Source organism: Chiloscyllium plagiosum, unplaced genomic scaffold (genome assembly GCF_037043375.1).
Source record: "Chiloscyllium plagiosum isolate Xiang-an unplaced genomic scaffold, Cpla_swu_hap1 HiC_scaffold_10, whole genome shotgun sequence".
In the NCBI taxonomy this organism is placed as follows: Eukaryota; Metazoa; Chordata; class Chondrichthyes; order Orectolobiformes; family Hemiscylliidae; genus Chiloscyllium; species Chiloscyllium plagiosum.
In genome coordinates, this window is record NW_028270148.1 from 86,110,322 (window position 1) to 86,237,041 (window position 126,720).

The 126,720-nt window shown below is 42.3% G+C and overlaps 1 protein-coding gene across 1 annotated transcript; it reads right to left on the minus strand.

Annotated features, from left to right (window-relative positions):
* Positions 1 to 6,554: 6,554 nt before the first annotated feature.
* On the minus strand, positions 6,555 to 89,345 carry LOC122552971 (plasminogen). Its single transcript, XM_043696295.2, has 19 exons — positions 89,191 to 89,345; positions 88,962 to 89,097; positions 87,509 to 87,615; positions 72,486 to 72,600; positions 69,473 to 69,612; positions 61,758 to 61,878; positions 58,200 to 58,318; positions 50,069 to 50,231; positions 49,691 to 49,812; positions 43,622 to 43,778; positions 40,913 to 41,079; positions 33,624 to 33,772; positions 23,567 to 23,663; positions 21,178 to 21,298; positions 20,026 to 20,100; positions 19,417 to 19,557; positions 17,552 to 17,658; positions 14,486 to 14,631; positions 6,555 to 6,818 (listed from the first exon to the last, which is right to left on the minus strand). Exons 1-19 carry the CDS (start codon positions 89,234 to 89,236, stop codon positions 6,654 to 6,656), a joined length of 2,394 nt encoding a protein of 797 aa, XP_043552230.1. The 5' UTR covers positions 89,237 to 89,345; the 3' UTR covers positions 6,555 to 6,653.
* Positions 89,346 to 126,720: the final 37,375 nt, after the last annotated feature.

A 126,720-nucleotide genomic window follows, 5' to 3' on the forward strand; every position in this document is an offset into this window, starting at 1 on the left:
AGAGGGATATGGACCAAGTGTTGGCAAATGGGACTGGATTAGGTTGGGATGCCTAGTCGGCATCTCTATGACTCAATGACTCTAAGTGGGACTGTACGTTGTGAGGAGGATGTAAGAAGGCTCCAGCATGACCTAGACAACTTTATTGGGTGCGCGAACACATAGAAGATACAATATAACATGGGTAAATGTGTGAAAAATAGAAAGGCAGTGTATAAGGAGCAACACTTATATCTGCAGAATTGTTTTCCATGGTTTCAGTTACCTGCGATTTACAGCAGCCTGAACATAATAGAGAGAATGTTCTGTAGCTGGGGACCGGGGGACTGTTGGGAAGGTAAAATTTCCCATTAACTGAATGGGCTCATTTCTATCCTGCGAATTTGGGCTTCTGCAGTAGGTCTTAGATGGGTAAGGGGGGGTGGGGAATAATGTAATTTACATGGTAATTGGTAACTATGGCTGCACAAAGGAATCTGTGTGTTCTTGTGTACTAGTCAATGAAAGTCAATAGGCAAGTGCTGCAAGCAATTAGGAAGGTAGATGGTATGTTGGCCTTCATTGCAAGAAGATTTGAATTCAGAAGTAGGGATGCCTTACTGCTTTCATATAGTCTTCGTAAGACTGCATCTGGAGTATCGTGTCCACTTTGATCTCCCTTATTTAAGTGAGGATACACTTGCCATAGGGGAATGTGGATAGGTTCAGGGGATGGCAGGATTGTCATGAGGAGAGTTTAGTTTGAATGGGCCTACAGAAACAGAAACAGAAACAAAAGTATTTTATAAAATATTGGATATGTTTCCCATCATGCTTCATGTCTACATTTGTCTGTACTGAGCTTTCAACGTGCATTTACATTTCAGTATTAATCAATTGTCTAACCACACTGTTTAATCAACATTCCAAACTGTTGTTTAGTTTTTTTAATGTAAAAGTTTGTAATAGTTCATATTAGTTCATGTGCTTTTAAAACCAGTTCAAAGACGACAAAGAACTGAAAGTTTTTCCATTAAATTTTAAATGAATATATAGTGAAGAAAGGCAGTTAGTCACTGTTCAATTGCTTCTAATTACAAGGCCATGAATGGCACGTTCAGTACACAGTGGAGGGACCATTGTATCTGACTAACTACTCCTGTTCTGTCTGTGCACAGGTGTCCATGGAGAGGGAACATGTGAGTCCATTGGCATATTAGAGGCCTTTAGGGCCGGGAAATTATGTTTTGATTTCAATTTTGTTACAATTTTCAATTTCTGCTAACCTCTTGACCTTTTGTAACAGTACCCCATCAGGGACTATCTAAACCATTACTGCGAATTTTCTCTGATCCTGAATGCACATTTATAACGGTCAGGATTAGTGATGATTCGGAGATGCCGGTGTTGGACTGGGGTGCACAAAGTTAAAAATCACACAACACCAGGTTATAGTCCAACAGGTTTAATTGGAAGCACACTAGCTTTCGGAGCGACGCTCCTTCATCAGGTGATTGTGGAGGGCTCGATCGTAACACAGAATTTATAGCAAAAATTTGCAGTGTGATGTAACTGAAATTATACATTGAAGAATTGATTGTCTGTTAAGCCTTTCATCTGTTAGAATACAGTGATAGTTTCACTTCTTTCATGTGTAAATCACAAAACCCTTTTTCTTTAAAGTTGCATTCTCGGGTTAGCTGTTAACAATGGTGATAGCTAGACAATATGTTGAAGGTGTTAGCCCCCTGTGTTCTCTGTCTATGACCTGATGTTTAGATTGATTCCAATCTAAAAAGTGAGAACAGAGTTTTACATAAATTCGTGCAGTTTTTGAGCTCAGAGCTCGACATGAATCTATGTGGTTTTTGAGCAAAGTGCAATGTAACTTTGTAGCAAAAAAATTCACCACACACAATATATATGTGTGCATGTGGGTCTTTGTCTGTGTGTGTGTGTCTGTCTGGGGTGGGGGTTGTGAGTGTGAGAAAGTGTGTGTGTGTGTGTGCAGTGTCTTAAGTCTGTGAGGGGGTGTATGTGTGGGAGTCTGTGTGTCTATAAGGGTGTGTGTGGGTGCCTGTGTGCGCGTCTGTGTGTATCTGTGTCCGTGTGCATGTGAGAGTGTGTGTGTGTAGGAATATCTGTGTGTGTGTGTGTGTAGTGCAATGGTGATCACCTGTAATGTGACATGAACCCAAGGTCCCGGTTGAGGCCCTCCCTATGGGTACCGAACTTAGCTATCAGCCTCTGCTCAGCCACTTTCCTCTGCTGCCTGTCCTGAAGTCCACCTTGGAGGATGGTCACCCGAAGGTCCGAGGCTGAATGTCCTGGACCACTGAAGTGTTCCCCAACTGGGAGGGAACTCTCCTGTCTGTTGATTGTTGTGCGGTGCCCATTCATCTGTTGTCGTAGCCTTGGCTCAGTTTCCCCAATGTACCATGCCTCTGGGCATCCCTGCCTGCAACATATAAGATAGACAATGTTGGCTGAGTCACATGAGTACCTGCCATGTACACGGTGGGAGGTGTTCCCATGCGTAATAGTGGTATCTATGTCCACAATCTGACACGTTTTGCAGCGTCCACCGTGACAGGGTTTTATGGAGTTGTCCTGAGAACCGGGCAGTTTGCTACGAACAATGATCTGTTTGAGGTTTGGCGGTTGTTTAAAGGCAAGTAGTGGAGGTGTGGGGAAGGTCTTGGTGAGGTGCTCATCTCCATTGATAATGTGTTGCAGGTCACGAAGAACATGGCGTAATTTTTCAGCCATTGGGAAGTACTGAACAACGAAGGGTACCCTGTCAAATTGCTGTTAACAATGGTGATAGCTAGACAATGTGTTGAAGGTGTTAGCCCCCTGTGTTCTCTGTCTATGACCTGATGTTTAGATTGATTCCAATCTAAAACGTGAGATAACAGAGTTTTACATAAATTCATGCAGTTTTTGAGCTCAGAGTTCGACATGAATCTATGTGGTTTTTGAGCAAAGTGCAATGTAACATTGTACCAAAAACATTCACCACACACAATATATATGTGTGCATGTGGGTCTTTGTCTGTCTGTGTGTGTGTCTGTCTGGGGTGGGGGTTGTGAGTGTGAGAAAGTGTGTGTGTGTGTCCCTTCGGGACAGGCAGCAGAGGAAAGTGGCTGAGCAGAGGCTGATAGCTAAGTTCGGTACCCATAGGGAGGGCCTCAACCGGGACCTTGGGTTCATGTCACTTTACAGGTGATCACCATTGCACTACACACACACACAGATATTCCTACACACACACACACTCTCACATGCACACGGACACAATTACACACAGATGCGCACACAGACACCCACACACCCTTATAGACACACAGACTCCCACACATACACCCCCTCACAGACTTAAGACACTCTGCACTCACTACACACACACACACACATTTTCTCACACTCACAACCCCCACCCCAGACAGACACACAGACACACAGACAAAGACCCACATGCACACATATATATTGTGTGTGGTGAATTTTTTTGGTACAAAGTTACATTGCACTTTGCTCAAAAACCACATAGATTCATGTCGAACTCTGAGCTCAAAAACTGCATGAATTTATGTGAAACTCTGTTATCTCACCTTTAAGATTGGAATCAATCTAAACATCAGGTCATAGACAGAGAACACAGGGGGCTAACACCTTCAACACATTGTCTAGCTATCACCATTGTTAACAGCTAACCCGAGAATGCAACTTTAAAAAAAAGGGTTTTGTGATTTACACATGAAAGAAGTGAAACTATCACTGTATTCTAACAGATGAAAGGCTTAACAGACAATCAATTCTTCAATGTATAATTTCAGTTACATCACACTGCAAATTTTTGCTATAAATTCTGTGTTACGATCGAGCCCTCCACAATCACCTGATGAAGGAGCGTCACTCCGAAAGCTAGTGTGCTTCCAATTAAACCTGTTGGACTATAACCTGGTGTTGTGTGATTTTTAAGGATTAGTGATGTAATTGTTGAATGAACAAATCCCAACATAGATCTTTTTTGAGATATTGACAAGTTAGATGTCATTTTTATGCTGGTCAGCAAAAGGTATTAAAGTCTATTTAAAAGCAACTCTGAAACTGCATAAATACAGGTCAATAAGGGGGAACAACATGCTCAAGATAAGAACCCATGATGACCATAGCGCACTGCTGATGCAGAAAGTAAAATAAGCTGAGAAAGTTTCTCTGCTGGAAAGGTCAACATCCACAACCTTGCATATCTGGAATTCACTGAACAATTTATGGAAGATCATGTCTCGCAAAAATAGTTCTTGTCAGTGACTAGACAGCTCACTGCAAACTAAAAGGTGATTGATATTGGAGACAGCCAGAATATAAAGGAGAAAAGATTTCCTGCAAAATATGAAAACATAGAAGCTATAAGAAGGCTTTGTTTAATAGTTCAAGATATTTAAATTGTCATTAGTAGATATTTAATCTATCAAAGGAAAATTTTGGGATTTTTCTTTGGGTACAATAATTTTAGAGGTAATTTTGTCAAGTTTTGATTGACCATTCAAAATGGAGAAAGTGAGGACTGCAGATGCTGGAGATCAGAGCTGAAAATGTGTTGCTGGAAAAGCGCAGCAGGTCAGGCAGCATCCAGGGAACAGGAGAATCGACATTTCGGGCATAAGCCCTTCTTCAGGCTTATGCCCGAAATGTCGATTCTCCTGTTCCCTGGATGCTGCCTGACCTGCTGCGCTTTTCCAGCAACACATTTTCATTCAAAATGGACTCTGATTGTCAGCTAGCCCCAACCACTATTCATGAAAGACTAAACGTATTCACTGAACCTTGCTGGGTGAAATAAAAAACAGTCTTATTATTAGGGCCGTGCCTTTATTCACCAATTCAGAAAAGCAAGGATTGAGAAAAAAAGAGAGCAAAATTTGTATATTTATATATGTTCCTATGATTATGAACAATAACTTAGTGAACAACCCTCCATTTTGTGTTGCGTTATGCAGCTGCACTTAATGAAATGCCATCTTCAAATGGCCAATTACCATCTTGATGGTGGTCCATACAACCCCTGCCATTTGACTGTAGCCTCCTTTGCTTGTATGATAGGCTACAGACACTAGTCAGAAGCCATAACTTCAGTGAGTACCCCATAACTACCAACGTCCAGCCACAAAGGCCATGAGTGATTTGAAGAACTGCCACAATTTGAATTATTTATGATGTAGGAGTCTTCCCATAAACCTTATACACCATCTCTATGATTAACTTATAGTAACATGAGCACTGAAGAGGTGAAAACCCTGCCTGTTCTCAAAAGTGTCAGGCTGCTCTGAGGAAGCTTGATGGCCACATTATCATAATCAGTGATTCTTGCACCTGATGGAAATGCAGCTATGGCCCCAAAGTTAACCATCTTCTTTGCCTGAGTGGCCTGATCGGTGGTGGACTCATATATTGTTCAGCTAACACTATGGCATCTATAACTTTTATTAATGATGACACGTTAACTGAGAGATGCCACGTAGATCTCCAGGTGATCCATGGAATAACCACAAACAAAAAGGCTGTTGTCAATGTCACTTTTAATGTTACAATTATTGGGTGTCACCTCCTGCTCCAGTATACCACACAGCTCTGCTACCACCTTCTTGGAGAGACACAGACATCACTGATATTGGTGCTAGGATATCTCAATTAAATTGAGCCTCTAATGGGACAGCATTTGAGTCAAGCAAAGCTTTAGGTTTCACCTTGTTCTCTCCTTGTCCACACTGAATGGGTTTGTCAATTCACTGGAATTCCCTGGCCACTGCATAGCCACTCATCATGTCTACATCCTCATTTCTTCTGTATCACTCTTCACTGGATGAGTTAAGGTCTGAAGTCACTGAGCCCATGGACAGATGAAGTCCCTTCTTTCTCCCCTAAACTTTGTCCTGCCTCTCATGGTTGTTGTGGACCTGGGAGACACCCTTCCACTTTTGCTGCAGCCTTTGTCTTGTTCCAAGCTTGATCATGTCACTTTTTGAAAGCTCAAACAGTAGTTAGCTTCACGGTATGGCTGCTGGTTTTTTCCATAACTCATCTGCCAACCAAATCTCACTTTATTTCAATAGCTCAGGTTGTGAATTTGCCATTGTGTTGTGGTAAAATTGACAAAAGGCTGGAATACACCTGACAATTTCCTTTTGAATGGCCTTATTAACCATCTGCCTCTGATTTGCCTAATGTCTGCATTCAGTCAAGTTGGTTACCACTGGCAAAGTTTTGCAATTTTGCAAATAATTTCAATGTTAACGGTTGAATGACAAAATAAATCATTGTTCACACAGCAGGAAAGATTAACAATTTAATTCAGCCTCTCGTGATGGTGTCAGCAACAATTTTTAAAGTTAAGTGACTATCATCTGATGAAGGAGCGACGCTCCGAAAGCGAGTGTGCTTCCAATTAAACCTGTTGGACTATAACCTGGTGTTGTGTGATTTTTAACTTTGTACACCCCAGTCCAACACCGGCATCTCCAAATCATGACAATTTTAAAAAGTCTTCTCAATGAAATGAAAACAATAATTGTGTCAGAGAAGGAATTTAATCGTTCACAGGTGGAATTTACAATCAGAATGCACTGGAAACACGCAATTTTGATTATTGCAGTCAGCTAAGTGTATCTTAACCACCTCCTATAACTTTTTGAATCCAGTTAACAAAATGCGAAACTCGAACGTAAACTCCTGGCTTCATTTGTCTTGCACAACCAAGCCCCCAAGATGTTACTCCTTGGAGAACATATTGGCCCTTGGAGTTTGGACATACCAAAGGACCTCCACTGTCACCCTGAAAGAAAAGCACAATCAAGGGATCAATGACAACAATGGAGACGTCCTCGTTTAAATCTATTTGTAGCACTAATACAGATAAATGGCTGATAGGCTTTTGGCTTGACGAATAAAAGTCATCTCTGTTTACAAATTTTTAAAAAGTTGAGTGTTGGGCAGTTATCAATTGATTTTTTTATTTTTGCACTGTGGGCATTATTACTTAACCCCTGCTTTCCCAGGCAAGTGCTGCCTTTATGCATGACAACTGAGTAAATTACAACAGTAAAGAACCATACTTGTTGATGTGATTACAACAATCCAACAATTCCAGAGTTTTAAAAGTTAAATTCAAATTTTAAAACTGCCACAGTAAGATTGAAACCCGTATTTACTGGACTGTTGGGGACTCTGTTTCTAGCTTGCTGTGATCCCACCTTCCTATTATTGCATATCATTCTGACATATGTTTGGGGTAAGTGCTCATTGAGTCCGGATATTAAAGTTTTTCACACAAGGGCTGGTGAGTTTTCTCACTATATCTTACCACACTTGCCTTATTAACTAACTGTCCCACCCTCTCTAGCAACCCCTTGTTTGATTCTAGCCCTACCTTACCAAGCATTGTTCCTTGAAGAATTTGCCACTGCCAGGATATTGTGGAATTGACTGACATCTCTGGTGCATCTTTAAAAGGCTGTAGTGCACCTAAACAGGTACTGTCAGTCAAAGCTGGCTTGCAATGTTCTTGACATAAATCCTGAACATGGCAGGCAAAGGAAATTTCACATACAGCTTTTTGGGCAGGGACCTGGAGGTTCTGTTGGATGAAGTGGTGCAAAGGTGGGACATTCTCTTCCCCCAGGACCAGCCGAGGAGCCATGATAACAGCCAATGTGAGCTGTGGTCCAACTTTGCCACTCAGCTCAACGCAGTCTCAGCAATCTGAAGGAATGCACAGCAAGGTGAGAAGAAATGTAGTTACTTTCTCCACTCCTCCAGGAGAAGTACCTTCATTTTCTCTCTGACACCTTACACTGAATCTACCTTTCTACTCTACCCACCTCCCACCAAGCTCTTGTTCAACCACTCTCACAATTGTCTGCAATATCTTGCTTCACCAAACCTCAGCACCACTAACCCTACTTCTCACTGAGCTGCCTACTCACTTGCTTGGTACACCTCCTCACCTGCCGTAACAGTTGTAGCACATGCTTCTTTTTCATTTCAGGAGGAAAACAGCCCACATTTGGGCAAGAAGAGCCAAGGTAGGTAGTGGGCTGCCTGATATTTGGCTTCTCACAATGCGTGTGGAAAGCATCCTGACTCTGACCATACTGAATGGCTAATGGATCATGTCCAAGCCCCTGAACTGGTATTCGAGTCTGCCATTGACTTACTGAGCCTGAATTCCCTGAGAGCAGGCTACCACCCTTGACTTGATCGAGGACTACTGATAACCATGTCAGGGTTTTCTGTCTTTATGTCTGTGTTCAGCTGCAAGGCAATACAGCAGTACTATGAGCCTACAATCTCTGGCTGAAGGGGTGAAGTGTACAAAGGCAAGGTAATATGAGACAGGAATGCTGTAATCACACAGATGATCATTCAGTGAAATGATAGCAAGTGAATAGCCTGCCATGCAGATTTGTCCAGTCCATGAGATGGGTGAGTGTCCCTGAGCACTCATATCCATTGCAATTATACTTACTGATGCAGCTTTGAAGTACAGGCATGTACTGTAAGTGCATCAGAGATGGTCAATATGGACATCCTTTGGAGCATGTGGTAAGCTGAAGTCACCAGAAATCCATTCTGACTTACCTGTTGAGAGTTCTCAATGTCTATCTTGTTCGGTGTGTTTGGTAAGATAGGACGCTGAATGTTAATAAGGTGAACTGTGGTCTTAATAAAGTGTTCAACAATATAATAATCCTCCGTACTTAGCAACTGCCTAATGAAACAAATCACTATACTGCTCAGCAGATACACACAAGATGGAGTGAGTTTATGAGATAGACGTCACCAGACTTCTCATATAATTCTACCACAAATGTTTTCATAGCCCAAGATGTTCATGCCCCGTAAGATTCTGCCTTGTTTTATAAACTGGAGTGTGCTAAGTAGCAACCACGCTCGCCCCACTGATAAGATATCTCTCCTGATCACCTGTCAATCAGTTCATGAAGAGCTGGAAGGAAGTCAGAATGACTATTGCAGGCCTTGTCACTGTGAAGCTGCCAGCCAATAACAGGTTGGCAGCTTCTGGGCCGTAAAGGGTGTTTGAGGCCTATTCCTTGGGTTCTATTGAGGTGAGAAGGTAAGTTTTCTTGTGGGAAGAGATGGCTCAGTGGGGTTGGCGGGTAGGGCAAAGGATAACTTTCAGTGGATATCCTCACACCCCCACTACTTGTGCCTCAATTTGACGCCAGATTCAGGCAATTAGAGACCCCTCCTAAACTGGCAGTTGGATCACCATGGTTTTCTGGTCAGGGAAATGAACCACCTTTCTCATCCATCTGGGAGGCCGATGAGAGAGACATATCAATTTGATGCCTTAAATGACCACTTAAGGGCCTCAATGCCGGCGAGTCAAAGTCCTAGTTAGCTTTCTTATTCCAGCAGGTGGAAGTGAGGACTGCAGATGTTGGAGATTAGAGTCGAGAGTGTGGTGCTGGAAAAGCACAGCAGGTCAGGCAGCATCTGAGGAGCAAAAGCCCGAAATGTCGACTCTCCTGCTTCTCGGATGCTACCTGACCTGCTGTGCTTTTTCAGCACTACATTCTCATTTCTTATTCCAGCACTCAATTGCTGAGGGGCAAGAAGTAAATCAGGTCTAAATGGTCCCATTTATTCTCCTTTTTGACATCTCTCTTGCTACTTCTGAGGTAAGGGAAAATCATTGCCCTAGAATGGTTTCAACATGCAAGGAAGTTACAGCCTTTTGAGTTCATTGCAAGAAATGTTAACTAGTTCCACTTGCCTGATCTTTTCCTGCAGGCATGCAGTTTTTTTTTCCCTCTTCAGGCATTTATCCAAATCTTTATTGGTGACAATTCTGCTTAGGTCAAGCTGTTTTGAAACAGTGTCAAATAACATCTACACTGTAGCTGCACCTTCTTAAAAAGATTTGACAACCCCTTTGGTCATCCCTCTTCCCTCCCTCCCTCCTTTCCGTGCTTGCAGTCAGTTTTCTCTACATCCAGTTCTTAGAATTCTTAGGACATTATCAGATTATAACCAGTCTTTTTTTTAACTGCACATGGTGGTAGTGACTGTTCTGTTCTTCTCCTCTAGAGCCACATTTCATTTCTTCTATCTGTCCCATTTGCATCCTTTTGTCTTGTACCAGCACCCCTCTTGCCATTCACCCCACCTCAGACTATAAGACATAGGAGCAGAAGTTAGGCCATTCAGCCCATCAAATCTTCTCCACCATTCAATTGTGGCTGATAAGTTTCTCATCGCCATTCTCCCGCCATATCCCCGTAACCCTTCATCCCCTTGACAATCAAGAACCTATCTATTTCAGTCTTAAATATACTCAATGACCTGGCCTCCACAGCCTTCTGTGGCAGTGAATTCCATAGATTAACCACTCTCTGACTGAAGAAGTTTCTCCTTATTGCTATTCCATTCGTCCTTTTACTCTAACATTGTGCCCTTCGGTCCTCGTCTCTATTACAAATGGAAACATTTTCCCAACATCCACTCTGTCCAGACATTTAATATTCTGTAAGTTTCAATTAGATCTCTCCTCAACCTTCTGGATTCCATTGAATATAAACCCAGAATCATCAAAAATTGCTCATGTGTTAAGTTTTCATTCCTGGGACCATTCTTGTGAACCTCCTCTGAACACGCTCCAGGGCTAATACATCCTTCCTGAGATATGGGGCCCAAAACTGTGCACTACACTGCAAATGTGGTCTGACCAGAGCCTCAGAAGTACATCCCTGCTTTTATATTCAAGTCCTCTCAAAATAAATGCCATCATTGCATTTGCCTTCCCAACTACTGACTCAACCTTTAAGTTTACTTTGAAAAAATCCTGGACGAGAACTCCCAAGTCTCTTCAGATGTTTGAATTTTCTCCCTGTTTAGAAAATAGTCCACGCCTCTATCCTTCCTGCCAAAGTGCATGACCTCATACTCTCCCACATTGTACTCCATGTGATACCTCTTTGCCCACTCTCCGAACCTGTCCAAATCCTTCTGCAGCCTCCCGCCTCCTCAATGCTATCTGTCCCTCTACCTATCTACCTATCATCTGCAAACATCACCAGGATGCCCTCCATTCCTTCATCTAGATTGTTAATGCATAAAGTCAAAAATTGTGGTCCCAACACTGACCCTTGCGGAACACCACTTGTCACCAGCTGCCATTCTGAGATGGACCCTTTTATCCCCACCCTCTGCTTTCTTCCAGACAGCCAAGCTTCTATCCATGCTAGCACCTTGCCTCTAACACCATGGGCCCTTATCTTATTCAGTAGCCTACTGTGTGGCATCTTGTCAAAGACCTTCTTGAAATCCGGATAGATAGAGTCATAGAGTCATAGAGATGTACAGCATGGAAACAGACCCTTCGGTCCAACCTGTCCATGCCGACCAGATATCCCAACCCAATCTAGTCCTACTTGCCAGCACCCGACCCATATCCCTCCAAACCCTTCCTATTCATATACCCATCCAAATGCCTCTTAAATGTTGCAATTGTATCAGCTTCCACCACTTCCTCTGGCAGCTCATTCCATACACGTACCACCCTCTGTGTGAAAAAGTTGCCCCTCAGGTCTCTTTTATATCTTAACCTACTCCTTACCTTCTCAAAAAATTCTAGCAGATTTGTCAGGCATGGCCTCCCCTTGATGAAACCCATACGCTTTCAAGTATTCAGGAATCTCATCCTTCACAATGAACTCCAAAATCTTACCCACAACTGAGTTTAGCCTAATTGGTCTGTAATTTTCCATCTTTTGCCTTACTCCCTTTTTAAACAGGAGTGTCACATTAGCGATTTTCCAGTCCTCTGGGACCCTCTCTGATTCTAGTGGTTCCTGAAAGATTACCACTAATGCCTCCACTATCTCTTCAGCCATATCCCTTTGAACTCTGGGGTGTAGTCCATCTGGTCCAGGCGATTTATCCAACTTCAGGCCATTCAGTGTTTCTAGCGCCTTTTCCTTGGTGATAGCCACTATACTCAGCTCTGCCCCCTCACTCACTTAAACTTTTGGGATACTATTCATGTCTTCCACTGTGAAGACTGATGTAAAGTAATTGTTCAGTTCCTCAGCCATTTCTTTGCTCCCTATTACTTTCTTTCCAGCATCATTTTCCAGTGGTCCATTGCCCATTTTTGCCTCTTTTTTGCCCTTTATATATCAGAAAAAACTCTTACAGTCTTCCTTTATATTACTGGCTAGCTTACCCTCATATTCAGTCTTCTCCCTTCTTTTATTTTTGTACTCTGGTGGTCTTTGTAAGCTTCCCAATCCTCTGGTGTCCCATTGCCCTCTGCCATATTATGTGCTTTCTCTTTTGCTTTTACACTATCCCTGACTTCCCTAGTCAGCCAGGGCTGCCTCATCCCCCCGTACCAGGCTTCTTTTTCCTCAGGATGAGTCTCTGCTGTGTCTCCTGAATTACTCCCAGAAACTCATGTCATTTGCTGTTCCACTGTCTTTCCTGCTAGGCTCCTCTCCCAGTCAGTTCCACCCAGCTCTACCCCCATGCATCTGTAGTTGTCTTTATTCAGATATAATACTGTTACCTCTGATTCTATCTTCCCCCTCTCAAATTGCGGAGTAAATTTAATCATGTGATGATCACTGCCTCCTAAGGGTCCCTTCACCTTAAGCTCCTTTATCAAGTCTGCCCCATTACACAACACTAAATCCAGTGTTGCCTGTTCCCTACGGGCTCCACCACAAGCTGCTCCAAAAAGTCATCTGGTAGACATTGCACAATTTCCTTTTCTTGTCATCCATCACCAGCCGATTTTCCCAGTCCACCTGCATATTGAAATCCCCCATGATCACTGTGACTTTGCTTTTCCTACACATCTTTTCTATCTCCTGGTGTATCTTGCACCCCAGCTCCTAACTACTGTTTGAAGGCCTGGACAGAACTCCAACTATGGGTTTTTTTTCACCTTTGCAGTTCCTCAATTTTACCGACACAGATTCTACACCATCTGACCCTGTAGATGATTTAATTGAATTAATTTCATTCCTTACTAATAAGGCAAACCCACCCCCTCTGCCCACCTGCCTATCTTTTGGATAGGATGTATATCCTTGAATATTCAGCTCCTAATCTTGATCCCCCCTTGCAGCCCTGTCTCTGTCTTGCCCAGCATGTCACACCTTCCAATTTTGAACTGCACCACAAGCTCATTTACCTTATTTCTTATCCTGCGTGCATTCACATATAACTTTAAGTCCTGTATTAACCATCCTTCTTCTCATCGTCATTTGCTTGTCCAGTGTGCTTGACGTTTGCTTGCTAATCCTTTCCAAAAACTGTCCAATTTGTGTCTGTGGTGGAGATTTTAATAACCTTTCCTGAGTTCTGCACTCTTACCTTCTCCTGTAATTCGGATTTTCTAATCTCCCCTATAAGTGAACCACCCACCCCCTCCCCTATCTAGTTTAAAGCCCTGTCTGCAGCCCTAATTATGCTATTCACTCAGACTCCGATCCCTGCACAGTTCAGATGAAGACCGTCCCACCAGAACAGGTCCCTTTTTCCCCAGTACTGGTGCCAGTGTCCATGAAATTAAAACCATTTCTCCTACACCAATCTTTGAGCCATGCATTTACCTGCTTAATCTTATTGACCCTGTGCCAATTAGCTCATGGCTCAGGTAGTAATCCAGAGACTATTACCTTTTTTGGTTCTGCTTTTCAATTTAGCTCTGAGGTGTTCATACTCGCTTGGCAGAACCTCTGCCCTAGTTTTATCTATGTCATTAGTACCTACGTGTACCACGACCACTGGATCTTTACCCTCCCACTCCAAGTTTCTCTGCAACCCAGATGAGATATCCCGAACCGAGCATCAGCAGGCAACAAGCAGGGACTCTCGATCCTATCACACAGAACAATGTCTATGCCTCTAACTATATCATCCCCAACTACAACCCAGATTTTGCCTTTGGCTCTTTCCTCTTCTCCACTCTTTTCCTACTTCTGTACGGGTTTCTAGCTTTTCCTAGCACTGATGAATGGTGGCAGACCTGAAATCTGTTAACTTTTATTTCTTTTCCCAAAATATTACCAGAACTGCAGAATATTTCCAAATTTTTTTAAACTTGTATTTCAACTTTCCAACATCTGCAATATTTTGCATTTGTCTCTTTGTAATGTAAGGGTATCAATGGAAATGGAGCAAAGGTAGTTAATGGAGTTGAAATACAAATTTCCCAAATTCTTCTCAAACAGCAGAGACTTAATGACCACCTCTTGTTCCTATATTTCTAATTTGGAGCTACAGGTCAGAACACAATTGTGAAATTATGGACACCTTATTCTGAAGATAATTTTAGCATTAAAACAGTATGATTATTTCTCCATCTCTATTCCCATTTGAGGAGTGTCCAAAGAAATTGCATGTTATTGACTTACCCATTCAGTGCTTTTAACCATTCTACATTTTTTACCCAGCTGAATGATCACATACCTGGCAGCTGTCCACTGCACCTTCAATATTACCAGCACACAGTTCACTGGATTTCACTCTTCCATTCAAATATTCAGGTCGATTGCAAACTTTATTATCTATCACTGGAAAACCTGCTTCTTTTAAAAACCCGGAGCCTCCAGTTCCTAAAAGCAAATGTGATACGCAGAAAAAAAAGTTAATGTCCAGAAATGATCACAACAATTTATGTAATTATGTCATACTTTTTAGCATTTTAAAATATTCTACGATGCATCATTGGAGCATTATGAAATAAAATTGAACACCAAATACACATAATGAGATATTAGAATAGGTGACAAAAGCTCGGTCAAAGAATTGGGCATAAAGCAGAAGAGATAGGTTGTGGTATGCAATGGCTTAGAGATAAACTTCCGTTGCTCAAGATCTATGAAAATTGGATTTCGTTTTCATAAGGACCATTGTTTCTTCCCCTTTCAAATTTCCACATCAGAAAAATGCAGAAATTAATGGGATAGCATCTTGCGCTTATTTCTGCTCCTTTTTCATTGACAGACCATTACATCCACCCACTACAAAGATTGATTCTGATCCTAGCTGACTTTCCAGCAGTTTGAATACAGAAGCACTATGAGCTCTATAGCCAATGGCAGGGACAACTTATAGTTGTGTTGACTGATGATTTTGAAAGGTGTTACTGTGCATAATTTAGATTACATTACAGTGTGGAAACAGGCCCTTCGGCCCAACAAGTCCACACCGACCCGCCGAAGTGTAACCCACCGACCCGCCGAAGCGTAATATTCTTTTTTTAATGTACGCCACAACTATTACACATACAGCCTACAATTTAACTGCTGCAGCAAAATGTGAATCAAAATCTTAGCATTACATTCTCAATGTTAAAATGTGATGAGTATAATGCAATAAGCAACTTCAAAGATGCCAGACAAAGTTAGGGGTCCGAAATATTTGTGTTTTTTAAAATATTTTAGCTAAAGTAGTCAAGTGTCACAGACTAGTTGATTATAAATTGACAAAAATAAAATGTTGTTTCATTTTTCAAGAAAATTGGAGAGAGTATATTTATCAATACCAACTAATTAATCTATAGTTTCTTGTTTTCTGTCTCCCCCCACTCTTGAACAAGAATGTCATCTTAGAGGTTTCCAAACCTCTGGAACCCTCCTGGAATCCAACAAATTCTGAAATATTTCAACCAATGTCTATATTTCTTTTAAAACCCTTGCCACTCATCTGCCTTTCAGTCCCATTAGTTTGTCCAATATTTTGTCCCTTGTGATAGAGACTGATATGAAAACTTCTCTTGTTACTTTGTTCATCTGCTATCTTTGAGTATTTGTTAGTATCCTTCAGCAGGAAGGTTTAAGTTATCTGCCATTTCCCTGCTCTCATTGTTAATCCCACAGTTGCATCTCCGAATGTGTTTTAGGGTTAGGGATTCTTGAACTATTCTCTTTCCGTTTGTTTTTATGGCAGTAAATTGCCAAGAAATATAATCAGTTTTCTCCCTTTATTTGTGTTTTAGTCATCCACTGCTGATTTTAGAGAAAATTCAAAATCTTCTAGCCAACTATTAGGTTTCACCACTTCATACACTTAATTTTTGTTTTAATACTCTCCTTCACTGCCTTTTTTAACCAGATTAAAAATTACACAACACCAGGTTATTGTCCTGGTGCTGTGTGACTTTTAACTTTTTTCCACCCCAGTCCAACACCGGTTCCTCCACATCTTTGTTAACCAGGAGTGGTTCATCTTTCCCATCAAATTCCTTTTTGATCATCATAGTTTTTTGCTGAGTGTAATAGATTATCTGTTTAAGTATCTGCCACTGCTCTTCCACTGACTTCATTCTACCTGCTATAACAATCTTTTATTCATGCCTCTGTAATTGGTCTTATTTAAGTTGAGGACATTAATGTGAGAACCATTTTGCTCTCCCTCGAGCTGAATTTGAAATTCTACCATGTTGTGATAGTTAAGGACCCTTTAGGAGATAACAATGAGATGTCTTGATAAATGTACCTCATTACACATTACCAAATCTAAAGTAAGTCTGTTTCTGGGTAGGTTCTGCAAACTACTACTCTGAGAAACAATCTCTGATGCACTCTACAAGTTGTACTCTGTGTTACCCTTTCCCATTTAATTTGTCCAGCTAATATACAAATTAAAATCGACCATAACAATTGGAGTGCTTTTCTTACATGTCTCCATTGTTTCCTGATTTACACTTTGTATAGATTTTTACATGTTAATACTTGTTGCAGTATCTGCAGCTCAGACAGAAGTCATTGATGTACTGTCTAACAATCAGTTGGGCTTTACTTGGGACAAAATATACGGAAAGCTTGGGTTGCACAAATGTCAGGGTTCACTTCTTGACTTATTTATTTGAGTCCAAAGATATGAAAAGTGTGATGATTGACACCAGCTTGGTTGCAGGAACAATGGCATACTTCGATATTACTCTGCCTTTGGACTCCACCACAGAAATGTTTTTGACTAAGGTTTACTCCCAAGATATCCACAAGACAGTGGAGGAATTTAGCTCTTGCTCGGAGTTTCATTCATGACTGCTGGATCTGTCAATGCAGCAGTGGATGTACATATTACCTGTCTGAGAGCCAGCCTTCCTCTGAGTATTTTGAAAATTTAGCCTAGGATACAAAATATCCAGTTTCCATGTATTCGGCATGAGAATATACAACAGAGAATGTGCTGCAGGAGGGGATCTATACATTTGCCTCCTTTTCACATGGCTGATAGACAACAGTGCTAGCTGAAAATTAGAGGCAAGCTAACCCTTAAGAAGTGGGAAATATACTAACTCTCTTTGTTCTCATTCTAGATGCATCCCATCATCCTGTTTGACACTTAGGCTCATACAAGCTAACCATGTTATCAGCATCCGTGGAACAATAAACAATTGCAAAATCAATGCCTACAGGAAAAGATGGATGAGTCTGGAGACAAATTAGCGGAGAAGAGAGGAGAGGGAAAACCAAATAATTAAGGACGTCTAACTTTACTTTGAGAAACGATTGCTTTAATGTGTACCTTGTGTATCACCCCAGCCTGTAACGTAGCACTCAGCTCCACTTGATACTATGTAGCCTTTTGTTGGTAAACAGATCAAAGAAACTTTGTCAGAAAGAACTGCTGACCTAAAATGAAAAATGTGTTTCAAATAATTTTGTTTTAACTTAATTTGCATAAAATAGTTTTTTTAATGATACATTTTTAATTCAGCTTGCAACCTAAGGATAATTCATCAATAGGCAACGCTATATTGAATAGCTTTATTCAGTTAACATTGTCATGTATGTTTTTAAAGGTACTAGATTAGCTGCAGCGGAGAGGACCTTAAAAAAAATTTCAAATACAGCCCTATTATGCATTATGTTGAGTGCTTTATAAGTATTACGCTAAGGGATGGAGAAAGTCAGTCTTATGAAAGAGAGACTGGACCTGTGAGATGGATGACAATAATTGACTTTTCAAGATGAGCTTTGTTTCAGTCACAAGTTCCAGACAGCTGTGCCAAAATTTCTCCATTTTGTTTGTTATGTAGCTGTTCTGTGAAGAAATTGGTTCAGATTTTGTATCCTTAGCAGAGCTGTAGGAAGGGTTTGTGTGCATAACACCTCTAAGGGGTGCTCTGGTGCTAGCTAATTGAAAAGGTGATGAGCTCTGCTCCCTTGTTGATATCCATCAGAATTATATGCTTCATAACATAATGGCTGTCCAGACACCAGTATCAGTATGCCACTCAACAATAATTGCAGTGGATATTGTGCTTGATTTAAAGCTTTCATACCAAAAGGGAAAGATAATGAAAATAGAATGTTTAACAGGCATTCTGTTACCATCCTGCCACCACTTCCCACTGCAATTTTATCAGCAGCAGGAGAGGCACCAGCTGGCTACTTAAGGGACCAGTGCCAAGTGAAACCTGGTGGTTTAGTGGGAAGGAGGGGAGATGCCCCATTGGGACTTCTGTCTTCATTGTGGTTCCTTTATACACCCCTGATCCCATCCACTTTTGTGGCCCCAGCAAGATTCTGGAATCATCTCAGTTTGGATTACATCACTGAACACTCTTTTTTTGGTGACTGCTGTATCGTCCCAGCTGGTGGTTTTCTGAGATGTGCAAAAAACCTATTCAAACCAATCAAAGGCCCAATGATAATTACTTTGCTACTCAACTAGCTGTCCAAGTGAAGGCATATTTATTCATTTGTGGGATGTTGGCTTCACTGGCTGGCCAGCATTTATTGCCTATCCCGTGTTACCCTTGTGAAAGTAGTGGTGAGCTGCCTTCTTGGACTGCTACAGTCCATCTGTTGTGGGTTGATTCACAATGTTATTAGTCGAGAGTGTGCTGCTGGGAAAGCACAGTGGAAGGGCATGACGAAGGCCATTTGCCCGAAACATAGATACTCCTGCTCCTCGGATGCTGCCTGACCTGCTGTGCTTTCCCAGCAACACACTCTCAACTCTGATCTTCATCATCTGGTGTCCTCACTTCCTCCACAATGTTATTAGGAAGGGAATTCCAGGATTACGACTCAGCAACAGTGGAGCAATGGTAATATATTTCCAAGTCAAGATGGTGAGTGGCTTGCAGGGGAACTTGCAGGTGTTGGTGCTTATTCCCTCCACTGGTGTAAAATTCAAATCTAGATTTCTTGATGTTCCATTTTGCTCATGTTGAGTGGTTGAGAGGGTCAAACAGGGCAAATTAAGATGGCTTCAATTCCATGTACCATACTTTAGAAGCAAGGGTGTTAATCTTACAAGATTGCAAAGACTCTTAATGCATTGAGGGGACATTCTTCAAAACAACTGCATGAACACAAATGCAAGAGCAATTGACTCATTACAAGTAAAGGCAAATATAAAAAAGAATTGAAAATGAATACCTCTGAAGCTTTAATAAAGCAATATCATTACGATTGGGTTCAATAACAATTTTGTCAATATCAATTATCTGCCTTGATAATTCAGATGCAGATTCTCTGTGTATTCCAATGTAAACTTTGTAGTATGAAGGTCTGGGGTTTCTGTAATGGATGCAATGAATAAATTGAAAATCTGTATTTTTCACAATTATCTTTACAAGGATAATATTTATGTATTGTCTTTAACATAACAAATTTCAAATTGCTGCAGTGCATTTTTGAAAAAGATACACTATCATGCCCTATCGATTGTTGAAGGATTGCAGAAATTTGTAACTGAGTAAATGATGTTAAGACACTTCACCAAAAGCTTGGTCAAAGGTAGATTTTAAGGAGCATTTTAAAGGAAGAGAAAACAGTAGTTGGGTGAAGAGGTTTTGGAAGGAAATTCAGGAGTCTAGGCAATACACAACTGTTACTGAAGGTGGTAATGGAGTGAGGTTAGAGTATGGAGGGATGTGGAAAAAGACTGAGAAATTTTAAAACTAAGATGTTGTTAAACAAGGATTCAATGTACGTCAGTAAAAATGAGAGTTAAGATTATAAGCAGCCAATGGATCATTCTCTTACTTTTCTATGCAGTGTTTGGCTGTGAGCACCCAATTGATATCGATAAGAGTTCCTCCACAAAAGTGAGAACCAAAACTGTGATAAACAAGACAATTTAATATGATAATTTTAATTGATTTTAAAACTTGTAATGATAACATTCAGAGGTAACGTGTGATATTAATAAAAATATTGCAATGCGTAAAAAATGCCTTTTCACATTTCCAGTGTTTTTGCCAAATATTAAAAAAATGCTGTGATCTTTCTTCACCTGATCTTCCTGCAAGTTGAACCAATTCATCTGTTCTTTCAACATTTTCATTTTGAATAAATTTATTATTTCTCCTTGTAACATCCTTTTATCCAAAGAAAACAAACTTAGCTTCTCAGGTTTCTCCCTCTAACACAAGTCCCACATGCAGGTTATCATTTCTGTATTTCTTCTCTGACCCCACTCCAAGTTTCTAAGTATTTACATACTTTTCTCTGCCATTTCAATGTTTGTTTATACTTGCTTATGGAATGTAGGGATCACTGACACGGACAGCACATATTGCCATTCCTAAATGTCTTTGAGAAGGTGGACATGAGGTACCTTCCTAAACTGGTGAATATATTCCCAAAGTTGCTAGTTTGATAAGGAGTTTCAGGACTTTGGCCCAACAACATTGAAGAAGTGGTCATTTAGTTCCAAATCAGGATGATATGTTGCGTGAAGGGGAATTTGCACATGGTGGTATTTCATTGAATCTGCTGCTTTTGGCCTTCCAGGCAGTGGAGGTCAGGTGTTCAGGAGGTATTGTTGAAGGAGTTTTTTCCAGTTTTTGTATCTTTTAGAAAATACACACTATTGCCACACTGTCAGTTGTAGAAGGTTTGTATGATGGGGTGCCAGTCAAGTGGCTCTTTGACCCCGAATGATGTCAAGCATTTTGAGTATTGTTGAAGCAGCACTCATTTGGGCAAGTAAGGAGCACTCCATCTCATTCCTAACCTGTGCCTTACAAAAGGCTTTGAAGATTCAGGGAGATATTCACAGCAAATGCCCAGACCTATTCTTGTAGCCACAGTATTTACATGCTTACCCTGCTTTTAAGTTTGTAGCATATAAAACTAGTTGGCAGTGTGACTTCATTTATAAGAAAGTTACGCTCTCTGAGGCAAATCACTTACTGGGTGCGAAGACTAACTTGCCAAGGCCAGGAATGTGGTTTGGATACGCAGCCACCAATAATTCTTCCAAAACATTTCTTGGGCTCAACACTAGATATTCCACACTCATTAGTTTGTTGTCCTAGCATCATAAAAAAGATCAATTAGTTGCAATCCCTTGCAATCCCTGCCACCATTTTCAGGGTCCGAGTGCTAACTCAATCGACTTGATCTCATATAATTTTGGAAGTCAAATAAAACCATATGACATTGGAACAGAATTAGGTCCCACTCTTCTTACTCTTTATTATTTTTTGATCATCTTTTGTTGGTTTTTAAAACTTTCTTAGTCTTCTTGTTGACCACTAATGTTTGTCAAGTTGTACATTGTTTTCTTTCAATTTGATGCTATTAACTTTCCTGGCTAAGCGTGGTTGGCTTAAACCCTTGTTAGAATCCTTCTTTCTCACTTGGATATATCTTCATTCGACCATAAGAGGTAAGACCATAAGAAATGGGAACAGAAGTAGGCCCTCTAGCCTGCTCCAGCATTCAACAGGTTCATGGCAGATCCATCATTCCTCATGTCCTCTTCCCTGAGTTTCCCCCATAATCCTTGATTCCCCTAACAAGACCTGTAGTAAGGCATGAATTATTTTCTTAAAAGTCTACCATTGTTCCTCAACTGTTTTTGCTGCTAACAAACTCCTTTCCCAGTCCATTCCATCTAGTTCTGCCCTCTTTGGTTTGCCATTACCCTCATTTAAGTTGGAATAGTTGTTTCCAATCCCAAGTTTGTACTCTCAAGTTTGAATATTAAATTCTACCATGGTCACCTTTAATACTTTTCTTGAATCAAGAGACAGATGATGTAAGATGCATACACTGGTTATTGTGGCAAAAAGTTTCTTATTCCCTAGTGAGATGCAACATTTAACTGTTCCATGTTTGTACAGCTTGGGACCTCTGGGAAGGTTCCACAGTTTTGAACAGCTGGTAATGGGGGAATTATATTCTCTGGCCAATTAATGGCCAATTAACTCCTTTGAGAAGGTAAGGGCCTGTCTGATAGCAAATGCAATTTTTAAACTCTTTACTGCATAGATGAACTGTGTCCTGCATGGCAGTATACAGCTGTCAAGTTCACCACAGGACCCAAATAAATCTCTGCTGTTGCCTTGGAAGTTAACCTATGGGGCCAACAATTGCTGGTAGGAGTGCTGGTCCTTACCTTGGTCATGAAAGACTGCTGTGTGCCTTGTTCCACACACATCTTCTACCATTTCTGAACTGCAATACACCCCAACATGATTAGTTATCCTGGCGACCTGCAATCTAAAGCTCCCCCAACTATGATTCAACCTCAACAACCCTCAATAGCTCCCAAACCTGTAGTTTTTCCTGACATCATTAGCCTCCTATGACCTGTGATTTCCATCCAATCTATGGTTTCTCTGTGACTGTGGGATTTCTCCCTCAAAACTGACATTTCCTCATCGTATATATTCCCCTCACCCCTATCCTGTTCATAATCCATTCATGACCTTGCAAATTCCCCACAGCCTTCAATTTTCCATCTGATCCACAATTTTCCTACATTCTATGATTATTTTGTTCCCTGGACCCTACCAACTCTGTAGACACTCTCCCCATGGTCCTGGCATCTTCCCTTTGACCCGATCATCTATTTTCTACACATCTCCTTGCTCTCCAACCATCATGACAAATCATGGCCCAGTCAGCTCATTTCTCATGACTATTTTGCCTCTTGCTCAATGATTTCCTTTGTCCCTCCTTTCCTGGAATCTTGTCACAGTTCTCACCCTGCCACTGTCTGGGAAATGGAAGAAAAAAAACTCCAACTGTGGTTCTGGTGTTAAATGTCACGGAGCGTCCATAAACCATTATCCCTGCCCCCCTGTTTGCTCTGTTTGCCCACCACTGCCAGAAGATTATACGATCATAAATGAGGCAAGAATGGGCCTTTGAGCTTCTTGCGCCTGCTGTGTCATTCATTAAGGTCATAGCTGATCTAATTGTAATTAATTGCATTTCCTGCCAGCCCCTATAACTCTTTCCTTCCTTGTAGATCAAACATCTGTCTAATTTGGCCTTACTTCCTACCTTCATTCCAGTATTTCTCAGGCCAATGTGAATAAAGAGTGAAACCATTTACCTTGCAATCAGGAAGGGCAATGGCCTGAAGTAGATTTATAAATAGATTTAAATATGTTGAGCAAATAAATAGTTATAGGCTATTAATCTGTAACAGAAAGTACATCAAAATAATTAAGTATTTAATGTTTCAATAATTGATTTTGTACCTTACTATTCCCTTATTTTGAGATGTTAATACTAGCATACATCTTAAGTGATATGTACACAGAGTTAATACAGAAATCAAACTTACCACATATGGGAATATCATCGCAGTAATCAAACTGTTTCTTAGGATCTGTTGTAAAACACCAAGGGCCATTGAGATCTCCATCTGGATTTCTGCAGTACTACAATTTAACAAGAATATATTGCACCAGTGACAACATACTGTATTTATTCAGCCAGTAACAACATCCCAGGTGCTTCACAGGAGCAGAATCTGTCTAGATTTGGCCACATAACCAATGAAATAGACATTAAAATGTGCCTTAAATGATATGGGAAAGGTGAAGTGGTTAGAGAGAGTTTGACAAAGATTAGGGCCCGTGCACTCTGTTGAGGATAACAAACTTCATATTGTTTGTCAGGTTATTGATTGTTGGCAGTGCATTGTAATATTGGGTGGAATTTTCCAGAAATTGACTAAGTTTCAATTTTGGTGTGTTTCATAGAGGGTTTCTCCCATTCTATCTTCCTAAACTTGCCTGATTACCTACATGCCACACTCTTTTAATGCCCTGCTCATTGTATTCTTCACTTGCCTGAGGTGGAAGTAATCTGCACTGCCAGAATGTCCTGGTAATCCTGGTACCATTGTCATACTTAAAATATAATTGTACACCAGATCGAGTGCTCTCAGTCCAGCATTGCACCACATGGTTTCTGTCTTTTTGCACAATGGTGTCATATAAAATACAATTGATACCTGACTTTGTGGACCTGAATGTCCTGGTGGATGGGGTGATGCAACAGAGAGGTCGCCCTCTTCCCTGAGGACCAGCAGAGGAGATCATGACACCAGCACTCGTTAGCCTGTTTTGAGATTGCCTGGTCAGTGCTGTTTTAGTGGTCCAGAGAAATGCTCAGCAATTCTGCAACAAGGTCAATTACCTTCTCCATAGTGAATCTAATGAGGTCAGCCTGATGGACCTTACAGAATATGACTTGCCTGATTGGAACTGTTAATCTGGTCCAATCAAAGAGCCTTGGCTGACGGATGAAAAGAGTGTCAGACATTCTGACACTCTAAGAGCTGGCTCTGAGACAGCTGAACCAGTGTCAAAGACTTTCCACATGTAAATAAAGGGTGATTTGGTGACGGAATACTGGCCTCTGTGGAATTATTTCATTCTCCACTCAATTAGGATAAATGCCACCATATTTTCTCTTGTTATTGTCATACTCTATCTCTGATACTGCACACAACTCTGACTAAAGTGCATGGGCTATCACTCTCACTGTTGCATCCAACATCTTCCCTCATTTGCTCCATACACCCAGCTCTCCAGACTAAACATTGGATGGCTTCTGTGCTGCCTACTGTCAATTGAAACACCTCACCACCATTTTTCCCCTACCTGTACCAGTCCTGAATAGCTGTGTGAAACACTTTCATCTCATTCAATCCCTCATTTTGTCTCATTCCAATAGCAAGTATCAACAATAGGACAGGGAGAGCCAGTAGAGCTGACATGACTGACATTCATCTACTCATGCCTGACAAAAAACGGATCTTTGCTTTGACAGGGTGAGGACCAAAACCATTTATGTTGTTATGCTGAAACCTCCATGTCCCAGCAACAAACCAAGAAGCATTGCCCATTGCTATGCTGTTCTTGCATAATCGCCATTGTGAGTGCACTCTTAACATTCCTGATCTTCGATTCCTTGTTCATGGTGCATTCACTCTCTTGTCTCCTGCAAGTATAAGTGGCATCTGCATGGTCTTGATGGCCAAGAAGTTGGCGTCACATACACCTTTCTCCACTTCTGAGGAAGGTTTCATGTTCCTGGCATCTCTTAATGATGAATGTTCAAAGTACAATGCTCCATTTGTAGTATTTTAAATGCTTTGTTTGTCCAAATATATCTTTCTCCTTGGGATTTTTCATAGCTTTAGTGGACTGTAATTTTTCAAGACTGGCATCTGGCCTTGTTTGGATGCCCAGCCAATTCAGCTGTCCAATTAGACTTCACAGTTCCTTTGTTTCAGATTTTGAAGTCACTGTGTCTTTTTGTGAAGTTCTAATTTAGAGTCCTAGAGTCATGGAGATGTACAGCACAGAAACAGTCCAACTCATCCATGCCGACCAGATAGCCCAACCTAATCTAGTCCCACCTGCCAGCACCTGACTCATATCCTTTCAAACCCTTCCTATTCATATACCCATACAGATGCCTTTTAAATGTTGCATTTGTACTAGCCTCCACCACTTCCTCTGGCAGCTCATTCCACACAAGTACCACCCTCTGTGTGAAAACGTTGCCCCTTAGGTCTCTTTTATATCTTTTTCCTCTCACCCTAAACCTATGCTGCCTAGTTCTGGACTCCCACACCCTAGAGAAGAGACTTTGTCTATTTATCCTATCTATACCCCTCATGATTTTATAAACCTCGAGCAGGTCACCCCTCAGCCTCCAATGCTCCAGGGAAAACAGCCTTAGCTTATTCAACCTCTTCCTATAGCACATATCCCCCAACCCTGGCAACATCCTCGTAAATCTTTTCTGAATCCTTTCAAGTTTCACAATGTCTTTCTGATAGGAAGGAGACCAGAAATACATGAATATTCCAAAAGTGGCCTAATGAATATCCTGTACATCCGCAACATGACCTCCCAACTCCTGTACTCAATACTCTGAACAATAAAGGAGAGTATACCAAACGTCGCCTTCACTATCCTATCTACCTGCGACTCTACTTTCAAGGAGCTATGAACCTGCACTCCAAGATCTCTTTGTTCAGCAACACTCTCTAGGACCTTACCATTAAGTGTACACGTCCTGCTAAGATTTGCTTTCCCAAAATGCAGCACCTCGCATTTATCTAAATTAAACTCCATCTGCCACTTCTCAGACTATTGGCCCACCTGATCAAGATCCTGTTATAATCTGAGGTAGCCTACTTCACTGACCACTATACCTCCAATTTTGGTGTCATCTGCAAACTTACTAACTGTACCTCTTATGGTCGCATGCAAATCATTTATGTAAATGACAAAAAGTAGTGGACCTAGCACTGATCCTTGTGGCATTCCACTGTCACAAGCCTCCAGTCTGAAAAACAACCCTCCACCACCACCCTCTGTCATCTACCTTTGAGACAGTTCGCATCCAAATGGTTAGTTCTCCACGTCTTCCATGAGATATAACCTTGCTAACCAGTCTCCCATGGGGAACCTTGTCGAATACATTACTGAAATCCATATAGATCACGTCCAATGCTCTGCCCTCATCAATCCTCTTTGTTACTTCTTCAAAAAACTCAATCAAGTTTGTGAGACAAGATTTCCCACGCACAAAGCCACGTTGACTATCCCTAATCAGTCCTTGCCTTTCCAAATACAAGTATATCCTGTCCCTCAGGATTCCCTCCAACAACTTGCCCACCACTGACATCAGGCTCACTGGTCTATATTTCCCTGGCTTGTCCTCACCACCTCTCTTAAATCGTGACACTATGTCAGCCAACCTCCAGTCTTCTGGCACATCACCTGTGAATATTGATGATACAAATATCTCAGCAAAGGGCTCAGCAATCACTTCCTTAGTTTCCCACAGCGTTCGAGGGTACACCTGATCAGGTCCTGGGAATTGATCCATTTTTATGTGTTTGAAGACATCCAGCACTTCTTCCTCTGTAACATGGACATTTTTTTAAGATGTCACCATCTATATCCCTATATTCTATATCTTCCATATCCTTTTCCACAGTAAATACTGATGAAAAATACTCATTTAGTATCTCCCCATCTCCTGTAGCTCCACACAAAATCCACCTTGCTGATCTTTGAGGGGCCCTATTCTCTCCCTAGTTACCCTTTTGTCCTTAATGTATTTGTAAAAACCCTTTGGATTCTCCTCAACACTATTTGCCAAAGCTATCTCATGTCCCCCTTTCACCCTCTTGATTTCCCTCTTAAGTATACTCCTACTGCCTTTATACTCTTGTAAGGATTCATTCAATTTATCTAGTCTATACCTGACATATGCTTCCTTCCTTTTCTTATCCAACTCCTCAATTTCTTTAGTCATCCAGCATTCCCTACACCTATCAGCCTTTCCTTTCACCCTAACAGGAATATATCGTCTCTGGACTCTCGGTAGCTCATTTCTGAAATCTTCCCATTTTCCAGCTGTCCCTTTACCTGCAAATATCTGCCCCCAATCAGCTTTTGAAAGGTATTGCCTAATACTGTCAAAATTAACCTTCCTCCAATTTAGACCTTCAACTTTTAGGTCTGGTCTATCCATTTCCATTACTTTTTTAAACCTAATAGAATTAGTTTTAGGCTCCAAAGTGCTCCCCCTCTGACACCTCAGTCACCTGCTGTGCCTTATTTCCCAAGAGTAGATCAAGGTTTGCACCTTCTCTCATAGGGACATTCACATATTGAATCAAAAATTTTCTTGTACACACTTAACAAATTCCTCTCCATCTAAACCCTTAACACTATGGCAGTCCCAGTCTATGTTTGGAAAGTTAAAATCCTCTACCATAACCACCCTATTATTCTTACAGATAACTGACATATCCTTACAAATCTGTTTCTCAATTTCCTTCTGACTATAAAGGGGGTCTATAATACAATCCTAAAAAGGTGATCATCCTTTTCTTATTTCTCAGTTCCACCCAAATAACTTCCCTGGATGTATTCCCAGGAATATCCTCCCTCAGTACAGCTGTAATGCTATCTTTTATTAAAAACACCACTCCCACTCCTCTCTTGCCTCCCTTTCTGTCATTCCTGTAGCATTTGTATTCTGGAACATTAAGCTACCAGTCCTGTCCATCCCTGAGCCATGTTTCTGTAATTGCTATGATAGCCCAGTCCTACGTTCCTAGCCATGCCCTGAGTTCATCTGCCTTCCCTGTTTGGCCTCTTGCATTGAAATTAATGCAGTTTAATTTATTAGTCCTACCTTGTTCTCTGCTTTGTCCCTGCCTGCCATAATTGTTTGACTCGCTTCTGTTCTCAACTGTACCACTATCTCCCTGGGTCCCAGGCCCTCTCCCAACACCTTACTAGCTTAAATCCTCCCGAGCAGCTCTATCAAATCTCCCTACCAGTATATTAGTCCCCTTCCAATTTAGATGCAATCCGTCCTTTTTGTACAGGTTACTTCTACCCCAAAAGAGATTCTAACAATCCAAAAATGTGAATCCTTCTCCCGTATACCAGCTCCATGGTATTCATCTGCTCTACGCTCCTATTCCTATCCTCACTAGCTCGCAGCACCGTAAGTAATCCAAATATTACTACTCTTAAGGATCTCCTTTTTAAATTCCTGCCTAACTCTCTATATTGTCCCTTCAGAATCTTATCCTTTTCCCTTCCAATGTCATTGGTTCCAATGTGGACAATGACCTTGAGAACATTCTGTACCCTCTCTGAGACATCCTTGATCCTGGCACGAGGGAGGCAACACACCATTCTGATTTTTCATTGCTGGCCACAGAAACATCTGTTTGTATCTCAGACTAGAGAGTCCCCTAACACAATTGGTCTCTTGGAACCCGATATACCCCTCATTGCATTAGAGCCAGTCTCAATACCAGAAACTTGGCTGTTCATGCTACATTCCCCATAGAATCCATCACCCTCTCCATTTTCCAAAACAACATACTTGTTTGAAATGGGGATAGCCACAGAAGACTCCTGCACTAGCTGCCTACCTCTCTTACCCTTCCTGGAGTTAACCCATCTATGTGACTATATCTGTGACTTTTCTCCCATTCTATAACTGCCATCCATCACATCCCCTTGCTCTTGTAAATTCCTCATTGCCTCTAACTGTCGCTCCAACCATTCCATTCGATCTGATAGGATTCAATGACCAACATGTAAACTCTCCCTAAACTCCCACGTTCGACAAGAAGAGCATATCATTCTACTAAGGACCATTTTTGCTTCTTTCAATCTACAGACCCAGAAATTAGCACTGTCTTAATCCTATACAAAATACTGCTCCAGGCTAACTTAATTCTTGTGGCTTATATTTTTAAGTTTAATCAAGAGACATATCTCAATAAAACATATAATCAAGAAAGAATCCACTCTACCCACTACTGCAGACTTACTGTAAGGCCACACTTAAAAATATTCACTTATCTATCTCTGTGCTATGACCTCTCCCAAACAGGTTCCTCCAAGATCAGTTGTGTATTTCACTGTTTGTTAATCTTCCCAGACGCACTCCGATGTCCGAAATTCAATCAATTTCTAAATAAAATTGCTAATGAAAAGTGATACTTGATCCATCCTTCCTTATTTCCAGTCCAAGGTACTTAAAACAGCAGAAGCTTGACTTCTAATTTCAAATTCTGCTTTAAGCCTATTTATGACAATGTTTTTAAATTCACTGCTCTGATCCACAAAAAAAATCTATGTGCACCATAAAGATGCTTGAATGCTGCCTCTCATGTCAGTAAAACATAGCAGAGTCTGTTTTCAACTGAAGACAGTCCAATTTTAAGAAGACAGACTTACTTTAGATACTCTAAAGTTATCACTTAGGCCAAATTCACATTTAACTTAGAAAGTTGTAGAGTTCTCAAATTACTTAAATTTGTCCTGATTCTAAAATTTGTCTTAGTAGTATTTTAGCCAACCTTTTCCACACATAGTGAATCCATTGTCTGAACCGACACAACTGAAAGACTCTGCCAGCAACACATTCATCATTAGGCGAAAACTTCTTGTGACCAATACAATATCTTGTGACCTCTGTATCTCCATTACTTTCCTCTGAATTTTCCATTTCATGTTTAGTTTTGAATAGTTTATTATAACGTTTAGGGCAGGGCATGGTGTAACGATATTTTGAATCATTCCTGAAACATTGATTAACTATATCCTAAGCATTTTGATGTTCATTCTTTTATTGTACATCCCAAATTATCTTTCCTTCTCAAAATTATTAATAGCACTTTACAGTTACAGTCCCCTTTTGCTCTTTTGAAATCTGTATCTAGACAGTGTTGCCAGTTTGATAACATTATGTCCTGCACTATGTATCACTAATTGCCCCATTTGTACTATGAATGCTTTCCTGGGAACTTTTAATGTAACAAAATGATACTTTCATCATACTAGCCTCAATCTTCCTAAATTTGTAAAAGTCTGACAATGACCCATCGGCAATTAGTACAATCAGTACATCCCCTCCCCACCTTTTTGTGTCTGAGAAGAAGGCCAGCCCTTTTCGCTGGAAAGCTTCCTGAGGCGTTTTATCACTGGAACAGGTTCCTCTGACTCAGCACTCAGCATTGGCGGAGTGTAATGTGCGGGAGCTTGCCTCTTGCGCCAGGTGTGCCTCAGTGGAATTTTGTTCTTCTGCCTGCAAAGGTGTTGAGGTGGGTGCATAATACATGTCCATTTCTGATTCTGAGGAATCATCAATGCTTGACAGAGAGGGTGAACCCACGGGTTCCGGCAGCCTCTCTGACTGTTCCGAGAGTTGGGACACATTTGCTGCCACGTCTGGTGAATTGGCCATGCTAAATTGCCCATAGTGTTTGGTGTATTAGTCAGAGGCAAATGGGTCTGGGTGGGTTACTCTTTGGAGGGTCGGTTTGGACTGGCTGGGCCGAAGGTCCTGTTTCCACACTGTAGGTAATCTAATCTAATCTAATCTAATCTTTTGTGATTATGTGGTTTTCATATGGTCTACATGCTTGTTCAGCACCATTGCACTGAATTGAATTTAATATGGCATTGGTCCTGACCTCATGTTGACCATGCCTCTTACCAATGTGGGATCATTTCTGCGGTTCTCACACCAACCTTTGTCTCCTGTATAAAACTGACTCTCTTGCTTAGTGGAGTCTTGTATCCAGCATTGGTGTTCCTGACGCTGTTTCACCCTCCCCACCTCATGTTCGGGAAGATCAGACTTAGCCTGGTGCGCAGTCTTCTACCCATTAACAGCCCTGTTGGTGTTATCCCTATAGTTGCATGTAGGGTGGTCCTACAATCAAATAAGAAACATGACAGCTTGGTATTTAGCAAGGCTGTTGACTGTTTCTTCAAGCCAGCTATAAAGCAGGACACTTGCATGCTATTCAGCAAAAAGCAGCAAATGATAGACAGAGCTTAGTGATCCCACAAGTAAGAAATCAGATCTAAGCTCTGCAGTCCTATCATACCCAGCCATATGTTGTGGTGGACAATTAAACAATTCACTGGAGGAGGAGGCTCAAAAAATTCCCCGACCTTCAATGATACTGGAGTTAATATATCAGTGCAAAAGGTAAGGCTGAATCATTCACAACAATCTTCTGTCAGGAGTGCAAAGTGGATGATCCATCTTGGACTCCTTCAGAGGTCCCACCTTACAGATGCCAGTCTTCAGCCAATTTAATTCACTTCACATGATATCAAGAAACATTTGGAAACACTGGATGCTGTAAAGGCTGTGGGCTGTGACAACTTTTGAACAATAGTACTTAAGACTTATGCTCCAAACCACATAGCCACTCCCATAGCCAAACTGTTCTGGTACATCTATAACACTGGCATCTACCCTACAATGTGGAAAATTGCACAGGTATATCCTGTACACAGAAAGCAAGACATATGCATCCAAGCCAATTACTGCTGCATCTGTCTATTCTCAATCATCACTAAAGCGATGAAAGATGTCATCAAGCATCACCTGCTCAGCAATAACCTGCTCAGAGATGCCCAAGTTGGGATCCACCAGGGCCACCCAGCTCCTGACCTCATTGCAGTTTTAGTTCAAATGTTGACAAAACATCTGAATTTCAGGGGTGAGGTGAGAGTGGCTGTCATTGACATCAAGGCTGTATTTAACCCTGTGTGACATCAAGGAGCCCTAGCAAAACTGGAGTCAGTGAGAAACTCCCCACTGATTGCAGTCATACTGGTACATAGGAAGATAGCTGTTGTTGATGGGAGTCAGGCCTCTCAACTCTTCAGGGTAGTGTCCGCACCAACCATCTTCCACCGCTTCTTCAATGACCTCCATTTCAATATAATGAAAGAAGTGGCGATGTTTGTCAATAATTGCAGAATGTTCAATGCCATTTGTGACTCTTTAGATACTGAAGAAGTCCACATCCAAGTGGTGCAAGACCTGAACAATATCCAGGTTTTGGTTGAAAAGTGGCAAGTAATATTAAATACAGGTAATGACTACCTCCAATAAATGGCAATCTAAACATTGTCTCTTGACATTTAATGGCATAATCATCACTGAATTTCCCATTATTAACATCCTGAGGGTTACCATTGACCAGATACTGAATTGAACTAGCCATATAAATACAAGGGCTATAAGAGCAGATCAGAAAATATGAATTGTGCATTGAGTAATATATTTCTTGATTCCTCAAATCTTGTCCATCATCTACAAAGCACAACTCAGGAGTGTGATGGTATAGTCCCCACTTGTCTGAATGAATACAGCTCCAAAAGCACTCAAGAAGCTTGACACCATTCAGGACAAAGCAGCCTGCTTGGTTAGCACCACAGCCAATCCCTCCACCATTGACACTGTGTTGAATTTCTGCAGTGTATCTTGTAGATAGTACACATGGCTGCTACTGCATGTCAATCCTTAAACAGCATCTTCCAAACACATGACCACTTCCATCTAGAAGAACAAGGGCAGCAGATGCAGAGGAACACTACCACCTGCAATTCAACCTCCATCCCAAAAGAAGCCATTCACCATCCTGACTTAGAATCCTGGAATTCCCTCCCTAACAGCATTACAGCACATGGATTGCAGCAGTTCAAGAAGGCAGTACATCATCACCTTCTGAAGGAGAATCATGGGTGAAGAAATGCTGGTTTAATGAATCAAACATTTGCACTAACGTGGATCTAATACTGAGACAATGGGTTGAATGTGTCAGCCTTTTAGTCTCCTATAAGATCTACACTTTCTTCTTTGTGTACCCTTGTCCCTTTGTAAAATTCTCCTAAATAGAGAATGTTTAACAAGTCCAAGGACATGTGATGAAAAGTATAGATGAATTTTGAATAATTTAAAAGCAATCTCTGTAACATTGTACTTTGTAAACTGAATGTTTGTTTCTGTAGCTTATGCAGTCAACTTACATTTCCATCAAGTCCAGCGTTAGGATGTGTTTCTGGAGTGAAGTTACTATGTTCATGAGGGGTCATTGCTGACCAATTTTGGCAAGTCCTGCCACTGGCTGTGGTTGATATTGTCCCGCGATATGTCTCTCCAATACCTGACTGGCAATCTGGCAAAACACAGTTGCAAAGGAGACAACTGACTTGCATTTCTTTTGTTATTATGCTGAGAAACCAAGTCACATTTAATGCAACTATTATTTCACTTAAAAGAATATGAATGAGAACAGTGGATTGTACATGGATGCCAAGCTAGTTTGCTATAAAGAAGAAAGCAAAAACCAGTGTATAATTCATACTCAAGATAATGAGAGAGGCTCAGGAGCAGGATATATGCTTTCACTTGTAGCTGGAAATGAAGAGTAGTGTTGGGGAAACTAACAGGAACGAGTAGATTATAAATCAACACAGTTAAGAAAAGGACAAATATATCAATATGTGTTAAGCAGGATCAGTGTTATTTTGTGTTTTGCTTGTAAACATTATGGAATTCCAATATAACAGTCTGCTATGACCAAGATGAGAAGAGTGCACTCTCTTTCTCTGGTCCCAGAACTCCATGAGTCACAACATAAATTGAATTGTTTTCACTGGTTCCCAACATGGTCAATCACATACTTTGTTTATTTTACACTGAAGCAAAAAAATCTTATACTTTCTTGATACTTAATTAAGACAAGGTTACTTTCTTGATAAAAACATCAATAGTAGCATTATTTTTCTGTGAAATGCAAACAATATTTAACTGATAAAGATATACTTGCAAACTCCAATGAAGCTCTGGCACTTCTGTTTTTTTAAATTCTTTTTTCACAATGACTAAGTAGAAATCAGCATTTCCTTGTATCTGTTATGGACATATATGTCAAAATGTTGATAAGCCAGTAAATTTTCCAATTTCTTTCTCCACCCCAGAGTATCTTTTTTGGTGTCAATTTAGCTTTTTAGTTAACTATCTTACTGGTGTCTCTGCGCCAACTGATTTAGTTGTAACAGAACTACTCCTACCTAAATCCTTCAGGTCAGTATTATTGTTTGCTACCCTTAAAGGGTTTAGTGAAATCAGAGGCAGCAAGTACTGGTGCATTAACAATGACGTTTTCAAAAGATGTCTGGTACTCCATTGACCACTAACCTAAATTTCTTTCGGAGAAAATCTGTTAATAGAGTAGCTACAGTGCAGACATTTGATACAAACGTGCAATAGAAACCAAAGATCCACACAAATCTTCTAATTTAGGGATATGGAGTCCATTAAAGTTTTTACTTGGCCACACTTGGTTTTGCCCTACTACATGCATACTACATATTACATACTACATGTCAATCCTGCTAAGAAGTGTAACATGTTTCAGTATAATGAAACCTGCATTAACCATCCCCGCTGCCCCATGGCTCAACACTTTAACTTCCCCTCCCACTCCGCCAAGGATAAGCAGGTCCTGGGCCTCCTCCATTGTCTAATGCTAACCACCTGACACCTGGAGAAAGAACGCCTCATCTTCCACCTTGGGACCCTCCAACCACATGGGATCAAAATGGATTTCACCAGTTTTCCTATTTCCCCTCCCAGTCTTATCCCAGTCCCAACCTTCCATCTTGGCATCACCCTCTTGAATGGTCCTACCTGTCCATCTTCCTTCCCACTTATCTGCTCCACCCTCCTCTCCGACCTATCACTTTCACCCTCGCCTTCATTTGCCTATTGCTTTCCCAGCTACCTTTCCCCCAGCCTAATTTCTGATGAAGGGCTTTTTCACAAAATGTTGATTCTCCTGCTCCTCAGATTCTGCCTGACCTGCTGTGCTTTTGCAGCACCACACTCATCCTCAAAGTATATCACACAATTAAGAATGCTGTTTATCACTTCATTCCTTAGTATCTGGAAAATGGGTGGAGATATTTAGCTCAAATGGCATCACTCAACATTAGAAGAGAATGTCTGGTATAACAAAGGATGATATCTCTGCATTTGGGAGATAATCAAATCTACCACTCTGCCTTTAACAAAAATATTTTAGTAATTTAACTTTATTATTTTTAATTTTAGTTTAATTTATTTAATATATCTGTTTTAATTCACATCTATCAATATAGTCTTCCAAGCAAGGATTTGGATAGGAACCTACTTTTGTTTCTGTGCTGACCTTTCTCTAATCTATACAAGAATATCTTACATCAAAGACATATCAGAAATGATTTCCAGACCCCTTGGCATCATAGTAGCCCACAAACCTACCAACACACTTAAACAGCGACTTATGAAACTAAAGGATCCATTAGATACTACCAGCATATCTAACATCATTTACAAGATATCATACAAGAACTGTAAGAAAACAGCGCTAGATCGGACAAGCAAGCAGGAAACATGCCACCAGGATACATGAACACCAACTAGCCACCAAAAGACACGACCCACTATAACTATCAGAGGACACCACTTTGACTAGTACAATATACATCGTAGGACAGGCGAAACAAAGATATGCACAAAGAATTCTTAGAGGCATGGCATTCTAACCAGAATTCCAATAATAAACATATCGATTTAGATCCTATCTACCTTCCCTGGATAAAAAGAACTGGAAATGACATGACCCACCTTAAGAAATCAAGACTTATAAATAGAGAGGCAGGACATACCACCAGCACTTCAAGAAGACTCTCGCTGATGATGTTACCTAGCATGGTGATGAAATGTATGAAAACACATCTCCCAGCTCAGCAAATTAATTTACATACTTATCATCAACCTGAGCTACAAATCTTCTCAAAAATCACTATGCAAGATCTGCTTAAACCATCAGGTTCTGGCAATGATCCAATTGGAGAACTAAAGCTGCTTTTCACTGGATTCAATCAGTTGGTTTTACAACATGTTTTGGACTTCCATTTTCACTTCGTCCTGATTATCTGGAACTGAACAATAAAGATTCTGTTTTATAGCAGAGGATCTTCCTACATCACATATGGCTAAACTTATATTACCTTATTTGTCCTTACAGACTCCTTTAAGTACTATGAGTAGCATTATGAAGTCTCTTCATTATGAAGACATGATGTCTCACTGCCCTAGCAGTTGACTGTTAGCCAACTGGATAATAAGACCATAAGATATAGGAGCGGAAGTAAGGCCATTCGGCCCATCGAGTCCACTCCGCCATTCAATCATGGCTGATGGGCATTTCAACTCCACTTACCCGCATTCTCCCCGTAGCCCTTAATTCCTTGTGACATCAAGAATTTATCAATTTCTGCCTTGAAGACATTTAGCGTCCCAGCCTCCACTGCACTCTGTGGCAATGAATTCCACAGGCCCACCACTCTCTGGCTGAAGAAATGTCTCCGCATTTCTGTTCTGAATTTACCCCCTCTAATTCTAAGGCTGTGTCGACGGGTCCTAGTCTCCTCGCCTAACGGAAACAATTTCCTAGCATCCACCCTTTGTAAGGGTGGAAGCATGGAAGGAGGCATGAGGGCGCGATGGGGCATATAAACATGAGGAGTATGGAGAGTGCAAGGAGATATGAATAAAATGGGCAAATGAGAGCCTATGGCAAGACTGTTTAAGAGGCTTTGGCATGACTGTTAAAATTTAAATGTTCAAAGATTTCTTACTTCAGAGAAGGCTTCCCTCAAGGTTTTCAAACTGATTTATCTGGCAGGGTTCACTCAGCATTCAGGAACCTAACCACCTCCACTAAAATGGGAAGAGAATTTGAATTTCAAACAAGAATTTAAATTGTGAACTCAATGGCACTTCAGTGAGTGTTGGGTCGCAAGCCGCCATGATTCCTGACCCACAGAGTCTGTCCCTCCACACAGTGAGATCATCGCTGATCATCCTCAACTCCATTACCTTTTTCCACCTAGTCCTTGATTCCTTTACTGATTAAAACTCTGTCTCTGTCAGCCTTGAACATTCTTAATGACCTAGCCTCTACAGTCCTCTGTGGTAAAAAAATTCCATCGATTCACTATAGAGAAGAAATGCCTTCTCATCTATTTAAAAGGTGACCCCTACTCTGAGATTATGTCACCTGGTCCCAGAATCTCATACTAAAGGATCTAATGTGTCAATCCTACTAAGAATTGTTTCAGTAAGGTTGCCTCTTTTTCTTCTAAATGCTAATGATTACAGATGCTTAACTTCTCCTCATAAGAAAATCCCTCCATTTTTGTGATCAATTTTGTGAACCTTTTCTGGACTGCCTCTAATGCTCATACATCTTTCCTTAGCCACGGGGACCAAAAGTGTTCACAATATTCTGGGTGTGGTCTATTTGCTAGTGCCTCATATAGTTTTAACAAGACTTCCCTATTTTATTACTTTCAAATCAAAACTACTGTTCCATTTGCCTTGCCTGCACTTGCTGAATTTATATTTTAGCTTTTTGCAATTTATGCATGAGGATCCCCACATCCTCTGCCCTGCTGCTTTCTGTAGTTTTTCTTCATTGATGGGATGAATAAACTAGCATTTATTGCTCATCCCAGAAGGCAATTGAGAGTTAACACATTGATGTGAGTCTGGAGTCACACATAATCCAGACCACATAAGGACAGCAGTTTTTCCTAAAGGGAGTTAGTGACATTTTCCTGACAATTGGCAATGAATTCCCAGACTCTTAATTCCAGAATTTTATTGAAGTCAAATTCTACTAACTGCCATGGGAGGATTTGTACACAGGTCCCCAGAACATTACCTGATTAACACTCCAGCAGTAATACCACTTGGTCAACATCTCCCCTATTCCTAATTGGTTCTTAATTAACTGAGCAGGTTGGCACTGAAAACAAATGATAAAAGCACAGACACACATAGAAAGAAAGACACAGCAGAGTGTTCTGTTGTTCTCCCAAGTAGAAGCTGCCTGTTCTCTACATTAAAAAATATCTTTCTTTAAACCTAAAAAATACTAGTTCGCTTTCCTGCAACCATTGCTGTGAGCTGTGACTTTTGAACTGATAAATCAGAGACAATTTCCAAGTGAAGTAGTGTCTGTGCTTCTTACAAACCAGTGGAAGCTTCTAAAGAAAGACAATTGAACACCAAAGGCCTAGCAGCTGAAGAAAGACAACAGCAACATCAGAATTGGAAAGCAAAGGGCTTTCCTGAAGAAGGGCTTATGCCCGAAACGTCGATTCTCCTGCTCCTCGGATGCTGCCTGTCCTGCTGTGTTTTTCCAGCACTACATTTTTCAACTCTGATCTCCAGCATCTGCAGTTCCTCACTTTCTCCTAACCACTGAGCCATCATGCCACCCACTTGCAGCTTGACCATGCTTTCTATCACCTCTGGTCTGAAAGTCAAATAAATTGCAACCTTAAAAAATTTCAATATTTAGTCTAAATCTGGGAATAGTGGGGCTACTCCAGTGGATGTAACAAAACTATGTCACCAAAAATGGCTAGATCATGCCTAGAAACCTTAATGTGTTCCTTTAACTCATTTATTTTGTTCTGAATACGATAAGCATTTAAGTAAAAAGTTTTTTTCTGTCTTTCTATCATTCTCCTCCTCTTGTGACCATGTTTGCTGCTGTTTTTCTATGTTTGTACATTCTGTTTCTTCCTGTCCCTCTCTGGGTATTATTATTCATATAGTTGCCCTGCAATGCTGCCATATCCTTTTGATTTGTAGGCCTAAGTTGCCTTGCTCATAAACCCTTACCATTTTTATTTAGTTTGAAATTCTCTCTTCAGCCATAGTTATTCAATTCAGCAGGCCACTGGTCCCATCGCAGTTCAAGGGGAGCCCTCAACAGCTCTCTTCTACATTAGTGTTGGTGTCTATGCCCCATGAACTGAAATCCATTGCTCCTATACCATTCCTGTATTTAACTCCTTCACTTTATATATCCTATGCCAGTTATTCTATGGCGAGGTAGTAATCCCAAGATTATGGTCTTGGATGTTCCGCTACTAAATTTAGCTCCTAATTGTTCAAATTCTTTCATTAGGACCTCCTTTCCAGTCCTATCAATATTGTTGGTAGCAAGATAAATTCTAACAAATAGATCCCTCTCCCATTCCAATTTCCTCTTCAGCACTGAGGCTATGCCCTTAAAGGTGAGACGAGGCTAGTGATACAGTCTTTAGGACTCATGGTCACTGCTACAGATGGCAGCATCTATCCTCCTAATTATACTTAGCCCTATCACTACTACATTCTTACTCTGTTGCCCCCGGTTGAATTGCTCTTGGTACTGTAGTGCCATGGTCAATTCATTCAATATCCCGGCAACACTCACTCTCATCCGCACAGCTTTAAGAATCTCATATCTGTTGAACAATTGCAGGGATTATGGCTCCTCAAACATCATTCTTTGGGGCTCTATAAGTGCTTGACTTGCAGACACACCCTCAAACCGTATTTGAAATACCTAGCCTGAGGGGTATAACTGCCTTTTGGAACAAAGTGTCCAGGTAACTTTCCCTCTCACCAATTTGGCACAATGTTCACAGCTCAGACTCCAGTTACTCAACTTGGACCTGAAGTTCCTCAAGCTGCGAAAACTTACTTTGGATGAGTCCGCCCTGGATCATCTTGGTGTCTAGCAGCTCCCATATGCTGCAGCAGCCATCACTATCATATTTTACTACACTTGTTAATTAGTTCCTCTAAAATCCCTTCCTTTTCTGCTTTATTATATATTTTTTAAACAAACACCAGTAGCAATCTTATATTTAAAAACTACTTTTTAAGAAATATGAGGGAGTAAAAAGACTACCAAGCTCAACACAAACTGAAGACTTTACTTTGACTTTAAAAATTAGAAATATTCACCAATACTGCTCATCAATCAGATATTTTCCCAGCACTTGTGTGGTTTATGACGCCACTCTGCTGCCAGTCTCATAGCATATAGATCTCTCAGTTTTACTCTTCTATCTTCTCCCACTCACCTCTTTCTCTGGAGACTCTATTTCTTACAATAAAGCTCACCTAAAGTATCTTATTCAACTTCTGTCCCAAGTTCCTACTGTGAACCAAATTCCCTAATTTATTTCATTTATAGGCTTTTCTTTCACTCACATTCTCCACTCACAAAGACCATGCTGTTTAAAAATCCATTATTATATGGAGTTGAGATGAACCATTTTATATACAGAAATTCAACCATTTAAGTTAATTCGTTGGTCAGTTTAAAAATGTTGAGATTTTCTTTTTAACAAAAACTGCAATGCTTTTGTTTTTGTTGTGACTTGATATATTCCTTCCAAATGAACTTACTTCTATTTACCTGTTTGAGCGTTAGGTGCTCGAGATGGAATTACAGTGGGGGACTGAGGTGATGCTGTTTGGCACTTTGAAATCCTGCAGTATTCCCATCGGACTGAAGGATCAGTTGTGAAGCACCAAGGTGCCCTGTCGTTGTCAGGATTTCTACAATTGTTGTCAACCAGTCCCCTGTAAATCAAAAGTTAAAAGAAAAATAGTCACATGGTGCTAGATGTTTGCCAAATCTAATTCCATTCTTTTTCTTGCCCTGGTTAGCAACCTTTCAATTTTGTAATACAGCTTATCTCAAAAGTGTTTGAATGGGTGTCACCTGCTTTACCAAAGATATTTGGTTTTGAGGCATATTTGTCAAATCTAATAAGGAGAAAGTGAGGACTGCAGATGCTGGAGATCAGAGTTCAAAAGTGTGGCACTGGAACAGCACAGCTGGTCAGGCAGCATCCGTGGTACTGGAGAGTCGATGTTTTGAGCATAAGCTCTTCATCAGGAATGTATGTGTGTGTGTGTGGGGAGGAGGGGGTGGGGGGGCCAAGCGAGGCCAAGGGGGCTGAGAGATAAAGGGGTGGGTGGGTGGGGCTTGGGGCAAGGTGGTTAGGAATACAATAGGTCGATGAAGATGGGGGTGATGGTGATAGGTTGGTGTGGAGGTTGGAGTGGATAGGTAAGACAGTTCAAGAAGGCAGTGCTGAGTTGGAGGGTTGTATCTGGTACAAGGTGAGGGACGGGAGAAGAAGAAATTGACATTGATTCTGTGTGATTGGAGGGTCCCAGGCGGAAGATGAGGTGTTCTTCCTCCAATCGTTGGGTAGCTAAGATTTAGCATTGGAGGATGCCCAGGACCTGCATGTCCTTGGTGGAGTGGGAGGAGGAGTTGAAGTGATTGGCCACAGGCGGTGGGGTTGTTTACTGCATGTGTCCCAGAGATGTTCTCTGAAATGTTCCACAAGTTGGCGTCCTGTCTCTACAATGTAGGAGGAGACCACATCAAAACCAACGGACGCAGAAGATGAGATGTTTAGAGGCGCAGGAAAATCCATGCCAGATGTGGAAGGAGCTGAGATGTAAAACCTGCATCCATACCTCCCCTCTCACTTCCATCCAAGGCCCCAAAGGATCCTTCGTTATGCTACAGAGACTTGCCCACTGAAACATGGAATCTATTTCATGTCAATCAAGATGATACATCCATAAATATACCAATGAGTCATCACTTGCTTGGCAATTTCAGAGGTTAGAAACAATTCTAGTTTCTGTTTCCAAATCTATAGGGAAATTTGGCTCATTTGATAAGCAAACATTACCCATTCCTAGAAAATGATGTCGCCCCACAATTTCCCCCCAAATGCTTATTCACCAAGTATTATCACTTCATGAGGCCATTTAATGAGTCACTGATACAAAACTCTTGCTTTATGATGTAGTCTACAGTAAAATTGTCAGTGGTCTTGTGGTGTAGTGTCCCTACCTCTATGTCAGGAGGTCCAGGTTCAAGTCTCACCTGCCTCAGTGGTGTCTTGTAACATGTCTCAACAGGTTGATTAATTATATTATGTTTAACATTAAATTGTCTGTTGTTAATTATATTTTGCACTGGTCATTTATGGGGATCTGTGCATTAATGATCAGGCCAGCATTTATTGCAGGTGCACTTGATTGTGATAAACTGGTTGCCTTCTTCAACCATTTCAGCTCATCTGATGGAGGCCCTCCACAGTTCTGTTAAAGTAATAAACTCCTGGAATATGACCCAGTGGAAATGAAAGAATGGCAATTTATGTCCAAGTTAGAATGACTGAGCCAAAACTCAAGTGGAGGTGATACAACTGCCATGCATCCGTTCCCTTTGTCCTTCTCGGTCGTGAGCATTATACATTTAAAATGTGCTATCTAATTCAGTTATGATGAAATCCAGTCAGACAGCTTGATCATGGAAACATTGCAAATTGTACAAACATCCTGCAACAATAAAAACTCAGCTTTTGTATTCCTGATGTTTGCATGACTCAATGATTAATCTCAGAACAATAAAGAGATACTGAAAAATAATGAGCATTCAAAGGGAATTATGGCACTATTAATAAGAAATTATGGTTTCAGATATTTGGTACAGTGGTATTAATAGAATCTTGTCACAATATCTTTTTGTTTCCTTTGAGGACTGTTTTAACTAAAGTTTTAATATACGGTGCATGATTTATTGATTTTGCCTTGTTAATAATCAAATACTTTTAAAAATAAACATGTACCTTCATCACATTCTCATTTCTAACTCAGCAGGTCATGGGTTCAAATCTCAATTCAAGCATTTGTACGTGTTACTTGGGTGCACCCTCCACTGATGTACTGAGAAAGTTCTACACAGTCAGAGATAGAAATTTTTGGATGGAAGATAAAACCGAGGCTGTTTTTCCCCTGCCGGCAGATGTAAAACATCCAATAGCAACATGTTGCAGAAAAAGAGAGGAGGCCTCCATATTAAGCTGACCAATATTTATCCCTTCACCAAAATTATAATGCCATATAATGTTATTGTGGGACCTCTCTGCAAAAACTAGCTGGTCTCTTTACATTAAGGCAGTGACAACATTTCAAAAATACATTATCGACTCTACGCACTTTTAAAGTGTCCTGAGTGAAAGTGTTTTTAAAAATGCAACTCCATTCTTTGGGTCTGTGATCAGCTAGGTACAAAATTGGCCAATGTACATACGCTTCAGGATAATTGAGTGATGTTTTGCCATGTCTGTGTGGTGTCATGGAATCCCATTCCTGGCATCTTCTTCCTGACACTGTCACGGATGTAGTCCCACGATAGTCATAACCATTTTGAGTAAAGCAATCAGTAGGTCCACCTTCGTACGTCGGCACTAAAAAATAAACAACATAGAAGATTTTGTAGAATGTTTGACATAAAATTTCACAATGTTGAATAATTTACAAATACTTCACAAAGCGTAAGAATGCCTCTACTTCCTCATGAGGCTAAGGGAATTTAGCATGCCCACAAAGATGCTTACCAATTTGTATAGGTGCACCACAGAAAGCATCCTGTCTGAATGCTTCACAGTGTGGAATGGCCCAAAACCCCAAGAAACAACAGGGAGTTGTGGAACCCAAGTTAATTTGTATACACTGATTATACATTAAATGATAGCAATTATGTCATTTATTCACAATTAACTGATCAGTTATTATACTTTGTCCATTCTCCTAATCTTGCCCTGGGTAGTAAATATGCCCAATGTGTTTCAGTTGCAAAATTCAGCCTTTTTAAATTTGTTCAGCATTAATGTATTAACATTTTACTCCAGATGAATTTAATTCCTATGTTGGATGTGTTCCTCCATTTGAAGTTTTATGAAAACACTGACATTTGCAGTGCTGAAGATGTAGGCTGAAAGACAGGAATTTCAGTGGGTCTTGCATCAATTGTTTTTAATCATAAATACCCTGGAGTGACAACAACAAAGCAATAAGTACAGAGTCTAGGAAGTGAGAAAACTACAAAGTAGATATGACGACATCTGAAAACCTAGGCTGATATGAAGGCAGTTGAAACTCTGGACTAAACTGTCAGTCTTTATCCAGTAGTAGTGTGCTTGCCTCAATTTACTTCAGATGGTTTGGGGTTTATATTTCAATAAATCCAGGCCAACAGTGCAGTGCAGTAATAGGGACTGCTGCACTAATGGAAGTGGCTCCCTTTAGCAGGAGTATTAAAACAAGACTCTATCTCCTTTCTTAGGTTGATGTAAAAGATACTGTGGTTCTATGGGAGAAAAAGCAAGGACGTTCTCCCTTGTGTCCTGATTAATGCTTAGGCTCTCTTTGTGGCCAATGTCACCTGCAGGTGGTAAACTGCACATGCAACATTGAAGCAACACTTGGTGTCTTATCGGAAAAAAATGTGCTGTCAATATCATGCCAGAACAGTTTCAAGTACACACATATAAACATATAATTAAGGAGCAGATGCATGCCATTTGCCCCTTGAACCTTCTCTGCTTTTCAATAAGAGAATGGCTGGTTTATTATAATGAAAACGGAAATAGCTGGAAAAACTCAGCAGGTCTGGCAGCATCTGTGGAGAGAAATCAGAGTTAATATTTTGGGTTCTGAAGAAGTGTCATTGAGCCCAAAACATTTGTTATGGACAGTCCAGACACCCTCAAAACATTTCAAGAAAGTAGCCCAGCCCCTAACTTTGCTCGTTGTCTGAAGCAGATATAAGGTGGATATTCCAGGAGTGATGCAGCTGGCCCAACTACTCAGCTTTAAACAAAACAGAATTTATCTGCAATGTTACCAAATGAAACACAAACAGAATACTAAATAACTTAACCTATCTGAAAACCCAACAGAATATCCTAACTTAATGATGTTGTTCCGAATTCCTGCAACAATCCCCATAAAGGTACCCCAAAAAAGGCAAAATCAAATACAGGGTCTTACAGGAGAGAGAGCGAGAGAGATGGCAGAGAGATTCAGCATGAACAACTTCTTCCATGGAGTTGCCTCTTGGACCAGCAACTACACACTGATTGACTGCTTTCAGTGAACAGCCAGACTGCTAAAAAAAAACAAACTAAACCAAACCAAAGAAAGGCTGAGCTGGAAGAACTGACCACTCCCCTTTCATTGTACAAGTATTTTTTATTAAAACCTGAAAGCCTTTTGCCTGAGGCAGTATATGTTTGTTGTAATCAAATGGGCCCTAAAACCCTTCAAACCTAGACTTTTTGGAATCATTGCTTTTACGACTTCTCTGGGAAAAAAAAGCCAAAAACAGCATGACCTTGTTAAAGGAGATGCATTGTCACACATTAACTCTGATCTTTCTCCACAAATGCTGCCAGATTTACTGAGTTTTTCCAACAATTGCTGTTTTTATACCTGATGAAGGTACAACAATTAAACTTGTTGGACTATAACCTGGAGTTGTGTGATTTTTATCTTTGTCCACCCCAGTCCAACACTGGCTCCTCCACATCATAATCTAATCAAGCAGAGCCATCATGGAAAAGGAAATTGTGTCTGACTAATTTATTAGACTTTTGCAAACAAGTCTCAGCCAGAGTGGATACGGGGAACCAGTTGATGTGTTATATTTGGACTTCCAGAGGTGTTTGACAAGATATCTCACAAAAGGTTAAGTCATAAGATAACAGCCCACAGATTTGGAAGTGGTATATTGGACTGGTTAGAGAATTGCCTCATGGATAGGAAACCATGAGTGAAGACAGAGGTCTTTTCTAGGTTGGTGAACCACGATCAGTGGGGTTCCCCTGGGACGGCAAGTGTTTACAATATCTATCAATGACTTGGAGGGAGGAAGTAAATGTTCTTTAGCCAATTTTACAGATTATACTAAATATGGTGGAAAAGCATGTTGTGAAAGGGATACAAATGGTTTACAGAGAGATAGGTTGAGTGAGTGGACAAAAACAAATTGACAAAGAACGTATGGTGCAGTAAATTTTAGAAGGAAGAACAAAAGAATAATATCATTTAAATGCAGACAAACTGTGAAAGCAAGTGATGAGGAAACCTAATGGAATGTTGACGCTTATTTCAAAAGAGTTGTAGTATATGAGTAGGGAATTCTTACTGTAACTGGGCAAGGTACTGGTGAGACCATATCTAAAGTATTGTGTGAAGTTTTGGTCTTCTTAGTTAAGGAAAGATATCATTTCAGTGTAGGTAGTTCAGAGCACTAGGGTGATCTGTGGTATGAAGGGATATTCTTCTGAACAAAGGGTTCAGAGGGTTGTTACTCTACTCACTCGAATTTAGAAAAATGCAAGGTGACCTCATGAAAACATATAAGACTCTTAATGGGCTAAATGCTGAGAAGGTGTATCCCTTCATGGGAGCATCTAGGACCAGAGGGCATAGTTTCAATGTAAAGGGTATCAAATTAATACTGAAATATGGATGAGTTTCTTCTGTCAGAGGATTCTGTGTCTTTGGAACTCTTTGCCCAGAGAGCTGTGTGGACCAGAGTCCTTGCGTATATTTAAGGCTGAGAGAGATAGATTCTTGATTAGTACAGAACTCGAAGGCACAGGGAAAATGCAGGAAAATGGACGTGAGGAATGTTGGATCAGCCATGATATTACTGAATGGTGGATCAGGCTCTGGGGGCTTACTCTTCTTCCTTTTTCATATCTTATGGACCTCACTTCTATCACCTTCTCTGGCAGAGTTCCAAGTCTCCAAAGCAAGATTAATTGACAAGAGAGGAGGAAGGGACAAGAACATCCAAGGAGACAAGCCACATTATCTCTCTAGGGGAAGATCAGGTTTCCTTACATCGGCCTAAGGGAAGAACAAAGGCAGTTGACCAGCAGCGACCATCATAAAAGGGCACAGGACCACTATGACGTGGTACTGCTCCATACTATACAGTAACACTCAGATGGGTAAAGTGGTCTCATCTATCGTGGGTTGTATATTTCTTTTCTTTGCCTAATTAGGTAGTGTACCATATCTAAATTGCTGACTCTCAACTAGGAAAGTATGATGATACACCCCCTAATTCAAATGTCAAATCAAGGTCTAATTAGGTCAGATTGATTGCCAGATTCTATCTTACATGAGAATAAGGGTAAGTACTTTCCACAGAGGTCACAGGTTTGGTTAAAAGTGCCTGTTCAGAACTTTGCTACAAAGGTTTTTTTTCCTTTTCCTCTAATGGTATGATATCATGAGTGCAATTATACATACACAGATTGATAGTGGCCAGATTTTATGACAGCATCCTAACTCTTGCATTGGGAACACACACACACACAGTAACATTTATTCCTATATCAATATTATTAAAGTGGATGTTTAGGTCAATATTGTTGTATAATTGCTTTAACAGTCGTGTTACTTTAAGAACTGGAAATGCAGAGAGGCCAAGAACCAGAATGAAACTGCATACATAGTTATGTGCTACTAAAAGTTGCAGTCTAAGTTGTCAAAGAAATCTGTGTTACTTATGAATAAACAAGAATATACAAAATTACCAACAGTGCTGGGAATCTTTCTTCCAAAAAAAACAAGTGGTGTCATCTTGAAACTGGCTTGAACCTTGCCAATTCACCCCTGATACCATGTGACTTCACCTTTTGTACCAGTCTGCCATGAAGGACCTTCACTGCCTGAATGAGCGATGTAAACTGATTCAATGATAACTTGCAAAAGGGAAATGGAAATGTACATGAACAGAAAGAAAATTAAAGGGCTGTGGGGAAAGACTAGGAAAGTGGAATCAGTTGAATAATTTTTTCAGAGATTACTCAAGTACAATTGACTGAATGATCTTCTTTTATGTTGAATGATGATATGATTCTATATTTGACAGATGAAAACATTCTTTGTGACACCAGGAGCTTATCTAAACAATTGGTGTATGGTATTTGGAGCACAAACTAACATGCTAATGTCACACAGTTACTAAAGCAATCCAAAAGACAAAGCAAATTTGCCACAAGGAACTGTTTTGGGAGCACTGCTGTTTGTCATTTTTATAAATGATTTAGGCGCAGGCATAGGTGGATAGATTAGTAAATTTGCAGACGACACTAAAGTCAGTGGAGTAGTGGACAGTTTGGAAGAATGTTACAGGTTGCAGGGGGACTTGGATAAACTGCAGAATTAGGCTGAGAGGTGGCAAATGGAGTTCAATGCTGCTAAATGTGAGATGATGCACTTTGGGAGGAATAACAGGAAGGCAGAGTACTGGGTCAATGGAAAGATTCTTGGTAGTGTGGATGTGCAGAGGGATCTTGGAGTCCATGTGCATAGATCCCTGAAAGTTGCCACCCAGGTGGATAGTGATGTTAAGAAGGCATACAGTGTGTCAGGTTTCATTGGTAGAGGGATTGAGTTCTGGAACCGCAATATCATGCTGTAACTATACAAAATGCTGGTGCGGCCACACTTGGAATATTGTGTACAGTTCTGGTCGCCCCATTACAGAAAGGATGTGGAAGCATTGCAAAAGGTGCAGAGGAGATTTACCAGGATGCTGCCTGGTCTAGAGGGAAGGCTGAGGGACTTGGTCTGTTCTCATTGGAGAGACGGCATCTAAGGGGGGATTTGATAGAGACATACAAGATGATCAGAGGATTAGATAGGGTAGACAGTGAAAGACTTTTTCCTAGGATGATGACGTGAGCTTGTACGAGAGCACACAACTACAAATTGAGGGGTGATAGATTTAAGATAGATGTCAGAGGCAGGTTCTTTACGCAGAGAGTGGTAAGGGCGTGGAATGCCCTACCTGCTAATGTAGTCAACTCAGCCACATTAGGGAGATTTACACAATCCTTAGATAAGCACATGGATGATTTTGGGATAGTATAGGGGGATGAGCTGAGAATAGTTCACAGGTTGGCACAACATCGAGGGCCGAAGGGCCTGTTCTGTGCTGTATTGTTCTATGTTCTATCTTCTAAATTGAAGAGAAGAACAGTGAAAAGATTGTGTCATGACCATACGGGAGTTAGGGTGAGATAGCTGTATATGAAGTTAAACACAGAAAGAGATACATTTACAGAAGCAGAATTAAGTCTAAGTTTTATCATTAATCATGTCCTGGGAGATCAACTGCATATTGTAATGCTCTTGTATAAGAAAGCTGCAACTCAGTTGATACATCAACAAGTAATATAATTGCAGATCAGCTAGTGACAATCATACAAATGACAGAACAACAAACAGTTTAGTGGAGATGATATTTATCAATAAAAAGAAACAAACCACCATCTCGGAATGGTACAATTCTTACCTGCAGGTTGAAGGCCACACTTTCGTACTTGACAGTATTCCCATCTTGTTTCTGGGTCAGTGGTGTAACACCAGGGCTCCTTTTCATTATCTGGATTTCTGCAATAATTACGTTCTAGTCCTCTGAAAAACAGTAGTTTTGTTATCAATCAGAAAGAAATATTATACTGTTTTGAGTGTGTGACAAACTTCATCTCATGTACAGAATATATGGAAGTCTGGAGTGTCAAATCCTGATTGGAATTGGCAAAGTTGCACAGATTGAGAACAAATCATCAATCAATCTCAGATAGCCCATACAAATGAATTAAAACTTAATCCCACATCAGGGAGTAGGGCAGAAAGCACTTTAAGCCAAGGGCTACTGACATTTACTTACTTGCAGGGGTAGTTCTCTGGAGTTCTTGAATGCACGTGTGGTGTCTGAGTATCCCATCTTTGACAGATTCTACCAGAAACAGTTGTCCTTTCAGTCCCACGATACTTCTGACCCTTGCCTGTGTAACAGACTGTCTCTTCTTCAACAGCAGGAGGCTCTTCATCTTCAAAAGGCATAAAACAATTATCTTAATATTGAGGGCATGTACAGTTATGTTAATGTGCATGTAAGATGGTAGGATAACATGGGTAAACGAGTTTCTAGCTTTCTGAAAAAGGACATGGAGCATGAGAAGGGAAAGGTGGCTGGCTGAAGTGGGAATGAGTGAGCAGTACTGAGGCATTCTGGGTAATAAATTCCAATATCAATTCCACAATGAGCCTCACCCACACCCCTGAGCACAGAAAAATAGATTACCCAATCAGATGCCTGACTGTGGCCAATCCCCTAAACTAATATGGGAGGCAGCTCTTGACATACTGTGCCAGGACACCTTAACAGATACGTGCCTCCATGGACTTCAGTGAAATACGTGCCCCTAAGACTTTGACACAAGGCTACTCGCTCTCTGCATGTCTTGTGCATTTGCCATGTAAGCTGCTGGCACATAGTGCAAGTGTAAGACTGGTGCAGCACACTGGATACAGCAAGACGTACACCTTCTTGACTAATGACTACTGAACTTAGAGCACTCTGTCAGTGTATTGGAAAGCTGTCATGATGGTCATGAGGAGTTGGCGAATGACAGATGCCCATGCCCACAGCTGAAGAGTGCACGTGGCTGGTGCCTATGGGTCATGTCCTGTGATGCTGTTTTGTTATACACAGCATGGAAATCCATCAGAGCAAGTGGCAAGCTGAATCTGCCAGGTCCCTGCTCTTTGGTTTCAAATTTTCTTGACTATAACTTGTTTACCGTGTTTAGTAACATGTACAGCTGAGATGAGTTGGAACGTCAACAAAGTCTTTATCAAGCCACTTAATTGGGAACATATTGAGTCATATAGAATGGAAACAGACCTTTGGTCCAACCAATCCATGCTGACCATAATCCCAAAATAAACGAGTCTCACCTGCCTGTGCTTAGCCTCCAAACATTTCCTCATTGTGTACTTATCGACAAATCTTTTAAACATTGTAATTCATCCACTACTGCCTCAGGAGGTTCATTACACACATAAACCACTCTCTGTGGAAAAAATGTTGCACCTCACGTCTTTTAAAATCTTTCTTCTCTCACCTTAAAAATATGCCGCCGTAGTCTTGAAATCCCCTAACCTAGAGAAAGGACACCTGCCATTCACCATATCTATACCCTCATGATTTTATAAACCCCTATAAGGTTACCCCTCAACCTCCTAGAGGTGAGGGCAGAACTGCCCAAAAAAAAATCCAGCTTAAAAATAACACATGACAGACTTGCTGCTGCCTAGCAAGAAACTTGTCACATCACTTATCAAAACCTTAAAAGTTGGAGTGAGAGTCTTCTGATGTTGAGCTGAAAATGTGTTGCTGGAAAAGCGCAGCCTGTCAGGCAGCATCCAAGGAGCAGGAGAATCGACATTTCGGGCATGAACCCTTCTTCAGGAATGAGGAAGGTGTGCCAAGCAGGCTAAGATAAAAGGTAGGGAGGAGGGACTTGGGGGAGGGGCATTGGAAATGCGATAGGTAAGAGCTTCTGGGCAGAGGAGATGACCTGGGGTGTGCAGTGAGAGAGGGACTCACTGAATTCCTTGTAGAGGGAGGAAGAGAGCTTCTTCAAGGAAGGCATCCTTGTAAGCGGATTCGCAGTAGGTTAAAATCTTCTAGGAGAAAGTGAGGACTCCAGATGTTGGAGATCCTCTTCTGATGTTGAGATGGGGTTTGCCAAACTTCTCATCTGATTCTCCCAAGAGGGGAGGACAAAGAACAGCATGGCTATAAATGGCAGAGGAATCAATTAGAAGGGTAACAGATAGGCACTTCTGCAAACGCAAAGGACACCCCAGGGTGGTATGTTGCTCCCTGGTGCCACGGTCAGGGATGAATGTTGGCCCTTTGCTGTTTGTGATATTTAGAAACAATCTAGACTTGAATGTAGGAGGATTGATCAATAAATTCAAGGTGAGGTGGTAATTACAGCCCTAGATTACAGAATGATATAAATGGTCTGGTCTGAAGAGCTGCTCAGTGACGAATGGAATTTGATCCTGAAAAGTGTGAGGTAATGCAGTTTGAGAGGATGTACAAGGCAAGGGACTGCATATTGAATGATGGAATCCTAGGAAGCACCAAGGATTGAAGGACTTCGGTGTGAGTTCTTCATATCCGAGAATGTTGAGCCTGAAGTCTTAACTGCTACAGAAGGTGCTTGAGGCCAAAACATTATGTGTTTTTAAGAAGGCAATGTATATAGTCTTGTGGCTAAAGGAATCAATGGATATTGGGATGGCACTGAGCTTGATGATTAGCCATGATCATAATGAATGGAAAGCAGGCTTGAGGGGATGAATAGTCTATTCATGCTCCAATTTTTTATGTTTCTATATTTCTATTCATGTCCACAGGTCCTTTAAGGTAGTGGGACAGGTAGATAAAACGATTAAGAAAACATTTCCAATATTTCCTTTTATTAGCCGAGACACAGTGTTTAAGAGTAGCGAGGTGATGTTAGAACTACATAAAGTGTTGGTTAGGCCAAAGCTAGGGTATTGTGTGAAAATCTGGAATCTACATAATCGGAGAAGTGTGACTGCATTGGAGATACTGCAGAGAATCCCACACAGGTTGTTAGTGGAACAAACCAGCTGAGGCCACAGGAAACTAAAGTCACACAGATCAGGAAGAAAAGACACATCCTTCAGCAGAGATGTTAGAAAGTTTAAAATAGAATTTTAAAGGGATAGGTCACAATATATGATGTGTCATTTGGAGTATTTATGAGCCATGTGGCATCTTTGCATGTTCTTTGTTTCATTTCTAGAAGAGAGCAGTAAATAAAATCAAGTCCTGGTCAAGGACAACGGATATATAAGATAATGAATAAGCACACAGACAGATAATCATGCATAAATAGTTTCTATGGAAACAACAAGTTTAAAAATGGAAATTTAAATTTAATGAAAACCTGATAGTTCAACAACATTTATTTTATAGAGTCATAGAGATGTACAGCATGGAAACAGACCCTTCAGTCCAACCTATCCATGCTGACCAGATATCTTAATTTGGAATTGTTTGAGATGTGCAATGTCTATAGAAATTTCACAAGTTACTTTATGCTGAGTGTAAATAAATGTGCAAGAAATGTTAATGCCTGAAATCGAATAGAAATGTTTGATTTCTGCTTTAAGGGTACTGCAAGAATACTTGTTTGGAAAGTAAAGGTTCCCCATAAGTTTCAAAATGAGATAGAACAGTAATAGTGTAGTGCCCCAGTTAGAAGAGAAGTTAGAAATAATTTTTAAGAAGTTATTTTGAGAGCCTGAGATAATTTATCACAGCTTAATTTGATTGAATATGTCAGTTTTGTATTTATGTAGATTATAGTGAAAGGAAAGTGCAGATGAGACCAGTATGTTTAGAATAAAGTTTGGCTTGCTGTAATTAAAAGTTTGAGAATGATAATCGGAATAGAAAGGAATATCTAGCTTGAATACAGTTTTAAAAAAAGAGAACTGCATGATCTTTTAAGTCCATTTTATTTGGTAGTAAAGCATTTATACTAAATGCTAGTAACAATTTTGCAAGAGAATGTGATTCAGTGAAGCAACCTGTAGATGGGCAATACCATAAAGTTAACCAGTGACCATCCACTCTTCAGGAGTGTGAAATGAAGAAATAGAAACTTGAAAACAAATTGAATTGTTTATTGCAGATACCACACTCAATATACGACCGCACTTAGTAGGCTAACACTTATAATATACGTCCTTAGACAAGTACATGATTATATGGTAGCATGGAGTCCACAGTGGATGTATCATCTTAGGGAGGGGGACATGTACAGCAATTAAGAAATGAGCAGAAGCTGCTAGATTATAATTATAGGCAGTGGCCATAAAGGTAAAAATGCTCCAGAAGGGAACAGATCTCATTCAAGTAGACAACCATGAACAGATGAGGTAGGTAAGAGGCAGTACAGGACATCAGCATTGTCAATTGTGCTAGAGGAGCTGAATATGGTAGATTTACACAGATATACTGAAGAGGAGGAAGAATTGCTTTGAGAAGAACAATGTGTACTAAAAGGCACCAGCGGTGTCTAGCAGAAAGAGAAAAGGGTGATATCACCACACTCATTCAGCATAACTTCATGAAAATATACCATGGAAATTCACACCAGGGGAGGGAAGCCATGTTGGTAAGTTGTTAAGGATAAGCAGATGCTGTGGTGACAAGGAATGGGAAGAGACATAATAAAACATTGTTAGAGCTGTTGCTATGTGTCCAGCCTAATTCAGGAAGACGAGTCAAAGTCCACATGTTGTATCATAGATTCATAAAGCATGGAAACAGATAATTCCATTGAACTCATCTGCACTGACCAGATATCCCAATCTGACCTAGTCCCACTTGTCAGCATTTAAACCATAACCCTCAAAACTCTTCCTATTCATGTACTCATCCAGTTGCCTTTTCAATATTCCCTTTACCACATCCTGTGGCTTACATGTGCCATCCTCTGCATGAAAAAGTTACTCCTCAGGTCCTTTTTAATTGTTGCCCCCCTTTCCTTAAACCTATGCCCTCTAGTTTTGGACTTCCCCCCTAGGAAAAAGATCTTAGTTATTCATCCAATCTGTGCCTCTCATGATAATATAAACTTTGATATGGCTACTTCTCAGCCTCTGATACTCCCGGGAACAAAAGCCCCTGCCTATTTAGCGTCCCTAGATAATTCAAATCCTCCAGTCCTGGCAACATCCTTGTGAATCTTTTCTGCACCCCTTTAAATTTAACCACATCCTTCCTAAAGAAGGGCAATCACTAAATGACATTAGAAAGCAATATCAATTCTGTCTGGTCCTTTGGGAAAAAATTCAATCATGTTTGTCCAATATGAGTTTCGCTACATAAAATCATACAGACTGGTAATCATATATTTTCAAAATGGCAGTTAATTTTATTTCAGATTAGTGTCTCCACAATATTCCCAATCATTGTCAGTTGACAGGCTGGTCTGTATTTGCATGGTGCTTCTTCTCTTTGGAGAGGATGTGAGGGAAATTAGCTTTGTGTTGTAATTGCCAACTACTTCTTAACTGTAAGTAGGGAAGGTGTGAGGATCAGAATACCTGATAAGAACAAAGAGCAAAGCAGGTGCCGATTGCAAGAGCAGATGCTTGTAGGCAGTTTCTCCTACAAGGATCCTTTGAGCCATGGATAGAGGTAAAGGGGGAGGTGTGGGTGCTGGTTTTACACCTCATCTGGTGGCGAGGGATGATGCAGGGAGTGGAGGGTGGGTTGATGGGGGAGTATGGACATAACAGGGGAGTCACGGAGGGAATGGTCTCTGCTGAATGCTGATAGGGGTGGGGAGGGAAATATATTTCTGGTGGTGGGGTCTGACGGTAGATAGTGGAAATTCCAGAGGATGGTGCATTGTATCCAGAGATTGGTGCACTGGAAGGTGAGAACCGGGGGACTCTATCCGTGTTGCAGTTGGAGGGGTGGAGTTCAAGGGCGGAGGTGCAGGAAGTGGAGGAGATGCACTGGAGGGCATCTTTGACCTTGTGGGAGGGGAAAGAAGTAGGAGGCCATCTGGGATGTTCAGGTACTGCTCCTGGGAGACAGAGGATTTGGGAGTATGAGGTCATGTTTTTACAATGACGAGGATGTGGGGGTTGGTGTAGTCCAGGTAGCTGTGGGAGCGGGTGGGTTTAAGGTAGATGTCCGTGTTGAGTCGGTTGCCTGAAATAGAGACGGAGAGGTCCAGGTAGAGGAGGGAGGCGTCTGAGATGGTCCAGGTGAATTTGAGATCAGGGTGGAAGGTGTTTGTGAAGTCGATGAATTGTCCAACCTCCTTGTGGAGGCATGAGGTGGCGCCGATACAATCATTGACGTAATGGAGGAAAAGGTTGGGAATGGTGCCAATGTAACTACGGAAGTTGAACTGTTCCACATATCCAACAAAAACACAGGCATAGCTGGGACCCATGCGTGTGCGCATGGCTGTCACTTTGGTCTGAAAGAAGTGGCAGGTTTTGAAGAAGAAGTTGTTCAGAGTGAGGAGCAGTCCAGGCGATTGGATGAGCGTGTCAGTGGAGGGGTATTGGTTGGGTCGGTGAGTGAGGAAGAAACAGAGGATCAGGAGGCCTTCGCCATGGTGGATGGACATGTACAGCGATTAGATGCCATGGTGAAGATGAAGTGTTGGGTGCTGGGGAAATGAAATTCATGGAGGAGGTGGAGGGTATGGGCGGTATTCTGAATATATGTTTCAGAGAAAATCTCTGGGACACATCACCAAACAATCCCACTGCCCTGTGACCGACTACTTCAACTCCCCCTCCCACACTGCCAAGGACATGCAAGTCTTGGGCCTCCTCCACTGCCAAACTCGAGCCACCCGACGCCTGGAGGAAAAATGCCTCAGCTTCCACCTTCTAACCACATGGCATCAACGTTGATTTCACCAGTTTCCTCATCTCCCCTCCCCCCATCTCATCTCAGATCCAACCCTTCAACTCAGCGCCACCCTCTTGAGCAGTCCCACCTGTCCATCTTCCTTCCCATCTATCTGCTGCAACTTGTCACCATCACCCCCCACCTTTATCTGCCTATGGCATTCCAAGCAATCTCTCCCCCAGCCCCACCCCCTCTCCTATTTATCTCTCAGCTCATCCACTCCTAAACATTCCCGATGAAGGGCTTATGCCCGAACCATCGACTCTGCTGCTCCTGGGTTACTGCCTCTCCTGCTGTGCTTTTCCAAAGTCACACTTTCCATCTTTGATTGGAAAGTGACACACAGCACAGGGAAACAATTTTAAAAATTGGCCACAAATCAGGATTTTCTGCTTGTCTCCACAGGACCAAGTCATAGGTCTCTAAATTTGTTTCCTTTGAACCAGAAAGATTGAAACACGCTAAGCTATGTGTTCTCACCAACAACCACTGGTCCCAGCTGATGTATTAAGTGAAGGCTTGGGTGCAGTCAGCAACTGCAAAAAATCACACAGAAATAAAATTTCTCAGTGAACATCTTCCTAGCAAGAGGATCAAGGTTTCTGGTAGAGTAAAGGAGACGAGAGTGTTGGTGGTAGTGAGCTCCAGCATCAGTTTTGGCTCAAGGATAATGTTCTCACCTCTGAGTCAGGTGTTTGAAAGAATACCTCCAAATCTAGGCTGACATAAAATACAGTAATGAGGGAGTGCTGCATTTGAGATGGTTCCTTTTTTCAAAGTGACATTAAATTACACCAGAGTTGTGTTCTGGTGGATCCTTCAGTCAACACCAGTGAAACAGTTTAATTATTCATGCACCTTATTTGTAGATCTGGATGGGTACATGAATAGGAAGGGCTTAGACAGATATGGTTCAAATGTTGACAAATGGAATATCTGGTTGATGCAGATGAGTTTGATCAAAGGACCTGTTTCCATGCTTTATGAATCTATGACTTTTATTTTGATTTGGTCCTGGGATTTGGGCATGGCTAGCTAGGTATTTTTAATTAACGTGGTCAGCAATATTGTTACACACCTCTGGAGTAAGGTGAGACTTGAACCTGGGTTTCCTGGCCCAAAGGTAGGGACACTGTCACTGTGCCACAAGGACAGAGAGGTCAGTGATTGATCATTACTGGACCACAATATTGGAGCAAACAGGAGATAAGAATTGAAACCTTTTAACGAGATGACGTACTTGTCATTTTTCCTACAGTGCTTCTGCCTAGAGCTATCTTGGACTTTTAAAAATATTACTATAGACTCCTTTATGGAAATCTGACAGGGCTGACGTCTAATATCTCATCTGATAGTATCTCCAATAGCATTTCCTCCAAGGTGTGAATGTAACATATTTTAGGTTACCAGAAAGTGATTTCCACACATTGGATTGATTCAGTCAAGCACCGGTTCCTAAAAGTGAAATAGCATTGTTTGAACAGACACTAAAGGACATGTGTGATGACATGGAGAAACTTACCACAACGTGGAATATTGCAGAATGCCCATCGCTTTTGGATGTCAGTTGTAAAACACCATGGTCTGGGTTCTCCATCAGGATTGCGACAGTAGTTCTCCTCGAGATATTTATCTGGAAAACTGAAGGTCATTAGTTTTACATTGGGCTCAAAAATTTTGATAGTAAATAGTTGATGTGCTTGTAAGTCTTGCAAGGTGCATTCAGGAGAATACTGTTGACAGAAATGTCTTTATTTTCCAATATTGCTTAGGTACAACAACCACATTTTGGATTTTACAGGGCATTTTGTATGGTTAGGGGTTTCATAAGTGTGTTATCAGAAAAGAATCAACATCAAGTCACAAGGAAATACAAAACTAGGTTATGTGGTCAATACCTTGGTCAAACTGGTAAGTCTTAAAGGAAGGCAGAAAAGGAAATATAGGTAGAGAAGTTTTAAGATGAAAGGTATGAATCTAGGCTGTTGAAGGCATAGCTGTTTAAGAAAGATAAAATTAATGTGCAAGAGACCGGAATTTCTTCATTTGGAATTCATTCATAATTATTTTTGTTTATGGTTCCCCCACAGGGTTTGAAGCAAAATCTTGCCTTAAACTTCTTTCTTAAACTTCTAATTTCAAAATGAGAATATGATGAAGGCTCTTTAACAGTAGACTAAAATAACTTAGATTGATGCTGTTTTTAGGAATGGGGCTGAGTTGGCGGGCAGTCAATGAAAGCATTTTCAACACCCCCACAACCACCTCATCTCCAATTCCTGATGCAACCATTTTGAATTGAAGGAAGAGGCTTAGTGACATAACAGCAGCAAAACTCTAGCATCAGCATGCTCCTCGCATTCTTAATGTTGCTACAACATTCCCATTTCAGTCTTATTGCTACAAAAGACCTGCTCCAACCTGCTCCAACTGTGATGGAAATCCATTCCTACCTCGATTGCTGGCAAACTGGTCTCCAGAAACTTCCACACACCCCACCCTCCCTAGCACAACCCGAGCAAAATCATTTTCTGCTGCTTCTACTACTTCTACTTTGGTGTAGTGGAAAAATATTTAATGGGATATCTGGTTTAACTATCTATTTAATGGTCTGATGAGTTAAACAGAGAAATTAGGTTCCTCTCACAATAGTTCTTAGGGACAGGTTGATGTAATGTATTCCATACTCTGGAACACATAGCCACAATGCACATCCAAGCATCCCTCATTTTGCATTTGTGGAGCAGGTGGCAACATCTGGTGTGTTTCAACACATTTGGTGAGTCTACTGTGTGAGCCAGGGGCTGTCCACACATAAAAACAGCAAACTTGTGAATTGCAGTTATCTAAACCCAGCCAATATCTTGGGTTGGCTTGAATCAGATCAGCTCCAAGGGATGGTATAAGGTGCAATTCCTTATTTACAAGAAGAATAATGAGGTCATTCTAACAGCGTCCTTGAAGTGAGCCTATCGTGGAAAGACACTGGCTTGTCAGACGAGCTAAAAACCAAAAGAACATTGCACCACATTTTGGGAAGATAAGGAAAAAGGATAAAAATGAAGGATTTCGGCTTGCCAGCTGCAAAATGTCTGGAGACCAACCTTCACAGAGTTGAGGACTCTACGCTTGGAAGTGTGGAGATAACCGCAAGACCTGGGAGAAATCTCCTGGCCTGCATGAGCTTCCATTTTTGGATATTAGCCTTTATTTTTGTTAACTGTTCAGGAGGGGATGTCATAGAAACCAGTAAGGGTGTACTTAGTTTCTTGTATAAACTGCATACCTGCTGTTAAACTTTTCCTAACCAAACAGTGTGAATTTTATTCTGTTTTTAACTAGACTAATAAAGCTGGTGGTTAGCTGATACAGTTTTGACTGTTATCCTCTTTGTGCCAACTCAATAACTGTTGTGGTAACCAGACAACAACTGTATCTGAGCAGTTGAAACTAGATGACTTTGCTATTGAAGTCTTGGCTCTTTTATGTTGTCCTGTACAATTTTAACCACTTGCTCGATTTTTCAAAATCTTTGAGAATGGAAGGGTTAGTATTGCTCATGACTTTTTCCATCACGATGGTTCCACTTTACGAACATTACATTGCATCTAAAGCACAGAAACAGACTGTTTGACCTTACTGTTCTGTACAAGAGTTTATGCTCCAAGCCAGCCTTTTTCAACTCTCTTCCATCTAACCATAGTAATATATCCTTCTCTTCTTTTGTTCCTTATTTTATCTAGCTTCATCTTAAACATGTCAACACTATTCGCTTCAAGCACTCCTTGTGGTTGTGTATTGGTGCCATTGTTAAAGTAGAGATATTCGCTCCTGAATTCCTATTAGTTATTACTAGATGTTATATGACCCCTTGCTCTGGTGCACAACACAAACAGAAGCATTTTGCCTATATATCTCCCTGTCAATTATTTTTAACGAAACTTAAAGATGTCTACAGTGTCATCCCTCTTAAGTAAAGCATGATAGCTTATCTATCTTTTCCTGAGACATATGACCTCTTATTTCTGGTATCATTCTTTGAATTTTGATTGCACCTTCTCTAGTGCTTTCATATTGTTTATTATATGGTGACCAGGACTGTCTCAGTATTTCAAGTGTAGCCTAAACAAGACTCTACAAGTTCAGTATTCTTCTCTGCTTTTCAATTCTGTCCACCTAGAACTGAACACTAGCACTTGGTTTTCCTTTTTTTCCTGGCATGCATCACTACTTTATTGATGTGAGTATTTGTACACTTGGCTAACATTGGCGCTGTACTCTCATTTAGGCTTCTGCTTTTCAAACACATGGCTTCTTTCTTGTCCCTCGCATAACCCAACATGCTCTGCTTACTATTTTGCAATTAATTTGATAATTATTTGCCTTTTCTGGATGTTTGAATGCCTTCATGGTATTTATTTTATTGCTCCTTTGTATTAACCAAACAATTTGTTGCCACCTAAAAATTTACAGTTTGTACTGACTTCCAATTCCATGTTCATTACATAACTAATGAATAATAGTAACTTCTGCACCGGTCTTTGTGGAATACCACTATACTTTCTCAATCTGAGTAGCTACTCTTAACTTTGTTTCCCATTTTATAAGGGGAATGGGATTCCTTTCCATGCACAACTCCTCCATGTATAGCTAAAGAGGAGAACGAGCTAGGTATTACGATAAATAGGAGAAGAAAGAAGAGGCATTAGAGAAAAAAGCTAGATAAAGAAAAAGAGAGGCAGAGTGCAAACCAAATTAAGAGAGAAAAATGAAGTGAACAATTGCTGAGAGTAGGACCATTGATATTTGGACCTACATAAACCTTTAGGACAAGGAACCATTCAACAGAGTTAAGAGGTGCAAGAAGTTCATCGCAATTTTATTAAATCACCTTCATGTTCCACAGTTTTAGCATTCTATTCAATCCTTTCTCCCTCAAGTGTCAACATTACCAAATTAATGATCGAAGTTTAATATCAGAACCAAACTTCACAGACAAAATATATTTGTTTTTTACTCCAAATGGAAATTAATTAAAGAACAATGAAAGAAAATACAGATAGTGAATTCTCTTACTTACATGCTTGGGCTGTATCCATGAAGATGAGGTGTTTGTAAATCCCAGCGCTGACATGTGGTACCATCCTCTGTTTGGGAAATTTTGCCACGATAATTCTCGCCACTGCAGAACATACACTCCTCTGCAATCAAAATTTCACATATCCCATGGCATTACTGTTATGCAACAAAAAAAGAGCAGAGTTGTGCGAAAACATCACAGAATAGAAAGAACGAATTATTTATTCAAATCTAGAGGTGTGCATTTACCCAGTGCCATTGATGGGAAAACAAGTCTCTCGATTTTAATTTGGGAGAGATCAGTCCAAAGCTTCACAGAGTAGGCTGGTTCTCACTGAACTAAGGGGAGCCCTTAAAGTTCTTGTAAAAACAAAAGAGAATTGGACAGTTCAACAATGTGAACAATGCCAATATCAATTAAATCATAGAGGGTATATTTCTCAATTCAATTTATCTGCTTGATACCAGAAATATTAGTAACACAATCTGCTAATATCAGTTTGAATATTTGAATTAACCCAGTGTCCATAGCTAGTTTGCAGAAGAGAATTCCAGATTTTCACTACTCTTATGTGTAACCTGAAATTATTCTGGAATGGCCAGCTTTAATTTTACGGTTATGTCTCTTGCTCTGTTTAACTACCCGAACTTTGAATGTAGCCCGAACCAAGAGTTTGTGGTGATATTAAGATCAAATGCTGGAACTATGCATATGGATATAATGAAGTTTGTTATCATGAACAAATAGAAGGAATAACAGTTTGCAATTGATATTTTTTTCATGGAAATAATGTGCATTTAAAAATCTCAGTTTTGACTTGTTGGTGGAAAGGGCTGTTGAGAAATGGCACTCACATTCTGGTTTAAAATGCAAGCTTTGTTGCTGAAATTACTCTTTAAAATAATAAGCAGGGTCATATTTATTTGAAGAGTTCTGCAATCCATCACACACACCTAGATCATAAATACACCTCTCAATGCTGACAACCCGATGAAAAATGGAGTCAGGTTAATTCCCTGTCAGTAGATAGGGATTAACACAGAGCCATAGGCCTGAACAGTTGGTGGAACCTGATATCAGGATTCCTGCCTCTAGTCCTGTCATATAGAAGTGTTATAGCCCCAGGATAAATATTGTAGCAGTGACTCTGCACACACCGATCCTGCTCTCGCCTAGTGCTTTGCAGAAATAAATATTTTAGAATGCCAATGTTTCCATGGAATCTGGCCTGTTATGAGAGGAGACATGGCTCATAGCATCTCAGTATATAGAGAAAGCTAGTCTGAAGTCAGAAATATTTTGATAGGTAAATTCAAAACTTGTTGGCAATTTCATATATCGTTATGTAATTCTATATGTTAGCGAAATAATCTTTTAATACAGGGATGAATGATAGGGCTTTGATTTGAAAATGATCTTGAAGTGGAATGAGGTGAAGAAACATTTCTTCACTTTGGGAAAGTTGTGACTCTCAGTTGTTCAGTCTTTTCAAAATTGAAATTGTTGTACTGGTGTGCTGGCTCATTATTATATAAATTGCAACACATGATGAAATTTGCTGCCATTGTCATCTTTAAATGTAGGAAGTACAGGGCCTGCATGATCTGGTGTAGTAGGAGAGGAACCATTTGTCTTTGTGCTTATCAAATTGGAGTTTATTTGATGTTAGCAACTAGTTATAGCGATGAAGTTATTACGGAGACTTTGTGGGGGATAAGAAATTTGTTTTTATTATTCATTCATGGGATGAGGGTGTTGCTAGCTCAGCTAACAATTATTGCCCACCTCAGAAGGCAATTAAGAGTCAACCACATTGCTGTGGGTCTTGAATCACATGTAATCCAAACTGTGTCAGAAGAGCAGCATCCTTCCATAAAAGGCATTAGTGACACTTTCCTGACAATCACTAAAAGTTTCACAGGCTCATAATTCTAGATTTTCATTGAATTCTACCATCTGTCATGGCAGGATTGAAACCCAGGTCTCCAGAATATTACCTGGATCCCTGCACTAACCGTCTAGCAATAATACCACTAGGGCATTGCCTTCTTGCACCTTATCACACACCTTTTCAATTGTTCTACCCACAAGTCCACATGACTCATCATAGTGCATTGTGCTTATGGCACTCCTCAGTATTAGCTCTTTTGGATCTATATATATTTCCCCCAGTTATTTTTCATCTGTATTAAGATTATACATTTGCATATATAATTACATTAACCACTAGCTCATTTCTTCTGATGACTGACTTCATAAACTGAAGCAATCTGGAGGTTTTATTCTGCTCTAAGATGCTGTCATAAAACTTGGAAGACTGCCTTTGATTCCCTGCTTGCTAATCTGAAGACTGCAGATCCTATGAACTGGAGGACATGTAACCTTTTAGACTTCCTTCATGTATCTGCTCTGCTGAAACAGACAATTTTCTGCAAAATCTGCAAAAATTGGTCATCTCTTCTCAGTGATGGCTTTCATGGAGTCTGCAGATTTTCATTCCCAATCCACGTATAGATTTGTGCTGAAGTACGTGAACCTTTTATTTCAACATGTTGTCTGGTTTGGACCCACAACTATTGTGTTGTTGGTGAAACCAGCATGTTCACTTCTTCACTTATACTATTTGATTATTGCACCCAGCTTAGCATAATCTCTGTCACAGTTGTTGAGGATTGTCCTTGGGAAGATAAATCAATATTCATCCTTGAATTTGATTCAGCCTAGTCATCTCAGTTTCTCGTTAACAGATCTGAATCTGTCAAAACTACTTGTTCACAAAGTTGTGTTGGACTCCCCATTTAATCAATTATAGCTTTGTAAATTTGTTCAAGTGGGGCATAGTGTTCATTGACTATCTCATGGTTTTCTCCTTACAAACTTTGTTGGCTCTTGCAATCTGAGTGTTCCTCAGTGTTGATAGCTGTGGAAAACATTTGTGCCAAATTAGTATAGATGCAGGTTACCAAATTATTGGCAGATCAAAACAGTTTTCTTCTTCCAGTTTAACTAATCTCAATGGATTCTGATTTATTTTGTTTGGATTCCATCATGCAATAATCCATACCATTGCTCATCATGTTGTTTACATTCTCTTTATTATCACTCACTAAAGTGTGGATTTGCTGCCTTCATCTTGTTTAACGTGTAAGGGCTGCTTGGCCTAGTCTGGTAGGGGAAAATCATTTGGTCATCTAATGAGAAGAGGCTCTTAACTCAATCAAAATGTGGCTTATTGCATTATAGCAACTATATACAAGATATATTAATATAATAGTCTTTGTATGAATGCCTGTGACGAAAACACATGATGGGCTTAGACTTTTGAGATTTTATGTTGTTCTCCCACCAAGCCCTGATGATATAATCGTAGTGATTGGGGCTTAAGGCACTCCTCAACATTAACCCTTTCAGGTCCTTAAACCCTTATACAAACAAAGGAACCCTTCTATCAGGTGTTCTTTGACCATTTTTGTTTTAACTGAGCATGATGGTTGGTTATTCCTTTACTGACTGTTCCTTAACTTATAGTTTAATTCTTTCCCCCATTTGACAAAGATTGAGTCGAAGACATTCAAGCTAGAGAATTCGTGATTGTGAGGTATGTTTAGGTTTTGCACTTGTTGTCATCCTGTTTCTTGGAAAGATGCTTGTGGCATGTCTCTGATCATGAATATTATGGCTTCTAAACAATTGTTTGCATTGTTTTCATCTGTAGATTGTTTTTTTTAACCATGGTTCATTATCTAATAATGCAGTGACACTTGCCCTGGTATCTATCCTGAACTCTTTGTCAACCTGGATTACTACTCCTTTTTTAAATTTCCAAAACCATTAAGGACTTTAAGCTTCACTCATGGGGCTGCTAATATCTGCTCACTTACCACTGAACATCAACTTTGGATCTCTCCCACAGACCATCACCTTATGAGGCAGGCTGTATCTGATTTGGAGTTACTAATTGTGGTGAGACCACAAATGGAATATTGTGAGCAATTTTGGTCCCCTTATTTAAGGAAAGATATCACTTCATTGGAAGTAATTTCGAGAAGATTCACAAGGATGATCCCTGGTGTGGAGGGTTTGTCTTATGTGCAAAGGCTAAACTGGTTGGGACTCCACTATTGGAGTTTAGAAGGATGAGAGGTGATCTCACTGAGATATACAGATTCTCAAGGAACTTGACAGGGTAAATGCAGAAAGGATGTTTCCCCTCATGGGAGTGTCTAGGACCAAAGGACATAGTCTCAGAACAAAAGGTGCCAAATTAATACAGAAATGTGGAGGAATTTCTTCTTTCAGAGGGTTGTGAGTCTTTGGAACTCCTTGCCACAGAGATCTGTGGGGGCAGAGTCCTTGTATATACATAGGGCTGAGATAGACAGATTCATGATTAGTAGGGGGACAAAAATCACCCTGTAAGTAGGGGAGCTGCTGCTCTGAGCACAGGTTGTTTTGTTCTTGTGTTTGCTGCCGATTCACTAGTGAGCGGAAAAGATGGGAAGGAAATGGTGTTGATTGAATGAGCAATGAACAGTTAGTTAAGTAAGTGCTGGCATTGAAGTAGTTGCTGGGGAAGACTTTTGCCAGTGCCACAAGGTAGACCCTGGGAAGGAACTGTCTTTTAACACTAGTTGGTCAGAGTGGGTTGATAGGATTTATTTGCCAGGTCTGGAAGTTCTGTTTACTATGGGATGGGGGAGGTGTCTGGGATCAATGGAACTGGGAAAGGGTGGATGCAAAGCAAAGAGAACAGTTTTAAATCTAGTTACAAGTGGAAGTAGCAAAGTTAACTGGGAGCTAGAAAAATTGGAAATCTCCAAAGTACTTAATTTGTTGTAAATTAATGAAGAACCTCTAGCTTAAAACTAAGTAAGTACAAGAGTTGAATGGAGAAAAACGTAGTAGATGCTATTACTGAACCCTGTGTAAACTGCTAAGTTTAAATCAGAGATTGAAATTTGAGATGCTGTAAGAAGAATAGATGCTGCCTAGTTAAAGTGTTCCAACTTTGTGCATCTGTGTGGAACGATACTTACTATGACTTCACCAGTCAATGGAAGCATGTTTATGGGGTGTGGGCTGTTTCTGTCCTGGAAGCAAGTAGAGGCAGGCAATAAGGGAGATGAAAATGGAAATACAGCTGTAATTTTGGTAAAGGTGAGGCAAAGTTCTCGGTGAGTGAGTGGGCAGCGCAGAAGGCATATAGGTTTAGTGATGTCAGATGTCGAGGATAGATGATAGTGAGTGAGGAAAGATGTTACTGTCAATAGTGAGAGTGGTGGAACATGGGCCTTGGTAGGAGATGGGTTCAGCAGCAAATATAAAGTGAGGATGAGGTATTGGAGAGAGGATGGCAGCATTTGTGCTGGCAGCATAGAGACAGTCATTGACCTTCTTCTTAGATTGCTCTGTGTTCCTCCAGCCAGCTGTGGCCGCACTGACCTAAAAGACAATCTGGATCGGGCTGGCTTGGTCTGGTGCCATGGCATTTTCTGCAGGTCCAGGGGATGAGGATGTCCCCGGTCTGCAGCACTGTGTGTGTCAAGGTTGACAGATGTCTGCCCACAAAGTGAAGTACAAACTTTCCCTTGCCTTCCATGCTCAGGGAAAATATCAGGTACCATAGAGGGCAGCTCCAGACTGACCATGCTTGTCAGGGTGCACAACAGCCTTTTAAATATGGTGTTGGTGCCGGGGATTCTGGTCCATTTTGTGTTATTCCAGCAATGGCGAGTTGTTCTGGGATAATGAGTGGTAGAATGGAACTACAATTTAGGATGGGTTTGTAGTAAATTAAATAAATCTGGTAAGATATGGTGAGATCTTATTAAGCCTTTCAATGAGAAACATTCCACGAAACTTGATGAAACTGACACTAAAGTTAAAACAAATGTAAAATTCAGTCCATAAAATCTGCATGGTAACATTATCACCTTCTCCACATTTCCACTGAATCATGCACTATACTAAATTGGAAATATATTGATGATCCTGCATCATGGCTGGTTCAAAATCCTGGAACTCCCTACCTGGTATACTGAAAGTTGTATCATTTATATGCATTAATACTATTTTTGGAATCTTGTTTTCAAAATAGCAGCAGTTGGTTACTTTTGTGAAGGCTTTTGTTAAAAAATATTTATGAAGTCCCTCCAGAACAGTGACTACAAATCCTTGTGGTATTACTGCAAAGATGCTTACACTGTTGGGTTTATAACAGGTAAAGAAAATGTGTACATGTTATCCTGGTTTTCAGTTGAAAAGAATCTTGGATGCGCAGCTTTTAAAAAGAACATACCGTTCAGAGGCAAAATTTCCAGTTCAGTTGAAATATGTTGATTTTGTCAGAATAGTTTCCCTCCTTCGAAGAAGGATTTGTGATTTCTTCAGGGAATGATTTCCTCAGCAGAAGGATATGTCATGAAGCTCCCAAACCAGTAGAGTTTGGTCAGAAATCTTCAGGTTAGTAGAACTCGGAAAGTTTAGGTTCTCAGGTTTGTGAAACGTCTGCAGATTTGGAGAGGACTCATCCAACTGTCTCCATGACCCAAGCAAAAAAACCCGGAATGAGTCAGTTAAGCAGAACTCCAAAGAGTATAACTTCCCTGGGCTGACATCTATGTACTGAATTATATCTGGAACCAGGCTGAAACTTAATTTTAAAATGGTATAAATCAGAAACAAAAACAGACATTTGCTGTAAAAGCTTAGCAGGTCTGGCAGCATCTGTGGAGAGAAATCAGGGTTAATGTTTTGGGTCGAGAGACCCTTCCTCAGAACCCCGTTCTGACCCGAAACATTAACTCTGATTTCTCTCCACAGAGGCTGCCAGACTTGCTGAGTTTTTCCAACAATTTCTGTTTTTGAAACTTAATTTTGCTATATGTTTTGTAATTTTTAAAATTTGTTCTGTGTAATAAACTTCTGTTAAAGAAAAATCTGCAGTCTCGTATATGTATGTTTCAATGACTAATTACCACATTAATGAATTATACGAAACAAAAATAAATGTATGCAAACTAGGTTTAAGCTTTGGCATCTTACGTATCCTGTAGTTTCAGCCTAGATCATAATATCAAAGCTACCATTTGGGAACATCTTCACAACACAGTGTGCACCAGATGATGAAGGCAGTTTACCAATACCTCAAAAGGCAATTAAGAAAGTTCAATAAATGTTGGTCTTACCAGAAATGGAAACATTTCCAAGAACGTATACAGGACATTCAGACCAACTAATCTAATCCAGTGGTTATACTCTACACTAACCTCTTCCTCCAGCCTTCATTCGTCTAATTATTTCAATGTATTCTTCAATTCCTTTCATTGCAATATGCTTGGCTGGCCTCCTCTTAAATCATCTATGCTTGGGTAAAGAGGTTTTCCTGAAATTACTGAACATATTGAAATTAACCTGCTAACTGTATGAATGTTTGCAAGTTTAATAATTTCTCCCTGTAACTTTTCAGCATTTGCCACTTACAATTTGATGCCAGCTGCAAGTTTAGAAATTGTACTCCTGATTTCAAAGTTCACATTGTCAATGGAAGGGTAAGCAACTAGTGCAATGTCACATTGTTTCTAGCCTTTCAACAGTCTGAGTAGCTTTAATCCTGGGCTGTGTGTATTCTGTAGGCCAGCCAGTTCGCTATTTTTCTTTTGTCATGGCTGAACTTTCAGACATTCTTTCAAAGGTCAAACTCCACATGACAATACCTTCACAGTTTGATATCAGACAGTATTCCCAGCGTTTATTCACATCTTGAGTGTAGCACCAGGGCCCTGTGGAATCATTGTCAGGATTTCTGCAATAGTTTTCTTCCAGGTCAGCATGTGGGCTATTCTCTGGGGTGTAACTAATTGAAAAGAAACAGTGTCACTTTAAAAATGTGTTCATTTGAAGGCAATACATGTTTGGCAATAGACAAATGGAGTATTGAAAATTTAAACACAATGCAGTCAAGATTTTGTACATTTATATATTGTATTTCAAAACTCAGACACATCCTAAAGTGCTTCACAGCCTGCAAAGTACTTTCAAAGTGTAATCACAATTATAATGATCTATTTCAGTTCCTAATTCTTATGGTCTTGATGTGGCCAAAACAGTGAATGTTTTTAAGAAGTTACATATTGTCCTTCGGGCTAAGGAGTCAAAGGGTATGCTCAAAGAGAGAGCAGGAACAGGATACTGAACTCGATGATCAGCCATGAGCATATTGAATGGTTGAGCAGGCTCAAAAGGCCAGGTGGCCACCTTCTGCTCCTACTCTCACAGTTTCTATAACAATTTGGTCCATTATACGAGTGTTGACGTTTTGAAAGAATTATGCAATTAGCCCCACTTTGGCTCCTTTTTCCATATCAAATGGAAACTTTAGCTTTGACGATGTATATCTAATTTGTTTTAGAAAATTAGTATTGAATATTTCCATCAACCTTTCATGTAGTGCTTCCCAGATTAAAGTAACGCACTAAATAAAACAAATTTCTTCTTATCTCCTCTCTGATTCTCTGGTTGTAAATTTTTGTCGTGTCTTTTCTGAACCCTCAGCCAATGAAATTGTTTTCTCTCTATTTATTGTATCAAGATCCTGTTTAATCTCTCCTTAATATTCTCTGAAGTGAGGAACAATCCTAGCTTCTCCAGTTTCTCTACGCAACTGACATTCCACGCCCATAACCGTTCCAGTAAGTCTCCCCTTTACCCATTCCAAACATTGCTAACCTTTCTAAAACTCGATGCTGAGAATTGGATGTGAAAACGTTTATCATGAATCATGAACATTAGCAATGTCCCTTCAACTGATATTCTGTTTAGCTTAGAGAGTCATAGAGCCATAGAGATGTACAGCATGGAAACAGACTCTTTGGTCCTACCAGATATCCCAACCCAATCTAGTTCCACCTGCCAGCACCTGGCCCATATCCCTCCAAACCCTTCCTATTCATATACCCATCCAAATGCCTCTTAAAATGTTGCAATTGTACCAGCCTCCACCACTTCCTCTGGCAGCTCATTCCATATACGTACCACCCTCTGCGTGAAAAAGATGCCGCTTAGGTCTCTTTTATATCTTTCCCCTCTCACCCTAAACCTATGCCCTCTAGTTCTGAACTCCCTGACCCCAGGGAAAAAAACTTTGCCTATTTACCCTATCCATGCCCCTCATAATTTTGTAAACCTCTATAAGGTTACTCCTCAGCCTCCGATGCCCCAGGGAAATTTCTCAGTAACATTTTCCATCTGTACTATATTAGGAAAGAATAATGCTTTTTCTAAGCATTTTTTAAAATGTAAAGTCAATCGTATGTAACAAAAATATATTGCAGTTAAGATGGTTGTAGTTGTTTTATTTTGCCACTAAGGAGAGCCATTTTACTAAAAACTGTATTTGCCTTGCCAAACAAAATATGGAGTGATTACTCCGAAAAGAGCACCCGTTCATGTGCAGAAACAGATTGTGACGTGAGCTGTAACAGACTGCAGGAAATATCTGTACATGCCTCACTGACATCAACATCTGCATGGCACCTATTGTGGCTACAAGCCAAGGAGGAGCTGAGGAGGAGACTGGGAACATGCTGGCTGGGGAAGCTGGAAATGAAGGGTCTGGGGAGACAGTGAGGATGCAAAATATTCCCTCCCTGGCAAAATAGTTATCTGCCACATTGCCACCCAACTATCATCTACTGCAGCGGAGGGCAACACACAGATGCAGTATCCAACAGTGCTTGGAGCATGTGCATAAAGTGTGCTGGTGATGGACAGTTCTTTGTTTGTCAGACTCACAAACAGTGAATTTTTGGCCAAGTGGAGGAAGCAACTGGACTGGGCATCTCTGGAAATATATTGTGTAGACCACAAATCCCAGAAAATAACTTCAAATAGGAAACACAGATAACTTTGCAGACAAATGCATCACATTTTGTTTGTTACAGTGACAAGGCACCGCAAATGCATGTTCTTGTACATATGTGGGCTCTCCACCAGTGTTCACAATAAACACAGCCAACAAAGTAAGAGGAGCCTAACTAGATCCAATAATGGATTTTGCTCTTTAAAATGGTTTAAAGTTAGTTTGTAATAAGGAAGCTAATTAAAATCATTATATTTGAAACAACATGAACAGTTCTGAAGAAGCATCACTGGACCTGTAACATTAACTCTGGTTTCTCTGCACAGATGCTGCCAGACCTGCTGACTTTTTCCAGCAAATTCTGTTTGTAGGTTGTAAAGTTTGGTTACTAGGACCAGAGGATTTATACAATTGCGGTTTTAGGTACACAAATATAGTAATCTTGTCTGCAATGTTCTTGCATTATGTCTGAATAGCAATGGGCTAATTCAGTGTAGTGTTCTGGTGTCTTATTATTAATGCAATAATAACAATTGTTTGGCATGTCATTAGTACACTTTTAGCAAAAAGCAACACACACTTGAATGGAGGCAAGTTCTGAATTCTTCAAAGTCCTTTCGTTTGACCCTATTGAGCTCTTCTTTAAACATAATCTATTGGCTGTGGCCTGTTGGCACACATTGCCTGCTTTCAATACTTTTGTAATTGTTTACACATTGAGAGAAATTATGTTAAATACAACAAGAAGCCAATGAATTAAGTACACAATATGGTCCAAATATATTTATCAATTACTTGTAATATTATTTAGTGCGTTTTTAATCCTGAGTCAAGTTAAACATGTTAAATGAAGAAGATTAAAGACTGACTTTGGATTGTGTGGTGTGTTGCTATCCCATCTTTGACAGGCTCTATTAGAAATGGTTTTTGTTGCTGTTCCTCTGTATGTTTCACCGTTGCCGAACTTGCACTCCAACAGAAAAGCTAAGGAAGAAGAAAGAAAGGAATTGGTAAATTGTTAAATAATGTTAAGCTTTGGAAACATTTGAACCAATAGAGGCTGCAAGTTTGGCAAGATTTGGTAAATCAATGAGTGGAGACAAGGGGAGAGAGAAGGGTATTCACCTGAGAAATGAGAAATAAACAATGTCAGGATGCGATAAGACAGTACAAATTCAAAAGTGAATCAACAGGGATTATAGCATTCACTATAATAATAAAAGGAAAAAATATCTTGTATCTGAATTCATATAGCATTCAAAACAAAACAAATGAACTAGTAGTGCATATAGCATCAACGACGTTCAATCTGATAGCCCATCGTAAACTCATGGCTGCAGGATTACATAATATGGACCTAAATATGAAAGAATACATGTCACTTCAGAAGGACAAGACGTTTGGAAAATTTGGAGTGGAAGTCCTGTTACCTAATCATGGGGTTAGCACAACTGATTGGGACGGCCTACGTTCTTGAAACCAGGATGTAGAAACAACTCATTGAGTCATAAAGTTTTACAGTATAGAAAGAGGCCATCAGCCTATTGTGTCCACTCTTGTCATCAAACATCCGTCTATCTTAATCACATTTTCCTGCATTAGTCCACATCCTTGTACGTTATGATGTTTCATCTAAATTGTTCTTAAATGTCATGAGGATTTCTGCCTCTATCATCCTTTAAGACAGTGAGTTCCATAGAACATAGAAGAACATAGAAAAATACAGCGCAGTACAGGCCCTTTGGCCCTCAATGTTGTGTCGTTCCAAGCCCACCTAACCTACACTAGCCCACTATCCTCCATATGCCTATCCAATGCCCATTTAAATGCCCATAAAGAGGGAGAGTCCACCACTGCTACTGGCAGGGCATTCCATGAACTCACGACTCGCTGAGTAAAGAATCTACCCCTAACATCTATCCTATACCTACCACCCCTTAACTTAAAGCTATGCCCCCTCGTAATAGCTGACTCCATACATGGAAAATGGTTCTCATGGTCAACCCTATCTAAACCCCTAATCATCTTGTACACCTCTATCAAGTCACCCCTAAACCTTCTTTTCTCCAATGAAAACAGCCCCAAGTGCCTCAGCCTTTCCTCATACGATCTTCCTACCATACCAGGCAACATCCTGGTAAACCTCCTCTGCACCCGTTCCAATGCCTCCACATCCTTCCTATAGTATGGCGACCAAAACTACACACAATACTTCAGATGCGGCCGCACCAGAGTCTTATACAACTCCAACATGACCTCAGGACTCCAGAACTCAATTCCTCTACCAATAAAAGCCAGTACGCCATATGCCTTCTTCACAGCACTATTTACCTGGGTGGAAACTTTCAGAGATCTGTGTCCATGGACACCAAGGGCGGCACGGTGGCACAGTGGTTAGCACTGCTGCCTCACAGCGCTAGAGACCCGGGTTCAATTCCCGACTCAGGTGACTGACTGTGTGGAGTTTGCACATTCTCCCCGTGTCTGCGTGGGTTTCCTCCGGGTTCTCCGGTTTCCTCCCACAGTCCAAAGATGTGCAGGTCAGGTGAATTGGCCATGCTAAATTGCCCGTAGTGTTAGGTAAAGGGGTAAATGTAGGGGAATAGGTGGGTTGCGCTTCGGCGGGTCGGTGTGGACTTGTTGGGCCGACGGGCCTGTTTCCACACTGTAAGTAATCTAATGTAAGTAATCAAATCTAAAGATCCCTCTGCTCATCCACACTACCAAGTATCCGACCATTAGCCCAGTACCCCATCTTCTTGTTACTCTTACCAAAGTGAATCACCTCACACTTACCTACATTGAACTCCATTTGCCACCTTTCTGCCCAGCTCTGCAGCTTATTTATATCCCGCTGTAACCTGACACATCCTTCCTCACTGTCAACAATTCCACCGACTTTCGTATCATCCGCAAACTTGCTCACCCAACCTTCTAGCCCCTCCTCCAGGTCATTTATAAAAATGACAAACAGCAATGGTCCCAAAACAGATCCTTGCGGAACACCGCTAGTAACTGCACTCCAAGATGAACCTTTACCATCAACTATTACCCTCTGTCTTCTTCCAGCCAGCCAATTCCTAATCCAAACCTCCAACTCACCCTCAATGGCATACCTCCGTATTTTCTGCAGTAGCCTACCATGGGGAACCTTATCAAACGCCTTACTAAAATCCATATACACCACATCTACCGCTTTACCCTCGTCCACCTCCTTAGTCACCTTCTCAAAGAATTCAATAAGGTTTGTGAGGCATGACCTGCCCTTCACAAGACCATGCTGACTATCTTTGATCTCATTATTCCTATCCAGATGTTCATAAATCCTATACCTTACAATTCTCTCTAAGACTGTGCCCACAACAGAAGTGAGACTCACCGGCCTATAGTTACTAGGGTTATCCCTATTCCTCTTCTTGAACAAGGGAACCACATTTGCTATCCTCCAGTCTTTTGGCACTATTCCTGCAGACAACGAGGACATAAAAATCAAGGCAATGGCTCTGCAATCTCCTCCCTTGCTTCCCAGAGAATCCTAGGATAAATGCCATCAGGCCCAGGGGACTTATCTATTTTCACCCTTTCCAGAATTTCCAACACCTCTTCCCTACATACCTCAAAGCCATCCATTCTAATTAATTGTGACTCAGTATTCACATCGGCAACAATGTCCTGTTCCTGAGTGAATACTGATGAAAAGTATTCATTCAGTGTCTCCCAATCTCTTCAGCCTCCACACGCAACTTCCCACTACTATCCTTGACTGGACCTATTCCTACCCGAGTCATTCTTTTGTTCCTGACATACCTATAGAAAGCCTTAGGGTTTTCCCTAATCCTATCAACTAAGGACTTTTCATGTCCCCTCCTTGCTGCTCTTAGCTCTCTCTTCAGATCCTTCCTGGCTACCTTATAACTCTCAATCGCCCCAATTGAACCTTCGCGCCTCATCTTTACATAGGCCGCCCTCTTCCCTTTTACAAGGGATTCCAATTCCTTCAAAGTTTGTGAGAAGATTTGTAGCTCGGGTGCTCGTTGCTGTGGTTCTGTTCGCCGAGCTGGAAGTTTTTGTTGCAAACGTTTCGTCTCCTGTCTAGGTGACATCCTCAGTGCTTGGGAGCCTCCTGTGAAGCGCTTCTGTGGTGTTTCCTCCGGCATTTATAGTGGCCTGTCCCTGCCGCTTCCGGTTGTCAGTTTCAGCTGTCCGCTGTAGTGGCCGGTATATTGGGTCCAGGTCTATGTGTTTGTTGATGGAGTTTGTGGATGAGTGCCAAGCTTCTAGGGCACTCATCCACAAACTCCATCAACAAATACATAGACCTGGACCCAATATACCGGCCACTACAGCGGACAGCTGAAACTGACAACCGGAAGCGGCAGGGACAGGCCACTATAAATGCCGGAGGAAACACCACAGAAGCGCTTCACAGGAGGCTCCCAAGCACTGAGGATGTCACCTAGACAGGGGACGAAACGTTTGCAACAAAAACTTCCAGCTCGGCGAACAGAACCACAGCATTCCAAGTCCTTATTAAACCACGGCTCCCTCACACGACCCTTTCCTCCCTGCCTGACAGGTACATACTTATCAAGGACACTCAATAGTTGCTCCTTGAACAAGCTCCACATATCAATTGTGCCCTCCTCTTGAAGCCTACATTTCCAAGCCACACATCCTAAGTCGTGTCTCACCGCATCATAATTTCCCTGCCCCCAGCTATAACTCTTGCCCTGCAGTGCACACTTATCCCTCTCCATCACTAGAGTAAAAGTCACTGAATTGTGGTCACTGTCCCCAAAGTGCTCACCTACCTCCAATTCTAACACCTGGCCTGGTTCGTTACCCAGAACCAAATCCAGTATAGCCTCACCTCTTGTTGGCCTGTCTACATATTGTGTCAGGAAACCCTCCTGCACACATTGGACAAACACCGACCCATCTAATGAACTCGAGCTATAGCTTTCCCAGTCAATATCTGGAAAGTTAAAGTCCCCCATAACAACGACCCTATTACTTTCACTCTTCTCCTGAATCATCCTCGCAATCCTTTCTTCTACGTCTCTAGGACTATTAGGAGGCCTGTAGAAAACTCCTAACAGGGTGACCTCACCTTTCCTATTCCTAACCTCAGCCCAAACTACCTCAGATGGCGAGAATTCATCCATCGTCCTTTCCACCGCTGTAATACTATCTTAGACAAGCAATGCCACACCTCCCCCTCTTTTACACCCACCTCTGACCCTACTAAAACATTTAAACCCTGGAACTTGCAACAGCCAATCCTGTCCCTGTTCTACCCATGTCTCCGTAATAGCCACAACATCGAAATCCCAGGTACCAACCCACGCTGCAAGTTCACCTACCTTATTTCGTATACTTCTTGCATTGAAGTATACACACTTCAAGCCACTTTCCTGTTTACAGGCACCCTCCTTTGAGATTGATGCCATATTCCTAACCTCCCTACACTCCAGGTCCTGCACCCTAAAGCTACAGTCTAGGTTCCCATGCCTCTGCAGAGTTAGTTTAAACCCCCCCAAAGAGCACTAGCAAACCTCCCCCCAAGGATACTTTAGTGCCCCTCAGGTTCAGGTGTAGACCATCCTGTTTATAGAGGTCCCACCTTCCCCAGAAAGAACCCCAGTTATCCAGATACCGGAATCCCTCCCTCCTGCACCATCCCTGTAGCCACGCATTTAACTGTTCTCTCTCCCTATTCCTCGACTCTCTATCACGTGGCACGGGTAACAAACCAGAGACAACAACTCTGTTTGTTCTAACTCTGAGCTTCCAACCTAGCTCCCTGAAAGCCTGCCTAACATCCTCAGCCCTCTTCCTACCTATGTCGTTGGTGCCAATGTGGACCACGACTTCGGGCTGCTCCCCCTCCCCCTTAAGGACCCGGAAAACATGATCAGAGACATCACGTACCCTTGCACCTGGGAGGCAACATACCAAACGTGAGTCTCTCTCGCCCCCACAAAACCGCCTATCTGTGCCCTGAACTATCGAGTCCCCAATAACTATTGCCCTGCTCTTCTCCACCCTTCCCTTCTGAGCAACGGGGACAGGCTCCGCACCAGAGGCCTGAACCCCATTGTTTACCCCTGGTAAGCCGTCCCCCCCACAAGTATCCAAAACGGTATACTTGTTCTTGAGGGGAACGGCCACAGGAGGTCCCTGCACTGGCTGCTTCCTCCCAGTCCCCCTCACTGTCACCCATCTGTCTGCAACCTTTGGAGTTACTACTTCCCTAAAGCTCCGATCTATGACCCCTTTTGCCTCCCGAATGATCCTAGGTTCATCCAACTCCAGCTCCAGTTCCCTAACACGGTCTTGGAGGAGCTGGAGATGGGTGCACTTCCTGCAAGTGTAATCAGCAGGGACGACCATGGCATCCCTCACCTCAAACATGTTGCAAGAGGAACATTGCACTGCCTTCACTGCCATCCCTCTAAAAGTAACTTTTTAAAAAAAAACTAGGTCCAAGAATAGAACAAGCAAAATGCAGCACTTACCTACTTACCACAACGGGTCTTATTATTAGGTTAGAGGAGGAGGGAGGGTGGGAGGCACTACCTCTGTAGTGCCTCGGTTCCTCTCCTGCGCGCTTTCATAGGGAAAAAAACCTACCCAGGTAAGCTTGCGCTACACCAGCTTCCGGGTCCGCGCCGCACTTTTTAAAAAAAAACTTTCAAATTTAAACCGTTAAACAAACGTCACCGAGCCTTCCAGCAGCCACTGCCAAACAGCGCTTACCTGCTCCACTGAGAGAGTGAGTTCCAGATGCCCACAACCCTTAGTGAAACAATTTTTCCTCAACTCCCCTCTAAACATTCTGCTCCTTGCCTTTAAAGTGTTTGTTGAACCCCTCTACGAGGAGAATGGTTTCTCCCGATCTACCTTGCCTACATCCATCACATTATACTATAGGAAACCAAATATATTATAGGGAACCTTCCAGAACCAGGGACCAGGAGGATGCTGGGAAGGTACGTTTCCCATTTTAAGGTTTGTTCCTATCTGTGGTTTCAGGCTTCTGTGATAGGTCCTGAAACAAACCCCTCGGGGGTAAGGGGGGACTACTGTATATAGATATTATAAAAAGAACTATTCATGAAGTGAGTATTGGTCCAATAAAAAATACTCTGGTGAATTAGTAATGGAAAATAACGGTATAGCTGAGGAATTGAACAAGAATTTTGTATCAGTCTTCACCGTAGAGGGTACTAATCATTGTATAAGCCAAATAGGACTTGAAACACCTAACTAACATCACTAGAAAAGCTCTTCCATCTGGAAATAAAGGACTTTCTTGAGGGTGCTACCCAGTTTTTGGTAGTTGCCCCTAAGAGTGTTATCAGAATGTTTCATAGAAGTAATACATTCTTAATCTTAAGGTGAATTTGATTTCTCACATGAGGGAATCATGCATTTCAGATGTAATGTAACTAGCTATTAAGAGTGTTTTTATTCACTTGTGAAATGTGGACGGCACAGGCTGACCAGCATTTGTTGCTCATCCCCAGTTGCACCTGAAAAGGTGGCGGTGAGCTGCCGTCTTCAACCACATACTGTGAGTTTACCCACAATGCCATTGGGGAGAGAATTCCAGGATTTTGACACAGCAATAGTGAAGGGAATGCAATATTTTCAAGGATGCTAAATGGCTTGGAGGGGAACTTGCAGATGACGCAATCCCCAGTGTCTGCCCTTGTCCTACTAGATAGAAATGTTCATGGGTTTGTAAAGTACTGTCTAAGGATCTTTGGTAAATTTCTGAATTGAATCTTGTAGGTAATATACACTGCTGCAGCTGATTATCAGTGGTGGAGGGACTGGATGTTTGTAGATGTGGTGCCAATCAGATTGCCTGCTTTGTCCTGAATTGTGTCAAACTTCTTGAGTGTTGTTGGAGCTGCACTCATCCAGAAAAGTGAGACATACTTCATCACACTGTTGACTTTTGTCTTGTAGATGATGGACAAGCGTTGCGGCGCCAGGAGGTGAGTCACTCACTGCAGTATTCCTAGTCTCTGACCTGCTCTTGTAGACACTGTATTTATTCCAGTTAAGTTTCTGTTCAATGGTAATCTTCAGGATGTTGATAGTGGTAACAGCATTGAACATCTTAATTGAGATGGTCTTTGCCTGGCATTTGTGTGGTGTGGATGTTTCTTGCTACTTGTCAGACCAAGCCTGGATTTTATCTGGATCTTGTGCATTTGAGCATAAACTGCTTCAATATCTAAGGAGTTATGAATGGCACTGAACATTGTGTAATCATAAGCAAACATCCCCACTTCTGACCTTATGGTGGTGGGGAGGCCATTGATGAAGCAGCTGAAGTTAGTTGGACCTAGGACACTAACCTGAGGAAGTCCTTCAGAGATGGAATCATAGAACCTTTACAGAGCAGTTGGAGGCCATTAAACTTGTCTAGTCTGCAAAGACCCTCTGAAGAATATCGCAGCCAGACCAACATCCCCACTATACCCATACTTACCATCTAGCCTGCATAACCTTGGATGCCATGGGGCAATTTAGAATGGCAATCCTCCTAATCTTTGGACTGTGGGAGGAAACTGAAGCACCTGACGGAAATGCATGCAGATACAGGGAGAACATGCCTGAGATTAAAATCCAATCCCTGCTATTGTGAGGCAGCAGTGCTAACCACTGTGCCACACCCCAGATCTGGAGCTGGGATGACTGACCCCTAACAAGCACAATCATCTTCCTGTGTGCCAGATATGACTCTGACCAGTGGAGAGTTTGCCCTTATTCCCATTGATTCCAGTTTTGCTAAGGCTCCTTGATGCTACATTCAGTCAAGTGCGATCTTAAGGTCAAGGGCTGTCGCTCTCACCTCACCTCTGGAATTCAACTCTTTTGTCCATGTTTGAACCAAGGCAGTAATGAGATCAGGCACTGAGTGGCTCCAGCGGAACCCAAGTGGGCATCAATGAGCAGGTTATTGCTGAACAAGTGATGCTTGATTGCACTGTTAATGATATCTTCCAGCACTTTACTGATAATCAAGAATAGCCTGATAGGGCGGTAATTGGCATGGTTGGGTTTCTCCTATGTTTTGTGTACAGGACATACCTGGACAATTTTCTATATTGTCAGCTAGATGCCAGTGTTGTTAACTGTCCTGGAACAACTGACTAAAGGTGTGTCAAGTTCTGAAGCGCAAGTCTTTATCACATTGCCAGAACGCTGTCAGGACCCATAGCTTTTGCAGTATCCAGTGCCTCCAACTGTTTCTTGATTTCACATGAAGTGAATCAAATTGGCTGAATGCTTATATCTGTAATGCTGGGGACCACTGGAAGAGGTTGAGATGAGTTATGTACATGGCACTACTGGCTGAAGATTGCTATGAAAGCTTCAGCCTCATTTTTTGCACTGACATGCTTGGCTCTTCCATCATTGAGGATGGGAATATTTGTGGAGCCTCCTTCTCCAGTAAACTGTTTAATTGTTCACCATCATTCAAAACTGGACATGGCAGGACTGCGGAACTTGGATCTGATCTGTTGGTTGTGGGATTGCTTAGCTTTATCTATGACTTGCTGCTTATACTGTTTGGCACGCAAGTAAACCTGTCTGGTAGCTTCATTTTTTTTAAAAGTATGACTTGTACTGCTCCTGGCATGTCTTCCTGCACTCTCTATTGAACCAGAGCTGATCCCTGGTTTGATGATAATGGTTGAGTGGAGCCATGAGGTTACAGATTGTGCTGGATTACAATTCTGCTGCTGTTGATGGCCCTGCTGGTGATGAGTGTCTCATGGATGCCCAGTCTTCAGTTGCTATATCTGTTTGAAGTCTATTATATTTTGCACAGTGATAGTGCCACATATCACTTTATAGAAGATTCTCAGATGGTAGATTACCTTCCCTGAGGAGCATTCATGAGCTAGATGGGTTTTTCTGACACTCAAAATCATATCATGGTCATCAGTAAGTTCTTAATTTGAGACCTTTTAAAAATTGAATTCAAAGTCCACCAACTGCCATGGTCAGATTCAAACCTGGCTCCCCAGAATATCAGATGAGTTCTGGATTATAGTCTAGCAATAGTACCAAGAAGCTGTACCCAAGAGAATAATAGAGGACTGTTCCTGCATAAAGATGACCAGTTTTTGGTATTTGGCTCTAAGTATTTACATAGACATATTAAGTAATATGTAATGAATAAATTCTATGTCAAAAACAAAATCTATCTTTTATCTAAGATCTCATGCGGGCATCCATCCTCACTTGGTACCAATAACACTGACAGATATCCCACATGATTCCAGCAGAAACAAACACATACAAACAAAGTAACATCACTGAAACAGCTGTAAATCAGGAAATGGAAGCAAGGAACTTAAAAAAACTACAATCAACAGGGATTTGGTACTGAGCAAATTATTCAAGCTGTGCCTGACAAACCCTTTGATCCTGATGGACTTCAAAAGAGGTGGCTGGTGAGATAATTAATTTTCCAATATTCCTTTGACTCAACATAAGTTCCATTCAACTGGAACGCAGCAAAAGTAACTTCTTTCTTCAAAAGGAAAGGAGAGAGAAATCAGGAAACTTTAGGCCAGATAGCTTAGCATCTGGCATAAGGAAGATATTAGAAGTTATTTTTAAAGACATTGGGAGAGATTTAATGGGGAATGACAGTCTCATTCAGAGATCACACTCAGGGGCTCAGAAATGTTGAGCTTTGCTTCCATTCTGACAGTTGTTTTGTAGCGCAGAACAAGTTGTTGGAGATAAGTAGTGTAACTGATCTGGGGAGAAGTAGATTGGGGTGTGTGAGTTGAGTATGGGGTCTGCTTAATATTTATCAGGAGTTAGGTCATGTATTTAATAGTCTAATTTTTCCTAAGCAACTATTTTACATAATTTCATTAGAACCATCGGAAGTCTCCAATTTAAATGGAGAATTTCAGAGGGATCACAGCACAGTGAAATTATCAAATAGAAAATTCAATTTCCTGGGCAATTCCTTCTGAGTGGGCTGTGATGGGGATTCTGCAAGGATCCCATGTACAATTGTGATCTATGCTGGCATAATGGCTGCCTGGACCAGCAGAAAATAACAAGGCACTTAGAAAGCTTCATGGCAATCCAGCAGAGCCAACATGGCTTTATGAAAGGGAAATCATGTTAACCAATTTGTTGGCATTCTTTGAGGAAATAAAATATGATGTGGATAAAGTGGACTCAATAGATGTACTGTACTTAGATTTCCGGAAGGCCCTTGATAAGATACCATATCAAAGGTTATTGGGGAAAATAAAAGCTCATCTCATAGGGGATCATAAATTGCCATGGGTGGAGGATTGTGTAGCTGGTAGGAAACTGAGAATAGGTGCAAATAGGCCTTCTTCTGACAGCTGAAGTGTGCCAAGCACAAATATATAGCCACATGCCTGGAAGGAAAGCATCAGCAGGCAATGATATAGCGACTGTCAGATCTTGGACACAGTAGCATCAAGGAGCAATATCCTCTGTAAGAAGATTGAATCAAGTGATTGGGAGGGCACAGGATAGGATGGGGGAGCAAGAAGGAAATGGAAGCCAAACACTCAGCATATCATCCACCACTGAAGACCTGGAAATGATCAAAGACGAGTGCCGCAGGAGACTACAACTCCTTCGGTGGACAATCACCAAGATCTGTGTCCTTGCCATAAAACACATTACACCTCCCTCTACTGGCCACCATCCCATTCCAGTAGCTATTAACTTCACTGGGTCCTTGAATCTTTTCACCTCTGACTCCCTTCAAGAATCAACTGTGGACCTTAATAGCATCGTGAAAACAGCTACACGTCACAACAATTTGCAGGTCACTAATGCTGTCTGGTAGGACTGGAATACACATTTATATACTGAAAGGCATGGCCTTGTAATTGCAGGGAACAGTTGATTCCACCTCAAACACTGGAATCCACAAAACACATTATTGGTTGCACCCACATAGCCTTCAACATAGCCTTCAACATAGCCTTCAACACCTCAATCTTGACCCAATCAGATTCATCAAGAGGGAAGTATTCTTCTCCCTCAACATTCAACTTGTGCTCATCTGCTATGTTTCTGGAAGCTCATATAGCCTTCATCCTGTTCCATCATCCTCAGCTAGTCCAAGCTGCCTCAGCCCAAGGCAGAAAGGCAGTTCACTCTCTGCGGATGTACAAAGGTGATAGAACGGATGCTACCAGTTCATTCTGACAACTATTAAGTAGGGCATTGGATTTCTCAAAATCGGTTGCTTAAATCAACCAGGTGTCACCATCAAATGCCCTTCTCCAAGGATTTGGGGCATTATGGTGACATGTTGTGCTCTCCTTAATGTGGCCTTGGGAGATGTACGTGATTTGAGGGTGGTGAGACCCCTATCAGCAGAGAAGCTAAGAGAGGAAGCAGAGGAGAAAGACGGGAATGAACAGAGACATGCACCTTCTGCACAATTAAGTGACTGCCTTCTGCCATCTGATAAGAAGAGGACCTCTATCTTCTCTCTCATAACCTACCTGCCTCGAGTTCAGACATCCTGCCTCCTGTGGAAAGCTTTAGCAGACCTCTCCCTTAAAACAGCAGCAGTCTCAGTGATATGTGTTACAGAGTTTCTTAAATTCATTCAACTTGGCTTTGTTTCTGTCCCTGGCTCTAATTGGATAGATATCTTGTCTCCATATCGATTAAGGGCTTCCCAACATGAAAATCTTAACATATTCTGTTTTCCACTGCAGTCCCAAAAACAGATCTGGCTACTGTCTACTGCCTCCTTGGTGAAAGTATCGTACATCAGATCTTCTCAGCTTCCTGTGATCGAGAAATGCAATGAATGGAATGAAAAGAAGTTTAAGAAAGACCTGATGGGCCTATAGCTTCTGATGAGTGGTGCCTTCAGGCAGGGAATAATTGCCTTCTATGTTGTTAAGAAACATTGTAAGGAGACCTGGTGAACTATAGACCTATGAGTCTGACTTTGGTTGTGGATAAACTGTTGGACATGATTTATGGGCATTTTGAGGGGCAAAAATTGATTAGGGATAGTCAGTATGGTGTTGTGTGAGGAAAATTATGTCTCACAATCTTAATTGAGTGCTTTGAGGAAGTCACCAAAAAGATTGATAAGGGCAGAGCAATAGACGTTGTTTACTTGGACTTCAACAAAGCCTTCAACAAGGTTCCGCATGGTAGACTAATTAGTAAAGTTAGGTCATGTGGGATGCAGGGTGAGCTTGCCAATTGGATACATAATTGGCTTAATGGCAGGAAACAGAGAGTGGTGGTGGAGGGTTGCTTTACGGACTGGAGCCCTATCATTAGCGGTGGTCCACAGGGATCAGTTGTGGGTCCTCTTTTGTTTGTTGTTTATATAAATGATTCAGATGAGAATATAGAAAGCATGGCTTGTAAGTTTGCAAACAACAGCAAAAACGGTGACATAGTAAGCAGCGGAGAAGATTGTCTAAGATTACAAAGGGATCTTGATCAAATGGGCCAATGGGCTGGAAAATGGCAGATGGAGTTCAATCTGGATAAATGCAAGATATCGTAATTTGATTCAATAAACAAGGGTAGGGCTTATAGAATTATGGTAGAGCCATGGGTAGTGTCGTAGAATGGGGGAACTAAGGCTTTAAGTACGTAATTCTTTGAAGCTTGTGTTACATATAGACAGGTTGGTTAAAAAGGCATTTAGCATGCTTGCCTTCAATGTTCAGTCCTTTGAGTACAGGAGTTGGGGAGTCACTCTGAGGTTGTACAGGGCATTGGTGAGGCCTTTTCTGAAGTACTGTTATATGAAGGACATAGGTTTGAATCATAAAGAAAGGCTGGATAGGCTGGGACCTTATAGACATTTATAAAATAATAAGGGATAAAAATAAAGTAGTTGTCTTTTCCCTAGGATGGGAAATTTCAAGACTAGGGGGCACATTTTTAAGGTGAGAAGAGAGAGATTTAAAAAAGACATGAGGGGCAAATTCTTCACACAGAGGGTGGTTTGCATGTGGAATGAACTTCCTGAGGAAGTGGTGGATGTGGGTCCAATTACAATGTTTAAAAGACTCTGGATTAGGAAAGGTTTGGAGGGATTTGGGGGCCAAGAGTAGGCAGGTGGGGGATTATGTTTAGCATGGACTGGTTGGACCGAAGGGTCTGCTTCCATGCTGTATGACTCTATGACTCTGTGTCATATCATTCAAGAGGTTTCCATCTTAACCTCCTCCTAGTCTTCATCATCATCCTTTTCAACCCCAGGAATAGATTGCTGATTGGAAGTACAAGTTCCAGTATCTACCTTCTCCTGACTGTAATTATTGCAGATGAAATGTTGAGTGTAGCACCAGAAGCCTAAGCAGATGTACACATGAAGGCAAAATGAAGTAAACATCCTACTTAAGCAGACAAAATTATTTCCTCAATGTAATAGCTCCCTTGTGGATGTTTTTCACTGTTTACAGTACCATTGACATGGTGACAGTTTTAATTAGAGTCAAGTTTGGTACGAGGCTTGGAGAATACATGCGGGAATATTAACCACGCACTACCTAATCTCATTTAAACATGACAGAGCAGGTTCTTGTTGGGCATTAAAGGGTAATGACATATTTTTCAGGTACTAACTCAGATGGCAGTTTTTGAAGTGAGGGATAAATATACAAAGAGCTGCTCCCCAATAGCTTTATTTTACATCTGAGGCATCCTAATAGTTACAACATTTTAATATCCGTGTGTAAAACGAAGCAAACTGTATGAAATTTTGGACTAATATTGAACACTAATGAAAATTCTGGCAGATTCAAAATTACTATTGCATAACGAATAGAAGATAAAAAAATCGGGCCAGTTATGTCAGTGTTCTGTGCCATGAAAACAAAGTGTTTGAAATGCGCAATGTGCTGACCAAACTATTTTTCTATTTGTAAAATTCTATTTCATATTTGCTTAACCTCTCTGTGTGCAAATAGTCACCCTTTGGTCAAACTACAACTTCTGTCTGGTTAAAAATTTATAATCCACTGTGCATTTTAGTGGAATGAGTGGGAGTCAGAGATAAGACATTTCGATGGGGGAAGATGAGAGCTCCCTATATGGATTCCTTAATTTCTTTATCATTTAGAATTCCTGAAAGGGCCTTAAAAATTCTATGCATGGTAAACTTACAAAAGGTACTAAGACCTGTAAAGTAAATCCATATATTTTCTGTCTTGACTATATTTCTGGCCCTGTGAAATGAAGTGTAAAAGATATCCTTAATGCATTTTAATCATACTGTTAATCCCAAAAATATCTAGGACACATAGCCTCCACATTGACAGTGGATGCTATGAGTTATTCCATACACACTGTCAATAATATTTCACAAGTTCATTAATTTTCTCAGCAGTAGCACATGAACTCCAGTTTAAGTGACCTGGTGATATTGGACTGTTCATACAATCCTTTACATCCATCACAGAGGACAAACAGATAAAATATATTCTTCTAGATAATATCTATAAGACAGCACAACCAGAAATGCAGCACTCCTTCAGTATTGCACTAGAATTTCAGTCTGGATTATGTGCTCAGGTTTCTGATGTTTGGTGTAGACCCAGGGTCTTCTGACTCAGTGAGCCATAGCTAACTGTGAATTTGAAACATTTTTCCATTTGAAGTAATTAAAACGGCTTTTGTGCCCATTTCTAAACATTCACAGAACACCACTATTCACAGGACTTTACAAATTTAAATTTGTTTTTGATTAGATAAGATACCCATAATTTGGATTTGGTATTTTTGCATTTCTAATTGATGTAACATTTAACAAGATTGACTGTATCACTCTCCTAATCCTTTACTTAAATGAGTTAAGACCTTAAATTACCTTGTTTCTCATAAAGAATGACATTTGGTTTTCTCACCACTGATTGTGTATGACTATTATCTGCTGTAGTGATACATTCTTGATTCTTCTGAGTGAAGAGGAATGCTCTGACAAATAAAACATACAATGAGAAATATTATGAGATAAAATGCAATATGAATAATTCTGACTTTAGTGTAAAAAATGTGATATTGGATCAGCACCCATCATACGTCCCCTGGTTTCACTTTAATTGAAAACAAACAATCGGCTCTTGACCCAATATTAACATTCATGAAAACGACTCCCAATAATATAGCTGAGGCTAAACCAATCCAAGCCAACATAATTAGATAATGAAGGAAACTTAAAATTATCAAATTTAAAACACTATTTAGCAGAAATCAAAAATTAATTTTAAAGCACTAGTATGAAAAGCAATAGGTTTACTTGCTAGTTCGGAACTAAGTTTACTAGATTTGCAATGTACTTATTTTCGCAAGATATACTTGAGGACTAGAAATGACTCCATTTTAATAGTCTGCTGCTTAACACCAATTTTCAGGGAATTTCCATTGTTTCAAAGTAGTGTTTGACTGGCTTAAAATTAATAGTTTCAAATGTTTCCATTAAGAGACAAAATAATGATACAGAGATGTGCTAAGTACTAGTTAGTTTATATTGGTAAATCATCTTAGTCCTTCACTCTCAGTCCAAGAATTTAGGGCTGTTATGTCCTTTTTTGGTGACAAAAATCTCTGAAAGTTTGGAGACAAAATGCTTATATTTACTGATTAGCCCTTTCAAAAGCATGGTTCAGTAAACCTATATAGGTTACTTGATGAAAACAGGTCATTAAGCAGTGTCTGGGTAACATTTATCTGCCATGTTTTAATAACCAATCTAAATTTCATGTAATGCAGAGCTATGTCAAAAACTAAATGAACAGTGGACTATTCTGCTTGGTCCCAGTTCAGACAAGACATCTACAATCTAAGTATGAACCTGGTTTCTGCTTTAAAGAAAGACTTGTTCCTTTCATCTCATGAAGTACGAAAATGCATTACAGCCAATTAAATATTTTGAAGTGTAGGCAGTTGCACAGCTACTCCTGCAAGTAGCAATAAATTGCCAGATAATAGATTTTTCTTGAGGGAGATTGTCAGGACATTGAGTAAGAACTCACTTGCTGCACAAAATTTGTGGCAAAGACTGTTTCATTAATCTGAGAGTAAAGATGGAGTCCTGGTTAAATGAGTCAACAGAAAGGTGACATCTCTGACAGTGTAGCACAACGAAAAACTGGACTGGAGTGTTAATGTAAGATTTTTGTGTTCATGTTTCTGGAGCAAACCCACAATAATTTGAGTCCCAGGCAATAGAATAACAGCTAATTTTTTTTTACAAATATGCTGATAGTCCGTTATGTACTTCAATCATTATCTATATTCTATCAATAAAGTGAAAAATATACCTGCAAAGAAATTGGCTTTCTGAGTTACATTTTTGTGCACATTTCTCTACATTGACTGCTGGATATTTTGACTCTCGTGCAGAATAAATCCAGGCCCCTTGTGTTTTTACATATTCAGTCAGTATATTACTTCTTACTGTACAAAAAAAAAGACATTTTGGTAATATGCTTTCTTTATAAAAATATGCATTATACAAAACCATCCGAACGAATTATTAGTTTCACTTACCAAAACATAAGAAACTGAGAAAAAGGAGCCCTGTGGAAATCAGCATTTTAATCCTGATTTGAACCACTTTAGAAACCCCTGGTATGGCAATGGGTCTTATTTACTGACTGAGGACTTTGCATCACCAAATAAATAAGCTTGGGCCAAAAGAGCAACTTTACATGTTGAGGTAGTAAATCATTCTCTAAGCAAAGGTGGCAAATACTTGCCAACATTACCTGAGAGATTCAGAAAACTTTCAGAAATCTTGCTCATTAATGCCTTAGGAGAAGGCATTAATGTTTCAGTTTGATTGTCTTGTTATTTTCATTTGACTTTCATTAATTCAACAACATCTCTTCTTTTTGAACACTTTTAAGAGCAAATAGAGACAAATGGTCATGATGTACATGCTGATTGGGTAGCATTGGACCTAAAGTCCTACCTTCATTTCATAAAGGGAAACCACAAAAAAAAAAGCTGTACCATGCCAGTGGTAGAGGTAGATACATTCTCATAAATCTGTGCAGAGATATTATTACACAGCGCTGGGGGAGGTGGGTCTCAAAGCCAGGCTTCCCAGCTCGGAAGTGGGGACACTACCACTGTGTCACGAGAACTTCACCTGCTGCTGCTACTACTTGAAAAGCCTAAAATGGCATCATCTGTGCTTCCAGCCACTTTCAACCTCCTGATGTGAAGAACACTAATGCAGGAGATGGCACCTGTGCATCAGAAGTAAACAAAATGGAGAATATGTTACAGCCAATCCAGCTGATGGTCTGTTTATTCTTAACTTGGTCTATGCAAGTTTACTGAATACCAGTGCTAATCACTTACAACAAATCATGTATTCAGCAGCATCAGGAGTCTGCCACCAATATTGTTTACAGGACCAATTATCAACTTGTAGGTGACGTACTTCTGATATATTGATGTTTAGGCAAAGATAATGGAAGTATCGTGGATTGTATTTCGAGCTTTGTTGATGAGCTGCTGCATGCTTTTTGGGAAGGCAATGGGTTTTGGTGGTTCAACTCTGCATGAAGTATGGGGACTGTATTTCCAGTGTCTCTGGATCTGGTTGGAGGAGCTGGACTCTCCACAGAAGTCCCTAGCTACTAAGAGTTTATCAAGAATCCTTCTTCTACCGTCACTTGACACGGGAGCAATTCCTCAGGCATCTCAGGTTTACTAAGGAGGTGGTTGCATAACTGTGTCATTTTGGCAAGTTGCTGTCTGCAAGGTTATGCTAGCTTAGCAAATTCACCTCATCACCCATGCATCACATCATTATGGTATCCTAGTCATCCTATTCTCCCACTCACCGTTATGCAAAGTATTTACACTACCAGGACATTCCAAGATCCCTGGTGCAAGGAGCCTGTTTGAAGACCAGTTGTGCACATAGTCTAGTGTTGGCAGTCTGGAATTGCCCTTCACTCTGCATGTAGTGGGAGACCAAGCATAAACCAACACTTCTCAGGGCACATGGGTGGGATGGCCAAAGTTCCATTGTGCACACAGTCCTACATCTATCTCTATTTAGGAACCAAACCGCATAGATTACACGGCCTTAGCCATATCCTAACTCACAACCCTAAGTCAGAATTATTCTTTGCCCAATGTCAGTTGTGGTCCAGTATCAACTCATTGTTCAATATAGAAGCGTCACATATAGAAAAGCCTTCAAACAGTTCAGAAAGAAATAATATAACAAACAGAAGCTACTTTAGGGAAGAGTCAGGGTCTACTTGCCCTTTCAGCACCAACAAATTTACCATCAATGAGTGATCACTACACCCAGCTCTCAGGTGTGTGGTGCAGGCTCAAAGGGCAGAATGGCCTACTCCTGCACCTATTGTCTATTGTCATCTATTGGAATTGGCTGTCAATTCAACCCTGTTTGGCTTGTGCCTGAAGTTGCTGCGTTGAATCATATTGAAAATAAAATGTTGACAAGATTTCACAAGGTAAACTAATTAGTAAAGTTAGATCATGTGGGATTTAGAGAGAGCTTGCCAGCTGGATACAAAATTGGCTTGACAATAGGAGGCAGAGGCTGATGGGGTGGGTTGTTTTTCAGACTGGAGGCCTGTGACTAGCTGTGTTCCATAGGGATCAATGTTGGGTCCACTTTTGTTTGTCATTTACGTAAACAATTTGGGTGAGATTTTAGGAGGCATAGTTTATAAGTTTGTGGATGACACCAAAACTTGTGGCGTAGTCAGTAATGAAGAAGGTTATCTAAGTTACAATGGGATCTTGATCAATTGAGCCAATGGACTGAGAACTGGCAGTTGAAGTTTGATTTGAATAAACATGAAGTATTGCAATTTGGTAAAACAAACAAGGGCAGGATGTGTATAATTAATGGTCAGGCTCTGGGTTGTTGAAAAGAGAGATCTGGGGGTTCAGGTACATAGTACTTTGGAAGTTATGTCTCAGGTAGAAAGGGTGGTTAGGAAAGCTTTTAGCACACTTGCCTTTATTGCTCAAATCATTGAGTGTAGGATTTGGGACGTCATGTTGCATTTGTATAGGATGTTTGTGAGACCACTTTTGGAGTATTGTGTACAGTTCTGGTTGCCCTGCTATAGGTCAGGTATTATTAAATTTGAGACAGTTCAGAAAAGATTTGCCAGGATGTTGCCAGTTCTGCAAGGTTTGAATTATAAGGTGAGAATGAAATGCTGGGACAGGTTTTCCACTGGAGTGTAGGAGGTTGAGGGAAGACCTTATAGAGGTTTATAAAATTGTGAGGGGCACAGATAAGGTGAATAGCATCGGTCTTTTCCCTAGGTTGAAGGAATTCAAAACTAGGGGGCATATTTTTAAGGTGAGAGGAGAAAGATTTACAAGGGACTTGAGGTGCAACCTTTTCAAACACAGGATGGTTCTTATGTGGAGTGAAATACCAGAAGAAGTGATAAATGCAAGTACAGTTACAATATTTTAAAAACATTTGGACACGTACATGAATAGGAAATATTTAGGGGGATATAGACCAAATGCAAGCAGGAGGCACTAGGTTAGTTTGGGAAACTTTGTCGGCATGGATGAGTTGGACTGAAGGACCTGTTTCCATACTGTACGATTTTATGACTCTATTAAGTGAATTGATTGAATGATTTTTTGTCGACTGCGTTTTACAGTGAATAATACAGCAACTGTTGCTCAATCGGATACCATTTTAAATTGTTTAAGAATAAAAAGATTAAAAAGATATGACTGAAAGAGAGTCTATCTTCATTCTACTCCCTCTGACAATGGGTTCTGAGCCAGCTCACCAACAACACTTGCGCCTCCAGTCTTTCTCCAATGCCTCACTGCTGCCTGCCTCTGACCCAGCAAATAGGAGACACCCCTGTTTAGACACCATCTCTTCACCACTGGACCCACTATGCTGTTGCTGCTGCTGATGCTGGGTCCCATATCAATCCCACACCTGCCTTGCAATCAGGAGTCTCAGGCACTATTGTCGCCTCGCCAATACTTAGTAGTTATCAACTCTGGGCCTACTGCAACCAGGAGCTACTATCACAACCTCGCCAATAATCAGATGTTCCCTGGCTCCTCTGCCAGACCAAGCCAGGCTGCCGCCTTGTCAAGAATCCCGCTCTGGCCGCCCTCCTCCATGATGTCACTTTGCCAACACACTGCCAGCTTGAAAGGTCCACTGCCACCACTGGGGCCTCCAATCTTTGGAGAAGCTTTACCACTGCTGCCGCCCTCCAAGGCTGGGAGGACATCCTTGCTGCCACTGTTGCTGCCACTGCCTCCAATTTCTGGGAGGAGCCGTGTCTGCCACCATCATCTCCAACCACTGGGAGGCTGCCCCATTCGGCACATGGCCTACTCTTGCTGCTGTGCCAAAAATAGAAAAACAAACAAGAAAATGAAAGAGAAAAAAAAAGGAGTAGAAATAAAAGAATAAAGAAAGAAAGAAAGCAGACGGGAGTGGATGAGCCCTGGACTCAGAGCTCACACACAACCCTGCTACTCCTCCACCACCTTGAACAGGACAGAAATGTCTATGACTAGTCTGACCAAGGTCATTGGTTCCAATGTGAATGGCGACTACTGGAACCCTCCCTTCCCTCTCCAAGACCTCCTTCAGCCCTGTTTAACTCTGACACTGGGAGAAAGTGAGGACTAGAGTTGGAGAGTTGGAATCAAAAAGTGTAGGGCTGGAAAAGCACAGCAGGTCAGGCAGCATCCATGAACGTTAACTCTCCTGCTCCTCGGATGTTGCCTGACCTGTTGTGCTTTTCCAACGCCACACTTTTCGACTCTAACTCTGGCAGTGGACAGGCAATGTAGCTTTGCGATTCCTGTTTACCATGGCAGAAAACATTAGCTATCCCTTTGATCGTACTGTGCCCAAATACAACTACACTCCTATTCTCTGCTCCCACTTGAATGGCACCCTGCCTGTAGTTCCCACTCTTGACCACACAATTGTATTGGCCAAGTCCCCTCAATTTTTACCTCCTGTGCCCTCATATCGACTTCAGACCGTCCTGATCCTGATCAAAAACAAATGTTGAAATGACGTAAAGTGCAGGGTGTCACCGTCCTCTGGAGCAAAGTGACCAGGCAACTTTTCCATTCCCTAATATCACACAATATCTGCAGCACCAACTCCAGCTCCTTTTTATAAATTACAAGCTTTGGTAAACCCAGATCTGCTAAAAATCGGTTCACATGTGTTACAAATTCCTAAAGGTCACTGTCTAAATTAGTTCCCTCAATGAGCAGGGCCCAGTGGGGTCCCTTCTTGCAGACAGCATGGTGGCTTCTTTCCAGCCAGTAACTGGGCGGGGGTCCAAGGCACACTCTTAACAATCACCTGACTTAAGATCCCAGAATTCATCAAGCTCCAATTTCAGTCATGTGACAAAGAAATACATTGTAGATGCTCATGACCTCCTGGCCTCCCATCACCCCTTCCAAGCCAATTGGAAAGTCATTAAGATAGTGTGCTATTGCTTCCTGTATCATATCAAAGTTTCCATTGCGAAAGAAGGAGTTAACCTAAAGCATTGGCACCCCTTCTTATCATAATGAGTCTTGATGTTTATTCTTCTGTTCAGAGCTGGATGGAGGCTGAGCCATTTGTCAGCTTTAGCTGGGATAACTATACAATATGTGAGAGATCAGAAGCTTCTGGAAATATGATCCTGTAGTTAGCTTTTGCCATTTTGAGTCCATCAAGATTGCCCATTTTTAAAAGGAATAGGACTTAAGCCTGAAAATATCGAAAAGAATACATTTGTCTTTGGCATTTTCCTTTGTGCCCTCTGGCCTTGATAAAACAAACTGAGTACAAATAGAAATAACTTCAATCTGGTCACTTATACAGACATAGCTGCAGGATGACATGGAGCGAGACCTGAATATTGAAAAGGTATAGGACATAAAGCAGGAAAAGGAAGCTTGGAAAAGTGGAGGAGTGGCTTTGTTAATGACATTAGAACATTGGACAGAAATTACCCAAGTTCAGGAAACTAGGATGTGGGAATAGGTGTGGGTACATATGAGAAAGGAAGGCTATAACTCACTGGTAGGAGTGAATTGTAGGCCCCTAAAAGTAACGATATGGTACATATAATATCAATAGGAATAATGAGAACTTGTCCGAAACGAGGTGATAATCTTTTGAGATCTTAATCATTTTGCAGACAGTGATCATGACGGATTGTTATGGAAAGGGACAAGGATGGGCCTGAAATCAAAGTTCTCAATTGAGGAAGGCTGATTTAATAGGATCAGATATGATTTGAGATCAAAACAGCAGAAGTTGTACAAGAGGGAATTTAAAAAGATGATTAGGAAAGTTAAATGTGATCATGAAAGGATATTGCGGGTTAAATAAAGGAAAATCTTACGCTATTTTACAGGTACATTAAGGGTAAAAGGATAACAAGGGAAAATGTAAGGCCCATTAAGAACCACAGCAGTAATTTGTGCATGGAGCCAGAGGATGTAGGTCGGGTTCTAAATGAATACTTCAGGTCAGTGTTCATTAGTGAGACGGATGTTATGGGTATAGAAGTCAGGGAGGACTGTGATATAATTACAGAAATTAGCATAGACAGAGATGAGGTTCTGAGTGTTCTGGTAGACTTAATAGTAGATAAATCTCCAGGGCTGCATGAAATATATCTCAGAGGTGACCAAGTGTGTAAATGACGGCAATGCTTTTGATGTAGTCTACTTGGATTTCAGCAAGGCTCTTGATAAAGTTCTGCATGGGAGTCTGACTGCAAATGTAAGAGCAAATAGGATCCAAGGAAATAGACAAACTGGATCCACAAATGGATGAATGGCAGGAAGCGGATGGTGGTGGTTGAGTGAATTATTTCTGACTGGAAGTCTGTGCTTATGCCCGAAACGTCGATTCTCCTGTTCCCTGGATGCTGCCTGACCTGCTGCGCTTTTCCAGCAAAACATTTTCAGCTCTGATCTCCAGCATCTGCAGACCTCACTTTCTCCTCCAGTGAGATCACACAGGGAGTGTGAGGACACTCACTATTTGTAGTTTATAGAATTGATTAACACTTGAATGTCAGAAGGTTGATCAGTAAGTTCGCAAATGATACAAAAATGGGTGGGGTAGTAATAATGAGGAGGATAAAGAGATGGAAATGTGTTGCTGGAAAAGCGCAGCAGGTCAGGCAGCATCTAGGGAACAGGAGAATCGACGTTTCGGGCATTAGCCCTTCTTCAGGAATGAGGAAAGTTGGTCCAGCAGGCTAAGATAAAAGATAGGGAGGAGGGACTTGGGGGAGGGGCGTCGGAAATGTGATAGGTGGAAAGAGGTCAAGGTGAGGGTGATAGGTCAGACTGGGGTGGGGGCGGAGAGGTCGGGAAGAAGATTGCAGGTTAGGAAGGCGGTGCTGAATTTGATGGATTTGACTGAGACAGGCTGGGGGGAGGGGAAATGAGGAAACTGGTGAAATCCGAGTTCATCCCTTGTGGTTGGAGGGTTCCTAGCCGGAAGATGAGGCGTTCTTCCTCCAACCGTCGTTTCGCTGTGTGCTGAATTTGATGGATTTGACTGAGACAGGCTGGGGGGAGGGGAAATGAGGAAACTGGTGCTGAATGAGGAGGATAGCCTTGGATGACAAAAGGCTATAAATGGGCTTGTCAGGTGAGCTGAATAGTGGCAAATGGAATTCAGTCTACACAAATATGAGGACACTTGGACTTGGACAAACAAAGGAAGGGAATACATGAAAAACAGTAGGGCCCTGAGAAACGATGAGGATCAGAGGAATCCTGGTGGCATGTACACTGGTTCCTCAACTTGTCAGGACAGCTGGATAAAGTGGTTATGAAGGCATATGGGATCCTTGCCCTTAATAGCTGAGGCACTGAGTTTAAGAACACAAGGGTTATGCAGGAATCGTACAGAACATTAGTTAGGCCATGGCTAGCACATAATGTGCAGATCTGGAATCCACATTATTGGACTGATGTGATAGCATTGGAGAGGGTGCATGGGAGATTTACCATGATGTTCTCTGGGCAGGAGAGTTTCAGTTATGAAGAGAGATTGGATAGACTGTGGATGTTTTCCTTAGAGTAGAGGAGATTGAAAGGAGACATGACTGAGATGTATAAAGTTCTGAGGGCAGAGATAATGTAGACAGGAAGAAAATATTTCTTTTGATGGAGGGAACAATGACAAGAGGCATACATTTTAATGTAAGCTGCAGAAGGTTTGGAGGAAATTTGAGGAAAACGTTTTCACCCAGAGAGTGGTGGGGATCTGGAACTCACTGCCTGTAAGGGTAGTGCAGAAATTCTCATAATATTTAAGAAGTATTTACTTGTTCACTTGCGATGCCAAGATAAACACAACAAAGTGCTGGAAAATGGGATCATAATCATTAGATGGTGGTTTTTGACCAGCACCAACTCAATAGGTCAAAGGGACTTTTTCTGGTCGAGAGATCTCCAATCCACGTAGACATTGTAAAAGTAAGATGGGCAAAAATTGGCCTAGATGAGAAATGCATTGAGTGTATTTGGGATCGTTTCTTAAAAGGGCATCTTCTGGGCCAACCAGAGAGCTGGTTACATTTAAGTTGTTTTATGCAGTAAGTTAGAACTAATTAATAACCTCACGGTGAAGTCACCCCAAATTAAAAGTAACTGTAATATGATTGAATTTTACATTCAGTTTATGGGAGAAAAGAATGTGTCTGAGATTATTTTTGAAAATTTAAATGAAAACAATTGTGTGATTATGGAATCAGAACTGAATGAATGGAGTATTAGGCTAATTGGGTTAAAGAATAAGTCCGTACAGATGCAGATATTGAAAATAATACCTCAGAATACTTATATGTTCTTGATGTAATGAAAAAAAAGTACTTTATATGTAATCATCAGTAGATATAATTATATATTCATATATTTCAAAATGTAGAAATCTTTGAACAGTATTCAAGATACTTTCAAAGAGTAAGAAAAAAATTCCCCAGAGGTCAAACTGTAATTGTGCAAAACAGGTGGCAGGTCAGAATATTAGACAGAATATAAAGATAAAAAGAAAATAATTAGGAAAGGGGGAAAATTAAATTGCAAGTGAAAGCTAACCAGAATACTCAAAATGTACAGTAAGAATTTCAATAAACGTTTAAAGAAAAGGCAAAAGCTGACTGAATGTTATATAAAGTGAGATTGGAAAATTAATAATGTTAAGTGAATTGAACAGGCATACTATATCAATCTTTATTATAGAGGATGCAAGTAACATGTTAGAAGCAGTGATAAAATAGGAAGTAGAAGGGAAGGAATACCGCAGGACAATTATAATCACCAGATAGTTGGTGCTGAGTAATTGATTGGAGCTGCAGACTGACAAGCACTTGGGCTGTGATGAACTTCACAATGGAGTCTTAAACTAAATGGTCAGTGACATAGTTGATGAATTGGCTTTAATTTTCCAAATCTCTTTATTTGGGAATGGTCCAATTAGATTTGAAAATACCAGAAGTAACACCTTTCCTTAAAAAGAAAGGGAGCTGGAAAGTAGGAAATGCAGGCCTGGGTCAGAGGGCAAATGTTAGAAATTATGAAGGATACAACAGGAAACTTAGAAAGTTTCAAGGTAATCAGATAGAATCACTGAGATTTTGTAAAAGGGAAATCATGTTTAACTAAACAACAGGAGTTCTTTGGGGAAGTAATGTGCCATGGGTAGGAGAATTGGTGGAAGTACTGCAATAGGATTCCCAGGTGGCATCTGATAAAGTGCCACATCAAAAGTTATAGTAGAAAGTAATGGATCTGTGGATGGCACACAGTCGATAACATTTATTTATTCACCAAACCAGTGATGAATTCTTGCATTAGTTTTGACATTAAGTTTGATCACTAATCAAATTGTACTTCCATTAGTAGACCATAAGTAAAAAACAGAGTTTTTCCACTACCAGTTTAGCTCTGACTGTTCTTAAGGGAATTTATATCATGATTAAATAAATTATTTGGATGTGAATATAAGAGGCATGGTTAGTAAGTTTGCAATTGACACCAAACTTGGTGGTATTGCAGATGAAGAAGGTTACCAAGGAGTACAATGGGATCTTGATCAACTGGGCCTATGGGTCAAGGAATGGCAGATGGAGTTTAATACAGATAGATGCATTTTGGTAAAACAAATTAGGGCAAGACTTACACAGTCAATGGCAGAGCCCTAGGGAGTGTGGTTGAACAAAGAGACCTAGGTTTGCAGGGACATAGTTTCTTGAAAATGGCATCACAGTTAGCAGAGTGGTGAAGAAGACATTTGCCATGCTTGCCTTCATTGATCAGTATTTTTTGGAGATGCTGGTGTTGGACTGGGGTGTACAAAGTTAAAAATCACACAACACCAGGTTATAGTCCAACAGGTTTAATTGCAAGCACACTAGCTTTCGGAGCGACGCTCCTTCATCTGGTGATAGTGGAGGGCTCAATCATAACACAGAATTTGTAGCAAAAATTTACAGTGTGATGTAACTGAAATTATACATTGAAAAATTGATTGTCTGTTAAGCCTTTCATCTGTTAGAATACAGTGATAGTTTCACTTCATGAAAGAAGTGAAACTATCGCTGTATTCTAACAGATGAAAGGCTTAACAGACAATCAATTTTCAATGTAAAATTTCAGTTACATCACACTGTAAAGTTTTGCTATAAATTCTGTGCGTTAGGATTGAGCCCTCCACTATCACCTGATGAAGGAGTGTCGCTCCGAAAGCTAGTGTGCTTCCAATTAAACCTGTTGGACTATAACCTGGTGTTGTGTGATTTTTAACTTCATTGATCAGAGCATTGATTACAGGAGTTGAGATGTCATGTTACAGCTGTACAAGCCACTGGTAAGGCCACATTTGGAGTCCTGTGTGCAATTCTGGCCTCACTGCTACAGGCAGCAGTTATTAAACTGGAAAGAGTGCAAAAATGATTTATTAAGATGTTACCATGACTGGAAGGTTTGAGTTATAAGGAGAGGTTGTTTAGGTTGAGACTTTTTTCCCTGGAGTGTAGGAGGTTGAGGGATGATCTGGTAGAGGTTTTATAAAATCAGAAGGGGCAGAGATAAAGTGAATTTCCAAGGGACTTTCCCTGGAGAAGGGAAGTCCAAAACTAGAGGACACAGGTTTAAGATGAGAGAGAAGATATTTAAAAGTGAGGGTCAACTTATTCACACAGAGCATGGCGCATATGTGGAACAAGCTGGAAAAGCAAGTGGTAGCAACGGCTACACTTAGAACATTTAAAATACATTTGGACAGTACATGGGTAGGAAAGATTTAGAGGGATATAGGTTAAATGCAGGCAAATGGGACTAGTTCAGTTTAGGAAACGTGGTCAGCATGGTGTTTCCCTAGTGTCTGACTTTATGACAAAATCAAGTAATCATATGCATAACTGTAAAGAAGTGTTTATTTCCTGCTTTTTAAAAAAATGATGGTCTTACAGAATCTACTAGAACACGACCGAATGGCTCCTCAAATACTGATAGAGGAATCAGAGATGCTGGTTTAATCACATGTTGAAGTTTATCTAAACTTGACAAGTATGACATGTTTTACAAAACTGTACTACACCTTTATGTTCAGGTAAAATACCCGTTTATGGGCATCTGAGTTTTTGAAACCCCCTCCCATGTTCTGCCCGAGGAATCTCATGAGCTACTCAGAATATCTCTTCATGATAGCCGGATCATGCAACTATCTGATGTACAACCACTCATTCTTTATCTTTGGTTCACTTCTTCATCAGCACTCCATTCTTAAGAACTAGTGCTTTGTAATTCTTTCAGCCTCTATCTCAGTTTGAGATGACTGTGCTAATTTATTTAATTCAGGGTCTGCTTTTTGTGCCATAATTGGGCACATCATAGCAAACACACCACCTGGATTATCTTCACCCTTTAGGAAAGTATCAGTTACACTTTCACTTGGTTGTGGTGTCACATCAACCCATATTGATGGATTTTATTTAACCATTGCCCTGGTAACCACACCAGGGAAGGAAAAATACCAGGAAGCTGTTCCTGTAACTGTCCTGCTTCTTGCAGTTCCTTTTGACATTCTGTAATTTTGGGTGAAGCTACTAACTTTAGTCCTGCCAAATCATTATCCAGAAGTAAGTTTACTCCTGTAACATTAATGTTTTTACTACTTCCCTTGATAACAAATCACATTTTAGTTGTACTTTATAAAATGGCATCAGAATATATTCTCCATCAATCCCATTTATTAATACTTTAGCTATCACTGCAATCCCTTTCTCCAGTGAAAGTGATTGTGTTGCCCCTATACCTTTTAGTATGGTTATGGGTTTAGCTACCTCACCTGAAGAAAGAGCAGTCACCTTCTCTTTTTACAAAAATCCTGCATCCTTCTCATCTACCTTATACATCTCTTTTGTAATGATAGAATTCACCAGGGGCCTTTTTGTTATAGTTACAATCTGGTCTGTGGTGCTATCCTTTTATGTTCCTTGTTTAACTCATTTTTACTGACTTCTATAGTCCCACCTGAATGCACATGGCCCAAATTATTACAAGGGAAATATTTAAGCTTCTGAACTTCACCTCCACTCTCAGCCATTTTCTTTCTAATCTGAGGAGGAGTTCTTGGGACACTCCCTACTGTCCCCTCCCTCCCTGCCTTCCTTTCATTCTCCCATTTTTTATTCCTCTTGAACATCTGAAGATGATGGAACAAAGGTTCATGGATCAGTTCATAATCATCAGCTGTTTGTCTGGCCTTTACTACCCTTTGACCTTTTACATGAGTTCTGATTGCAGAAGGTAAGGAAGGTTTAAATTATTTGAAAAGAATAATTTCCCTGACACTCTTCCCAGCCTTTAACATTCATATCCACATATAAAAATTATATTCTGTTTAACTTTTTCAAACTCACTATAAGTATGTCCAAGTTGGTCCCCTATGTTCCGAAACCTCTGCCTGTACGCTTCTAGGACCAACTCATATGCACCTAGAATTGGCCTTTTCGTTTCATCGTAATACCCAGAATATTCTTCTGACATGGATGCATTATTCTCTTGTGCTTTACCTTTCACTTTTCATGGGCAAGACCTAATCTGCTTTTGACCACCTCATTTCTGTTGCTATATCCTCAAATGACATGGATTAGCCGGGCCACTGCACAGAGAGGAATCAGTTGGAGACATGCTTCTGAAAGTGAGATGTTAGCCAGGAGGCTGCAGAGACATGGAGGTACCAGTTGCTGACAGGGGCTAGGAATGGTCAATATATAAAAAACTGCTAACATGCAGGGGAAAACAGCTTGTGAACTAAAAATGAGCAGAGTCCAGGTACTGTTGGATGCCAATCATATTGTTGAGAAAAAAAAGTAAGAAAGGAGGTAATGCAGAAGCCTTATTTGGATGAGGGGCAATGAGGTAGTGCTCCCTAGCTCCTTGATCCAGAGTCAATAAAGTAAAGACAAACAAAAGTGAATGAACCCTAGTCAATGGGAAAAAGACACCACGACTCGAGAAAGATAAGGAAAGAGGATAAAAGAAGACCCTCGAGGTATACAGGCAGCGACAACTCTGGAGATCCACCATCGGTGCGGTGCGGTGTGAAAGCAGCCTGTGGCCAATGTCAGTTCTCCTCAGCAGCAGCCAAACAGTTATCCAGATCGGGTATCATCAGGTGACTACTGAAGGAGTGTCAGGGGACTCGAGAGGGTGTATAAATAAGTTTTTAATACAGTTTGTGTGAAAATATATAAGCTGCAGTTTGTAAGAGAGCATATAAGAGTGGATAGTTTAATACATTAATAACGTTACTTACGAAGCTAGAAGAATTGACTCTTCTCCTTTGTGGCTGCACACACCAGTAGCTGCAGCCAGCTCAAACAGGCATCAATGCATGAAAAAGGTTTCCATGCCATTCTGTTCAAATTTTGGCAAAGCCTGCACAACCTTAAACATCTCCAGACTGAACTGTGGATTTTGACTAAAAGGTTCCTCTTCCAAGTCTTCCCTATCATTTGGTTTAGCTTATCCAAGCTACATCATTTTAAATTTAAATTCCTGTTCTCTCTCTCTCTTCTTCCTCTCTTTCTTCTCTTCTGCTCTTTCTCTTTTTCTTACCTCTCTTTCTCTTTTATGCACTTTGGGATTCCAGTTCTTTAAGTTCTAACTCTCTTTGGAATTTCATTCTCAATTTTCTAATTTCCATTTGCCTGAACTGCAAGTCAAGGTTCATTAATGCATCTGATAAACTATCTGTCCCACTCGGCCTCTCTATTTTCACTAAACCCAACTGTCCCATTATTAAATGTTTTTGGCTTGATCTGTCACCTTTAATTGAGTCTGCTGGCTATCTCTATTATTTTATCTTTAGTTAGACTTTGCAACCGCACCAGGGAAATTTCTGACATTTTCAAAAACACTTTAACAATTTCCAGTGCCATCTTAAATCTGGGTACAAACCTGATGTCTCATTACCCACCTTATAACCAAAATCCAAATCCAGACCTACCTTGTCTGTGTTTCAATATCCTGGACTGAAACCCTTAATGTATTGTGTCACAAAGACAGACACCCAAACTAAATCAGCCTTTCCATTTCTCTATTCACAATGCAGTAAAATTACATGAAAACTGAAAAAAACTGTAGATGCTGTAAATCAGAAACGAAAACAGAAATTGCTGGAAGAGCTCAGGAGGTCTGGCAGCATCTGCAGAGAGAAACAAAAGTTAATGCTTTGGGTCCAGTGACCCTTCCTCAGAAATGATGGCAGCTAGGAAAAGGATGGCTTCTGTGTAAAAGCTGGGATAGGGGAAGGGGATAAGGAGTAAATGATAGGTGGACATAGAGCTTAAAGGGAATGAGGAACAGTTGGACAGACTAAGGAGTGGATAACATTCAAGCTAGGAGAGTGAATAGCTGTTAGTGATTGACAATCCCAATTAACAGCCATTTACCTGTCTAGCATAATAACCCGATAATCCTTATCCATTCCTTTGTCTGTCTCTCCTCTCCTTTCCTTCTCTCTCTTTGGGCTCTATACCCACGTATTGTTTATGCTTTTCCCCCTTCCCCGTCCCATCTCCTGCATAAAAAGCAATATTTTCCTAGCTGCCATCAGTTCTGAGGAAGGGTCACTGAACCCAAAATGTTAACCCTGATTTCTTTCCATGGATGCTGCCAGCCCTGCTGAGTTTTTCCAGCAATTTCTCTTTTTGTTGCAATAAAATTAAAACCTTCAAAGTCCCTCAAAATTGACCCCAACTGTTCCTAACCAGACATTTGAATAACTGCTCCCAGCCTCTGCATATAATCAGTTTCAGACACTGATATGTATCCGAAACAATTGGCTTAGCAATTTACTAACAATAAAGTAGCTTTAGCAGAGTAAAATTAACTAACAAAGTAATCTAATTGGTCCATGTTATAAACCCAAGAACTTTTGGTTCCAGCACCATTCTCACAAAAGACAGACTGACAAACACTGGTAAGAGATAAATAAAAGAAAATAACAAAACTGTCCAAAGTCTATTTAGGTGGTCTTCGTAATATGTTCTTCCACAGGCATAAGTAATGATTTCCTGGTTTATTTTCTGAAAGTGTTGATCAGGTCACCTGTACAGTTCACCTAGATAAAGGCAGTAATGCTTAAAATGTAATTCTTTATTCTCTGAGATTCTAAGAGATTCATGGGAAGTAGGCCGGGAGCTTTCAAATCTTCATGCTGTAGCATTAACTGCCAGATTCCTTTTTGTTTCAGAAAACATGGTCCAAAACCCAATTCAAAGTCTGACCACTCCCTGACCTACTGACTGTTGTCTTCACTGGATTCCAGTTACCATTCAACATCTGTCATCTATTTGAGCATTAGATCTTTTCCAGATTTGCTGGAACCAATTCCCAGAGACTGACCTTGTTAACAGCCAGCCTCTGCTAAAAGTCAACTGTAGTCCAAAAGTTCAAAAGACATCTTTAGCTCACAGTTCCCCATTCACATCTCCAAACCAAAATTGGTAAAAGAATCATGTTGGATGGTGTGGTGCTTGTCAATTTAATCCTCATCCTTTATGAGGAGAGGATTCTGACAGCCCTGAACAGAGATTGGACTGCTATCAGAGACTGCCCTTGACTTACTGTGCTAGTCTCCACTGAATGAAGACTATATTCCTTCACTTGATGGAGGCCAGCTGTCAACTACAACAAGTTTCCTGGTTTGTGTCTGCATTAAATGGCACGAAGCTACAGCAGTGACCTGAAGTTGGTATTTCTGGCTGAGAAGACAAAGTGCAAGTTGCTAAGTCAAGGCAGGCATACTTTGAGCATTCAGGTAGGCTCACAGTGATTGAGCACCATGAGAGCAAAGAGCCCAGAGATGCAGCCGGGTTCAGCCCATGAACTGGGTGCACATACCTCAGCATAGCTGCAGCATTATAATGAAAGCCTGAGGTGCATTATTAATTGCAGAATTATCCTGAATGAGGATTGAAGTTGTGCCATGAAGCTGCTTAAAGGCTAGCATGTGTTAGGTATCAATCTCCATGGACAGGCAGTATTGTAAGGCAGGTCCTTATGGATCATGTCCTGAGATGGAGATGTCCAGTTTCAATTCAGATATTGTTGGGAACCTGGGGTGAGTTGATCTGCTGGGTGCTCACGCTGGTATCCTTGTTGCATTTTCCTGCCATTGAGCTTGTTTGGTGAGTTGGGAAGATGGGAGACTGAAGGGCAAAAGATGTTGAGGGCTATAATGACAGAGAGATGGAGGCAGCACCACAAGCAGAAGACTTGGGAACTTACTTGTGGGCATTGCTGGCCAGGGAGATGGGGGAATGGCAGTTGTGAAGGAGAGTAACTGTATTTGTAAGGGGGAAATATGGTAATGCATAGATAAGAACAAAGTCATGTGGGGAGTGGGTGGGGGGAGAGGTGGTGTTCATCCAGGCAGAAACATCTTAGCTTCAAGGGGTGCAAGTTAGTGAACAATGTATTGACCACACCTAGCATGGTCACTATGTATGCTAGGGCTAAAAATAGAGGAAGGTGGGCAGGAGCAGGTTCACGGAGATGGTTGGACAGGTGTGGAATCTCTGGAATGAAGAGTGGCTGTTATTCACTCCCTGCAGGAATGGCCCCATTCTTTTCCAGCAAGGGGCAGTATACTCTCCTCGTTGTGGGTGAGGAGTCTGTTGTCAGTCCTGGCCCTTTGATTGTGAACTGTCCTCTCCTGGAAAGAGAAAAAGGGAGGGATTGAGAGAGTGGCACAGCTATTAGTTCTGGTAAAGGTAGTCAGAATGTGTGAGGTGGCCCTGGTGAGTGAGTAGGTGGCGCAGAGGCCATAGAGGGTTAATGGTGTGGGAGGTTCAAAGGGTGATGAGTTTGAGTGAGGGAAGATGTTGCATGCAATTGTGAGAGTAGCAGAACAAGTGCCTTAGTGACAGAGGGGAGCCTTAGCAGGTACAGTGGGAATGTGTGGTAGCAGAGAGAAGAGTGTAGTACTCACACTGGCAAAGCAGAGGTTGTTGACCTTCTGCTGTCCATTCCTCTGCACCATGGAGACTGTACTGAACTCAGACTGGGCTGTCGAGATCTGCTGTTGTGGTCTCCTCTGCCAGTCTTCCTGAAGGATGGCTCCTTCTCCACATTACCTTCTTCATCAGGATCTTCAGATCCTTATCAGAGAATTGGGTTGTCACCTTCCTGTTCTCTGACACCTTGACAGTACTTGTCAGGGTGCAGAATGGTCTTTACAATAGGGCAAAGGCACCAGGAATACTCCTCTGTTGGTGGATATCTGCTGAGTGGTTTAGTGAAATACAGACTTTAAAAGAAATATGATTGAAACTTATAAAATGTAAGAGGGATACTCAGTCTTGATAAATAACTTATTTGACTGGGATAGGGACAGTCAGACTTTAAGTCATGTCTACAAAGTCCAATGGCAAATGTTGGTTTGCCTGTCAGAATTTTTTTTTGTGACTGGGATCACTTTCTGGAACAAACTGCAGAGACATTTAGTAATCATAGAATCATTACTTTGAAACTTGAGATTGCATTGCCAGTTAGAGTAAGTGACATTCAGTAGCAGTTATAAGAGCAATGTGGAATTGCTGACACCTGGACCTTGTTTAGTTGTCTTGGGAAGTTCCTGAATTGGCTCCATAGGTGATAGTGCTTTTAATAGCTCAGGAAGCTAATGTTGACCAGCTGAGGTGGGCTTGAAATGTTAGATTTTAAGGCTAGTTGTTGAAATTTTAAAATGCAAAGTCTCTGTACAGCCTGAAAATGTGGGAGACATGTACTTTATAACCTCCATGAACTTTGTTTACAAAAGTTAAACTTGTTTGCAGAACTGAAATCACTGAAACAAACTTTGGCTCGCTCACCTTTACTGGAAAAGTTTTATCAATAAAATTGATAAGCGGAGTAGATCAACCACTAAAGTCTCAGCAGGATGTTGGTCTTCGAGGGGTGGAGGTTCTTCAAAGCATTTCATTGCAAAACTTGGAGGCAGACTCACACACTCTATTATTTAAAGAGTTTCCAACACAGAATCACAATATATGTTCCCTATCCAAGGGCTTTCCAGCTCATTGTAGGATTGTAGTTAGTAATTGTTAATTGTTGATTTGCGGCAACATTTGTAATTGCTTTACAATTGCTAAATTAGCCATTTAACATGGTTCCATGACAGTATGAAAGATCAATAGCAGATCCTATTCGATAAGGTAGCAGAATAGTGTCATCTGTGATCAGGTAGTATTTGTTTCAAATATGATAGTTAGATTTATGGTGCTATGTTTTTAATGTATCATAAAACTAAAGGTGTCATGCCACTTTTCAGCATTCTGTCAAGATCAAGCCTGGATAACGTGTTTGCTATGGATTTAAGGTGGGGTTGATTGGAGTGTGGGGACACGTGTTATTTTACTGGGAAGATTTTGTAAGGTGCTCACACTTGTAGATAATAGCAGAAATATCTCAGTTGACAGTAGATAAAACTGTTAGTCTCCCAAGTGCAGGGAGATATTAAGAATGCCAGATCGTACTTTAAAACATTAATTTGTTTCTGAGATAGAATAAAGATACCTAATGTAGCATCGGTGAACACCCCCGACCCCCTGCTAACATTTCTATCTGCATACAAGACCCATATGATTCATATTCCCATGAAAATGGGGAGGCAATACCCTAATGGTATTACTATTAGATTAGGAGAAAGTTAGGAGATTCCTGAAGAAGGGCTCATGTCCGAAATGTCGATTCTCCCGCTCCTTGGATGCTGCCTGACCTGCTGCGCTTTTCCAGCAACGCATTTTCAGCTCTTACTATTAGATTATTAAAGTAGACAAGGGAAATTGGGGACTGCAGATGCTGGAGATCAGAATGGAGTGTGTGGTACTGGAAAAGCACAGCAGGTCAGGCAGCATCCGAGGAGCAGGAGAATCGACATTTTGGGTATAAGCCCTTATCAGAATTCTTGATGAAGGGCTTATGCCCGAAATGTCAATTCTCCTGCTGCTCTGATACTGCCTGACCTGCTGTGCTTTTCCAGCACTACACTCTCGACGATTAAAGTAGACACCCAGGTAATGTTCTGGTAGAATTTTGAAATTAAAAAAAATTGGAAATAATGTTCTAATGAAAACACGAAACCGTTGTCAATTGTCGGAAAATCCATTTCATTCACTAACATCCTTTGCAGAAGGAAATATGCCATCCTTACCTGGTCTAGCCTACCTGTAACTCCAGACCCACAGCAAAGTAGCTAACTCTGAACTGTCCTCTTTGCAATTAGGGATTGGTAATAAACGCTGTTCTATCGAGTGATGCCCACATCTGTGAATTAATTTTAAAGCATATGCCTAAAGGGGAGGTTGCAAAGGATAAAATTACTAGATTTTCCTAAAATAAATCCCTGATTTTCACAGACAAGGCAGCCTGCCAAAATTGAAGAGAAAGGGAACAGATAAAAATGACATGTTTCTCTGGTTCACCAGGCAGGAATGAGAGTGAGAGGTTGGCTCTGACTGATCAGACAAAATTCGAGAGGATTGAAAATGAGGCTGGAACATTCACCTAGCTTGAATGAGGGGGTGCTTTCAAGAAAATTCTCATCTTTTAAAAGAGTTCTGGAGTTACCATTCTGGATAACAGTAGAAGTAAACCATCAAGAAATATTATGAATGGTTTCAGATTGATTCTGGGAGAATTCAGTTTTACAGTCCAAGTGGAATGCAAGGTATTAGTTTGTTTGAATTGTTAATCGACAAGTTCTGTATTGTAATTTTAAAGTATCTGTTTCCAACAAAAATAGTGTGTAATCATCAGTGAACACACTCCACCCCACCTCCCCGGTTCTGTTCTTGTGATACAGGGAAGGTCATTGATAAAACAGGCAAAAATGGTTGGCACTAGGACCTACCAAAATTTTTTTTAAAAGATATGGAACTCAAAAGAGAGGAAAAGAAAATGTGGAAATTTGAATTAGTACACCAAAGAAAGCAATTTAAAAAAATTCTTGAATTTCAAAGAGTAAAAGAAAGGCAAATATTTGACTGCATGGGAGTATTGCATTTTGGTAAACAAGCAAGAGCAGGTATTATAGAATTAAAAGTAGGGCCTTGGGTCGTGTTGTAAAACAGAGAGACCTAGGGGTTCAGGTACATATTACTTTGAAGTTTGCATCACGTGTAGACAGGGTTATTCAGAAGGTATTTGTTGCCTTCATTGCTCAGACCATTGAGTATAGAAGTTGGGAAATCATGTTGAGGTTGTACAGGATATTGGTGTGACCACTTCTGGAGTACCTAGGAGAAAATGAGGACTGCAGATGCTGGAGACCAGAGTTGAAAAATGTCGTGCTGGAAAAACACAGCAAGCCAGGCAGCATCCAAGGAGCAGGAGAATCGACGTTTCGGGCATAAGCCCTTCTTCAGGAATGAGGCTGGTGTGCCAAGCGGGCTGAGATAAAGGGTAGGGGGGAGGGAATTTGGGGAAGGGGCGCTGGGAATACGATAGGTGGAAGGAGGTGAGGGTGATAGGCTGGAGAGGGGGTGGGGCAGAGAGGTCGGGAAGAAGATTGCAGGTCAAGAGGGCAGTGCTGAATCCGGGGGTTGGGACTGAGAAAAGGTGGGGGGAGGGGAAATGAGAAAGCTGGAGAAATCTACATTCATCCCCTGTGGTTGGAGGGTTCCTAGGTGGAAGATGAGGCGCTCTTCCTCCAGGCATCGTGTGGTCAGGGTCTGGCGATGGAAGAGGCCAAGGACCTGCATGTCCTTGACGGAGTGGGAGGGGGAGTTAAAGTGTTCAGCCACGGAGCGGTTGGGTTGGTTGGTGCGGGTGTCCCAGAGGTGTTCCCTGAAATGTTCCGCAAGTAGGCAGCCTGTCTCCCCAATGTAGAGGAGACCACATCGGGTGCAACGGATACAGTAAATGATGTGTGTGGAGGTGCAGGTGAATTTGCAACAGATGAATGTAGATTTCTCCAGCTTCCTCATTTCCCCTCCCCCCACCTTATCTCAGTCCCAACCCCCGGATTCAGCACCACCCTCTTGACCTGCAATCTTCTTCCTGACCTCTCCGCCCCCACCCCCTCTCCGGCCTATCACCCTCACCCTCACCTCCTTCCACCTGTCGTATTCCCAGTGCCCCTCTCCCAAATTCCCTCCCCCCTATCCTTTATCTCAGCCCGCTTGGCACACCAGCCTCATTCCTGAAGAAGGGCTTATCCCCAAAGTGTCGATTCTCCTGCTCCTCGGATGCTGCCTGGCCTGCTGTGTTTTTCCAGCACCACATTTTTCACTTCTGGAGTACCGTTCTGGTTACCCTGTTATAGGAAAAATATTATTTACCTGAAGAGGGTTCAGAGAAAGATATTGCTGGGAATGAAAGTCTTGAGATTTAGGGAGAGGCTGGATAGGCTGGGAGTTTTTTCACTGGAGAGTAAGAGGTTGAGGGGGGAGCTTATAGAGGGGTATAGGTAAGGTGAGTGTCAGGTTTCTTTTTCCTATGGTGGGGTTTTTAAGACTAGGGGACATATTTTTAAGGTGAGAGAAGAAAGGTTTAAAAAGGACACAAGAAGCAATTTTTTTACACAGAAAGTGGCTTATTTGTGGGATAAGTAGTTACAGTGTTTAAAAGATATTTGGATAAGTACATGAATAAGAAAGATTTAGAGGGATATGGGCTAAGACAGTTGGGAACTGGTTTGTTTCAGATTATGGTTGGCTTGAACTAGTTGGAGTGAAGAATCTGTTTCCATGTTTTATGCTTCTATGATCTATTTAAACTGGACAGAGAAAGACTCCGACTATATAAAGCATATTTCACTCTTGGTTTTGATTTAGCAAGAAATATTTGCCTATTGTACAAAGGTAGTGAGAAAGGATTTGAAATGTATTTTCACTCAATTTTAAAATTACTGCAAAGTTACAATGCCCCAGAGAAATTTGAAAAATTATGTTAGTGTTTTGCTAGGAAGAGCATTATAGGTTAATTCAACACTGGGGTAAACAGGTTCAGATTACCAGCTGAATGCTATGTTTCTTTTGGCTAAGTCTGGGTTGTGTTGAGCTGTTTAGAGAATTTGCCACCGTGAGGCCCAATGAACTCCCTCACCTGACTTTCATGTCATTGTACCATGCACTGATCCCACAACAACTTGCTACTTACCAGATACCCTGGAAATCACTGACATCCCTTGTATCTGCACCATCTCTAAAAGCCCATTGTGCACGTGGCCAGGCACTGTCAGTCTGGAGCTGCCATGCACGGCTGCTTATGTTTGCACTGGACATGGTAGACAGGGAGAAATCAGCAACCTGCTCTGGGGACAGGGTCCTTGAGGTCCTGCTGCATGAAATGGTGCCAAAGTGAAATTTTCTCTTCCTCTACAACCAGCAGATGAGGTAATGGCACCAGACCATGCCAGTCTGGTTTCAGTTGTCACCCAGCTTAAAGCAGTCTTAGCCAATGCACTGAACCTTAGGAAGAAAGTTAATGTCCTCCTCTCTGCCAGGATAAGTGCCACCATCTTCTTTCTGATACCTTACTCAATTTATCTCTGCTTCTGTGCCCACTTCCCACCAAAACCCATGCTCTGCCACTCTCACAGTTGCCTGCAACATCTTCCTCATGTGCTGTCACCAACCCCAATCCCTAACACCACTAACCAGCCCTCTGCAATGCCTGCTCACTCACTTGGGACACCTCCCAACCTGCACCAACCATAATAACTCTGCCACCTACTTTCATCTCCCATAATATTTGCCTCTCTCTCGTTCCATCGGGAAAATCCACTGTAGGGCACCTTTCCTAACAACTACCAGTTCCGAAGAATGGTCACTGAATTTGAAACGTTAATTCTGCTTTCTCTCCACTAATGTTGCCAGACCTGCTGACTTTCTCCAGTGATTTCTGCTTTTATCCTGCGAAGGCTCATGTTTCATCCCTCTCACTATTATATACAACATGGTGGCACAGTGGTTAGCACTGCTGCCTCACAGCGCCAGAGACCCGGTTTCAATTCCGGCCTCAGGCTGTGTGGAGTTTGCACATTCTCCCCGTGCCTGCGTGGGTTTCCTCCGGGTGCTCCGGTTTCCTCCCACAGTCCAAAAATGTGCAGGTTAGGTGAATTGACCATGCTAAATTGCCCGTACTGTTAGGTGAAGGGGTAAATGTAGGGGAATGGGTCTGGGTGGGTTGCACTTCGGGGGGTTGGTGTGGACTTGTTGGGCCAAAGGGACTGTTTCCACACTGTAAGTAATCTAAGTAATCTCCTCTGACTCACTCTCACCTACTCCAAACCCCTACCTTCCGAACCTTGCATGGCTTCTGTGCTGCATACTTACCACCTTTCCCCACCAGCATTAGCAGTAACAGGGCTGCTGCCCACTTTCAGCTCAATCAATTTGTCCCTTCTTCTCATTCCAGAGGAAACAAGCTCTGCTGTTATTTATAGGTGACCAGTCATCTGAACTGCTGCTCACCTATAAATAACAGTAACTACATGTTTTTTCCTCAGGTTCGATGAGTTCCCTAACTTCTCTAGCTAACCACAGATTATGGGTCCTGTCCTAAGAATATTCTTTATGCCAGGATGTATTTATTCTGATATATTTCTTTGAATGTCTGCCATTACTTTTCTACTGACCTATCTCCTCTCCTAATATTCTAGTTTAATTTAGCTGGTTCAGCTTTCATACCCGATTGTTGCCCTTATTTAAAATACACTCTTACATCCACTCTTCCCCCTTTCAAACTGAATCATATTCACAACTACAATAATGCACCTTTACTTTGAGGTCAATAATTCATCTTATCACAATATCTCATCAATTCCGGTGCCCCAGTGGCTCAGTGTTGCCTCACAGTGCCACGGATTTGGGTTTGATTCCACCCTTGGGTGATTTGGCTGTGTGGAGTTTACACGTTCTCCCTATATCTGCATGGGTTTCCTACCAGTGCTTTGGTTTCTTTGCACAGTCCAAAGATGAGGGTAAAAGTCACATGACACTATGTTATGAGTAAGGTTATAACCCAAACAAGGGAAACCATATTGATCTAACACTGTGCTCTACCGGAGAGTTTGTTTAAGTCTATAATTTTGATGAGTTTGCTACTTAAACAATCTAATCTTTGCATTCTGCAATTTGCAGGTTAAACTGAGAAGGACTAAACCCTTACCGTCACAAAAATATATGAAATCCCAGCATTAAGCAAGTTCCCAAACAGCTTCTACGATCACAAGAGCATTTGTCAGTTTTCATGAACTCAGTTTCATGACAGAGAGACAGAAGCACTGCCTCGCACATACATTTACTTTCGTGGCCATTTTATTCATGTATTTTTTAAAATGGTGTGAAACATCTACAGACTGACATTCATAGAGAACTTATGAAAGAACAGAGAAAGCTGACATGCAACTCACTTGTGCTCCCTTATTTCAGGAAGACAGAAGCACTGCCATCCCAGCCATCTTTGTCAACGGCCCGGCAAAATGACAGGAACACCCTGTAAAGCAATTGCTTTTGCTAAGGGCTCTGTAACTAGCCCTGAACCTAAAAAAAATCCAGTCGCTGATGATTGAGGTGCTTGTGTTTCTTTGTTTTTTCCAGCGTTTTCACGTGTTCTTCAGTAGAGGTAATCAGAATACACTTACCTCTTTGATGTAACGTTTTTGTGGGACCTTGAGATCTTCTTCAGACAATCCGAAATTCAGATAATTGATATTTGGATAATCGAGGTTCCTCTGTATACACAATACTCCAGCTGAGGTTGAACAAGTGTATCTTTTTCACAAGTTCAACATCACCTTGCTCTTGTATGGTGTGCCACTATTAATGAAGCCAAGAATACTGCATTGTTTATTTACTGCTGTCTCCATCTGTCCTGCCAATTTTGTTGATGTGTCCATATATACACCCAGGTCCCCTGCTCATGCGCTTTGCTCAGAATTGAATACTTTATATAGTATTATTTTTCAGTGCTCTTCTGGCCAAAGTACAACACCTTACCTTTCTCTGCATTGAACATCATCTGCAACCTATCCTTCTACTCCACCAACTCGACATAGTGTCATCGAGTAATACAGTCAAACAGCAAGGAAACAGACCCTTAAGTCCAATCAGTCTATGCTAAAAATGTTCTCAAACTAAACTACACCCACTTGCCTGCCCTTGACCCAGATCCCTCTAAACCTTTCCTATTCATGAACTTATCCAAATGTCTTTTAAATGTTGTAACTGTACCTGCATCCAGCATTTTCACAGGCAATTCATTCCACACATGCACTAGTCTGTGTAAAGAAAAGTTGCTCCTAATGTCCTTATTAAATCGTTCTCCTTTCTCCTTGAAAAAAGGGGCCCCTACTTTTCAACTCCCCCCACTCTAGGGAAAAAACCCTTGTCCTTCGCCTTATCTATGGCCCTCATGATTTTCTCAATCTCAACATGGTCACTCCACAATCTCCTAAGCTCCAGTGAAAAAAAGTCCCAGCCTTTCCAATCTATTTTTATAACTCAAACCCTCCAGTTCTGACAACATCGCGGTTGAGCCCTCTCTCATTTAATACAATCCTTCCTTTAGCAGCGTGATCAGAACTGGACAGTACTCCAGAACAGGCTTCACCAACATCCTGTACAACCTCAACATGACTTCCCAACTCCTATACTCAAAGATCTGAGCAATGAAGGCAAGCATGCTAAATGCCTTCTTAATCACGCTGTCTGCCTGTGATGCAAAATTTAATGAATTATGTACCTGAACCCCAACTGACAATTTCTTATGGATTCCCATAAATGACTTCATACCCGCACTATTCCCCAACTCTACTCAAACTGACATTCTACATTCTGATCTCCTGAAATGAGGTCACTTCTAACTATTAGGAGAAAGTGAGGACTGCAGATGCTGGAGATCAGAACTGAAAATGAGTTGCTGGAAAAACCCAGCAGGTCAGGCAGCATCCAAGAATGCCCGAAACGTCGATTCTCCTGCTCCTTGGATGCTGCCTGACCTGCTGCGCTTTTCCAGCAACACATTTTCAGCACTTCTAACTATTACACAAATATCATTTTTCATGAGGATCGCTCTTTCTTCTCTTTCTCTAGCTTCCATTTCTTCTTGAATATTGTGTAATCCACAATATTCAGAAGCTTGTCACACTAGAGTCATGTCATGATAATGGCTATCACATTATATTTATTCACATCAATGTGCATTATTGATTAACTTACTTTGAATGTTAGTTTGTTTTTGTTATCTTCGTCACATCTGATCTTGAGTACTGGTAAATTCTTAGTTTTTTTACTCTGTTCCTTCTGCCATGTTTTCACCTCCATGTTCAACATTAGTATTTGACTGTCCTGTCTTGATTCTATCCCTTCATTTGTTACATTCATCCAAGTTTAATTCCTCACGTTGCTTCTTTAGTTTAAAGCCCTCTCTAGGTTCCAGTTCAGAACCCTCCGATCGCACACCATTCTTTGAGATATATTTATCTCTCGAATCTTACTCGTCCTGTACCAATTTTCAGGTGGCTGAGGTAGCAATCTAGAGATTATTAGCTCTGAGGTTCCACTTGTCAATTTAGCACCTAAATGCTCATGTTCCCTCAGCAGAACTCAATTCCTGGTTCTAATCTGGCATTGGTACTGACGTGGAGCATGACCAGTGGATCTGTCCCTTTCCACTGCAGCTTCTGTTCTAGCCCAGAACAGATATTCCAAACCCTGGTACCAAGCAGGCAACATACCCATCTGGAATTGCAATCTTTGCTGTAGTGAACAGTGTCAATCCCCCTCATTATAATGTGTTCCACTAGCATGGCATTTCTTCTCTTGAATGGCTTGCTGTATCATGGTTCAGGCTCATCCACCCTGCAGCCCTCACTTGCATCCACACAAGCTGAGGAAAACCTCAGACCTGTTTGACAATTGCAAAGACTGAGGCTCCTGCACCTCTGCTTTTTAGGTCCCTGACTTGCCTCATTTGCAGTCACACCCAGTTTTCACTGACCACTGACCAAATTGGAAGACTCTGCCCTAAAGGTTTGTGACCACCTCCTGTGCTAAAGGATCCTGGAAACTATCCCCTTTCCTGATACATGACAGTGCCCACTATTCAGCTCACTACCTGAGCTGAAACTTCTACAGTCACGAGCACTAACTGCAGATGTGTTTGCCCTGGATCACACAGCACTTAGAAGCCCCTGTATTCTTCACTCACAGCACTTCACCTGCCTTACCATCTCTAGGTGTTTATTAATTAGAATTGCGGATTGATTAATTTGTAATTAATAAAGCCAACATCTCTGAAAATATCTTAGCACTGCCACTTAACTTTACAATGCTGATGAAACAATACAACACTTAAACTGTAAGTTTCATCAGTATTGTGAAGTTTCTAATAATGCCAATGACTGATTTACCTGGTCCTTCTGGGAGAACAGGAGTTTATCTCTTTCTGCTTCACAACTCTAAGCAAATGGGCTATTTCCTTCCTTGCCTCCTCAAGGGCATCGCTTTCCAATGCTATAATGTTAGAGTTATAGACATACAGCATGGAAACAGACTCTTTGGTCCAACTCATCCACTCTGACAAACATCCCTACCATTTCTGCAACTCCACCTCCCTTTTGTCCTTCACAACTTTTTTCTGAACATTTTATTTCCTTGAATATTAAGCATCCAGTTCACATCATTTTTCAGCCACCTTTTATATATTAACATGACCTCATATTCCCAGTTACTTCTCATTTGTTCCTCACCTAATCATTGGATTAGTTCAAGATTAGGCATTGCCACTAGAGGTCAGTATATAGTTATTAAAATGACATTTATTTGAAAATGTTAAGAAAGATTTCTAAATATTGTGTGCTTTGAAACTTGTGTGTCCAAAGTTGACATTCTGAGCCTTGAATATAAATGTTGTGAATAGATTGACTGTTTTTTATAGAAGTCACTCCATAGAGGCTGATTTCCTGTAACCAAGTCACCATTTATTTACATGTTGAGAGTCCTTCACACAGATCACCTTCCTCAGATTTATTTCTTTTTTTATTTTTTTTGCTTTTTTTTCTGTATGTGTAGGTGTGAGATACAGTGAAAGACACAAGGTGTACAAATCTTTATTCAATTTCCACCACCAGGAAGAAAGGAAACACCCAAGTGCCCAACGACCAGCAGTGCCCTTCTTAGGCAGCAATGCTGTGTGATCAAACAGAGAAGGGGAGGGCAGGGATTAAATCAAAATACAGTTGGAACTGGAAATAATGCACTCCACTCCCTGCGGTGCCCACCTCCCCCTGAACAACACAAGGGTGTTGGTGGACACTGCGTGTTCCTTCTACAGAGACACCCGGGCTTTGACATAACCACTGAAGAGGGGCAGGCAATTGGCCCTAATGACCCCCTTCACAGCCCGCTGTTGGATCTGTTTGTGATTAATTTGGCCAGGCCCAGGAGCAGACCCACGAGGAGATCCTCAGACCTGCCCTCCCTCCTCCGCACCGGGTGCCCGAAGATCAGGAGCGTGGGACTGAAGTGCAACCAGAAACAGAGAAGAAGGTTTTTAAGAAAATCAAAAAGGGAGTGCAAGCACCCACACCCAATATACATGTGGTCCACAAACTCCACAGCACCACAGAACATGCAGTTGGGCTGGAAGTCTGTGAACCACTGCAATCTGCGGTTGCAGGGGACCGCTGCGTGCAGCACCCTCCATCCCAGATCCCCGAGAGAAAGAGGGAGGACTCCCCCGTAGAGAGCCCTCCACTGGTGATCCCGGTGGTAAATGGGCACGCCAAGGCGTGTCCGGGCGGTGGATGAGGGGGAAGAGGTGGACGGTGTGCAGCATCAGTCGATACAGGGCCCACCGTGATACTTCCTTAAAAGGGATAATACTAAAATTCCGGAGGCGGCTCAGGTTGTAGGGCACAAGTTCCCGGGGGAAGTACGGGACCTTGGGGCCAATGTGAAATTCCATCTGGGCTGGGGTGAGCGCAGACGGGATTCCACCACACACCTGAGCGTCCTCCAACTGGTGCACTACGTCGGGTCTTGAGGGCGACCTCCAAACCGTCGCGGTCGACGAACAGGAGCTGCGTGTCGTAGTTGAGGTTACACACCTGACGGAAAAAATACGTCGCCAGGGCGCACCACCTAGGAGGAGGCTCGACGTAAAGGTATCGCTGCAAGGTCTGAAGGCGGAATGTCGCGACCTGGGTGCGGACGCACACCAGCGACTGACCGCCCTCCTCAATAGGGAGACTCAGAACCTGCGCAGTGACCCAGTGCATCTTTTTGTCCCAGAAGTCGACCAACGTTCACTGGATGTCAGTGACAAAGCCAGGAGGAGGGACCAAAGTGACCAGCCGGTACCACAGCATGGCGGCCACCAGCTGGTTTATGACCAGCACTCGACTCCTGTAAGACAGCACCCAGAGTAGTTCTGTCCGGCGGCCTAGGCGAGACGAGACTTTGGCCTCCAGCTCCTGCCAGTTCACCAGCCAGGATTCCTCAGCCGGGCTGAGGTAAACCCCAGGTAGAGGAGATGGGTGGTACTCCAGCTGAACCCCCGTAACTCCTCCGGCAGAGAGTCCACCTGCCACGGACTGACCAGTAGTCTGGTATATTTGACCCAGTTGATCCTGGCGGAAAACACTGCCGAGTACACGGCCTGGCACTTGCGCATCCTCCCCAGGTCAGCCGGGTCGGTGAAAGTGAGTAGCACATCGTTGGCGTAGGCCAAGAAGACCACCCCCGTGCCCGCGCCGCGCAGAACCAGCCCCGACAACCTCCTCCACAAGAGGCGCAGGAAAGGCTCCACACACAAGGAATACAGCTGGCTGGACAGGGGGCAGCCCTGACGTACTCCTCTCCCGAAGCGAAGGGGCTCCAACTGAGACCCACTAACTTTAACCAGACACTCTGCGACAGTGTAAAAAAGTTGGATCCGGGCGACGAGAACCTTTTTTTTGTTTTTTTTTAACGGAACCTCTAATACTCCTGTTTATTTATTTTTTTCTTCTCAGAGTGAACAGGATGTCTGACACTCCTCGATTTTTATTACCCCCACACTACCGCCTAACTGCAGTAGGGAACCTCTGGTTTGTTTTCTTTTTTTCTTGCTCTCAGAGTGAACAGAACCCCTGTCACTCCTGTTTATATATTTTTACCCCACACTACTGCCTAACTGCGGTAGTGCTTATGTTTACCCCAGCACCCATGGTGTGTGTGTGTGAGTGTGGGACACAGTGAGAGACACAAGGTGCACGAATCTTTATTCGAATTTCCACCACCAGGAAGATAGGAAACACCCGGGTGGCCAGTGACAAGCAGTGCCCTTCACATCAAAGGGCAATGCTGTGTGATCAAACAGTGAAGGGGAGGGCAGGGATTAAATCAAAATAGAGTTGGAGGTGGAAATAATGCACTCCAAGGGGCATGGGGTGGACCGAGAACCAGAAGGTGGGTAGGGGCGGGCTGCCTTAGAGTGGTCGGAAGGTGGGAGGGATGGGGGCTTGCTGGGTCTGTATTGTCTGCACTTTTGTATGTAACAGTACTGTCTAATGTACAACTCTCACTGCTGTTGTCTCCTTATATCTTTGTGAAACTGGGATTTGAGGTTTGTCCTCATGTCCCTGTAAACTGTTTGAATGGTAGGGTTTGGGGCCTGGCTTTGCTGCTCCTCTCCCTTGTAAAATTGCTGTCTCTTGTATGTAGCTGTAAATGTAACTGTTTGTTGTAAACTGTTTTTGTAATTTGTTTAATAAAAAAAAAATAATGCACTCCACTCCCTGCGGCGCCTACCTCTCCCTGAACAACTCCAGGGTGTTAGTGGACACCGCGTGCTCCTTCTCCAAGGACACCCGGGCCCGAATGTAACCGCGGAAGAGGGGCAGGCAGTCGGCCCTAACGACCCCCTCCACTGCCTGCTACCTGGACCTGTTGATGGCCAGTTTGGCCAGGCCCAGGAGCAGACCCACGAGAAGGTCTTCAGACCTGCCCTCCCTCCTCCGTACCGGGTGCCCGAAGATCAGGAGCGTGGGACTGAAGTGCAACCAGAAGCAGAGGAGGAGGTTTTTCAGAAAATCAAAAAGGGAGTGCAAACGCCCACACCCAATATATACATGGTCCACGGACTCCACAGTGCCACAGAACAAGAAGTTGGGCTGGGAGTCTGTGAACCACCGCAATCTGCGGTTGCAGGGTACCGCTGCGTGCAGCACCCTCCACCCCAGATCCCCGAGAGAAAGGGGGAGGACTCCCGCGTAGAGAGCCCTCCACTGGGGATCCCCACCACCCGGTGGCAAATGGGCACACCAAGGCGTGTCCGGACAGTGGATGAGGGAGAAGAGGTGGACGGTGTGCAGCAGCAGTCTATACAGGGCCCTCCTTTTTATATCCTTGAAAGGGTCAAAATTAAAATTCCGGAGATGGCTCAGGTTGTGGGGCACAGGCTCCCGCAGGAAGTACGGGATCTTGGGGCCAATGTGAAATTCCGTCCGGGCTGGGGTGAGCACGGACAAAATCCCACCGCACACCTGAGGGTCCTCCAACTGGTGCACTACGTCGGATCCGAGCACTGCCGCTTTAAGGCGTCGGATGGCGGTGGCCACGTACTGGACGTCTACCACTGCCCTGCTCGCTACGTCCTGCGGCAGCGTCCAGCCCAGGCCCCCGGCACCCAACACGTCCCCGACCCTGGTCACCTTTGCCGCCACGGCCCTCCCCTCCGACAGCCACTCGAACCCGCGAGTACGGAGGTGCGGATTCCTGAGCAAAGGCTCTCTAACGACAGCCGCTACTCCAGCCGGAGGGGAGGCGCGACGCGATTCAACCATGTTCCAGACAGTGATCAGGTCCTGGTAAAAGACAGGCAGCGTCTTGAGGGCGACCTCCAAACCGTCACGGTCAACGAACAGGAGCTGCGTGTCGTAGTTGAGGTTACGCACCTGGTGGAAAAAATACTTTGCCAGGGCGCACCACCTAGGAGGAGGCTCGACGTAAAGGTATCGCTGCAAGGTCTGAAGGCGGAATGTCGCGACCTGGGTGCGGACGCACACCAGCGACTGACCGCCCTCCTCAATAGGGAGACTCAGAACCTGCGCAGTGACCCAGTGCATCTTTTTGTCCCAGAAGTCGACCAACGTTCACTGGATGTCAGCGACAAAGCCAGGAGGAGGGACCAAAGTGACCAGCCGGTACCACAGCATGGCGGCCACCAGCTGGTTTATGACCAGCACTCGACTCCTGTAAGACAGCACCCAGAGTAGTTCTGTCCGGCGGCCTAGGCGAGACGAGACTTTGGCCTCCAGCTCCTGCCAGTTCACCAGCCAGGATTCCTCAGCCGGGCTGAGGTAAACCCCAGGTAGAGGAGATGGGTGGTACTCCAGCTGAACCCCCGTAACTCCTCCGGCAGAGAGTCCACCTGCCACGGACCGACCAGTAGTCTGGTATATTTGGCCCAGTTGATCCTGGCGGAAAACACTGCCGAGTACACGGCCTGGCACTTGCGCATCCTCCCCAGGTCAGCCGGGTCGGTGAAAGTGAGTAGCACGTCGTCGGCGTAGGCCAAGAGGACCACCCCCGTGCCCGCGCCGCGCAGAACCAGCCCCGACAACCTCCTCCGCAAGAGGAGCAGGAAAGGCTCCACACACAAGGAATACAGCTGGCCGGACAGGGGGCAGCCCTGACGTACTCCTCTCCCGAAGCGAAGGGGCTCTAACTGAGACCCACTAACTTTAACCAGACACTCTGCGACAGTGTAAAAAAAGTTGGATCCGGGCGACGAGAACCTTTTTATTGTTTTTTTTTAACGGAACCTCTAATACTCCTGTTTATTTATTTTTTTCTTCTCAGAGTGAACAGGATGTCTGACACTCCTCGATTTTTATTACCCCCACACTACCGCCTAACTGCAGTAGGGAACCTCTGCTTTGTTTTCTTTTTTTCTTGCTCTCAGAGTGAACAGAACCCCTGTCACTCCTGTTTATATATTTTTACCCCACACTACCGCCTAAGTGCGGTAGTGCTTATTTTTACCCCAGCACCCATGGTGTGTGTGTGTGTGTGTGAGTGTGGGACACAGTGAGAGACACAAGGTGCACGAATCTTTATTCAAATTTCCACCACCAGGAAGATAGGAAACACCCGGGTGGCCAGTGACAAGCAGTGCCCTTCACATCAAAGGGCAATGCTGTGTGATCAAACAGTAAAGGGGAGGGCAGGGATTAAAGCAAAATAGAGTTGGAGGGGGAAATAATGCACTCCACTCCCTACGGCGCCCACCTCTCCCTGAACAACTCCAGGGTGTTGGTGTACTCCGTGTGCTCCTTCTCCAAGGACACCCGGGCCCGAACGTAACCGCGGAAGAGGGGCAGGCAGTCGGCCCTAACGACCCCCTGCCTGGACCTGTTAATGGCCTGTTTGGCCAGGCCCAGGAGCAGACCCACGAGGAGGTCTTCAGACCTGCCCTCCCTCCTCCGTACCGGGTGCCCGAAGATCAGGAGCGTGGGACTGAAGTGCAACCAGAAGCAGAGGAGGAGGTTTTTCAGAAAATCAAATAGGGAGCGCAAACGCCCACACCCAATATATACATGGTCCACGGACTCCACAGCGCCACAGAACAAGAAGTTGGGCTGGGAGTCTGTGAACCACCGCAATCTGCGGTTGCAGGGGACTGCTGCGTGCAGCACCCTCCACCCTAGATCCCCGAGAGAAAGGGGGATGACTCTCGCGTACTGGGGATCCCTCCACTGGGGATCCCCACCGCCCGGTGGCAAATGGACACGCCAAGACGTGTCCGGACAGTGGATGAGGGAGAAGATGAGGGACGGTGTGCAGCAGCAGTCTTTACAGGGCCCTCCTTTTTATATCCTTGAAAGAGACAAAATTAAAACTCCGGAGATGGCTCAGGTTGTGGGGCACAGGCTCCCGCGGGAAGTACGGGACCTTGGGGCCAATGTGAAATTCCGTCCGGGCTGGGGTGAGCGCGGACGAAATCCCACCGCACACCTGAGCGTCCTCCAACTGGTGCACTACGTCGGGTCAGAGCACTGCCGCTTTAAGGCGTCGGATGGCGGTGGCCACGTACCGGATGTCTACCACTGCCCTGCTCGCTACGTCCTGCGGCAGCGTCCAGCCCAGGCCCCCGGCACCCAGCATATCCCCAACCCTGGTCACCTTTGCCGCCACGGCCCTCCCCTCCGACAGCCACTCGAACCCGCGAGTACGGAGGTGCGGATTCCTGAGCAACGGCTCCCTGACGACAGCCGCTACTCCTGCTGGAGGGTAGGCACGACGCGATTCAACCATGTTCCAGACAGTGATCAGGTCCTGGTAAAAGACAGGCAGCGTCTTGAGGGCGACCTCCAAACCGTCACGGTCGACGAACAGGAGCTGCGTGTCGTAGTTGAGGTTACGCACCTGGCGGAAAAAATACGTCGCCAGGGCGCACCACCTAGGAGGAGGCTCGACGTAAAGGTATCGCCGCAAGGTCTGAAGGCGGAATGTCGCGACCTGGGTGCGAACGCACACCAGCGACTGACCGCCCTCCTCAATAGGGAGACTCAGAACCTGCGCGGCGACCCAGTGCATCTTTTTGTCCCAGAAGAAGTCGACCAACGTTCTCTGGATGTCAGCGACAAAGCCAGGAGGAGGGACCAAAGTGACCAGCCGGTACCACTGCATGGCGGCCACCAGCTGGTTTATGACCAGCACTCGACTCCTGTAAGATAGCACTCTGAGCAGTCCTGTCCAGCGGCCTAGGCGAGCCGAGACTTTGGCCTCCAGCTCCTGCCAGTTGGCCGGCCAGGATTCCTCAGCCGGACTGAGGTAAACCCCCAGGTAGAGGAGATGGGTGGTACTCCAGCTGAACCCCCGTAACTCCTCCGGCAGAGAGTCCACCTGCCACGGACCGACCAGTAGTCTGGTATATTTGGCCCAGTTGATCCTGGCGGAAGACGCTGCCGAGTACACGGCCTGGCACTCGCGCATCCTCCCCAGGTCAGCCGGGTCGGTGAAAGTGAGGAGCACGTCGTCGGCGTAGACCGAGAGGACCACCCCCGTGCCCACGCCGCGCAGAACCAGCCCTGACAACCTCCTCCGCAAGAGGCGCAGGAAAGGCTCCACGCACAGGGAATACAGCTGGCCGGACGGGGGCAGCCTTGACGCACTCCTCTCCCGAAGCGAAGGGGCGCCGTCAGGGACCCGTTAACTTTAACCAGACACTCTGCGGCGGCGTACAAAAGTCGGATCCGGGCGACGAACTGCGTCCCGAACCCGAATGCCCGCAGAGTCCCGAGCAGGTACTCGTGATCGACCCTGTCGAACGCCTTCTCCTGGTCGAGAGACAGGAAGGCGCTCGGCAGACCAGCCCGTCGACAGAAATGGGTCAGGTCCCGGACCAGGTGGACGTTATCGTGTATCCTCCGGCCCGGGACCGTGTAGGACTGGTCCGGGTGAATCAAGTGGGCCAGCACGGAGGCCAGGCGAGAAGACAACACCCTGGCGAAGATTTTGTAGTCCGTGCTGAGGAGGGAGACCAGACACCAGTTCTTCAAAGAACGAAGGTCTCCTTTCTTTGGCAGCAGGACGATGACTGCCTTGTGCCAAGAAAGGGGCAGCTCTCCGACATTTAGACACTCCCCCAGGACCTGTGCGTAGTCGCTCCCCAGGATGTCCCAGAACGCCCTGAAGAACTCCAGTCAGCCCGTCCAGCCCCGGGGTTTTGCCCCTCGAGAGCCGGTCGAGGGCGCCAGTCAGCTCCTCTAAAGTGACGGGAGCGTCGAGCCTTCCGGCGTCCTCCGGGCTGAGCTGCGGTAGGTCCTCCCACAGAACTCTGCGAGCATCCTCGCTGGATGGATCCTGAGAGAACAGAGCTGTGTAATAGTTTCGGACGTGGGCCCTGATGCCCTTTGGATCCGAGACGAGGGACTCGTCGTCGGCCAGCAGCACAAGCAGCTGCTGACTGGTGCCACGCCTTTTTTCCAGCGAGTAGAAGAAGGGGGAGCCGCGGTCCAGGTCCTGGAGGAGCTGGATCCGCGACCTCACGTACGCGCCCTGAGCCCCGACGAGCTGCAGGTCCCGGAGCGCGGCCTTCTTCTCTTCGTACGCCCCGCGCAGGGCCGGGTCCGCGTCAGGCTGGCCAAGGCGTGACTCCAGGTCGAGCAACTCCCTCTCCAATTCTCCGATCCTGGATTTCCGCCTCTTCGTTGACCCCCTCGACTCCTGACAGAAGACGCGGACGTGAGCCTTGCCCACGTCCCACCATAGCCTCAGGGAGGGGAAGCTTCCCCGCTTCCTTCTCCAGCCGGCCCAGAAACGACGAAATGAGTCCCGGAACCGCTCGTCCTCCAGCAGCAGGTTGTTAAAGTGCCAGTACGCGGAGCCGAGCCTGGCGCCGAACGGAAGGAATTCTGCCCACACCAGGTGATGGTCCGTGCACAACACCTGCTGCGTGGAGGCCTTCGGAAAACAGGAGGCGTACGCCCACAAAACGTACAGGCGGTCGATTCTAGACGCTCCGACCCCAGGCCTCACGAAGGTGAAGGCGATGGAGTGGGGATGGAGAATTCCGCCAGACGTCCACCAGGTCGAAGGACTTGACCAAGTCCCCCAACCTCCTCCCCAACGCCCAACCGGTGTGGGCACCGTGGTCCCTGCCCTCGAGGACACAGTTAAAATCTCCCCCGAGGACAGCGCACTGGTTCTGGTCGATGGAGGCGAGATGAGCGGACACTTCTTCAAAGAAGCTCGCTTGCCTCGGCCCGGCCAGGGGAGCGTTGACGTTCACCAAGTGAAGCACCGCGCCCCCCAGCCGAACCGTCAGGTGAAGCAAACGGCCTGGCACGGACTCCCTGACCCCCAAGATCTCCGGCTGAAAATGCGGGGCCAACAGGATAGCCACCCCGCCAGATCTGCGGGTGAGGTGACTCATGTAGAACCCCCCCCCCCCCACCTCGCCATTCCAGGAGCCAGGTGGCTTCGTGTCCCGGGGTAGTGTGGGTTTCTTGCAGGAAGCACACCGCATATCTCCCGTCCCGGAGGACCGAGAGGGTCTGGAATCTGCGCTGTGACTCCCTGCTGCTGTTGATGTTGAGGCTGGCTATAGTTGTCTCCATGTCGGAAGCGTTGTGCAACCACCACCAGTACAGTTAAAAACCTATATACACATTTACTGGGAGGATGAGGGAGGGGCACTGACGTCCCTCGCCCTCACCAGGAGTGTCCCCAGGAAGTTCCTGACTCGCTTTCGCTCATTCACATCGAGCCCAGGCGCCTGGCGAGCAGCGTGGGCCGACCAGTAAACCCTCTCGAATGAGCTCCAGCGGTCGAGCGCCAGTTGGGCTCTATCCTGGTGACTCCGAGTTTCCTCGACAAATTCCCGGAGTTCCTAGAGGGGGATGAGGGGGAGATCGGTGGGGGGCACCTGGGACTCAAATGTCGCTGCAGACGGAGTCCGCGTTGTCCCCGGTGTCCGCCACCGATCCCGAACCCTCCTCCGGGAGGTCACCCTCGGTCACCGACCCCT

What these genes read in the sequence shown, in the direction of transcription:
- LOC122552971 (XM_043696295.2), bottom strand. Translation starts at nt 89,236, where the DNA reads ATGCTGATTTCCACAGGGCTCCTTTTTCTCAGTTTCTTATGTTTTG. An exon ending in CATGGATACAGCCCAAGCAT is followed by an intron (nt 58,319 to 61,757) that starts GTAAGTAAGAGA and finishes AATGACCTTCAG; the next exon opens with TTTTCCAGATAAATATCTCG. An exon ending in GCTTTATTAAAGCTTCAGAG is followed by an intron (nt 17,659 to 19,416) that starts GTATTCATTTTC and finishes TTTTCATTTTAG; the next exon opens with GTCAGCAGTTCTTTCTGACA.